Consider the following 144,179-nt stretch of genomic DNA (forward strand, 5'->3'; position numbering starts at 1 on the left):
CCTTGAGTGTCTGCACCTTCGGGAAACATGCACTGCAAGCAGATGCTGGGTCGAAGAACAAAAATAAATTAAATATTCTTTCCTTGTTTATGGACTTTGGGTGATCTGAATACAACAGTAAGCTACAGACTGTGAAATGTAGCCGAAATCGGCAATGACAGCCTGAAATAGTCCTGACGAGAAAGCTAAAAATGACTATGACACTTAATTTTGTGGATAAAGCAGTCTCGGCATACTCGGAGTTGTAGAAGGCCAGTGATCTCAGTGAAAAACAGTGAATACAACGAATATGGTTTGAATGTCAGCCCTTAGCATTATTTGGGGCATGTGCTGGGAAGGGGAGGGAGGGGAGGGGGGGGTGGAATTGTTATTTTCTTCAAGTTTTCTTCACAGTTCTTCTGCAGCGTTCAAGGCCAGTGCTTATATGGGGATTTTGCTGCAAATGAATTTTCTGTCTTGCACTAATAATGACATTATTTGTGAAAGATTAACATGGGAAAAATTGTGTTCAGGAGACTGGAAAGCTCATTTTCTAATAGGCGTTAAACTACCTAGAAAGGTGCATAAAATTTCACTATTCACCTTTATTTTCAATGGCTTGGCATGACTTTTTGCGGAGTTGTGCTAATAAGTTTTTAGTCCTCAATATTTCAAATCATAAAAAGATTTGGATAGAGTTAATGAAATTAAGTCATTTCTGGAATGAGAAGGTTCAAAAATCAGAGGGCACAGATTTAAGTAATTAGCAAAAGGAAAAAAGACAAAATTAAGAGAGATCTTTATCAGAAATGGATGGGATTATCAATCGATTCAATGATACTTTATTGTCACATGCACCTAGATTCAGTGAAACACATACAGCCAGGTAAAATCATGTAGCAGATCCCCTAGGCAGTACACAAGTGTCACCACGTTTTGGCCCGACAAAGTTATAAACGACACTATCTCCTGCCTGCCGCCGCACACTGCACCGACTGGTCCCATCTTGGTTCTCACACAACCCAGGTTTATCTTCATTCTACGATGGCCCTCCGCGCTCTCCGATGGCCCTCCCCGCTCGCTGACAGCTCTCCTCACTCTTGACGGGTCCTCCCAATCTCCGATGATCATCCTCGCTCTCTGATGGCCAAATGACAGAGTGATGAATATAGATTAAATAACAGCTTTCCAAAGTGAATTGGATAAATGTTTGCAGAGGAAATAAATACTGGAAAATGAAGCAGGAACCAAGGAGTGGGACAGTAGATTGGTTACTTCTTACTAACCAATTGTAGTGCTTGTTAGTAGAAGCTCCGCCTACTATGCGGTTTATATCATCAGGAGTTTGCCTACGTAATTTAGTCTGAGTAACTGCTGGTTACCAAAGATCCTCCGCTATAGGATCTTTGCTGGTTACTATACCACCTTGCAGACGAGTGCTGTAAGAGTGTGTTGTACCTTGATGCGTGCACGACTCGACTCATTACATTACTTTCAGAAAGCCTTTGATAAGGTCCCACACAGGAGACTGGTGACTAAAATTAGAGCACATGGTATTGGGGGTAGGGTGTTGACGTGGATAGAAAATTGGTTGGCAGACAGGAAGCAAAGAGTAGGAGTGATCGGGGCCTTTTCAGAATGGCAGGCAGTGGCGAGTGCAGTGCCGCAAAGCTCGGTGTTGGGTCCGCAACTGTTTACCATATATATTAATGATTTGGAAGAGGGAATTAGGAACAACACTAGCAAATTTGCGGATGACACAAAGCTGGGTGGCAGTGTGAATTGTGAAGAGGATGTTAGGAGGTTGCAGGCTGACCTGGACAGGTTGAGTGAGTGGGCAGATGCGTGGCAGATGCAGTATAATATAGATAAATGTGAGGTTATCCACTTTGGCGGCAAAAACAAGGGGGCAGATTATTATCACAATGGGGTTAGGTTAGGTAAGGTAAGGGGGAGGTACAGTGAGACCTGGGTATCTTTGTACACCGGTCACTAAAAGTTCGCGTGCAGGTACAGCAGGCAGTGAAGAAAGCTAATGAAATGTTGGTCTTCATAACAAGAGGATTTCAGTATAGGAGTAGAGAGGTTCTTCTGCAGTTGTATAGGGCTCTGGTAAGACCACATCTGGAGTATTGCGTACAGTTTTGGTCTCCTAATTTGAGGAAGGACATCCTTGTGATTGAGGCAGTGCAGCGTAGGTTCACGAGATTGATCCCTGGGATGGCGGGACTGTCATATGAGGAAAGATTGAAAAGACTAGGCTTGCATTCACTGAAGTTTAGAAGGATGAGGGGGAATCTTATAGAAACATATAACATTATAAAAAGGACTGGTCAAGCTAGAGGCAGGAAAAATGTTCCCAATGTTGGGCGAGTCCAGAACCAGGGGCCACAGTCTTATGCCCCTGTCCCACTTAGGAAACCTGAACAGAAACCTCTGGAGACCTTGCGCCCCACCCAAGGTCGAAAGTGGTTTCCGCATAGTCGAGCGGCGATTGTTTAAAAAAATTAAAAACCGGCCTCGACTAAAAATAGGTTGTCATTTTAAAAAGCGGTAATTTTTTAGTCGAAGCCGGTTGCGATGCTAGTTGAAGGTGGTTGCCGGAGGTTGCAGGTAGTGGAAGGAAAGACCTCCCTGGTGGAATAAAACTGGGTGAAAAAAAGGTTAATAATAACATAAGCATGTGATCTCTGTCACTCCTGTGTGTGCTCAATCATGGTTGCAGAGTTCTTTTAGCAGAGAAAAATTTTTTTTTCTTACAAAAGCCTCCCAGGTTTTTTTTTTAATCATTCTGAACCATGAGAGCAGGGAAGGAACAAGTTAGGTGGATGTTACTAAAAGTACATCTACTGCTGTCAGCAGCAGCCCTTTTGCTTCATCAGCCTTTCAAGAAAGGCAGAAGGGAAAGCACAAGGGTGAAGAGGAAGCAGATGAAGAGGTGTCAGTGGGTGAAGCCCTTCTTGCAAAGAAGATTGATGCTTGGACAGTATGATAACCTGACGAATGTGCTGCAAGAGGAGGATTTGTCTGCATTTTAAAACTTTTTTAAGTTGTCAAGCTCATTAAACAGCTCAGGTGTGATTCGTAGAAAGTTTTTAAATGCAGACAAATCCTCCTCTTGCAGCACATCCACTCTACTTGGCGGGTCTCCGGTGCCGTCCCCGGTCACATCCCCAGTCACTTCACAGGTGAAAGGAGGAGACGCGGATTTGTACCACACTCGCGCTGGATGGGTCAGCAGGCCACCCCTTAGATACGGTGATTTTGTGTAACCATCTATACTTCCCCATATGCGTTATTAGCGTTTCAGCTACTGTATTGTTTAGGCACCATGTATCCACGTATCTATGCTTTATTTTGTTTCTACAAGGAAGGATGTAGATTGGTTACTTCTTACTAACCAATTGTAGTGCTTGTTAGTAGAAGTTCCACCTACTATGTGGTTTATATTATCAGGCGTTTGCTTACGTAATTTAGTCTGAATAGCTGCTAGTTACTATAACACCTTGCAGACGAGTGCTGTAAGAGTACTTTAATATATATATGTTGTACCTTGAGGTGTGCACGACTCGACTCATTACAGGGACCACCTGGATTCGTTTTCAAAAGAACCGGAACAGACTTAATGCATTAAGTGGCTTCATTCTATGTCTAGCTCAGTTTAGAGATACAGCATGGAAACAGGCCTATCGGCCCACCCAGTCCGTGCCGACCAGCGATCACCGTATACTGGTTCTATTTTATCCCAGTTTCGGATTGTTTACACTATGGACAATTTAGAGAAGCCGATTAACCTACAAATCTGCACATCTTTAGAATGTGAGAGGAAACATACCTATGGCATTCACCATAACTATCTGACAGAGTCTCTTTGATTTTCTCATCCACGCTTCTACCACCCTTTTACTACCTGGGCTTCAATCGAGTCTATTATGTTTTACTTTATGAAACAAATCTTTTTCCCTCAAAATCATATGTAATCACATTGCCCTGAATGATAAATTAAGAATTTTACTAATGAGTCCAATGTAACTGTTTCAAAATGTACAAAACAATTAAATAGTTTTGAATTATAATCATTGTTGAATGTGGATCGATCTTGAGGCCATAACCTCAAGTCAGGTGTGTAAGTTATGAAGAGGTGCCAAGACCATTTTTAAATATATAAATTATTCTCTAGAGTCATTAGAATCATGGATGGCCTGAGAATGAAATGGCAACCTGTCTGGCTGTTTTTTGCATAAAACGAAACCGCAAAATGTTGCTATACATGAAGTTTGAAGTGTTCTTCATTATATTTTATTTGCAGATGGAAAGTATTGGAAATCTAAATGAATTTTAACCTTTATTGCAAAGGGATTATAATATAAATAGAGGGAAGTCAAACTGCAAGTATGGAGGACAATGGTGAGACCACATCTGGACTATTGCTTAGAGTTTTGGTCTCCTATTTGAGGAGGGATATACTTGCTTTGGATGCAGTTCAGAGAGATGTCACCAGGTAGATTCCTGGGGTAGAGAGATTGTCACATGAAGAAGGATTGGGGCAGATTAGGTCTACATATTGGATGTAAGGAGAATGAGATGAGATTTTACTGAAATATATCAGATTCAAGGGATGCTTGACAGTAGATGCTGAAAGGATTTCGACTCGTGGGGGAAACTAGAACTTGAGGATGTTGTTTTTAAGTACTGGGTTGCCTATTTAAGATAGAGATTAAGAAGTTTCCTACATCAAATGGTAAATCGTTTCGGTAAACCCCAAAAATCATTGAATATATTCAAGTTCAAGACAGTAAGTTTTTTTTGAAAGCTGGAGTTGAGGGGTGACCTTGTGAAAACATATGACATTATGAGAGACAGAGTAGACAGTCAGAACCTTTCTACCAAAAAGGAGATATAAATCTAGAGGGCATAACTTTAAGATAAAAGGGGCAAAGTTTCATGGAGATGTACGAGGCAAGGTTTTTACACCTAGGTGGTTATTGCCTGGATCGCTGCCAGGGGTGGTGATTGAGGCAGATATGATAGTGAGATTTAAGATAGGCACATGGATATGCATGGATTGGAGAGATGTGAATCATTTGCAGGCAGAAAATATTAGTTTATCTGACATCATGTTTGGCACAGAGATTGTGGGTTGAAGGGCCTATTCCTGTGCTGTAGTTGAAGGTTATGTCAGACAGAAGAATGGAGTGAAGATCTTGATCAGACAAGTCATGTATTGAAACATCACTTGCTTTGTTGGCAGACAAGTCGAGCTAAAGTTCTGCTACACAGAGACAAGGGCCAAGTTTAACGTTTCTTTGCAACCAGCGCAGCACCAACTGGGATCTTCAGAGCCGATACTTCCTGAAGGTAATGTTAAGGGAATACATTATCTTACCCATGCTTGGCTACAGTAAAAATTAAATATTCTAGTGTGCATTTACAAAAGCAATTAAAATGGAATTTCAATTTCTATCCTTTATATTTATAATTGCTTTAAATATATATTGTTCTTTTTTGAGGAGTGCCAGTGCTAAAAGAAATGGAGAAGATGTTTTAAATTATTCCCATTGTTTATTGGTGTCAAAATAGAAATCATATCAGGTAACAGATGGAAACGTTTCAGATGAATCACTAAAGTAGATGCACTGTTTGATGAATTATAAGTGCTAATCCCTGTTATTTTTTTTTTTTAAATGGGAGGTTGTTATCATGCTTTAGGAATGTTTTGATTATTTATCCTATCATGTTTGTGCTTACCAAATATTGAACCATTCAAGTTCTCTTCATTCATGGCAAACCGCTCACCAACCAGAAAATAAGATTTGTTCAGGGATAAATATAAGGCATCTTTCAAAGATGAATTCCACCCATTTATCCAGCAGTATCTCTCTAACTACGCACTTGTTTTCATAATGCAATGCAATATTTTACAACTTTGCAGCAGATAATTCCCAAAAAATATTTTATTACTTCTGTAATGTCTACCTTCTTTCCTTTTGCAGTTGCTCTATGGTTATAAATAAAATCCTTGTCTGTGAAATTCATGACTCAGTCATTCACAGAACAGAAACGGCAAACTACTTTGACTTAGTAGACCAGCGTTGACCAAAGATAACTGGTTACTCAACATTGACAGAAACATTTTAATATTTCTTAATACTAACTTTGTTTTTATCTATTCAATAACATAGAACACAGAACAGTGCAGCACAGGAACAGGTGCTTCGGCCCAAAATGTGCTAAACATCATGCAAAAATAATCTAACCTCATTTGTTTGCACGTGATCCATGTACCTCCATTCCCTGCCTATCCAAACACCTATCTAAAGGCTTATTAAATGCCTGCAGAAAGAGTGCAGCACTTAATATCCTATTAGATTTCAACATGGAACAAATCTGTTTGATATCGCGAAGATATCTAAAAAATAACGCCGGACAATCTGAAATGCTTAGGAGTCGTTAAATATTTTGAAAGTGTTGATTTTCCAACAGAAATAAACATATACATTAAAGTATTAAGGGCCTGTCCCACGAGCATGCGACTGCATGCGGCAAGCGTGACCAAACCAGAAGCAGGGGCCGCGCGGAGGTCGAGTGAGTGACATGAAGTTCGAGCGAAGTCCGCGGGAAGTTCGCCCGTGACGTACGGCGTCGAGGCGGTGCGTATGGCATCGTGGCGGCTGCGGGCCGGCAGGCCGTTGCCGCGCGGAATTTTTGAACATGGTCAGTTTTTCGGAGCCCCCCGCGATGTCGGGACCAGCTCCGCACAACTCCATACGGCTCCGGCGATCGAAGTGGGACCGGCCCCGCGAGGCCGTACGTCTCAAGTGACCACGTTAGGTCGCGCTTGCCGCATGGAGTCGCATGCTCGTGGGACAGGCCCTTTAGGTCGTGCTTGTCGCATGGAGTCGCATGCTCGTGGGACAGGCCCTTTATGCTTTAGCTTCCATTCATAATGGAGCATATATCTTTGATTGAATTTCATTGTTCCACTTTGGTACGTATGACAATTAAACACGCTTGATCTTTACTTATTCTCCTTTCCTGAAATCATTGACCCCTGAATAGAAATGATTTTTTCTAGGTTCTTCTATGGATTTTCAATCAATAGAGGTCAGTCATTATGAGTTTCAACAATAAATGTTGAAAATATAATTGACTGATGAGAATGCTGATCCCAGTTTATGCCTATGCAGCTGTATACCTGGCCTCCCATCTGCCTCATTGGAGACCTTTGAACGATCTTTAATGGTCCTTATCGTACTTTATCTTGCACTAAATTGTACTCTTTGCCTGTACGCTGTGAATGGCTTGATTGTCATCATTAGACTTTAGACTTTATAGGTACAGTGTAGATACAGGCCCTTAAGGCCCCGCGCATTAGCAATATCCTGCACACAAGGGACAATTTACAATTTTACCAAAACCGATTAACCTACAAACCTATACGTCTTTGGAGTGTGCAAGGAAACTGGAGAACTCGGGGAAAACGCATGCAGTCACACAAACTCTGAACACACAGCACCCGTAGACAAGATCGAACCTGGGTCTCTGGCGCTGTAAGGCAGCAAATGTATCGCTTTCATGTATCGTCTTTTCATTGACTGGATAGCACACAAACCAAAAGCTCTTCACTATACATCGGTACACGTGACAATAATAAACTAAACTACCATGTGACAGAAGTTACTTAATCATGACAGAACTGGTGAACAGTTCATTTTTATTCTCCCTAGTTTTAGAGGTCAATCATTTTCCTTGAGAACACCATATTCTGCATAAACTACTGATTAGTGTGGAACCTTTCTGGTTAGCATAATTAAGATAATCATTTTTGTAATCATCTGAACATTCAGGGGAGTCCCACGAGATGTATTTCAATAATAACAGCAAGGAAAAGATTGAAAAAAGAGTTACACAGTTGAATGGAAAAGGAATGCGATTCTTACTGGTCTAACATGTTTTAACATATTCAATATTCTGTTTTCTGTTTATTTCTGCCTATATGTTAGATATATTGTAATTGTTTTCCTGAAGCAGTAGAAATTAGGCACATTGGGACACACATACCCAGCCTCAATCACTGGCTGTCTAGACACTTAAAAGCTTCCAATGCTTGCCCACGAGGGACATATATATTTTTTCACCACCATTCACGTGTAATGCATGATACAAATTGTGCAAAATAGCATTAAAACAGAAGAGCCTGAGTTATACTTTTGATGACAGACTTTTAACCCTTGAAATTAGTTGCATTGGTTAGCAATTATTTCAGCATTATGTAAAAACAGGAGACAGTTCTCTATTTTCCAGTGTGCTCCACATTTGGCATCAATATGTACTGCAAAACTTTACCATAATTGTCTGTTGGTATTTATAGTATCTTCACAGACAAATCATATAGATACTGCATCATAATTAGTAAGGTACAGGGCTAACAGTCAGAAGTCTGGATCTTTAATTCAGCAAGGATAGCATAGCAGCTGGGGAATATGGATTGAAGAAATTAAATAAATATGAATTAAAGGAGAAACTATTCACAGGTAATATGGAATAGACAATAATTGTTGTTTATATAGAGCCAATATAGTTTTGTGAAGATTTGTTCATTGCATTACTGCAATTATAAGGGGTCTAGATGAGTTTCACCATGTGTATTGTGCACAATATTGGCTACTTCACATTAAAAAAATTATACTAGCCATAGCAGGAATGCAGTAAAAAATTACTAAACTGGTTCCTTGAATGGCAGTCTATCACATTAGGAGAGATTAAGGAGGCAAGGTTTCTTCTCTGGAGTTTAAAAAATTCAGAGGTGACGTTATTGGGAAAATTACAGAATTCTTAAAAGTACACCATTTTGGATAGGGGTAGGATGTTTCCCCTTACTGAGCAGTTGAGAACTATGTTATGAATCAAAGAAGAACATAGAATAATGGAGCATAGAAACAGGCCCTTCAGCCCACCAATCCAGCACCAACTATGATGCCATATCTTATTATTCTATGCATCTTCATGTTGGTCTAAATACCTATTAAATGTTGCCATTGTATCTGTTTCAACTACCTCCCCTGACACGGTTTTCCAGGCAGTCTCCATATAAAGGACGTGTCTCATGAATCTCCTTTAAACTTACCTCCTCTCACCTGGAATCTGTGCCCATAATATTTGAGATTTCTACCCTGAGAAAATGACTATGAGCTGCCAGAGGAAGGTCTCGAATTAAAGAGGATGGCCTGACCCACTGAGTTCTTGCAGCAGAAAAACGTTTGTTTTTTATTGTACCAGATTTCAGCATCTGCATTCTTTTGTGCCTCCTTTTAAAATTACATCTTCCCCAATGTCTTCTCACTATGGAAATGAGGGTGAAGGGCATTGGGAGGATTTCCTGGTGCTCTCTAACATTTGCAACACCAAGGTTCTGAGGTAGGATTTCACTTGCATCTCTTTTTTTATTTCGAAAATAAACTTTATTCGGAATAAAAGATATTCAGCAAGGGCCATTGTCTTGGGCACTGAACTATTGCCCGCCATAGCACCAGAGCAATGTTGCCTCACAACACTAGGGACCCGGGTTCAATCATGGCAACCGGTGCTCTCTGTGCAGAGTTTGAACATTCTCCTTGTGACTATGTGGGTTTTCTCCAGGTGCTCTGGTTTCTTCCCACATTCCAAAGAAATGCAGATTTGTAGGTGATATCCCTTCCCTTGTTTGCCTAGCGGGTATCCTCCCTAGACTTTGCCCCTCAATGACCAGCAGCAGAAGGAACCTCGACTATGGTGTTCTGCCTTCAGTGCATTCCTCAGCACAAATTCACGCAGTCTCGAATGGGATAGTCAACAACATTCTGCAGTGGACACCATGCTGTGCTGGGATACCAACAAGTTGTGGGCAGGCTAAAGAGCATCTTTCACTGGGTTGATGGTCTTCCAGCAGCATCCGATGTCTGTCTCCCTATGTGTCCTGGAAACAGCCCGAAACTCAGAGAGTATTCTATTGTACATCTGTTTATGATGAACCATGACAAGGACCATTGTATCATTCGTCAGATCCTCTTTGCAAATCCACACTCTGCAAAGAGATGGGCAACACACTCTTCCCCATAGGAGTCACCCAGAGGGCAGAGGGCATCAGTAAAAAGAGGTTGATGATCGAGGAATGAAATCAGATGCTTCAAGTCGGACTGATTTTAGTAGGGAGTAGAAAGCTTGAAAAGATAGGTGGGGACCCGACAAAGCTCGGCAAGTGATAGGTGGATAGACACAAAATGCTGGAGTATGCAGGATGCAGGATCTCTGGAGAAAAGGAATATGTGATGTTTTGGGTCGAGACCCTTCTTCAGACTGATAGTCAGGGTAGAGGGAAACTAGAGTGAGAGAGGGTGTTGCAAAACTCTGGTTGGAGAGGAGGAGGAATCACAGAGAGAGGGGAGCATTGAGAGAGGTGAATACAGGTGAAGGGGATCAGCTGAGTGCAAAGATCCTATATAGGATGTTTCGCAGAGAACGCTCTTCTCCCAGTTGTCGCTGGCCTGGTAGACAAAAGTGCTGGAGAAACTCAGCGGGTGCAGCAGCATCTATGGAGCCAATGAAATAGGCAACGTTCAAACTGGCGTGGCACTTGCAGTGGCGACGTCGCCAAGATAGTGGGCGCTGTCTCTCGCCGCGGCCGCTCACATCCGCTGCGGCTGCGACGGGCTCCATTTATCGATCGGAGGGCAAAGCCAACGGGAAAATAGCGAGCGGAAGCCTCCTGCCCTCCTCCGACAACAGGATCACCGGCTTGTTGCTCCCCCACCCCCGCGCCATGGCGGACAACAACAACCGATATCAGGCGGTGAGTGGCGGCGGCGGCGGTTCGGTGAAACGTTTCCCGGGGAGGAGCTGGGTCTGTGTCCCCGGGCGGTTGAGGGACGACGCCGGTGCGATTGCCCAGCAACGCCGAGGCTTCGCGTCCTCCACTGGGCCTCGTCCTCCTTTAACATCGAGGGGAGCTGAAGATTTAGGCAGCGACGACTGACGGCAGCCTTGGCATCGGATTTAACAGCCAGCTGCCAATAGCTATTGTACACGAATAGGAGTCAAAACTGAATCCATTCGTTAAATTAAGCCTTACAAACGAAGCTGGGGGTGGACGATCTGTTGTAAAACGATGTTGTGGGAAGTGGCAGCCACGCCATTTGTTTTTGGAATAACATCAGTATTCAGCTTTCTTAAATCACAGTCCGAAGGCGGCTTTAAAGGTTGGATGGAGGGATTGTGAGGCTCGGTCTGTCTTAACCAAACGTGAGCCCCATTTAAATTGACAGCGCTGAATCGAGATTTGGAGGAGTTCAGCACGGATGGAAAATGTGTCAACGTCAGAGTGTGATGCAAAGAATTAGAAAAGTGACTGGAATTGCAAATATTTTAGCACACGTTCCATTTTGCATTGGCCTACAGTAAGATATCGTAAATTGAGTGGTTGGCACTCTTAGGTAGCATTTCTGCCTTAAAGACTTATTGTAAGTATTAATTTAGAGATTAATAACTAAAGGGGTATTTTGTTCTCATTTTAGCAAAGTGCACGATCCAAAATAATATTAATACCAGTCGTTTTTGGTAAAATGGTAAATACTCATCTGAGTCTGTGATGTACAGGTTATCCAGCTGATTGGATTAGCTTTTTGAGAGGACCGATGTTATGTCATAGCTGCACCTTTTTTCCCTGAAACCAATGGATCCATAAGATATATTAGGGAAATTTGTACCAATAACATATGCCTGCCAGATAACACAGAACAATAAAACTCATCCTAAACATAATGGTATGTGGTCCTTTGTGTCTGATGAAACTTGTTACTTAATTTGTTGGTGTCTGTCATAAATATTTTGGTGAATTGCTTTGGGATGTTTTATTTTGTAAATATGTCTTTCAGTTTGGAGATTTCCTTAACAATGAAGATTTTCTCTAAAATCAAACAGATGACATTCTTTATTTTGTAATTAGCTTTATTAATGTATGTAGTGGAATTTTATTTTAATAAACTTTTCTTGTCAATATTTTTTGAATATGGTATAAATTGGAGGACAGATTTGATTAAATTCTGCTAAATATATGCAACCTATCATCGTTTGGAGGTTCAATACGAAGGTATTTCGTTTATTTTGGCTCCTGTCCAACAGTTACAGCTGGTTAAATTGTCACAGCTATAGATAGTGATGACATTGGAAAATGAGCTGCACTTTAAAGATGTTAGATTTAAAATTTGTACTTTAAAATTAACCATGCTTAACATTTTTAGGCGCCTGAGAAGAATATCAGGCATGTTTAGCAATGTAACATTTGATGCATGTACAGGATACATTTTTCTGAGATGGGGGAAGGGAAATAATAGTCACATGGTCCACTCAGGCAGCTGACTGGGCAGCTTTATTGCAAACTTGTGACTTGTTGCGTTCCTTTTTTTTGGAGAGTTTCTTTTGAAGGCAAGTGGACATGGGCATGATCCAGGACAAAAGAGAATAACTTTTTTGTTAAAATCTGCAAATCTATGAATTGAAATGAGGAGTAAGGATTGGGATAGAGCAAAACCTTTGTATTTGGAGTTATGCACTTGCATCATAATAGACATCTAAATGGATGGTTTTTTTTGTAGCCCTATTTTTATTCCCATGCCCAGTATTTCAGGAAAGTATATTGCACTGATTTGTCTCCTGAAACATTCACTCCATTAGTGGTTGGCAACGCTACATATTTTGATAGATAATGTACTGTAAGATTAGTTCCTAAGTAGTAAGAGTATCTCTTGGGAACACAGCATTTTCTGTTTGCTGCGTGTCCATGGTGTGTAGAATATATCTGTACAAGTAGGTAAAATTGCAGGTTTAGTTGCTGGTGTACATTTGAGATTACTCTTCTCCATCTCACGACTCAAAATGTTTTATTGTCATATGTCCCAAGTAGAACAATGACATTCTTACTTGCAGCAGCACAACAGAATATGTAAACACAGTATTCTGTAAACAATATAATAAATGAAACGAAGTTCAGTGTGTGTGTGCGTTTATACATAAACAATAATAGTGCAAAAGGACAAAACCAATGCCCCCAATTCTATGTAGTTCAGAGCTTATTTAGGGGTTGTAGCGTTTAATAACCTGATGGCTGTAGGGAAGAAGCTGTTCCTGAATCTGGATGTTAGAGATAGCAGATATCTCTGCAGATGAATAATTATTGGCCACATAATGATAATTGAGGTGTAGGTTTATTATTATCATGTGTACCTAGGTAAAGTGAAAAACTTTGATTTGCGTGCTATCCAAACAGATCAAATATACAATGCATAAATACAATCAAGTCAAACTTGAGTACAATAGATAGAACAAAGGGGAAGAAAGAGAGTGCATTATTTAGTTCTCAGCATGGCCATGCATTTGTTCCATAAACTCTAATATCCTCAGTGGGGTTGAGGTGACTTGGAAAGTACCCTAGCTTATGGATGGACTGTTCAGAAGCCTGATTACAGAGGGGAAGAAGCTCTTCCTGGGTCTGGTGTTGGGCACTTTCAATCTACTGTGCCTACTGCCGGACGGAAGCAAGGAGAAGAAGGAAGGACTGGAATGGGCCAATTCTTTGATTATGTTTGGCTGCTTTTCTGAGGCAGCATGAAGTGTAGATGGAGTCAATGGTGAGAAGTCTGATCTATGTGATGGTCCGCATTCTACGTTGGTTGTGTTACGCTTTTTATTTTCAGGGATAAGCAAAAGTGGTTTGATGACTCCAGTACGCTGCAATCTATACTTACTATGCCTAAAACTCTCATCGTGACCACTTCCGGTTTGCTCTTTTTTAAATGTGCGCAAAAACAGTACCCTATATCGCTAGGATTTGTTCACCACCTTACTCACCGTTCTCCTCTGCTCCAAGCGCACAAAGTTTTGTTCCGGTGGAAGATTACAAAACTTATGAAGGTATAAAAAATCGTGAGATCAGCAGATTGGTCTTCTCGCCTGTCCGTCACCATGAATGTAATGCCCCTTCCAGTCGAGGAGAATAAAGTCCCGGAGGTGGGGCTGAGTTCACAAGCTGTGTGGTGTCGGGGGAAGCCGCCGTTTGGAGCCGGGAGGTGCGGTGTGGTGCCGTGGCCAGTGGCAGCTGAGTGGAGTCCCTCCCACCCCACTCCCACCCCACACCCCCCTCCCCCTCCTTCCCACACACACCCCCCTCCCCCTCCTTCCCACACACACCCCCCCCCCCCCCCCCCCCCCCACACACACCCACACCCCCCCCTTTACCCTTCCCCATTCCTCCCCATTTCACCCCACCCCTCCATACCTCCACACCACACCACCCCACACCTCTCCTCCCACACACCTCTCCTCCCACACACCTCTCCTCCCACACACCTCTCCTCCCACACACCTCTCCTCCGAGCCGGGAGGTGCCGTGTGGTGCCGTGGCTGGTGGCAGCTGAGTGGAGTCCCTCCCACCCCTCTTTCCCACACACACCCCTCCCCCCCCCCCAACCACCCACACCCCTCCCCCCCAACCACCCACACCCCCCAACCCCTCTCACAACCCCCCCACCTCACACACCCCCTCCATCCCACACACACACCCCCATCCCACACACACACCCCCATCCCACACACACACCCCCATCCCACACACACACCCCCCTCCCACACACATACACACACCCCTCCCATACACACACACACACACACACCCATCCCACACACACACACACACACCCATCCCACACACACACACACACACACACACACACACACACACATCCCACACACACACCCCCATCCCACACACACACCCCCATCCCACACACACCCCCATCCCACACACACCCCCATCCCACACACACCCCCATCTCACACATGCCCCCCCATCCCACACATCCACACCCCCCATCCCACACACACACCCCCACTCCCACACTCCTCCCACCCATCCCAACTACGCCCACCATCCCAACACTCCCACCCCACTCCCCACACCCCCCCTCCCACTCCCACACCCCCCCTCCCACTCCCACACACCCCCCTCCTCCCCACACCCCCCTCTCTCCACACACACACACACCCTCCCTCCTCACCCTCCCCCACACCCCCTTCCCTAACCCCCCCTCCCCCACACCACATTTTCTAGAACTTGGATTCTCCCCCCAGAAACATCTTCACCATGGTGGATTTGATATGATAAGAACTGTGCTACATGGGGCAAGCCTTTTTTTTTTAAACCTCTGATTGAATAAGCATAACCTGTGGACAGTTGTCATTCTTGGTGCAATTGCCATGTAGTAAGTATCTGATTGCCTGTGGGCATTCCTCTTAATAAATAAGGAAGATTTCTTTGAAGAAGCTTAAAGTGCCTAGCAACATTTTTATTTCCACGTTATTCTCCATGTGAAATTGTATATTGAACATTTTTGGTTTGTCAGATTTATTTTCTTGTATGCCAAATGATCTCTGAAAATTGCACTGGCATTACAAGCAGAATACAGTCCTGATGAGTAATCTGTCTGTAGGCGTCAATTCTAATGAGTATTTCACTGGATGTATGCTGAGTAACACAGTGGCACAGCACTTTGCATTGTTCTCACAGCTTCAGAGGCGTTGGTACGAGCCTGATCTCAGGTGCTGCCTCTGCACAGTGTGCATGTTGTGATCATGTGGGATGCTCAAGGGTGCTCTGATTTCCTTCACAACCCCTGAGCTATGCTTTGTAATTGAATAGTTTGTTTTTAAAGTTTTCTATTTTAGAGGTATGTTGTTAAAGAGTGAGTTTTAACTTGTATCTACTATTTTGTCTGTGTAGTTGCAGAATGAGGAAGAACCTTTGGAAGTGTCTGAATCTGGGGCTGAGGCTGCTCCTCCACCATATAGCAGCATTGCAGTAGAGAGTGCAGGTATGTAGAAATGTGTAGGAACTGGATGGAACATACTTGGATCAAAATGGGTATGTAATAGCTCACCAGTTTTTAAAGCTTGGAATGATGTTCTAAAGTTTGGAAAATATTTCACTATCATAAAATGGGATGACTCTTTACTTTAAACTTTACTATTTTCTCTTGTTCACTTAATCCAAGAGGCATGCGCTTATTTTGGAGTGTACCTCCAGGAAACAATGTAATGTTTTAAGTTATTGCTGTGTACTGTGCCATACTGTGTCAGTTTCTGGCTCCATATATTTTTCATAACGACAGATTGCTCCCAGCTTATCTCTATAATGTCACCTATAATGCCACACCAAAACTCTAAAACATAGTTCAGCATCTACAACATTCATTGGTTCAGATTTTCTGTTGATAATTTTCCTGACCAGCAGCCAACGAACATGATTAGAACAATTCTTGATAAGAACATGATAAGTATAAAGGTAAAGGCTTGATAAATTCAGAAAATGTTGTGAACATTCAGCAGGGTAGACAGCATCTCTGGAAAGAGATGGCTACCTGAAATGCTTGCAGCAGTGTAGAATTATTGGGATATTGTTTTAATATGGTGAAGGCCATTCTTTGTATCTCTATAAAACGGTTTCGAACCAGCATGATTTTGGGTGTGACTGTCATGTCTTCCATTAGCCAAAGTAAAGATATTTTTAATTAGTTTACTTTGAAATGTTGGAATTTTAAAGGGAAATAGAAAATGATGATTTAAAAAAACCAAAACAATTGTAATATAGATATCTTTCATCAATAGCAGCAACAACAGTTTTCATTTATAACCCATCCTTAACCCAGTCGTGTGTTCCAAGACTCCTATCCTGAATCTTCACTGGGAACAAAATTTGGTCAAAAGGATGAGTTTTAAGGAACAACTAGACCAAGTGCAGACTGTTCCCCCAACGTGTAGTTGTGGGGGAGGGGGGAGGGCTGGAGGGGGTCGCATGTGGCGTCACACAAACTAACTACCCCGCACACACGCTAACTACCCCCTTTTATATAATAATATTATTAATTTGCTCCTTTTATCGCCCTATCCACTGACACATAGCCCTCCAACTCGCAGGCGCGTATAGAGAGGGAGGGAGGGGGCGGGAAGAGAGTGATGGCAGAGAGAGAATGGGAAGGGGCAGAGACGGAGGGAGAGGGGGGTGGAGGAGAGGGAGGGTGGGTGAGGGGGGGGAGGGTGGGGTGGTGGAGGGGTGAGAGATGGAAGGAGAGAGAGGGGAGGAGAGAGAAGGGGAGAGAGGGGGGGAAAGGGAGGGGGGGAGGAGGGAAGGGGGTAGAGGGGGGAAGGGGGTTTAGGGGAGTGGGGGAGAGGAAGGAGGGGGAGAGAGAGAGGGAGGGGATGGGGAGAGAGAGGGGGGGGAGAGACAAAGAGAGCGAAATGCAACCGTGCGTCACGCGTTCAGAATGTTCTGGAAATGAAGCGTCCGCGTCTCGTGCACGATGCAGCTCTATGGAATTCAGGGGAGGACACGCACACACGCGCACACACACACACACCCCGATCTAAGCTGTCAATGAAAACTGCAAATTCACTTTTTTTTAAACTATCTTTGAAATTAAAAGTTAGTGTTAAGAATTAGTGATGTTAAGTGAGAAATAATTCAATTCAATTCAATGAAAAACAATGGAATCAACAACTGGCAGGCTGGAGGGCCAGGCCGGGTGGGGCCAGGAAGCAGTTGGGCCAGGTGCCAAGGCATTGTGAGGTCAGCAGCTGTGCAACAATTAAAAAAAATTTAATGCCAGTTTGGTGATAAATTTTAATAAATATCTCTGGAAATAATTTATAGAGGATTTGGATTTTTGTAATCATAAGGAAATTTTCTACCAGAAGATGTAAAGATTTCACTGTTATTGTAACGTCAGCAGCTGGGCAGAGGTCAGATTAAAAAAGGTCAGATTGGTCAACAATTTTAATTAAAAAGTCAGAAAAATAATGTACCAACGGTACAGAGGAGTGGATTTCTAAACTCGCAAGGAATATCTCGACTGAAATATGTAAAACTTTCACGTTTCGGCGTCTGGTTTTCGAGAAGATATGTTTCACATGCAAAATGACACACACACACACACGCATGCACGCACAGGGAAGTCATTATCAGAAAATGAAAATGGGAATGATGTGGGTGAATCATATTCTGTGTGGTTTTGGCGTATTGAAGCCCTGTCGTCATGCTGTAACCCTCAACAACTAATTATAATTCTCTACAGATGCTGCCTAACCTGCTGAGTGTTTGAAGCGTTTCATTTTTATTTCAGATTTCCAGCAGCTGTTGGTTTTATTTTGATTGTCAAAGGACGATAAATTGGTTTATCTAAATTAAATGAATTAAATAACATTGTTATTTTCCATAACCAATTGATTCCAGGTATTTGGTCATCTTTGCAATCACTTGTTCCCAGGTTGGCAAGTTACAATATTTTGTTTTAATTCTACGTGGACATTATTTAATGGATGCTTCTTCCTTGAAAAATCTTAAGATGCGATTGATATTGGGAAAAAAGCAATTATTATTTATTAAATAGAGATGAATCCCTCCTACCATAGACGAGGCCCTCACCAGGGTCTCTTCTATACCGTGTGACTCTACTTTCACTCTCCCTCCCCCCCACTCGTAACAAGGGCAGAGTCCCCCTTGTCCTCACCTTCCACCCTACCAGCCGTCACGTACAACAAATAATCCTCCGTCATTTTTGCCACCTCCAACGTGACCCCACCACTAGCCACATCTTCCCATCTCCTCCCCTGTCTGCTTTCTGCAGAGACTGCTCCCTCTGTAACTCCCTGGTCAATTCGTCCGTTCCCACCCGAACCAACCCCTCTCCGGGCACCTTCCCTTGCAACCGTAGGAAATGCTACACTTGTCGTTTTACCTCCCCCCTTGACTCCATTCAAGGACCCAAGCAGTCTTTCCAGGTGCAGCAGAGGTTCACCTGCACCTACTCCACCTCATCTATTGCATCCGCTGCTCTAGATGTCAGCTGCTCTACATCGGTGAGACCAAGCGTAGGCTTGGCGATCCCTTCGCCGAACACCTCCGCTCAGTTCGCAGTAACCAACCTGATCTCCCGTTGGCTCAGCACTTCAACTTTCCCTCCCATTCCAAATCCGACCTTTCTGTCCTCGGCCTCCTCCATGGCCAGAGTGAGGACTACCGTAAATTGGAGGACGAGCACCTCATATTTCGGTATGAACATTGACTTCTCTAATTTCAGGTACTTTCTCCTCCCCTTCTCAGCTCTCCCTCAGCCCACTGGCTCCACCTCTTCCTTCTTCCCACCCCCCCCTACCCTCACATCATCCTGAAGAAGGGTTTTGACTCGAAACGTTGCCTATTTCCTTCGCTCCATAGATGCTACCTCACCCACTGAGTTTATCCAGCATTTTAGTCTATCTATAATATTCCAACTCTCTGCTGTCTCTTGAAGATTGAACAATATTTATTAACATTAAATTTTGATTCAAAACTAATTGTGCTGCAATACACACACAAGCAATTTGAAGTGGGATTGCAGTTGATGAAATATTTAGAAATACCTCCTGATTTATATCTTCCTCCCATTTGCTGCAGTAAGAAACAAACAAAATAAGTTGCACAGCATTATTCCCGTAAGTATTCTGTGGTTAATAATGCTGAGAAGATGTAGTGAATTTGAAAAAGAGCATTATTAGGTTCAGAACCACTATCCTGTATAACGGCAAAATGTTAGTAGTTTACAACAATTTACTTTTCTGAACTGAGAAATTTCAGTTTTTTAATTTTTATTGCTTTCTTGAAGTCACTTGCTATTGCTGGGATTTGGATCAATCTGTAACTGCAGCACTCTATAATTTAGTCAAGTGGCAATTCACCACAAGCTGACACAGCAGATGTCAGCAGTCTATATTCATGAGCAGGGCGTTGCAAGCTAATCCTGGGTTCATTAACCATCCATATAGGATGCATATACTTTGCAGCATGAGCCAATGAATACAACGAGTAGTTGAATTATTGTGGATTTCTGTCTCCACTTCTTCCCAAGCCTGAGATGCCAAAACCACTTTGTGTTATTCTGGTTTAGGCGCAGCATTGAATTTGGGTCAAATCAAAAATCTGAGGAATGCATTTATTTACCATGCTAGAAAAATACAGATTTTTTAGTTTTGCATAGCAAATTAATGGGAGGAACAGTGACTGAATTTCAATCTGTGTTGCTCGTATGCATCCATTAGAACTTGGAATACATCTCTGTGCAATTATTGCATTGTGGTCTCTCTGAATTAAGCAGCGTTTGTCCAATTTATCCATTGCCTCAAGTATTTTTGTAATTACCGTAACTTAAAAAAAATTGGAATCTGGTTTTGAACCCTAATAGGAAATGGGCATCATTACATGTCACCTCATGTAAGCATGCTATCCATTATGTAGCACTGAAATCAATAACACTATACAGTTTAATTTCTTTGTTTACAGGTGGTTTTCTCCCAGACCTTATTCGTTCAGAATATTACTGGGGCACCTTGATGACAATTCTTTGGTAGTGAGTGTGCTGCTTATGACACACAAGTAATCCAACAGCTTCGTCTTTCACATTATAGGATTGAATTTAAATTAATTTAAATTTAGTGCAAAAATGATCTAAAAGAAAAAAACATAGTATGGGTATGTAAAATATGCTATGAACTGCAACAATCGTTTGAACAAAATGGGTTCTCAATGTTTTTAATGGAAATGAATGCGTTTGCATAATGAAGGGCGAGCAATAACACTGCACATTTTACTCTTGTATTGTGCTGATTACAAAATACGGCCTGATGAATTATTCATAATGGTTCATTGCATTAAAAAAATGGATAGGGGAGGTGTCTTTTACACAATTAAAATATATTAAGTGCATAAAAAGATAAAGCATAAGTATTTTCAAAAAAAATTACTGTAATGTTAATTTGTATGGGACAGGCAAGTATCCTGAGACTTTTATTGAGTAACATGCTCAGAATGGGAATGCTCATTGGAATCTACTAAAGCACAAAGAGAGTAGCAAAGTCCGTACTTTGTATTCATTGCCTTTTCATCTACGCGTCTTGTCACATTAATATCTTAAAGGCCTGTAGTGTGTATGCGAATGAGATGATTCCATCTGAAGGTAAACTTAACAGTGATCAAAAGCTTTTGGTTATTATGTTTTACACTGTGACGAACTTTAGATATTTGGGATTGCAATTTCATGCCAGTTAGTCAGCAGTATAATGAAGAGTATTTTAAATGTTCAATGGTTATGGAGCACCATAAAGAGATCTAGTAATAAGGTAGGTTTTATTATAAAATATATTAGTTTTATTGTACTTGGAAGGAGCAGGTGACTCCTGGTGTCCAAGATCAGTCCAGAACCAGGGGTCACAGTTTAAGAATAAGGGGTAGGCCAGTTAGGAGTGAAATGAGGTAAAGCTTTTTCTCCCAGAGAGTTTTAAATTTGTGGAATTCTTTGCCACAGAAGGCAGTGGAGGCCAATTCACTGGATGTTTTCAAGAGGGTTAGATATAGCTCTTGGGGCTAACGGAATCAAGCATTATGGGAAAAAGCAGGAACGGGGTACTGAATTTGGTTGATTAGCCATGATCATATTGAATGGCGGTGCTGGCTCAAAGGGCCAAATGGCCTTCTCCTGCACCTGTTTTCTATGTTTCTATCTTGTCTGTATATTGAAGTTTTATTGAATTAAAAAAAACTTAATTGCCATGATTTGCCAATAGCTCAATTATTGTATCACTGAATTGCTAGGCTGATAAAAGGTAAACAAGATGGACATCTTTAGGTGCCTAGAAATTACTAACTTGAAAATATAATGTGCTTTGTCTCACTTTCCATATGTGAAAGATCTCGTTGCATCTAGCTAGATTAGTGCCAAAGTGACTCTCAGTGTGAGATATGCAAACACTGCAGTACAGAATTGTGATGACTTATGTTCTTGATTGATTCCAACACAGTACAATATTTAAGGACTTGATCTTTTCTCAGATGGTGAATTTAATTATTAATGCTTGCCTTACACGAAGGCTACAAATAAGGTGTCATTTTTCAGGGTCTTGCCTTTGATCTTTATCAATGGAGGATAATTTTGTACAGTAGGTCAGGTTGATAAAGGGCTTTGTTTTGCAGTGGTTAAATGAAGGGCTGTGCTGTTCTACACTGAATAAGCTGATAATGACTTTGAGAGCCACCTCCAAACGCGTAGTAACTATTACTGAGTAATAGTAATAACCACTGATGTACTGAGTAACTATTACTGAGGTTGAGGTGACCTTGATTCTGGGGTGGGGACAATTAGTTCCACATCAGTGGGAAGCTATTTGAGAATGAGATGCAGAGAAATGGTGTTTAAAAAAACAAATAAATAAACAATAAATAGATTGCTGCAAATTTATTTAAGGGTGCACAAGAGAGCAGTGATCCACCTTTTCCTTTGTATTTCTGAGACTTGGACTACTGAAATAGGGAACCTCAAAGTCCCGAAGAGACATCACCAATGCTGCTTCTGCAAAAGCCTACACTTCCGGTGACAGGATAAGCAAACCGACACTGCTTTCACAAGTACTGAAGCTTTAATTGCACTGTACCACTGGGAGGCCAGATTGTTTGCATACCCAATCTGTACTCGTGAAACAAGCATTAATTTTTTTTCAGTAACTATCGAAAACTGATAGCTGGGCAGATGAAGAAAAAGATTCAAGGATATACTCAAAGCTTCTTGAAGAAATGGTTCGGGGGAATTTTTGGCCCAAGACCACTCAAAATGCAGAAACAGCACAGGGCGGTACTGGTAACCCCTAGTCGATACATCTAAGGCAGGGGTCTCCAAACTATGGCCCACGGGCCACATTCGGCCCACCATGAGATTTTTTCCGGCCCGCGGCAAGCCCTTAACATGTTCCGTGCAACGGGCTATTTAACGGTTTCTGGGGTAGCGCAGTTTTAGAGATACAGCGCGGAAACAGGCCCTTCGGTCCATCGAAGCGATGCCCGTATGCACTAGCTCTGTCCTACACACACTCGGAACAAATTCAATTAACCTGCAAACATGGAGTGTGAGAGGACACCAGAGCACCCGGAAAAAACCCACGCAGGTACAAACTCCGTACAGAGAGCAACTGTAGTTAGGATGGAACCCGGGTCTCTGGCGCTACGAGGCAGTGACTCTACCTGAGCAGCAGGGTCGGTGTGTAGCAGTCTTCCCCCGTGAGGGTGACCCGTGAACACCTCCTACTCTGGGGCGCCACTCTGACCTTGACCCTTTCACCGGGTCTCCGCCGACGTGTGCCGGCGCGGCCAGGGGACCTCTCTCTCTTTTTTTTTTTGCAGGCCGCAGGGATAAATAAAGAAATGTCAGAGAGAGTCATTATATAATGTGTCCCTCATGCTGAAAAGTTTGGAGGCCCCTGATCTTGAGGGGCACCTAGGTGATCATGCACCTAGAGCTCCTCCTGCGGTCACACATTGATCTGATTAGTCTCCCCTGAACACACAGCACTGAAGAAGAAGCAAGTTATTATAGGTATAATACGTACAATTACACGTAGCAATTTTTTGAAAACACAAAGGTGTATTACAAACTTGGAAGATTTGTTTCTCTATCTCTACCTAAATTTGCACATATCTAGAACATTGGACCTTTTCTTTTTTTAATTTAAGTAATTTCCACTCCACTCTATGGTACAATTTCATGTCTGTCATCTTCGCTGGTCTTGTATGATGTGGTAAATTAATCTTGCCTTGACTCAATCCTTAGGCTAGAGAAGGCGGTAAATATCTGACTGACAATCCATTTCGAATGCTTTGACAACATCCAAATTGTTGTATCATGGTAAAAAAACGGCAAAACATTTATTTACCAGGTTGTGTTGCGTTATTGTCAACTTGTGTCACAATTCAATATTTTTCTGGATTCCTCCAAACGACCTCCACACAGAATGCTTTTGGAAAACAAAATGAGTTGATGTATCACAACATTTATAACACCCAGTGTTGTTCAAAAAATAGTTAAAAGGTTCAGGGGTTGGGTGGTGCTTTTGGTACATTTTGTGCATATTTCAAGAGTATTGTTAATTGTCATATATCAGGAATTTAACAATTAAATTATTGCTGCAGCTTTATAGACACATAAATAAAACAACACAACAAATACATTTACAGTTATTGATAATGCAATAAATTATCAGTGTTACTGTAGCATCAATCTGCTGAGCCCAGGACAGGTCTTCAGGAAATGAATAATGACTCTCTCCACTGCCATCCCACCAATGAAGACAGGTTGATGGATCCTTAGTTTTCCCTTCCAAGAGTCAAAAATCAGCTCGTTGGTCTTGCTGATGGTAAGAGCAACATTAGGTCACGGGGAAAAAAACACATTTACTAAAGAAAGAGGACATCTCAGATGTCCTAGAATGGAAAGCTTCAACTTGGGGGCAAGGAAGGAGAATTTAAGTGGTGGATAGTGCCTTTGCAAGAGACAGTGTAGGAAGAAGTGAAATCCAGGTAAAAGAGAGAGGTGTCGGAGATAGTCCACGTGAATTTGAGGGTAGGGTGGAAGTTAGTGGAAAAAATAATGGAATCAACAAGTTCTGCACGAGGTCATAAGGGAGTCTCAATGCAGTTGTCGAATTAAGAGCAAGATTAATTATCAGTCTCCACTAATTAAGATTATCAATCTCCCTCCTGTACTCTGACTCGTACAGTGCCCTCCATAATGTTTGGGCCAAAGACCCATCATTTATTTATTTGCCTCTGTACTCCACAATTTGAGATTTGTAATAGAAAAAACCATGTGGTTAAAGTGCACATTGTCAGATTTTAATAAAGGCCATTTTTATACATTTTGGTTTCACCATGCAGAAATTACAGCATTGTTTATATGTAGTCTCCCCATTTCAGGGCATCATAATGTTTGGGACACAGCAATGTCATGTAAATTAAAGTAGTCATGTTTAGTATTTTGTTGCATATCCTTTGCATGCTATGACTGCTTGAAGTCTGCGATTCATGGACATCACCAGTTGCTGGGTGTCTTCTCTGGTGATGCTCTGCCAGGCCTATATTGCAGTCACCTTTAGCTTATGCTTGTTTTGGGGCTTAATCCCCTTCAGTTTTCTCTTCAGCAGATAAAAGGCATGCTCAATTGGGTTCAGATCGGGTGATTGACTTGGCCACTCAAGAATTGACAATTTTTTAGCTTTGAGAAACTCCTTTGATGCTTTAGCAGTATGTTTGGGAGCATTTGTTTGAGCTTGAGCAGATAGGATGTGTCTATACACTTCAGAATTCATTATGCTACTACCATCAGCAGTTGTATCATCAATGAAGCTAAGTGAGTCAGTACCTTCAGCAGCCATACATGCCCAGGCCATAACAACCCCACCACTGTGTTTCACAGATGAGGTGCTATGCTTTGGATCTTGGGCAGTTCCGTCTCTTCTCCATACTTTGCTCTTACCATCACTCTGATATACGGTAAGTTAATCTTCGTCTCATCTGTCCACAAGACCTTTTTCCAGAACTGTGGTTGCTCTTTTAAGTACTTCTTGGCAAACTGTAACCTGGCCATCCTATTTTTGCGGCTAACCAGTGGTTTCATCGTGCAGTGTAGACTCTGTATTTCTGTTCATTAAGTCTTCCGTGGACAGTGGTCATTGACAAATCCACACCTGACTGCTGAAGAGGGTTTATGATCTTTCGGACAGGTGTTTGGGGATTTTGCTTTATTACAGAGAGAATTCTTTTGTCATCAACTGTGGAGGTCTTCCTTTGCCTGCCAGTCCCTTTGCGATTAGTAAGGTCACCAGTGATCTCTTTCTTCTTAATGATGTCTCTAACAGTTTGATTCTTGTTTCTCAGTCTCATAATAGCTTCTTTGACTTTCATTGGCACAACTTTGGTCGTCATGTTGATAAACAGCCATAAAAGTTTCCAAAGGTGATAGAAAAACTGGAGGAAAGACTAGGTGCTGCGAGCTCTATTATACCTGCATTAAGGGGGCATTTACACCTGATAGGCAATTACAAACACCTGTGAAACCATGTGTCCCAAACATTATGGTGCCCTGAAATAGGGGGACTATGTATAAACACAGCTGTAATTTCTACATGGTGAAGCCAATAATGGATAGAAAATTGGTTGACAGACAGGAAACAAAGAGTAGGGATTAACGGGTCTCTTTGAGAAAGGCAGGCAGTGACGAGTGGGGTACACAAGGCTCGGTGCTGGGACCTCAGCTATTTACAATATACATTAATGATCTATATGAAGGGATTACAAGTAACATTAGCAAATTTGTAGATGACACAAAGCTGGGTGGCAGTGTGAATTGTGAAGAGTATGCTATGAGGATGCAGGGTGACTTGGACAGGTTGGGTGAGTGGGCAGATGCTTGGCAGATGCAGTTTAATGTGGATAAATGTGAGGTTATGCACTTTGGTGGCAAAAACAGGAATGCAGATTATTATCTAAATGGTGTCAAGTTGGGAAAAGGGGAAGTACAATGTGATCTGGGGGTCTTTGTTCATCAGTCACTGAAAGTAAGCATGCAGGTACAGCAGGCAGTGAAGAAAGCGAATGGCATGTTAGCCTTCATAACAAGAGGAATTGAGTATAGGAGCAAAGAAGTCCTTCTGCAGTTGTACAGAAGCACTCTAATACACCTAGTGTATTGCGTGCAGTTTTGGTCTCCAAATTTGAGGAAGGACATTCTTGCTATTGAGGGAGAGCAGCGTAGGTTCACCAGGTTAATTCCTGGGATGGCGGGACTGTCATATGTTGATAGAATGGAGCTGCTGGGCTTGTATACTCTGGAATTTAGAAGGATGAGTGGGTATCTTATTGAAACATATAAGGTTGTTAACGCTAGAGGCAGGAAATATGTTCCCGATGTTGGGAGAATCCAGAACCAGGGGCCACAGTTTAAGAATAAGGGGTATGCCATTTAGAACGGAGATGAGGAAAAACGTTTTCACACAGAGAGTTATGAGTCTGTGGAATTCTCTGCCTCAGAAGGCGGTGGAGGCAGGTTCTCTGGATGCTTTCAAGAGAGAGTTAGGTAGAGCTCTTAAAAAGCCTCCTCTTGAACATCAAAAAAACTAAGGAGCTGATCGTGGACTTTAGGAGGGCACATCATCCGAGGACGTACACACCATTGAGGATAAATGGGGATACTGTGGCGGCTCCCAAGGGTCGTGCCATCATAGTGTCGAACCCCTCGGCACAGGAGTGGTTCAGTCCGGAGGCGGCCCTTAGCTGGAGACTTTAAAGGCAGGGGTTTGGGTGCCATCTTCCTCTCGTTTGGTCTTCCCTACAACTGGGAGGAACATAATAAAAAGTGCCTCTCAAAACACGACTTCGTGCTTCATTCTGAGACCCACGCACTACATTGGCTTCCTGCGCCGTGATGCCCACCGGACGCCACTCCAGAGGCCGTACGAGGGCCCGTTCCGAGTGCTGGAACACGGGCAGTCGACTTTTGTCCTGGACATGGGGGGCCGGCCGGAGGCAGTGTCGATTGACCGTTTGAAGCCGGCACACCTGGACATTGACCAGCCGGTGCTGGTTGCCCAGCCTCGGCCTCGAGGGCGCCCCCCTTCACGGCTCCCTCCGCCTGTCACTCCACCTGTCCTCCCGCCAGTCCCTCATCCTGTCCCTCCACCTATGCCTCCGCAAGCCCCACGAGCGGCTAACTTCCGCACGCGGGCCGGCCGGGTCGTTCACCCGCCGGTGCGTTTCGTGCCTCCGGTTCTGGGGGGGGGGTCCTGTGGCGGCTCCCAAGGGTCGTGCCATCATAGTGTCGAACCCCTCGGCACAGGAGTGGTTCAGTCCGGAGGCGGCCCTTAGCCGGAGGCTTTAAAGGCAGGGGTTTGGGTGCCAACTTCCTCTCGTTTGGTCTTCCCTACAACTGGGAGGAACATAATAAAAAGTGCCTCTCAAAACACGACTTCGTGCTTCATTCTGAGACCCACGCACTACAATACTGTGGATAGGGTGAGCTGTTTTAAATATCTGGGAGTGGACATCGTACGCCGCAGCACTCGTGAGTAAGGCAAGGCAGCGCCTTTACCACCTCAGGCAATTGAGGAAATTCAGAGTGTCTCCGAGGATCCTCCAGTGCTTCTACTCTGCGGCTGTGGAAAGCATCTTGTCCGGAAATATTACCATCTGGTTTGGGAATTGCTCTGCCCAGGACAAGAAGGCTCTGCGGAGAGTAGTGCGTTCGGCCGAACGCACTATGGGAACTTCACTCGCCCCCCTGCAGGAACTATACCTCCAGAGCCAATAAAATCATGGGAGACCCCTTCCACCCCAGCAACGGACTGTTCCAGCTGCTACGGTCAGGCAAACGCCTCGGTTGCCATGCTGTGAGAACGGAGAGGTTGAGAAGGAGTTTCTTCCCAGAGGCCATTCGGACTGTAAACTCCTATCTCACCAGGGACTAACTTTACTGAATCTTTTTCCTTCCACCCACAATATTTAACATGTAAAAGAATATGTGATTCTGTTTGTAGTTTGTTTGGTTGGTTGGTTGTCTTTTTGCACAAAGTCCGCGAGCATTGCCACTTTTCATTTCACTGCACATCTCGTATGTGTATGTGACGAATAAACTTGACTTGACTTGACTAAAGATAGCGGAGTCAGGGGATATGGGGAGAAGGCAGGAACGGGGTACTGATTGTGGATGATCAGCCATGATCGCATTGAATTGAACTGCCAAATGACCTACTCCTGCACCTATTGTCTAAAATGTATAAACATATCCTCTAATGAAATCTGACAATGTGCACTTTAGCCACATGGTATTTTTTTATTTTACACATCTTAAATTGTGGAGTACAGAGGCAAATAAGTAAATGATGGGTCTTTGTCCCAAACATTATGGAGGGCACTATGTTTATCCATTTTATTCATTCCTCAGTAGAGTGCAAATCTTCTAGTTGATCCAAGGATTCAGCTGAGAGAACAATGAGATGCACTTAGTGTGAACAAGTTTCCTTATGGTCGCGAACCTCTGTGACCTATTTGTACAGAGCTTTTGCCGAATCCTTGAACATCACACAGCTTACCAATGCCAAGCTGTCGCAAAGCCTCTGAATCTAGTGACCAGCTCTGCAATCGTCATCTCTGGAGCTTCACTCTTCAGTCCCTGCATTCATGCAGGAAGAAAGAGTGCAGCCAAGTTGTCCAATTTTTTTTTCTCCCGAAAGGACGAGGCATGGAGTGATGGGTGCCTCTGATGGAGTAGCAGTATTTTGCCCTCTGGTATTGTAGACTACATGTTAGTGCTAGTTTGGAAGTGACTATTTGCTATATATCTATGCACATTGAGTGCTGAAATTCTGTGCCTGAGCAGGTGTGACTTGCTAGATCATGGGTGCTGTACCTGTTCCCTCTCTTTCAGCCCTCTCACAGGAGATTGAAGGGGAAGCGAGCTAAGATGGCAAAGGTTGAATGATGTAGGAGGTTGGGATGAAAGAATGATAGAGTACGAAGGGGACCCTGTATAGAGTATGTGTAGAATATGGCTCTGGCACGCATGTGCATGCACATATCTGTGCAGTACAGCCTATCTTCAATGACTTGCCATTGGATCAAGACCATGTATTAGATAGTGTGCAATGGCCATCACACATTAAGATGCCCATATGTGAAATATTTTTCCTTTCTACGAATGAGTAGAAGCAAGACCTCTTTGGCCATACATGGCCGCTGAAGATGATAACGATTATGGGACTTGGTTGATGCCCAATGGCAAACATTTGCCAATGTACGCTGAATTTGACTTTTTAGGAGGCTCCAATGCCTGTTACCAAGGTAAACCCTTGATCCAGTTTGTAGGTTGATGACCCCCAAAGCTCAGTTTTCTGTTTGGCCCTGGTTCTGGTCTGCTTTGTATAATCAAATCATGGAGCTAACTTTGGATCTCTCATAGATTTTCATTGCAGTTAATATCTGTTTTAAGAGACTTTGACAAAGTACATGATAATTTTCTATGGAAACCTTAGATTCCCATTTCATTTAAATAAATTTCAAAAGTATGCTTTTTTATGGTGAATATCACCATCTCCCAATGCCATTGAAAGCCAATGTTTCTAAAGTTTGGTGGCTGTTGCTTGGAGGACATAAAATTGAAAAATTATGGCAAGCATGACCTGCGTTCTTGTTTGGTATAATTGTAAGTATACCTTAGCCTCTTTCACACCAAATGAATCTGTGTCCATTGCCTACAAATATCCTGTCGCCATACAGTAGAACAAATGCCACGTGAACCAATAATCTTTTATTTTTAGATCTTTAAAAATGTCAAGTCCTCCTGATTGATATTTTTAAAGCTGTGAAGACTACAGGGTCTCATGAATTAGAAAATAACCTATAAGTTTTTGCAGTAATTTGTTTTCTTATTTCACAGTCCTTGAGGCCCTCTTAAGGAAGAAACACCATGGTGCAGGATTGCAGTCATAAAATGTACTCTGTAAAGCCAAGTGCCCAAAGTAAAAGATATTTTGGCACCTGTCAGTTTAAATGCTTTTAATGGCACCATGGAAGGCAAGCTGAGTTTATCGCTGGTCTTGCTGTTATTTCACAGTGGTCAAAAGTATGGATAGCTTATGTTTCATCACATTGTTAACAATAACTTAGAATAAAATGTTTGTTCCAGCCCAGCAGTGGCACGTACCCTTTAAAACATGTATCATGTGGCAATATTATAAAGTTACACATTAGGCTAGATTTATGAGGGGATATAGTGATATGTAATTGAATTTGCGAAATGTCTGGCAATATCACAATGGTGGGGCATTGAAGAATCTTGGATCGCAATTGCTGGCTACATTGGGCCTTTCACAGGGATCTGGAGCTCTCCATGCAGATCGGCTTGCAAAGTTCCTATAATATTATAAAGACAAAATATTGCTCTTAGACTGCATTGCTTTATGTATATTTTTAATATTTTTTATTTTCTCCAGCCTTCTTTGATTACAAAGAGGATTCTGCATTTCCAAAGCCCCCATCCTACAGTGTAGCAACTACCCTCCCTTCGTATGATGAGGCTGAACGAACGAAAGTTGAAGCAACCTTGCCTCTGGTGTCTGGAAGGGTGAGTACCTAATGTGCACAAGTATCTCACTAATGAATTACCATTTATGAAATATAAGTAGGTTGGCTTAATGCATTATCTATCCACTAATGTTTTTCTCCAAAAAATAAAAACTGCTAACCTGTAACTTTATCCTGACTTTAACATGGTACATTAAAGTGATGCGCCCTTTCTGTGAATGTGCCTTTTACAATTATCTTATGACAACTCAACCCAAATTTAATTGACAGCACAACTTCAATTTGAATGATATCAAGTAATTCTGGGAAAATAATAAAATGTTCTTCTGCATTTTATATTTTTGTTTACACTTATCATGAAATCAGACATTTTTATTCCATTGCAATAACAACAGTGTTCAGATATTTATTAATTACACGCAAAGCTGTATTTTTTTTCTGGATCAGTCAGATTTATGTAAGCTTAACGAATGAGCTAAGGAGCCATTAGCTATACTTTCTCCAACTCTTGCACAGAGTCATTGTCATACAACACAGAAACAGGCCCTTCAGCCCAACTTGGCCTTGCTGACCAAGATGCTCCATTTGGCACACATCTCCCTATACTTTTCCTATCCATGTACCAAATGTTTCAAACGCCTTCTTTACCATCCTATCTATCGGTGATACCACTTTCAGGGAACTATTCCTGTACTTCTAGATCCCACTGATCTGTAACACACCCTAGGGCCCTGTCATTCACTTTGAAGATGCTGCCCTGATTTGACTCTCCAAAATGCAACACCTCCCACTATCTGCAATGAACTCCATTGGCTATTCTTCAGCTCACTTGCTAAGGTGATCAAGATCTTGCTGTAATTTTTGATTACCATTTTCATCATCAATGATACCACCTACCTTTGTGCCATCTGCAAACTTACTAATTATGCCTTGCCCATTCTTATTCAAATCATTGATATAAACCCCCTACAGCAGTGGGCCCGTCACCAATCCCTGAGACACAGGCCTCCAGTCTGAAAAACAACCATGAAGGTGATGGTGCTAATTCTGTTTCTAGGCAGCTAGCTCCCCCTGGATGCCATGTGATCTAACCTCAGGCACATGTTAGATCTTACTTTCATCTTCATTTGTGAACAACCTAAATCTGTCCCTGCCTTTTAAAAACTGAATTCCCCTTAGATGTTCTTGTTTTATTTGCAGCTTCTGGAATTTGACTGTTGCAGGAGGCACAGCATTACTGCTGCAATAAGGATTGTTCAGTAGTGAAAACACAGAACACCTTTGTGGAAATATGAACTAATTGTTATCTTTATTGTATCTTTACTGTATTGTTATCTTTACATAAAATAATTGACAGATTTCATTATTTATCATTTGAGTTTTTAATTGCAATACATGATACAGTTAAGAGTAATCTTTCCTAAAAGTACACAGAACACAATCTCCCATACTGTATCGACTGATTAAAGTTTAGTTTGTTTTTTACCATGAAACACTTCACAATCTTCACAAAATATCTTATAACTTGAATTAGTTTATTGAGAGGACTCGGGTCCAGTGATGACCATAAATTTTAGTAACCATTTTACCTTGACTCTAGACTTTCATAGAAACATAGAAAACAGGTGCAGGAGTAGGCCATTCGGCCCTTCGAGCCTGCACCGCCATTCAATATGATCATGGCTGATCATCCAACTCAGTATCCTGTACCTGCCTTCTCTCCATACCCCCTGATCCCTTTAGCCACCAGGGCCACATCTAACTCCCTCTTAAATATAGCCAATGAACTGGCCTCAACTACCTTCTGTGGCAGAGAATTCCACAGATTCACCACTCTCTGTGTGAAAAATGTTTTTCTCATCTCGGTCCTAAATGACTTCCCCCCTTATCCTTAAACTGTGACCCCTTGTTCTGGACTTCCCCAATATCGGGAACAATCTTCCTGCATCTAGCCTGTCTAACCCCTTAAGAATTTTGTAAGTTTCTATAAGATCCCCCCTCAATCTTCTAAATTCTAGCGAGTACAAGCCGAGTCTATCCTGTCTTTCTTCATATGAAAGTCCTGACATCCCAGGCATCAGTCTGGTGAACCTTCTCTGCACTCCCTCTATGGCAAGAATGTCTTTCCTCAGATTTGGAGACCAAAACTGTACGCAATACTCCAGGTGTGGTCTCACCAAGACCCTGTACAACTGCAGTAGAACCTCACTGCTCCTATACTCAAATCCTTTTCATATGAATGCTAACATACCATTCGCTTTCTTCACTGCCTGCTGCACCTGCATGCCTACTTTCAATGACTGGTGTACCATGACACCCAGGTCTCGTTGCATCTCCCCTTTTCCTAATTGGCCACCATTCAGATAATAGTCTACTTTCCTGTTTTTGCCAACAAAGTGGATAACCTCACATTTATCCACATTATACTGCATCTGCCATGCATTTGCCCACTCACCCAGCCTATCCAAGTCACTTTGCAGTCTCCTAGCATCCTCCTCACAGCGAATCATTATTATATATTGTAAATAGCTGGGGTCCCAGCATTGAGTCTTGCGGTACCCCACTAGTCACCGCCTGCCATTCTGAAAAGGACCCGTTTACTCCTACTCTTTGCTTCCTGTTTACCAGCCAGTTCTCTATCCACATCAATACTGAACCCCCAATACCGTGTGCTTTAAGTTTGTATACTAATCTCTTATGTGGGACCTTGTCGAAAGCCTTCTGAAAGTCCAGATATAACACATCCACTGGTTCTCCCTTATCCACTCTACTAGTTACATCCTCAAAAAATTATATAAGATTCGTCAGACATGATTTACCTTTCGTAAATCCATGCTGACTTTGTCCAATGATTTCACCACTTTCCAAATGTGTTGCCATCTTTAATAACTGACTCTAGCAGTTTCTAGCTGTTTCCCCACTACCGATGTTAGACTAACTGGTCTGTAATTCCCCGTTTTCTCTCTCCCTCCCTTTTTAAAAAGTGGGGTTACATTAGCTACCCTCCAATCCTCAGGAACTATTCCAGAATCTAAAGAGTTTTGAAAAATTATCACTAATGCATCCACTATTTCTGCGGCTACTTCCTTAAGTACTATGGGATGCAGCCTATCTGGCCCTGGGGATTTAATCCATCCATTCAATTTACCTAACACTACTTCCCGGCTAACCTGGATTTCACTCAGTTCCTCCATCTCATTTGACCCCCAGTTCCCTGCTATTTCCAGCAGATTATTTAAGTCTTCCTTAGTGAAGACAGAACCAAAGTAGTTATTCAATTGGTCTGCCATGTCCTTGTTCCCCATGATCAATTCACCTGTTTCTGACTGCAAGGGACCTACATTTGTTTTAACTAATCTTTTTCTCTTCACATATCTATAAAAACTTTTGCAATCAGTTTTTATGTTCCCTGCCAGTTTTCTTTCATAATCTATTTTCCCTTTCCTAATTAAGCCCTTTGTCCTCCTCTGCTGGACTCTGAATTTCTCCCAGTCCTCTGGTAGGCTGCTTTTTCTGGCTAATTTGTACGCTTCATCTTTTGTTTTGATACTATCCCTGATTTCCCTTGTTATCCACGGATGCTCTACCTTCCCTGATTTATTCTTTTGCCAAACTGGGATAAACAATTGTTGTAGTTCATCCTTGCAGTCTTTAAATGCATTCCATTGCATATCCACCGTCAACCCTTTAACCCTTTCACTCACACATTAATTTCCATGAATTAGTTATGGCTATTTTGAAAAGAGGTAGTGAATCATTTCACCAAAAGTCGGCCTCATTACATTTTTATTGATCCGTAGATGATTGATTTCGTATTGACTTTACTTCCATGACTTGAATCATTGTCTTGTTCTCTTAAGTTGAATTTCAATTTCCCTAGCATTGTAACTCTCTTTGAATACAATATGAAGTCCCCAGGGCTACCATGTGTTTCGGCAGTAAATATGGCGGTGTTTCTTGAGCTTATATTGGGCTTTGTTTGTATCGTGTAGAAAGCCAAAAATTGAGATAACAGAATGGGACAGGGAGGAAGTAAAGTAAAGTAGCCTTTATTGTCATTCAGACAATGCGGTCTGAACGAAATTGTGTTGCCTTGCAGTCCTACATACAGTAAAAAATGACAAAAACACACAATAAACACAAATTAACATCCACCACAGTGAGTTCACCAGGCACCTCCTCACTGTGATGGAAGGCTTAAGTCTTTGTCTCTTCCCTTCTTATTCTCCCTCTGCACCGAGGCGATCCAGGCTTCGGATGTTGTGACCCCGCCGGGTGATGGTAAGTAATGTCAGTCCCGCGGCTGAATCCAAGCTCCGCGAACGGGCCGGTTTAACTCCGCGGCCCGGGGTGGTCGAAGCCGCCGAAGTATTAACTTGACAGGAAACAAAGCTCTGCTACCCTTGTGTAACAAACAGAGTAGTGCAGAGTATTCACCCAGTCTTCATTTAGGTTCACCAATGCAGTGTACATCATGTCATGAGCACCACATGCAGTCCACTAAATTGGAAGAAGCAACAATAAAAGGGCAGGGGTTGTTTTCCCTGTCGTTGCATTGAAAAATGTCACTAGAAATGGAAGTGGAGATGGAAGAGAGAACCTGGAAATCACCGAGGGAATAATCCATTTGGAATGCTGAAGTGAAAAGGGAAGACATGTTTGCTGGCAAATTGCAGAAGATCATGTTTTGGATGTGGAAGCCACTGGGTGGACAGTGAGGATAAGGAGAACCTTATTCTTGCTCAATTGCGAGGAGAGTGAAATGAGAGCAGAATCATGGAAAATGAAGTTGATGCAAATAAGAGCTGTCTCCATTATAACAGAATGAAAGTAAAGCAAAGTAAAGGTGGGAGAATGAAATGGAGTTCTTACAAGTAGCAAAATATTTCAGTACTGACCTCTGTGGAACCCTTTTTTGTAACAGTTTGCCAATTAAAACACCTGCCAAATAATATACCTACTGGTCTAAGTCAATTTAAAATCCAATTTGCACTTCTCTCTTGTATCCCTTATGCCTTTTACATTCTTACCACATTGCTATGTGGAACCTTATCAAAAGCCTTGCTTTTGCTTAATCATGTTTAACTCCTTAGGCTAAATCATTTCTCACTATAGTAAAGTTGGCTTTACCCTAGTTGAGAACCTTATACACCTACTTTGATTTTGTCCTTTTTTTCCAGAACTCTGTTAAATATAATTGAATTATGCTCACTACCAATGAAATCCAATTCCACTAAAATGCTCCCAACCTGTCCAGCTCTATTCCCTAAATTAAATTCATAAATATACTCACTGCTGTTGTGCTTGCCACATACTGACTTAAAAAAACTCCCCTGCATACAGTTTAGAAATTATTTTACCTCTGAAATCTCTGACGGAATTAATCGTTAACATTAGGGTAATTGAAATCTCCCTCAATTAATTCCCTCATGCTTTTTAGTTTAGTTTTAGTTTAGAGATACAGTGCTGAAACAGGCCCTTCGGCCCACTGAATCCGCACTAACCAGCGAACCCCGCACATTAACATTATCCTACACACAAAAATGACAATTTACGTTTATACCAAGCCTATTAACCTACAAACCTGTACGTCTTTGGAGTGTGGGAGGAAACCGAAGATCTCGGAGAAAACTCACGCAGGTCATGGAGAGAATGTACGAACTCCATACAGATAGCTACGTAGTCGAGATCAAACCCGGATCACCTGCGCTGTCAGGCAGCACCTCTACCGCTGCGCCCTTGTTATAAGTGACACCTTTCCCCCTGACAGTTTAATGATCCAATTTCAATTATGTGATTGCACCATTTTGCATATTCTTTATTTCAATCCATATATTCTCATGTCCTAATCTTCATATTTTATTCTTTCTTGTAGCTCTGATTGCTTTGTTAGCTAATATTGCCACACTTTCATTCTTGTTTTAATCTCTCATTCCATTTCCCCTGAAAACCCGGTCTCGCCAATGTACAGAAGTCTCTCCATCCCCTCCCCCTTCCCAGTTCTCCCACCAGTCTTACTGTCTCCGACTCCATTTTATCTTTGTCCCGCCCACTCCCCTGACATCAGTGAAGAAGGGTCTCGACCCAAAACATCACCCATTCCTTCTCTCCAGAGATGCTGCCTGTCCCGCTGAGTTACTCCAGCATTTTGTTGTTTCATTTTTGTTTTATGTTTGATTCTCTGGCATTCAAAATCTATCCTTAATTTTCTGCATTTTGCTATGGCTTTATGGTACAATATTATTGTGGTGCAGAAAATGGTTCTGAGTCACTGCAAGATCTGTATTAACTCACTTCATGGTCTGGGGAATCAAAAGTGGGTTCCCACGAGCTAATGTTACCCAGAACCAATTTTAAAAAGATCCATTAGCAAATTTAGCATTGGATCTGAAAATACTTGGAAAGATTAGTCAAAGGAAATTAATCTCTAGAGGTTTCTTAGGTAGAAACGGCAGCATTCAACAACTTGACATCCACTGCTCTCCATATTTTAAAAGTTGGAATCATTTTTTAGGTTTTGTTTATCCTCCAAGTTTTAAATTTTACGCTATTCATTTGCGAGATTTTGTTTGTCTATTTGAGTAGTTAAAGGTTATGTGACCAATATTAAAGAAATATCTGTGGCATACCAGAAAAGGGTATTCTTAGATTCGAATGAAGATGGATGGTAAAACTGATGAAAATAATTGTTTGAGTATTGAACATACTGCGTATTTCTAGAATTTTCTGTTTATATGGAATATAATTGATCGCTTCCTGTGAGTGTTACCTTTACAGAATAACCGCATCACTTGCGTGGAGGTCCCAAGATGAATGATTTTAAACTGTTTTCAGAAATGTTGGCAGTCTCCATGATGAATTTACTGAATACATGCATATTCCATACTTCCTTTTGACAGAGAAGGAGGCCATTTCTCCAGTTGCGTTTACCAGCTCACAGGGCAATCCAATTCCCCCACTAATTTTCACCACAACCTATTCTTCCCTATTCCCATCTTGCATATACCAGAATCAATTTGCAGTGACCAATTAACCTACTAATCTGTACGTCTTTTACACATGGGAGGAAATCGGGGCCTCAGGTCGCTGGAGCTGTGAAGATTTTCAAGTAGCTTTAAGTACCTTTAGAAAGGAGATGAGGAGGGATTTCTTTAGTCAGAAGGTGGTGAAGTGGAATTCATTGCCACACATTGATTAGTAAGGGTGTCAAGCGTTAAGGGCAGAGGGCAGGAGAATGGGTTTGAGAGGGAAAGATATATCAGCCATGATTTAATGGTGAAGTAGACTTAATGAGCTGAATGGCCGATAAGTAGCTTGATTGGATGGGGAATAACTTACATCGTTAAAGACAGCAGATGCTACCTCACACATCTAGTAAACAAGGTTCAATCCTGATCTGCAATGCTGCCTGTGGAGTTTGCATATTCTTCCAGTGGCTGCAAAGGTTCTTGTCATGTGCTTGTTTTTTCCCATGTGTTGCTGGAAATGGGCATCTGCCCGAAAGAGTATAGAAAGCAAGTGGTTAGAAAGTTATACCAGGTAGAATTAAGAAATTTCGACATTATTATGTGGACCGGCAACAGAAAATGCCGGTCCACTTAACAGTTCAGACAGCATCTCTGGAAAGAGCAACAGATTAACATTTGGGGTCTGAGAAGCTTTGACAGACTTCCAGCATCTGCAATTTGTTGACGTTCATTTATTCTATTATTATTTGCATGTTTCCTCCGAAAAGAGGACGACAAACCTAAAATGTATTTCTCTTTGCCCAAACAGGATGATGATTTTTCAGGACGGGATGACTTTGATGATACTGATCAACTGAGGATAGGGAATGATGGCATATTCATGCTGACATTCTTCAGTAAGGATTATTTATAATTACATTTATACTAAAATAAACATGTCTGAGAATGACATAACTAACTTGCCAACAGTGAAGTTGTCCACATAAATTTGAGGAAGGATATTCTTGCTATTGAGGGAGTGCAGCGTAGGTTTACAAGGTTAATTCCCGGGATGGCGGGACTGTCATATGCTGAGAGAATGGAGCAGCTGGGCTTGTACGCTCTGGAGTTTAGAAGGATGAGAGGGTATCTCATTGAAACATATAAGATTGTAAAGGGCTTGGACACACTAGAGGCAGGAAACATGTTCCCGATGTTGGGGGAGTCCAGAACCAGGGGCCACACAAACTAATGTTTAGTCAAGTCAGTGTATTCTTCCCCTTTTTTAATCTGAGCAGTTAGTTCTGTCCTCTTCTCCTGTCAACATGTCCTTCCTCATTTCAGAGGTGTAATTAGGATGAATACTATTAAAACTCTGATCTTGGATGTGTGTGTGTATAATCACATCTTCTTGAAAAAACGATGCACTAACGGTAACATTATTACATATTCCGATAGAGAATTATCCCGTAGCGTCCAAAATCGCCTTATCTGAAAAATTCATGCATTGTTTCTCGAGTTATTAATGAAAATGTACGAAGATCTGACAAAGCAATTGATTTAAAATGGTTTGTCCAGTAAAAATCATTTCTCACAGCTTCTAACACACTTCGATACAAAGTTGCAAGACAGGAACTCTGGCAGGAACACTGAACTTTTCAGCTCAATGCCATCTCACAGCAAGTGCACATTTGCAACAATGTCGCCATCCTAGCTCCTGGCAGGACAGGAGGGGGAGGGTCAATTGGTATTGCAATTGGGAAGATGCTATTGGGATGTTTTTTTCAACTCCAGTGCTGGGGGAGGCTCACGAGCTATGATCTTTGCTGAGGAGTGCTCGAATCTTACCTTTGGCAATGGGTTGAGTTGGAGGACCACGCCTCCCGTGGGGGCTACGGGTAGGGGACGGGTGCGTTGAGGGAGCAGACCCAACGGGTCTGCAATTGGTCTAGTATATCAATAATAGTCTGGTTTACCTGCATTGTCTTGGATGCAAAGACATCTGAATGATACTTCACAGCAGATCAAGTAGGCCCACAGTCTCAAATTCTTAACAGCAGTCAGTGCCGATCATCGTGTATTATTTCCCTAAAATTATGGACAGAATTAGAATCTATTTTCCAAAAGATAAAATGGCTTCAATGAAATTCCTGCTCCAATATAAAATGGATGCATAAAGATTAAAAGAAATGCCACTGTCACTTACTCTGTTTCCTGGTTGTGTCGAATTGAAGCAGACTAGTCAGAACTACTTAATGTTGATGAAATGGACTTCAAGGCTTTTAAATGTCTATGTTCCAGAACATGGTTAATTAACCTTGGGAGGAAAGGTTATCAGGTGCAGTCTGTGAAGGACAGAAGTTACAAATAGTAAAATCAAATGTTATAATGTTTTTCCTTCTTCATTGTATCCTAGTGGCATTTCTCTTCAACTGGATTGGGTTTTTCTTATCATTTTGTTTGACGACTTCAGCTGCCGGCAGGTATGGGGCCATCTCTGGTTTTGGCCTCTCTCTGATTAAGTGGATCCTCATTGTTCGGGTAGGTGAAATGTTTCTCATTGTGATTTCCAATGTTATAAAATATATAATAAAATCACAGTGAGATTTCCTTTAAATTACAAAATCCAAATAGCTCTCTTAAATATTACAAATTTTAGAACCTGTGTTTTTGTGACCGTCCAGTATTCCATGGTGTTCTGTACATATTTGCACAGTGTTTCGGCATACACAGTAGGATTGACATTTCCAATTTTAATAGAAACATTTCAGTAATTGCACAAGGAAATGCCTATTTCTTTGAAAGAGATGCACTCATGATAAAGGTGAGACCATTGCAATCAAAGTTTGCATGTTGTAAAATTTAAGTTTCAGTTCTTGAACATTTTAAAGACTGAAGCTTTGTGTGCGGCCTCAAAATCCCTTAGATATTAATAATAGATTTGCCCAATTTTACCAAAATTTATATACATCTAAAATTAAAATAGAGGATAGTAAAATAAAAAAAATTCTAGATAACTGTAATCTTCCAATACTGGACCTTTTGGAACAAGAGGAACTAGGAGCTCAAATTACAATCAAAGAAATAGGTGAAACAATAAAATCGCTGAAAAATGGGAAGACACCAAATGGTTTTAATAATGAATTTTATAAAAAATTTCAGGAGATAACAACCCCTTATTTATTTAATTTATACTCCCATGCTTTTAAAGAAAACAAACTACCTGAAACACTAACAGAATCAACTATTACGCTTATTCCAAAAAAAGATAAAGATTTAGAAGATCCGGGCTCGTACAGAGCTATATCACTTTTAAATACAGATCAGAAAATTTTAGCAAAGATTTTAGCAAGAAGATTAAGCAAATATATTAGTAAATTGATAAACCCTGATCAAACAGGGTTTATACCTAAAAGATACTCATTTAATAATCTGAGACGCCTGTTTAATATAATGTACTCGCATAAAGTAGAGGAAGAAGATATATCAATTATTTCTTTGGATGCAGAGAAAGCATTTGATCAGGTAGAGTGGCAACACTTATATAAAGTACTACAAAAATTTAATATGGGAGAGAATTTTATAACATGGGTAAAATTATTATATGATATACCAATGGCAAGAATTTTAACTAATAACATGTTATCTCAAAATTTTCAACTATCAAGGGGTAATAGGCAGGGATGTGCACTATCACCCCTGCTATTTGCCCTTATGATAGAACCCCTGGCTGAAAGTATAAGAATTCATCCGAATATTCAGGGCTATAATACCAGGGACTCAAAGAATAAAATCTCATTATATGCAGACGATATACTTTTATATATTACAAAGTCACAAACGAGCATACCAAATTTATTAAACTTAATAGAGGAATTTGGGTCTTTTTCTGGATATAGAATAAACTGGAATAAAAGTGAAATCATGACATTAAAACCTCAAGAACCTACACACTTACTGAAGTTCCCCCTTAAAATCGCAACAGAAAAATTTAAATATTTGGGTATTCAGATTACTAGAAAATATAAAGCATTATTCAACGCTAATTTCATACCTTTATTAAATAAACTTAATACGTTGATTAAATTTTGGAAAACACTTCCCTTATCATTATTAGGTAGAATAAATGCAATAAAAATGATCTTCCTACCACAATTACTATACCTATTTCAATCTATACCGGTATATATACCAAAATATTTTTTTTTTAAATTAGACTAATATTACTAATTATATTTGGGACTATAGATCACATAGAATCACAAAAAAACACTTATGTAAACCAAAAGAGGTCGGGGGACTTTCACTTCCGAACTTTATGTATTATTACTGGGCAGTGCATATTAAGAATATGATTGGTACACAAAATTGCTGGGGAAACTCAGCGGGTGCAGCAGCATCTATGGAGCGAAGGAAATAGGCGACGTTTCGGGCCGAAACCCTTCTTCAGACTGATGGGGGGTGGGGGGGGGGAAAGAAAGAAGGAAAAGGGGAGGAGGAGGAGGAGCCCGAGGGCGGGCGGATGGGAGGGTGGGAGGAGACAGCTAGAGGGTTAAGGAAGGGGAGGAGACAGCAAGGGCTAGCCAAATTGGGAGAATTCAATGTTAATGCCATAAGGACACAAGGTCCCCAGACGGAATATGAGGTGCTGTTCCTCCAATTTCCGCTGTTGCTCACTCTGGCAATGGAGGAGACCCAGGACAGAGAGGTCGGATTGGGAATGGGAGGGGGAGTTGAAGTGCTGAGCCACCGGGAGGTCAGGTAGGTTATTGCGGACTGAGCGGAGGTGTTCGGCGAAACGATCGCCCAACCTACGCTTGGTCTCACCGATGTAAATCAGCTGACATCTAGAGCAGCGGATGCAGTAGATGAGGTTGGAGGAGATGCAGGTGAACCTTTGTCGCACCTGGAACGACTGCTTGGGACCTTGAATGGAGTCGAGGGGGGAGGTGAAGGGACAGGTGTTGCATTTCTTGCGGTTGCAACGGAAAGTGCCGGGGAGGGGGTGGTGCGGGAGGGAAGGGAAGAATTGACGAGGGAGTTGCGGAGGGAGCGGTCTTTGCGGAAGGCAGACATGGGGGGAGATGGGAAGATGTGGCGAGTGGTGGGGTCACGTTGGAGGTGGCGGAAATGGCGGAGGATTATGTGTTGTATTTGCCGGCTGGTGGGGTGAAAGGTGAGGACCAGAGGGACTCTGCCCTTGTTGCGTGTGCGGGGATGGGGAGAGAGAGCAGTGTTACGGGGTATGGATGAGACCCTGGTGTGAGCCTCATCTATGGTGGCGGAGGGGAATCCCCGTTCCCTGAAGAACGAGGACATTTCCGATGCCCTGGTATGAAATGTCTCATCCTGGGAACAGATGCGGCGTAGGCGGAGGAATTGGGAGTAGGGGATGGAGTCTTTACAGGGGGCAGGGTGGGAAGACGTGTAGTCCAGATAGCCATGTGAGTCAGTGGGTTTGTAATGTAGATTAAAGAATATGATTTATTGGTTGGATAGTTCTACCCAACAGACAGAATGGATAAAAATGGAGAAGGAGGATTGCCATCCTTGTAATATAGGAACGATCCTCTTCTCCCCAAAAAAACTGAATAACTCAATATATAAGAAGAACCCAATTATATATGGTACAATAAGAATTTGGAAACAAATAAAATTATCTTTAAAATTAAGAAATCTATCACTGTTAATGCCAATAGCGAATAACCCTTTATTTAAACCATCTCTTATTGATAAGACATATAACCAATGGGAAAGTCTCGGAATTAGAAGGATCGGGGATATGTACGAAATGGGAAACCTACTATCATTCCAACAACTACAATTAAAATTTAAATTGAAAAACAACCAATATTTTAAATATCTTCAGATTTACGATTTCGTGAAAAAATATATACAAGGATATCAAAAAGTAACTCCTGACTTATTGGAAGAAGCAATGAATATTGAAGCTGACTCACAAAAATAATATCATATTTATATAATAGTATTCTAAATATAGACCTACCATCGACAGAGGTACTTAGAGAAGAGTGGGAACGGGAACTAATGATAAAAATTACGAAGGTTAAATGGGAAAAATACCTGATATATATTCACAAATGTTCAATTAATGTAAGACATAATCTAATTCAATTTAAAATTGTACATAGATTATATTATTCAAAAACAAGATTGAACAAATTTTATCCAAATATATCCGCCACATGTGATAAATGTCTAGCCCAAAAGGCAACTATAACACACTCCTTAGTTTCCTGCATAAAACTTTATAGATTTTGGAATGATATTTTTGAAATATTTACAAAATTATTCAAGACAAGAATGGAACCTAATACTGAAACGATTATATTTGGTGTAATGGAAGATGGGAATAAATTGAACACATCTCAAAATCTATTCCTTAACTATGGTTTAATAATAGCAAAAAAATTAATTCTTAAATTTTGGAAGGGTACATCAATACCAACGCTTAAAATGTGGATTGCAAGTATGTTGAACACCGCTCATCTTGAGGAAATGCGATTCCTCCTAATGGATAAATCAGACCAATTCATAACGAGTTGGTCTCCATTCGTCGTTTTTTTGGAATCATATGGTGCAACACAATTGTAAAAAATAACTGTTTCAGGACTGGACGAGGGTTGGTCAAGATTATAAATAATGATCTCCTTTTCTTTTTTATTTTATTTTATTTTCTCTATTTTCTCTCAACTTTCTTCATTTACTCGTTTTCTTTTTTCACACACTATATATTTCACATCTTTCTATCCTTTACTATCTAACTTCTTTTTCTTATTCTAATCTTTTTTCAATGTAACAAAAAAAAAAAAGAAGTTGTACATAAAATGTATTATGAAAATATATATTAGGCACTTTGGTGCCATATGACTGTACTTACGTCTAATAAAATAAAATATTTTTTTTAAAAAAAGCCCTTAGAATATAGAACAATACAATGCAGGAAAAGGCCTGTTGAACCATAATATTTCTGTGGACGATTATGCCACTTTAAATTAACCCCATCTCCCAGCATGTGGTCCATATCCCTCTATCCCTTGCCTGTACAAATGCTTGTCTAAATATTGCTTAAATGTTGCTATTGTATCTGCCTCTACCACTTGGATAGAAAATTGGCTTCATGGAAGGAAGCAGAGGATGATGGTGGAAGTTGCTTCTTGGGCAGGAGGCCTGTGACTAGTGGTGTACCTCAGGGTTTGGTGCTGGCCCAATTACAGTTTGCCATCTATATCAGTGATTTGGATGAGAATGTACATGGCAAGATTAGCAAGTTTGCACATGACACAAATGGGTGATATTGCAGATGGTTACCAAAAATTTCTATCAGGATCTTGATTGGTTGGCCAGGTGGGCTGAGGAATGGTTGATGGAATTTAATACAGAGAAATGTCAGGTGTTGCATTTTGGAAAGTCTAACATCATAGAGCAGATGAATCTAGGAGTGCAGGTACATAGTTCCTTGAGCTTGGCTTCACAGGTAGAAGGGGTGGTCAAAATGATTTCTGGCACACTGGCCTTCAGTATTGAGTATAGAAGTTAGGAGGTCATGCTGCAGTTGTATAACTCGTTGGTGAGGCCACATTTAGAATGCTGGAGAAGTAGTTGAGACGGGGACTATCGCAATGTTTCAGAAGCAATTAGATAGGTACATGGATAGGACAGGTTTAGAAGGATATGGGACAAATGCAGGCAAGTGGGACGAGTGTAGATGGGACATGTTGATCGGTGTGGGCAAGTTGGAACCTATTTCCATACTGACTCTATGACACTTCCCCTGGCAGCACTTCCGCAGGCACCCATCAGTCTCTCTCTAGTATCTGTGTTCAAAAGGGAACTGCAGATGCTGGAATATCGAAGGTACACACAATTGCTGGGGAAACTCAGCGGGTGCAGCAGCATCTATGGAGCGAAGGAAATAGGCGACGTTTCGGGCCGAAACCCTTCTTCAGACTGAAGAAGGGTTTCGGCCCGAAACGTCGCCTATTTCCTTCGCTCCATAGATGCTGCTGCACCCGCTGAGTTTCCCCAGCAATTGTGTGTACCCTCTCTCTAGTATCTGCCATTTTCACTCTGGAGAAAAAGACTCTGACTCTATCTATGCATCATAACTTTATATACTTTTATCAGGTCGCCAGTCTCAAACACTTAAGAGAAAACAATCCAAGTTTGTTCAACCTCTTATTGCTAATCCAAACAACATCCTTATGAACCCCATTAAAGTCTCCACATTCTTCCTGTAATGTGACATCCAGAACTGCAAATAATAGTCCAAATATGGTCTAACCAATATTTTATACGGCTACAATATGACTAACCCAACTGATAAAGGCAAGCACAGGCAGATTACTTAAGGATTTTGATCCTGAGAACTGTCCATTCATTTGGTTTTTCATGAACCAAAACCTATGAGTTTAGTGAGGGTCGATGAACATTTAGTCATTATCTCCTCCTTTGTGGTTGAATTGGTACAAATTCAGAATATTCTTTATCCAATGGCCTTAAAAGTATCAATGCTTACATTGCTTCATAAGGTATTTTACATGTCAAGAGAGATTTGCCATGTCAATCTCCAAGTCTGAGTCTGAAGAGGGGTCTCAACTCGAAATGTCATAATAGACAATAGGTGCAAGAGTAGGCCATTCGGCCCTTCGAGCCAGCACCGCCATTCAATGTGATCATGGCTGATCATCCCCAATCAGTACCCCATTCCTGCCTTCGCACCATATCCCCTGACTCTGCTATTTTTAAGAGCCCTATCTAGCTCTCTCTTGAAAGCATCCAGAGAACCCGCCTCCCACGCCCTCTGAGGCAGAAAATTCCACAGACCCACCACTCCGTGAGAAAAAGTGTTTCCTCGTCTCCATTCTAAATGGCTTACTCCTTATTCCCAAACTGTGGTTCCCGGTTCTGGACTCCCCCAACATCGGGTTTTCTGCCTCTAGTGTGTCCAAACCCCTAACAATCTTATATGTTTCAATGAGATCCCCTCTTATCCTTCTAAACTCCAGAGTGTACAAGCCCAGCTGCTCCATTCTCTCAGCATATGACAGTCCCGCCATCCCGGGAATTAACCTTGTAAACCTACGCTGCACTTCCTCAATAGCAAGAATGTCCTTCCTCAAATTAGGGGACCAAAACTGCACACCTCTTCCTTTCACCTGTCACCTCCTTCCTTTCCTGTCGCCTCTTCCTTTTCTCGCTGAGTTACTCTAGCTTTTCGTGTCAATCTTCGGATTAAACCAGCATCTGCAGTTCCTTCCTACACATAATATTTTGTGTTGACAATCCTGCACATTTTTTGTTAAGATGAAGGGCCTTTGACCGGAAATTTTAATGATTTATTTTCTGCTGAGTTGTTGCAGCATTGTTTTTAGATTTCTGACATCTGCAGTTCTCACCTTATTTATTTGTTTAATTCTTTATTTCGAACAGAATAAAAGAATAAAAAGCAAGTGTGAAACAGCATACAAAAAACAAAAAAACTAGAATATTTATAAAGTGTCATAAACAATATCTATAAATAAATGAAATTGTATGTGTCCGAAAAGGAGCAGGAAGAAGCCAAAGCTTATTAATTCCCACCCCTTATTCAACTGCTTATAATTATCTTATACAAATTTAGCAGCTATATGTACACCATATGTACACCAGCAGCTATATGTACACCAACTTATTTACATTTATACACTAATCAAATATTTACAAAGCCATACAAAAAAATAGAGAAAAAAAGAAAAAAGAAAATAGGGTGATTTCACGAAAGGTCACTGGATCATAGATCCTCACCCACGTGGACGCAAAATTTAACTGGGGTACAAACGTCACTTCCGGTACATGTTATTGATGCTGGAAACGCGTACTTTCACACCCGTTAAAAACCGCGAAAACTGCCCGTTTTTGAACTGTAAATAACTGTGCCAGTCGGGGTGACCGCGAGGCACAGTTATCTTACTTTAGAGTCCAGAAGATAAAGAAATACGAAGGTAAAGAGAAGAGGGAGCTGAAGGGGCAACAACAGCGGAAGTGGTTAGCAAACATTGGCCGTGGAGATATAAAGATAGAAAATATCGGGAATTATCGCGTTTGCTCACTGCATTTCATCAAAAGTAAGGCATTATGTTTTATCATTATTCATTTGTTATATAAAAAGTTTTAAAAGTGAAAAATCCATCATTAAAATTGCAAAATCTTCCATGGTTCTCAGGTGGGTTTTAACATGCAAAAAGAAAATGCTTCTGAAGCTACATTTACCATTTAAATAATCGTAAACCATAAATGCGTTTTGAAATGAATTTTACTCAGATGCAAGCTAAGGAATGGGATAATTGTCATCTGTTAATTGGACAAAATCAGGACATTTTATTATTATTATCCAATTAACAGCTGACAATTATCCCATTCCTTAGCTTGCATCTGAGTAAAATTCATTTCAAAACGCATTTATGGTTTACAATTATTTAAATGGTAAATGTAGCTTCAGAAGCATTTTCTTTTTGCATGTTAAAACTTACCTGAGAACCATGGAAGATTTTTCAATTTTAATGATGGATTTTTCACTTTTAAAACTTTTTATATAACAAATTAATAAAGATAAAACATAATGCCTTACTTTTGATGAAATGCAATGAGCAAACGCGATAATTCCCGATATTTTCTATCTTTATATCTCCACGGCGAATGTCCGCTAACCACTTCCGCTGTTGTTGCCCCTTCAGCTCCCTCTTGTCTTTACCTTCATTTTTCTTTATCTTCTGGACTCTAAAGTAAGATAACTGTGCCTCGCGGTCACCCCGACTGGCACAGTTATTTACAGCTCAAAAACGGGCCGTTTTCGCGGCTTTTAACGGGTGTGAAAGTACGCGTTTCCAGCATCAATAACATGTACCGGAAGTGACGTTTGTACCCCAGTCAAATTTTGCGTCCACGTGGGTGAGGATCTATGATCCAGTGACCTTTCGTGAAATCACCCTATACTATACAGTATCTCTTAGTCACACATACAACCCATCACCCTATAATCACCCTTCCCAATACAATCAGTATAACAAATATCCCACTCACAATCACCAATCCTCATCCCAATATCCTTTTATAAAAGTGTTTTTGTACATCTTTTTAAACTGAATTATGTTTGTGCTAAGTTTTATCTCCTGTTCCAGACCATTCCACAAATTCACCCCACAGATTGCTATGCACATACTTTTAAGAGTTGTTCTGACATTGAGTTTTTTTTAAAATTATGTTCCCCTCTCAAAGTATACCCACCCTGTCTTTCCATAAACAATTTTTGTATATTTCCTGGAAGTAAATTATTTCTTGCTTTGTACATGATCTGTGCATTCTTAAATTGAACCAGATCGGTGAACTTCAGTGTATACTTTCAATTACTGATACAATTTAAAGTTGCTTCACTGGCCGTTTCCTTTATGAATAGTTGCACATATTTTCCCTTGTATCTTGCAAGTAAGAAGCTGAAGCTCTACAATTTGTTCCTTATCAGATGAAGCATCTTCAAGGGTTGCATGATCTCAAAATAGCACTCAATGCATTTTATTTCTGTCCAAGTAATTCTGTAAGTGTATTAGTAATGCTTAAGTGGAGCCCTTAAAGTTATGTTGATGTATTGAAATAGAATCACTAGTATTCTGACATAATGCAAACTCTTTAACAGTAATAATAAAATTAACGTTCAGATCTTTTAAAGCAATGGTGTCCTCTAGTAGCACTAGGTAGAACAGTTGATTTACCGATGGTCCTTATTACATTCCACCACACTTGTGGTTCTGATCCACCAAGTGCCAAACAGATTTCTGTGCTTGGGTTATTCAGAATTTCCCCTGCTTGTTCTCTCTTCCAAGCTCTTGAGAGGCTTTGGTATCCCTTTAGTCTTTGAAATAGATGACAATCCTTGTTAATGCTAAGGTAATTCGCAAAGCACATTGGAATGCAGTTATTATTGCAGTATAGAAAATAAATATGATTCGAGAAGATATTGGATTTCTATAGAGGAATGAGCTTATGTGCATTGAATTACCTCTCATTGGTCCTATTGAAGAAAATGAGGTTGCTATTTGAACCCCCCCCCCAATTATTACTGACTTGTTGATATGAAATTAGCAGAACTATAATTAAAGATATGTTTCCATATTCTGTTACATCTGTGGATAATAAGTAAAAATAAACTTTATTTTCAGTTCTCCACTTACTTTCCTGGATATTTTGATGGCCAATACTGGCTCTGGTGGGTTTTCCTGGTGCTGGGTAAGTGTCTGATTTCCCATTTTATTTTTTAAAATATATAACTTTTGAAAGTTTTCAAATCGAGGAGTTGCAAGTTTTGAATTATATTGCAATTCGATTAGCATTTTAAAGCTTTTTCATCTGCATTAAGAATTGCCGCAGTGCATTTCAAATCCCATTGTCTTAAAAGCAATAATTCTCACTATAGCAGCTTTCATTTGATTAACCACTCCAATCTTTTGTACAGATCAAAGAAAGGGGGAATGGGTCAAAGTTAAGGGTTTGATTGGAAGGGAGCGCTAGATGCTGAAGCTCATGTCAGTGAATTAGCATGTAGATGGGTTGAGTAATGAATTCCGTCATGCCATCATGCGCCAGCTGAAGGCAATGGTACGAGTGGTGCAGTGTATGAAGCAGATGCATCCAGAATTACTGTAACTTTGGCATGCAGGAAAGTTGTGAATGTTAAGCATATTTCACTGGGTTATAGAATATTGAGGAGACAAAAAAGACTAGGAGCATGGGAAAGCAGCACATGGGATGAATGCTCAGAATGAGGAGGCAATGTTACTGCTATTAATTTATTATTGTTTTGTGTGTTACCGAAGTAAAGAGTCCACACATTAATACAATCAAACCAGGCAGAATACAGTGTTACAGCTACAGAAAAAGTGCAGAAAAAAGCAAGCGTGGAAGGGCCGCAATGAGGTAGATTGAGAAATTAGGATAAGCCCAGAGCACAATTTCCCAATCACTCTTAGAAATCATGTGGTTAATTGTGATGGGATGTGTGTGAAATACTGTATATCTGTAGAATAATTACTGAACACTTGTTGAAGGAACTAAACTAATTCCAGAATTATCTGCATGGCTTATGTGCAATGATATAAGCAGGTTTTGAGGATGTGGATCAATAACAGAGAATGAACACTTTAAGGTTACAAAGAAACCTAAGTTTATTAAAGTAAAATGCAGTAACATGATTAGTGGAATATTAAATAAATCAGAAGTCAAGCCCTTCTGCTCATGTGATCTTAAACTAAATATATTAAAGTGTAGTGAAATACAGTAAAAGGTTTAGTGTAGGATTAAGTAAGTCACAAGTCTCGCTCTCTTCCGCTCAGCGGGTCTTCACTGACACGAGTAGGGGCTGGTGGCAACAAGTCTCATACTTTTCTTCTGCACACTGAGGACTGCTTAAAAGCACCCTGGCCTAGAGAATTTGAGGTCTCTGACATTGTTCTAGATCATAGTCCAAGTAGAAGTCCAGTGAGATGAAGTAAATTAGCATATGTCTCCTTTCAATGTGTCTGGTTTCTGTGCTCCAGCAATTATCCTATTGATAATTGTATAGCAGGATTTGTAACAACAGCTAGGAAAGCTTTTGATTGCTTCAGGTTGTTTCAGTTTTCAATATATTGGAGCCAGAGATCTGTTCCCATAAGTGGCATTGATAAACAATGATGTGCACATTAGACACTGATCATAACAACAGTTTGATGTCGGTGTTGAGCTGAGCATTACTTACGTTAAGATTTTATGTCTACAGTATTGTTCTCTAATTTTAAATAACGATTTGCATTTATTAACACCATCAGAAAAGATCTGGAGATTGATTGCACGACAGAAATCTTTGTTGAATCTGTGTATCTTAATATTGTACAGTCGTTGAAATGAATCCATTTGTTGTTCTTAAAAGAGACTGAATTTCTTTGTTTCTGTAATGAAAAGAGAACAAATGGTACAAATGTATGATGCCTCATTTGATACGACTGTCTATTTTTTTTTAAATCACTGCGATAATTCTGTCGAATTACAGTCATTCCAGATTGGGCTTGACATTTTTAAATCACTTTTTTTAGGGAAGGGGAGGGGGGGGGAAGCAAATATGCTACCCCAGTAGACTTTCACCTAAGATAGACACAAAATGCTGGAGTAACTCAGCCGGACAGGCAGCATTTCTGGAGAGAAGGAGTGGGTGACGTTTCGGGTCAAGACCCTTCTTCGGACTGAAGAAATCTTGTGCAGTCTGAAGAAGGGTCTCGACCCAAAACGTCACCCATTCCTTCCCTCCCGAGATGCTGCCTGACCCACTGAGTTACTCCAGCATTTTGTGTCCATATCTTCGGTTTAAACCAGCATCTGCAGTTCCTTCCTACACAGACTCTTTCACCTACCTTGAATATTCGCAAGCACAGTTTACTATTTATAATTGTTTAGTATGTCATTGAAGATTTGGGGAGAATTTTGTTCCTTTGAACTTTGCCTCAATGGTTTGTCAGAAGTTTGGTTTTAAAAGAAAATTTCTGATTGGTCCGATGGAAGAGCAACTTTATTTGGAACATTTCTAGTCCATCTTATGTCTCTAATCTCTGGTGAATTAATTAAAGGAAGTTGTGGTAGTTGTATTAGCTGTTAGTTTCAGATTACCTCCTTCAATGGCAAAGGGTTGTGGTTAATGTTTGAGTTGAATTCAGAGACCAATATCTTCCTTATGTTTATTATTCATCGACTATTGTTGGAAGACCACCTATACGGATATTGGGCCAGGTTGGGATTTTAGTCAACTGTAATATTCTCTTTCCTTTGCATCTGCATTTCAAATAATGTTAGCCACACTGAGGCTCGCAGAGGGACTCCATGGAATATACAACAGCTTAGCTTAAGGAAGAATGGAAATTGGGTCGAGAGGGGAATAAAAATAAATGCAATTATTCTTAGTGATTTATACTTTTAATATATTCCAGTCTTTTTTTATACATTGAGAACATAGCCAATGATTTACTTTTCTGAAGCATAGTCTCTCTGATACTGACATCAATATCAAATTTTAAAAAAGTATGTTCCAAACAAAATTTCAACATCTACTAAAATACATTATGTTGTGCATGATTCTAAGTGTGAATTGTAAGAAGAGAAGGAAATTGGAAAATAATGAAAGCAACTGAGTTGAACTTACTGGCATTGAGCAATCTAATGCATATGTTGCTGCTGCTAATCTTTGCAAGAGATGAGTGGAAAGGTGCAGTTGAATGCATGTGACCAAAGGGTTAAGATTTGTCAATCATTGAGTATATTGAAGACTGGCATAAATCCTTGGGCCGAAGGGAAACAAAGGACCAAGTCAAGAGTGTTTAATTGTCATATATACTGGCAATTGAACAATGAAATTAGAATCATACAGCTTTGAAATAAGCCTTTCAGCCCAACTTGCCCACTGCGATCAAGTTGTCCCATTTACACTAGTCCCACCAGCTCACATTTGGTCCATATCCCATTAAACGCTTCTAATCCATGTATCTGTCGAAATGCCTTTTAAATGTTTTAATGTCTTACTTTAAATATGCCATATCTGTGTAGCATGGCTACAGTACTGTAGCACAGTGTCAGCCTATATTTATGTCTTTAAAATCTTTTGGTCTGGGTTTCGATGTTGCAATCTTCTCTCTTGGGGCTAGACAGCGACCGCTTTATCTATGGATAGTAGAAGGTATTTAAATGTTTTACCTGCTGATGATTGTTTTTACTTGAACATCACTTTTTTTCAGGATTTTACTGGTCTCATTGACTTTATTTTTATTTCTGGTTATCAAAAAATATTTTTCCTGAGTTTTTATGTTGGCTCACTTGCTAAATGAAATAAATGGCAGCTTGAATCATTCTTATCATTATTTTCTTGAACTTTTCAAAATGTATTTCTCTTGAGTGTTACGACCACAATTGCAGATGGTTTTCTAAGTGAGTTTATAAAGTATAACTAAGCCTCAATATTTCCTCTGGTGAATTATGCTCCACTGTTCTGCCTTTGTCTTAGTATCTCCCACTCACTGAATGTTGTAAAAACCCTTTTATGCCATTTCTGTTACTTCCTTACGCTTGATGTCTCATTCTTGTTTCGGTGCGCAATGCGGTTGTATTTCTCCATGATGAAACTAGCTTTCCATAAGCCTGCCCTTTTGTACAGCAGATCCAATTTACAGTTGTCTTCTCAACCCCTACTGAAACCACCATATTCAGATTCTATCATTAATTTTATCCTCCTACCCAGTTTGCTCTTCCAGTAAAAGTTTATCATTTAATCCACTGTACTGAAAATTGAATCTCTGTATTCGCAATAAATTAGTTAACATTCATTTTCCTTTGTAGCACCTGGCTCTATCTTGTTGCAATTGAAATCTTTATTCACAGTTTTTACTGCATAGCCTCTTCCCTGCATCTCCTTCTATCATGTCCAATTTACAACCTGCATTCTGCCACCTATTCTGGCTAATTGATATTGGCTGCTTGTCAGTCAGTATTACATTTAAAATCCTTCATTCCTTCTGGCATGCGTGTGGTCCAACCCTTACAACCACCTTAAGGCTTAATCTCCTGTCGCATAATTTGCTATTCTGACTGATCTTTTTTATCTCTGCTCCACTAATGCGAGAGCATTGATCTATTGGATTCCTGTTCTTCAGAATGCTCTCCTTAAAGTCTTCCGTTATAAACATTTTCAAATCTTTCTTAAGGGACAAACACTGGCACCATTCTTTAATGGCTTGGTGTCCATTGTTTGTTCTATTATATATTTTGTTTCTTCCCTTAGTCCCATGAGATATTTTCTAAATTACAAGGACATATAAGTGCTTGCTTCATTCTGCATTGTCTACAAATTTTATGAGCTTTAATGTATTAACAAGAGCCAAAAGGCTGGACCGTGTGGTACTTGGTCCTTGGCATCACCATTTACTTATCCTTTTTATTAATTGTCCCATATTGATTTTAAATTTACTTCAAATTTTTGTTTGGTTGGAAGCTTTTTGATTGAAAGATACAGCATGGAAATTGGTCCTTTGGCCCACTGAGTCCACTCTGACCATCGATCACCCGTTCACTCTAGTTCACTGTTATCCCACTTTTGCATCCACTCGCTAAACACTACGGCAATTTACAAAGGCCAATTACTGCAAACCTGAACGTCTTTGAGATGTGGGGAGAAACTCGAGCACCCGGAGGAAACTCACGTGATCACAGGGAAAACGTGCAAACTCCATACAGACAACACCTGAGGTCAGGATCGAACCTGGATCTCTGGCGCTGTGAGGCAGCAGCTCCACCACCTGCGCCACTGTGCAGCACACATGTGTTAATGGTCTTTCGTTTGGAACTTTGCCACAAACGTTGGCTACTTCCTAAATCCTAACTGACCATTATTTAATGAAAAAAATGCTATTAATGGCAGTCAGCTTGTCAGATCTTCTGGTTCAGTATTTGCGTTTAGATACGTTGTAGAACGAACTTTGTATTACTTTGCATTTGCATTTTCCATATCTAATTTATACAGTCATAGAAATGTCCGGAGAATTTGTTGGTGCATTTTGGTAGGAACAGAGTCCAATATTTTAATTGGAAGTTTCTGAAGTACAGTTTTCAGTATTACATAAGTATCTTGTTAAAAGTATACAAATTGAGCCTTGTTGGCTGAATGGTACAATATTGAGGGATTCAGCAAAAATATATTCAATCATATATTGAATAATGACACAATTAGTCTTGTTATTTTTCAAGAAAAAGAACGTGCTAATTTTTGTTGTCTATTTCACAGGATTTCTGCTGTTCCTCCGTGGATTCATTAATTATGCAAAAGTCAGGAAAATGCCAGATACTTTTGCTACCGTGCCAAGGACTCGGGTCCTTTTCATCTATTAAAGGTAATGTTCTCTAGCTTATTGATATTCAATAAAGATCTTACATTATTATGCACTATTCAGGCTGCAAAATGGATACCTTTCCACTATGCTGAGACTTATATTACCTTTTTATACCCTGAAGAGAGAATGAAGAATAGCTATATGAAAAGGTGCTAAACATATAATTGTTAAATAAATTACCATTGAATATGCAAGTTAAATTAACTTGGTTGACGCAAAATGCTGGAGTAACTCAGCGGGACAGGGAGCATCTCTGGACAGAAGGAATGGGTGACGTTTCGGGTCGAGATCCTTCTTAAGACTGATGTCAGGGGAGTGGGCCAGCCAAAGATGGAATGTAATCAGAGACAGTAATACTGGTGGGAGAACTGGGACTGGATTCCAGTGGTTTTTAAACAAAAAAATCAGTATTAGAAACCTTGAATGGGACGTAATCCCAGTTTTATCCCAAGAGCTATAGCGGCTCTGAACCGGCCCAAATGAGTGCCCCCCCCACCCACCCCCTTTGGACAGTCTCCCTCAGATGGTCACGTCAATCAATTCAGCTTGCTTATTTATGTATTGTATTTATTTACCTTTCTTGTACATCAGTGGAGCTGCACACTAAATCTCGTTGCACTGACGTGCAATGACAATAAAAGATATTATTATTATTATTATTATTATTAATCAAATTGAGCAACAAACAATCTGCGGGAGGAACTCAGTGGGGAGGGGGTGAGGGTGGGGGGTAGAGATTATTAATGATTCCAGTTGAGACCCTTTACCTGAACAAAGAGGGGAGAGGAAAGGTAGCTAGTAGCATAATGAAGGTGGGGGGAGTGGTGAGACATGTGGACCAAGCGGGGGTGAAGGGTTATGGCGGGCAGATGGAGCCAAGTAGGGGACAGGAGGAGATGGAGTTAGGGATCAGAGACTGATGAATAATAGGTGGAGGTAGCTGGGAGGGTGATAAGCAGGAACAGGAAGACTACCTGTGCTGGAATCTGAAAAGTAATGAAGGTGATGATGGAAAATGCGAGGAAAGAAGTGAAGTGCAGATGTAACCAGAACCTAGATGGAGGAAGGGAGAAATTGGTGAATGGAATGTGTGGATAACGTGTATTGGAACCAGGAGGTGGATGAAGGAGGGTTGGAGGTAGGGTGTGAGAAAGGGGACAAAAATGGGTGAATCGGATCGGAAGAAGGGGAGGGTGGGAAAACAGAAGGTAAGCATAACCTGAAGTGAAAATTCAACATTCTTTTGGGTTGTAGTCTAACCTGGCAGAATATATGTTCCTCTGGTTTGCATTGGGCCTCACTATGGCGTTATTGATTTGTGAACATAGGGTGTGTCTGATTCCTGAACCACACACCCTTTGTATTTATGTTGGAACAGTGGCGTGCTGGTTATGTTACTGGAGTAGGGACCCAGCAATCTACACTAATTAGAGACAAATCCTACCCTGGCAGCTGTGGAATTTAATTGAAATCAGGATAACATGCTAGAATCAGTAATTCTGACCATTCAAATTACCTGATGGTCATAAGACCAGATGGTTCACAAATGTCCTTTGAACAGGGAATCTACCACTATTTTTTGTTCCTGATCCACCCTGTTTGTGATTTCAGAACAATTGACTAACTGAACTGCCAGGTGAAATAGTGAGTAAACCATTGGGTTCAGGGCAGTGAGGAGATGATAAGTAAATCCTGGCATTGCCAGCAATGCTTACAGAAGACTAAGAAATAGATTTCTCTGTAGGATGATATGTGAGCACGTGCATTTTTTAGGATTACTGCAGTGTGGAATTATTGAGATACATCAATATGGTCAAAGCCATTCTTTGTGTTTGTGTAAAATTGAATCTAAGCAGCATGATATTGAGTGTGAATGTAATACTTTCTATAAGCCAAAATATTTTTTTCTAAATTACTCTGGAATGCTGGCATTTTGAAAAGAAATAGAAAATGATTTTAAAAAACTGCAATTATAACACAGATGTCTTCCATCAACAGCAGCAACAACAGTTTGTGTATATATAACCCATCCTAAACACAGTCATGTGTTTTAAGACTCACCCTGAATCCTCAATGGCAACAAAATTTGACGCGAAAGTCCTAAATTGAAATTTGGTCACGAAGATGAGTTTTAAGGAACAATTCAAAAAAATAATGAGTGCGACAGAGACAGAGAAAGAGAGATTTAGGGAGGATATTATTGGAGAAGAAAAATTGAATTAATGAAGGATTATTGTAAATGGGTTGGTGTGGACTTGGTTGTTTGAAGGGCCTGCTTTCAAGCTGTGACTCATGCTCTCAGTTCCTTTGGGGTAAGGGTAGCAGCACATTGACTAATTTTCCAGTAAGCTATTCTGTCCAACCTCCCTTTTTAGAATGACATGTGCTTGATTTTGAGTTTAGGCAGCAGACAGCATGATTTTTCCCAGTTTAATGTCCCTGTTGTGTGGTTTGTGATTTAAGTCAAATAATACATAGAATGATGCCAGCTTTAAGATGAAAGATCTGAGCACTAAATGACTGGAAGAGGAAGTTATATACTATTCATCTATTCATACCATTAGATTATTCAGTTCATCGCTCTATATAACATTGGATCCTTCCATGTCTGACAGTGCTGCTGTAATCCTGCAATTTTTTTTCCTGTTTTGCCTGGAAAATAGAATGGTCTCATTATAGTTTGGAATCTTTTTTTTCTTCCCCTCTCCAGATGGTTTCCTGGAGAGTGATTTCCTGCTTCCGTAGGTTGAACAACTCGTTCACTTGCAACTGACACCTGCAGGAAGTGGACACGACCATGAAACAAAAGGAGGGACGTGGGGGTGGGTTGGGTGGGAGAAAGTTCACTGCATTAAAATGGAAAGTGAGGGCAGTGTTTCATATCTATGTTTTTAGATGTACAATTTTAATAGTGAATGCTGAAAACTTGTAATCATTAAACTGTTTTAGTGGCTTCTGTTGAAGTGCTATTGCAAAACTGGTCTGTGATGTACTAACAATGCCTTATTCATTTGTAGTCATTACCTAGCATGCACTTTGCCCTTTTAGCCAATAGAGGGCAAAATTGCTTTACTATTCCCTCCACGTTTTATCGTCAATGGGTTTAAAGAAAAGGCAACATAGTATAGAAATGATGCTGGTCATGATATGTTTAAAATAATGTACTTCTTGAGGCTTACTATCTCTGTAAAATGGTGAGATGATATGTTATTGTTTGCAGAACAGCTCTTCTGCATTTTAAAAACCGAGTAATGCACATTCTGTGCTTTCTGGACTGTACCTTTGGGTTTTATTATATTCTAAAATATATGACTGTAAATAAATCAGAAGATTTAATAAATGTGACTTCTATAGGCACTTTCAGAATCGGTGCCTGTTCAGTGAAACAGACAAACCCTTTTACATTGATTTCTCTTCTTTCACATGTCACCATTCATTTACTTCTCTCCTTATTCTTATTTGTTCATTGGTTTCCATTTGCCAGATATTCCCAACTGCATTCTTGGCAAATCCTTACAAGTTCCGCTGTTGTGTTGCAGCTGGATGTGCAAGACTCTTGTTAAGTAGAGTGGGTACCTCGGTTTATTGCTTTGTATGAATGTGCGTGCGTGCGCACACACACACAAACACACACACACACACACACACACGAGCGCACACACACACTAGTGTTGATTTTTAGCTATGTTTACTGACAGTGAAACTTGTCAGCATAAATGCTGACAAGTCTCTCATCTTGAAATTATTGTGCCACAAAGAAAACCATTCAGCTCATCAGTGTTATTAAGGTTTGAGCAAGAAGAATGGATACTTTGGACAAGAAGAAAGCCACAACTCAGCACCTCCAATTGAGTGACATCAAGTCCATTGTACTGAAGCATCACTGTCCCCCTTTACTGCTCTAATGTTCACGTTAAACGGAGTGAACATCCACTGAGAATGAAGACTGCCGCAAGTGTGTGGCTGAACTAAATTTCACAGTGCTCTTGAAGCTGAATTATTTTCATTTATTCTGTTCGCTATGTATGTTATACTTGAATAAGCGCAGGTTTAAAAATGCCAATCAGATGAGTTTGATGTTGTAATGTATGGTGTGCAGTACTGATCAAATATCCCCTCTTGAATCTTTCACCGAATGGTCTGTGGCATGTGGATATTGTTCTGTATTTGTGTCTTTGCTGTCTCTGGGGAAGACTTGTTTACAGAACAAAAATAAAAATTCAAACAGGTGGTTCTTCCTTCTTCTAAACGAAATATTGCATAACTTATGCTGCTTCTTGAAGCACCTCAAGGGTTAAACATACTTTCCTTCTGCCATCTTCCCAGAAGTAAACTTTGACTATTAATATAATGCCTGCTGAACCCTACAAGAATTGTAGAGGATGTGGTTTTTGAGTTGTTTTAGCAATGAATTTAAACTAACACCAAGATAATTACTTGAGTGGAAGAAAGCATTTAATTCATAGGATACAACAATACTTGGCAAAACAAATATCCTGGAAATTGCACACTTATTTCAGGATGTGGAAATATTTTAATACAGATCAGCAGGAGATCTGCTTAACCCTGGTATTCTGGAGCTTAAGCATTAACGACCGATCCAGGAGGAAGTTGGTTCTTATTTGAGCTGGATTGTGCTATTACAAGCTTTCTACTTTAATATAATAGCTGGAGACTTAAAATCAAGTATTTCAACAGAGGTTGGGGCCCTGTTAGGACCGTGAGCCAACAATGGTTTGGCATCCATCTACAATGTTGCAGGACATCCTTTGACATATGCCTGCTGCCCAACTGAGCATGGGAGATGGTGAAATTGCTAACTTGACCTCATAAGCCTTGGATGTAGAACATGAATAGCAAGTGATACCAATGTGAGTTCAACTCCTTTGATAAAGTAAACCCTGCTGATGTATACTTACACATAATGTCTGTCTAGTCAGGGCAAAATTTGGTTTGACTGCAGTGTTCATTTATAGTGTGCTGATAAGCTCTTGCCTACTAAAGGTGCCAGAACCATGGTGGCAGCTCATTGTCTGGAAAAATGCCATCTTCAGAAAGCAGCAAAGAGGGTTGGAGAGCAACCATGAGCATATCTCAGCGCTTTCTCTCGTGCTTGGAATGTTGCCACTGCTGAAACATGCATGAGGTAAATTCCTTGGAGGGAAATGACAGCGAATTATGTAAGGTGATAATTGAAGCCTGGTTTAAGAATCTTTTTTCAACCCCTGGTATTGGATTACCAGCAATGGACTAATTGCAAATTTTAAAAAAAATGAAATGGAATAAAGTACTGGAGATTCATTTATTCTAGTTCTATGCTAGCATAGCACAGAGCCAGCTGTATTTTGGGATGGTCCGAGTGCTACTTTCATTGCCCTACGAAATCCGTTGTGTTAATGGAGTTTTTTGTTCTCTGGTTGTGCTCCTATGCACCGATGGTTTCATGTTTTATTCTCTTGCCCACGAGTTAAAACAATCTATGCTTATCTGGATAGCTATGGAGAGGCCTATGTTATCAACACCATGTAAACAGTGAGAGAAAGCTTTTACTTAAGTGAGATGGAGTGATGAGAGGCACAAAGTGCACCTGTTGTGATAATGATAGTTTCTGTGGAAAGTAAAAAGTTTTATTGGATGCATGTGGATCTCAAGCTTTGAACGGCAGAGTACGCTAAGCTGCTTACTATGTTAGCATGGGGAAAAAATAGATTTTGAATTAAACTATGGCTGATTATTTCTCCTGGATACCAAACTAAGAAGAGCCTGGTGAAGTCCTGTTGAGTTGGAAAGTGGGGGTGTCGTTAGAAATATATGCAATGTGTTCCTGCATACCTTGTCATGTGTGCAGAGTACAAAAGCATGTTTATATTGATTACGTCTTCTCAATTTTGAATTTGAGGGCAAATGAAAAGGTTTGACAAAGATTTAAGAGCAAGGTGAGCTCAATATTCACCTTGAATTTGATCTAAAAAATTGCTGTTTTAAATTAACTCTTCCTAATCAGAACATTAAAAAAACCACACTTGGTCCCTTATGTCATTGAATAAGATAATGGCTAATTTGATCTTTATCTCAGTTTCTGTGTTCAGCCCATTCCCCATCACTTCATTCTCCCCAACAAACTAGAAATCTATCTTGCCCTTGAATCAGCCTGAAAAAGAGTTCGGACTCAAAACATCACCAGTGCATTCCCTCCCCAGATGCTGCCTGATCCGCCAAGTTCCTCCAGCATTTTGTTTTGCTCAGGATTCCAGCATTTGTAGGTCCTTGTCTCTATTTTGGTGCCCTTTAATATATTCAGTGACTTGGCCTCCTTTCTCTGGGAGAGGGGATGTGAGACCTTTCGGAGAAGAAATTTCGCATGTCTCAATATCATAATGATGATCCTTTGCCTCTTGATTCTAGATGTCCCCATCAGAACATCTGACACCTGCCGTGCCAAGCCCTTTGCGGCTTTTATACCACTAAGATCATCTCTACAGAAAGGTTGAGCCTTTTCTCATAAAACATCACTTTTGTCCCAGGCCAACATTTTAATTCCATTATCAATAGAACTTTAAAGTTTGAATATCTTGTTTTTTCAGTGCCTCCGTGCACTTAATCATGCTCACTAAACCTCCAGCCTTCAAACCTCTGCATATTTCATTGTGCAATCATTGTTTCTTTGGTTCTAAGCACTCAACTTCCACTCTAAATCTGCTGCCTATTCACATCCACTCTAAATGTGCCTATTCACATCTCTGACTTCCGACAACATCATTTTGATCAAGCTTTTACATGACTGAAATTCCGTTCTGCTTCTGTAACACGGCTTGATACAGTTTACCATGATAGAAGTACTGTATAAATGAAAATTGCTCAATCTTTGCTGTGGTATGAATTAGGATGATTGTATGCTGTTAACTGCGTGTGTGATTTTGGAGTTGTGCCTGAGACTCCTCCAAAATGGAGAAATTCTGATGAATGCTATAGAGCTCGTGGGTCCCTAAGGTTGAAACAGTAAATACTGCTTAAAAACTGACCATGAACTGACTAATATATTGACAAATTTGAGGGGTTAAATAGTTCTTGGTGGAATATGTGTTAAAATTTAGTTCAGTTTTTGTCTGACTACATGGCCAGTATAAACCATGTTCAGTTTCTTGTTGGTATTCTGTTAATGGAGATGCAATAAGGGATTCACAATTATGTGATTGTGTTGGGGAAATTGTGATTAATGTTAAGTCACCAATATTTGAGTTGGAGCTTTGCTTATAGATATTCAAAATGTATTTATTTCACCATTCTTCTTACCCTCTCAAAGGAATAGGTTTTCAAAAAAAAGTACATGTATAATGTGGTATTGTGGGGGTCGAGTGGGGACAACCAGCATCCTTAAAGTTGGAGATACAGTAGGAGAAAGTAGACGGAATTACCAAGTGTTCAAATTTATGCGATGTGAATCCTGTTTCTCTCTTGTGTAAATCAGCACTTAATGACTCACATCAGACTGTAATCTGCCCTATATCATGGAAAGAGTAGTATTGTGAACCCAAGATGTCGAATTTGTATTGAATTCTAATCCCCCAGGTAAACACAGTTAATCCAGATATGTCGTGCCTCAATGCATCTCAGGAATATGATGCCATTCAGACTGGGCGTTTAATATAATTGTTACATTAATGAAAGCGATGATGAAAGGAATAACATTATATTTAGTTTCTCCATGACTCGTTTAAGTTTAACCATTGTGTTGCCAGTAAATAAGCAGGAGGGGCCTGCATTTAATCCTTCCTTAGTTCATCATTAATTATTTGATGATAGTCGGACTAATGGTTCTTCCTTTTGGTCCACGTTGGTCTCCAATGCCAAGGTGGAAACAATGTTCCGTGGGGAGTGCTACTGCTTTGAGCATCAAACGCTCTGTGATGCCTTTCTCAGTGGAATGGCCTGCTGAAGTTCAGACCAGTATCACACAAAATTAACTACTTGCCCAAGGTGATGGAATGTAGCTCTCTGTGCAGTGGGGAAATGGAGTGCAAAAGGTACAAATCCTACTGATTGACAAGCAATAGAAAAACATAATTAAGTAATACAAAGGCCAATCAACTCAATGTCAGTTTAGCTATGAATTTAATCTATGTTGAGTGGAACTCCTAGGCCCAATTTAATCCAGACCGCCTGGAGCTGTGTGGCGTTTGCATGCTCTCTCTGTGACAGCATGGGCTTCCTCTGGATGCTCCAGTTTTGTCTCGTGCCAAAGGTGTGTTTTTTTTATAGGTTAATTGCCACTAATGTGGAGAGAGAGGATGTGAAAGTGGTTTTAACATAGAACTAGTGTGAATGGGTGAGCAATGGTTAGTGTGGACATGGTGTGCCAAAGGGCCTGTTTCCAAGCAGTATCTTTAAATTAATCAGTCCTCCCTCCCCCACCCAAGTCGCACTAGCTTCTCGTTTTCCCCCTACAAACAGCTAACAATGGCCTGATTCCTTTATTATCGTTACTTTTTTCAATATCTTTTATTCATTGTTGTTTATCTCTCCACAACACCATCTATATCTCTCGTTTCCCTTATCCCCCAACCAGTCTGAAGAAGGGTCTTGCACCGAAACGTCACCCACTCCTTCTCTCCAGAGATGCTGCCTGTCCTGCTGAGTCACTCCAGCTTTTTGTGTCTACTGTGCATTTCTGAATTTATCTGTTCATTGACATCGCAGGAGATGGAACAGAAAAAAAAGCTCTTCAGTACATATGATGCCCATTGATATAAAATACATGTATAAAATAATCTTCACAACCCCAAGGTGCTTTGCAGCTAATGAAGTATTGTCAAAGTGTAACCATTGTTATAAAATGGCAGTCAATCTGCTGAAAACTTCCATAAAACAGCAAAATAATAATGGAACCATACAGCATGGGGGAAAAAGCCCCTTAGCCCAACTTGTATATGCAGATCAAAATTCCCAGTTTGGCCCATATCCCTCTAAACCTTTCTTATTCATGTACCTGAGCAAATGCCTTTTAAATGTTGTTATTGTATCTGCCTGAACTGTTCCTTATACCCACCACCCTCTGTGTCTTTGGGTTCCTATTAAATCTCACAAACTTATTCCCTCTAGTTCTTAATTTCCCCTACCCTGGGGAACACGACTCTGCATTCACCCTATTCCCTTTGTGATTTATACACTTCTATAACATCAACCCTCAGCCTCCTGTGGTCCAAGGAATAAAGTTCTAACTTTCCCAACTTCCCTCTACAACTTAGGCCCTTGAGTTGTGGCAATGTCCTCGTAAACCTTCTCTGCTCTCTTTCCAGCTTAATGGCATATTTCCTAGAGTAGGGTGACCAAAACTGAACGCAGTACTCCAAGTCCAGCCTCACCAACATCTTGTACAACTTTAACATATTCACTGTTTTATTTCAGTTCAGGGATAAATAACAAAGACAATGCAGATTGTTTGCTTGCTCTTTAAAATAGTGTTGATTTTTTTTTTTTAAATACCTACCTGGCATGCTTGGTATTAATTGCACTGTTCCATTCACCATATGTCCATGACTGCAGAGGATTATAAAAATGATTATCTAATGAATCACCTGCGTAGAAAGAGAAGTAAAAATGCCCATGTGCTCTGCTCACAAAAACCAATGCAATTCCAATTTTCCAATCGGTCTATTCTAAATCATCAAAATAGCAAGAAACTGAGTCAGATATGCCATTATTTCTGCCCTTTCCCCCCACCTCTGCTACCAAAACAAACTTGTTTACTTTTCCCAGTTCTGTTGATGGGACTATCACCTGAAACATTAATTCCATTTCCCTTTCCGCAGATGCTGTCTAACCTGCTGAGTATTCCAATATTTTATTTCCTGCTTTCTAGCATTTGCTGTTTTACAAAAAGAAATCATTAACTGAATGGTGCAATATGTTCAAGGGGCTGCATGGTCTACCTCTATATGGTATGCCTGTCAACACCCACTGCTTGGAACACATACAAATAATTATGATATTACACGTGTTTCCATATCGCACATTGAATATATGTGATTGATGAATTCAGGAACACTTTTTGCATTATGCGGGGAAGAATGTGTTATAATGGCATTTCAATCAGGAACAAGAGAATTAATGTAAAAAAAGTTACTTTGGAAATTGACAAGCAGAAAAAAAGTTGCCTTTCCAAAAAACAGTCTCGGGGGCACTTGTTATCGTGTAACCTCCTTACAGTAAATACACTATTGTCGGTCTCACGGTCATTGAAATTGATAAGCGATGTGCTTCTATTTACACTTGTTCAACGATGCTCTATTAAATAATGTAAGATACAGCCTTTAATATTTTTAGCTATTAAAAGACCTTTATTTTTGAAAATCTTACAGGAAAAGAAAACAAATTCCTCAGTCACTAACCCCCTTTTCTCCGTTAACACAATTATTTTTCTAATCCGTTTTCTATAACGCAAGGTTTCTTAGGAATGTATTTTTAGTGTTATAGCAGAACTACCTGTATAAACAAAGACCTGATAGGTGTGAACCTGCATTGGAGCATAATTTGCCAGCTTTAGGAAGATGGAAACGAGAAGGAAATCTTAATGCTATCAAAAGCCCGAAATGAAAACAGAAAAATGTTGGGAATACAGAACAGGTCCTTCAGCATCTGAAAAGAGGACAGTTTAATGTTTTGGGTGGAGAAACATTCCTCCCAACCGGGTCATTAAAACCCACCACACTTCTGGGGGAAGTGAACACAGCAACAGTGCCCATTCACTACACATGGAGCACAGACCGGCTGCTGTGCAGGAGAACCTTAAACAGACAGACATTTTTGTCGAGGAGGTGAGCAGGCTCTAGCCCCAGGTGAATAAGGATGGCGTGGCTGGGTGGTTTTAAAGAAGCCCAGTGTTCCCAGGGCACAGTTCACCTGCTCGTTAAGCAATTTGGCTGCTTTCTTTCCTTTTCAGAAATTTGCTTGGCTGAATGAAAGGTGATAGTTGGCACCTCTTCAGGGAAATGGTGGAAACCCACAGGAATTTCAGAGACAACAGGGAGGATAATGGAAGGGGAAGGAGAAATTTGTGAATGAATGAATGAAATCTTTATTGTAGGCTTGCATACTGGAAGTGCTGACATACGAAGGTCCTGGGTTAACCCTTTACATGGCTTTAACAGCACACAAAGAGTGACATGCACTTTCTCCTATTTTGCTGACAAGGAAACCCCCATCGTCTATGAGGAAGATGCAATTACTCTCATAAATCAAACACCAGATTATTGAGATGAGATTTAAGAATGTGCATAATGAGCTTGGGCAGTTTTCTGGATATTGAAAATATTAATAGGGACATTGAAATAAAAGAAAGGCATCAGCATGTGGAAATATTGTTTTTCTATCAATTCTTTTAAAATAGTTTATCACAATTTAGCCTAAAATACAGTAGCCACTTGTGTTATAGAGACCCTGAAATCACAGATTAATGCATGTAAATTCTTTGGTCAGTTGCTGTTTAGTTTTATCTCCTGGTGTAATGGCAATAAGCAAATTAACGGAGGATCTCACCATCAAAGGGATCTACAGGAATATCATTAAAGACACACACCACCCTGGCCAAACCTCTTCTCATTGCTACCATCAGGAAGAGTCATAGGGCTATACAAATGTGCCCTTTAGCCTACTTTGTCTGTACCGATCAAGTTGGCATACTGGGCTATTCTTATTTGGCCCAAAGCCATCTAAACTCTTCCTATCCATATATCTGTTCAAATGTCTTTTAAAAGTCATAAATGTTACTGCCTCCATAGCTTGCTCTGGCAGCCCATTTCATATATATACTATCCTGATTTGAAAGATTTGCCCCCGTGGTCTCTCTCAAATCTCTCCCCACTCACCTTAAGCCTACACTCTAGCTTTAGTATCCTCTACCTTGAGAAAGTGACTGAGCGTTCACTTCATAGATCCTGTACACATCAGGATCCTTCTCAATCCTGTACACATCAATAAGGTCACCCCTCAGCCTCCCACACTGCAATATAAAAAGTCTTGGTCTATCCAACCTGTCTCTAAAGCTCAATCCCACAAGCCAGCTGCAGTTCTGAGCAATAAGAACTGCACACAGTACCCCCAGTGTGGTCTCAGCAATAGTTATATTCCTGCGTCATGATGTTCCAACTTTAGTCAATACCATTCCCAGTAAAGGCAAGCATGCCTTCTACACCCCACTGTCCACCTGACTTGTCACTTTCACATGCACCTGTTCTCCCAAATCTTTTCTCTTCAGCACACTCCAAGGCTCTACCATTTACTGTGCAAGTCCTGCCCTGTGTAACATGCCAAAATGCCACACCCCAATCGCTAAATTTCATTTATCACTCCTTGGCCCACCTTCCCAACTGATCTAGATCCTGTTGTAAACTTGGATCTCGTGCTTCACCACCCACTATACCACCAATTTTGGTGTCATCTGCAAATTTACTAACAATGTTAACTAAATTGTCACCCAAATCATTAGTGTACAGTGCCCTCCATAATGTTTGGGACAAAGACCCATCATTTATTTATTTGCTCTGTACTCCACAATTTGAGATTTGTAATAGAAAAAAATCACATGTGGTTAAAGTGCACATTGTCAGGTTTTAATAAAGGCCATTTTTATACATTTTGGTTTTGCCATGTAGAAATTACAGCAGTGTTTATACGTAGTCCTCCCATTTCAGGGCACTATAATGTTTGGGACACAGCAATGTCATGAAAATGAAAGTGGTCAAGTTTAGTATTTTGTTGCATATCCTTTGCATGCTATGTCTGCTTGAAGTCAGCGATTCATGGACATCACTAGTTGCTGGGTGTCTTCTCTGGTGATGCTCTGCCAGGCCTGTATTGCAGCCATCTTTAGCTTATGCTTGTTTTGGGGGCTAGTCCCCTAGAGTTTTCTCTTCAGCAAATAGAAGGCATATCAATTGGGTTCAGATCGGGTGATTGACGTGGCTACTCAAGAATTTACCATTTTTTAGCTTTGAAAAACTCCTTTGTTGCTTTAGCAGTATCTTTGGGATCATTGTCTTGCTGTAGAGTGAAACGCTGGCCAATGAGTTTTGAGGCATTTGTTTGAACTTGAGCAGATAGGATGTGTCTATATAGTTCAGAATTCATTATGCTACTACCATCAACAGTTATATCATCAATGAAGATAAGTGAGCCAGTACCTTCACCAGCCTTAGATGCCTAGGCCATAACACCTCCACCACTGTGTTTCACTGATGAGGTGGTTTGCATAGGATCTTGGGCAGTTCCTTCTCTCCTCCATACTTTGCTCTTGCCATCACTCTGATATAAATTAATCTTAGTCTCATCTGCATGCAAGATCTTTTTCCAGAACTGTGGTTGCTCTTTTAAGTACTTCTTGGCAAACTGTAACCTGGCCATCCTATTTTTGTGGCTAACCAGTGGTTTGCATCTTGCACTGTAGTCTCTGTATTTCTGTTCGCGCACAGTTTTCAAAGCGCAGCCTGCTGGGCACTGTTTTTACACGAGCTGTGAGTTACGTTAACCCCCCTCCCAACTCGCAGTCGACTCGCACTCGGCCGGTTGTCACGCGGGTGGGTGGGCTTCCCCTCGCAGAAACCACGATCGGCCAGCCCTCCGCTGCTTTTCACCGTCCTCAGATCGCGCCCGCCCGCCACCTCGAGTCTCCGCCGCCCGCTTGCTGTGGGCCCTGCAGCCCACCCATCGTGGGCCCCGCAGCACACTCGCTAGCAGTCCGCTCGCCCGCCCGGCTCCCCTCCTCTTTTTCCCCCCTCCTCCTTTTCCCCCTCCTCCTTTCCCCCCTCCTCCTTTCCCCCCCTCCTCCTTTCCCCCCCTCCTCCTTTCCCCCCTCCTCCTTTCCCCCCTCCTAATCTCTCCTCCCTCCTAATCTCCCCCCTCTCCTCCTCCCCCCTCTCTTCCTCCCCCCTCTCCTCTTCCCCCCTCTCCTCCTCCCCCTCTCCTCCTCCCCCCTCCCCTCTTCTCCCCTCTCCTCTCCTCCCCTCTCCTCCTCCTCCCCTCTCCTCCTCCTCCCCCCTCTCCTCCTCCTCCCCCCTCTCCTCCTCTCCCCCCTTTGGTGATGGGAGATTTGGGGTGGGAGTTGTTGGTGGTAGGATGTTAGGGAAAGAGTTGCCCATTTAGTTCCTGGCTGGTCCTTTGTGCGGCGAATATATTGGTGGAGCAATGAATGGATCACAGTGATAACGATTGCACTTTTCTTACTGGAGATGGACATTACTTGGTGTTTGTGGGTCACAAACATTACTGAATGTCCCTGTTGTGGTCTGGTATAGGCTGCTTCAACCTTCTTGGAACAGTTCCTCAGGACATACCTTAGATCCAAGGAGCTAGTTGCATTTCTTCATGGGAGCTTTCAGCACACCCTTGAATCGTATCTCTATCCACCTGAAAATCTCCGTACATGGTGTAGTTATAAAGTCACACAGCATGGAAATAGGCTTTTTGGCCCAACTCGCCCATGCCGACCAAAATGCTCCATTTAAGCTAGATGCATTTGCTCGTATCTGACATATTTCTCTGGACCTTTCTATCCATGTCTCCATCCACATTGTTATTAAATGTTGTTATACTAAACCATTTCATTTGGCAAATCATTCCATATGCCCAACACATTTTGTGTGGAAAAAGTTGTCCCTCAGGTTCCTATTAAATCTTTTCCATCTTATCTTAAATCTATGCCTTGTGTATTTGATTCCTCATACTTTGGGGAAAAATGGCACCCTCTATTCCCCTCTCGATTTTATGCACCTCTCTAAGATCCTCAGTCTCCTGCACTCCAAGGAATAAAGTCCATGCCTGCCCAGCTAAAAACGATATTGCTGTAACTCTTGATAATCATCTTATTTTGGTGTCATCTGCAAACTTACTTATGAGGCCTTGTATATTCTCATCCAAACGGTTGATATAGATGACAAACAGCAATGGGGCTGATCAAGAATAATTAAGCCTCAAAATGGGGATATTGGCCTGGTAAAGAGCTGTAATGATGTCATGCTTCCAGAGTCTTGAGATGGTGGTCCAGGTCTCGGATGTATATAGCAGGGCAGGTGGCACTGCTGCCATTATTGACGATCATACGAATCCTATAGTGTAATCAGTAGCCTGTTCCACTGCTACCTCATGAGAGAAAAGCAGCTCAGATGATTTAGGCAAGAAACCAAGCAAATCCTCCATTTGTTACCCACTCACTTCCTGAGCCTGGTCTGATCAACCTGTGACCCACTTCACCTTTTGTTGGGGTTTAACACCCCACATTATATCAAAATCTGCCTTGTGTCTGCCAGCTATTATTACCTTTACTAGAGGCCGGGTGTCAAAGTAATATGATTACAATGCACTGTGATTCACTATGATATGTTGCTTTTGGCACATATTAGCTATTTGCCATCCAGAGACGAGCAAAGACAATGAGCACCAGCCAGTTTACAAGCAGCCTTGTGATGTGATAATAAATATTACTTTTTCTTTTAATCAATAAAGGGATATAATAGCCAGGACACTATGGATGTCACAAGTGTTCTGCACCATAAAAATACCTTGGGAGCTGCAGTGTCAGAGATGTCTTTAGTATAGAGTTTCACGCAAGAGGACCATACAACAATGCAGACCTCCCCCATTCTCATATTGGAGCACCAGCCTAGGTTTGATTGACTCATTGACAACCGGAATGCAATTAGTAAGGCCAGTAGCTTCTCTTTTAGAACCATTAACTATCAGGCTCCATGCTGCCCAAGGACCATTTTCCATGTGTTGGATGAAACCATAATACAAAATGGTTCAATAACAAGAATCATTAAAGTCTGTTGCTACTATATGATATTGCCATTTGTGAGATATGATTCTTCATTTTTGAGTTGGAGGTTGTGAGTTCAAATTCAGTTCAAATAAGTTCCACTCAAGCAGCCCAATCACATGTTTTAGACTGGATGCTTCAATGCAATCCTAAGAGATGCTGTCATTTGTATTAGACATTAAAATGAGTCTTTGTCTGTCTTTTTAGCATAAAATATCTCATGACACTACTCAGGGATAGTTAGGTACATTCTCCCAGTGTCTTGATTATTTACCATTCAATCTACTAAAACTAGAAACCTTGCCAAGAAGAGTCGTGCTTCTTTGTGTTTTGCTCAAGAATCCAGCATCTGCAATTCCATGTGTCTCTCTTTCATTTCAATGCTGTTTATGTGCACCAGTTAGCTCTCGCTATTCAAAACTACTCCATTGGTTGTTGAACACTTTGGGGTGTCCTGATATTATGAAAGCACCAAGTCTTCCTTTTATACAAACACACTGTCTATTGGATGAGGGACGACTGATATTGGTTAATGATCACTGCTATGTTCCCGCTAACATCCTAATTGTATCTCAGAGAAATTAGCTACAAAATCTAGAAACAGAAAAACTGCAGATGCTGGTTTATGCCAAAGAAAGGCACAAATGGCTGGAGTAACTCAGCCAGTCAGGCAGTATCTCTGGAGAAAAAGGATAGGTGATGTTTTGGGTCGGGTCAGTCTGAAGAATGGTCCCAACCCGAAACGTCACCTATCCTTTTCCCCATGAGATGCTGCCTGGCCCGCTGAGTTACTCCAGCACTTTGTGTCTATCTTAGCTACAAGGTCTGCTGGATTCACATCAGATTGTTGCTTTACGGTCATTAGTTTTAATTTAGATCATGGCAGAACAACATTTAACCCTATAAATCAGTTATTTGACAGCAAGCTTTTCTCAGTCCATTAATTAACAGTTACCAAACTTTAAATACGAATCAGTGGCATGGAACTGTGGAATACCATCTAATACTACATAGTCCAGGTAGAATTAGTAATTAGTTACCCTCAGCTCAGTAGTTCTCCAGTTGACATAACTTTTATCCCTTGTCTTAGCTTCAGACAGAATGGCAGCAAATTCTGCAGCTCTAAATACAAAGATTAATAGAGGGCAAGCACTGTGGAGATAAACAGTTATGGTCCATGACGGAGGCCAGGGATTTGTAGACCACAGTGAATCTTCAGGCCTCATTTATTCACCTTCTTGCCTGACTTCCATCTGATTGTCTGGCCAGCAGGAACGAATGGGAGTGTAGAACCAAGCAGTCTCAATTAGCTCAGGACACTTGGGAACAGACCTTTGCAGTCTGTGTGGGGGCTTTGTAGGGATCAAATGAGGATATATTGAATATTATTCAATATTCTAACACAGCTCTATTTAATTTCAGGTCAAAAGCTCATCTTAATGTTTCAAAAGCACGTAAACTTAGCTTCATATTTCATGTTATTTAAAGCCCCAGATTAAGGTAAAATGTTTCAATTCATTCTTTGCTATCTGTTGTTTTAAGGTTAACCCATGGAGATTTTTATAATAGTCAAACAGCAGAGCACAGTGGGGTGGAAGATTGCAACCTTCACGTGGTCCGCCCTGTTTCGACTAATGCAATCAACTCGACGTGCACAAACGGAAGATCAAATAGAACAAGTTGTCCAACAACTTTAGTCTGTGCACGCCGCACGAAAGAAGAAGCAGAGCACAGTAATATACCTGTTATACTTCCACTGAATAAAAATGAGAACTATGACATTTGGATGCTGCCCCAAAATTATGCGACTAACTGCTTTAAACTCAGAATAAAATCACATTTAGTTCTGCATTTTGAACATTCTTTGAACATTTCATATCATTCTATTCCTCACCTATTTACATGTCTGTCTAAATGTCTCCTCAACATAGTAATTGTATCTGATTCCATCACCTCTTCTGGCAGAACATCGAGATTCCACTCTGTGGGAAAATACTTACCTCTCGGATTCCTATTAATGAATGAATCTCTTTATTGTCATTGCACATGGTACAACGAAATTTAAAAGTCAATCCCACGGTGCGATTCACAAGAGCAATTTTAAATATATAAGAAAAGGCAAAAATATATACATATAAAAAAAAAATATTTTTAAAAAATAAACTCCTTTCTCTCACCGTAAACCTATATCCACTAGTTTTTGATACCAATACCAGGGGAAAAAGATTTTGACTATCATTATGTTAGCATTCATAGCAAAAGGATTTGAGTATAGGAGCAGGGAGGTTCTACTGCAGTTGTACAGGGTCTTGGTGAGATCACACCTGGAGTATTGCGTACAGTTTTGGTCTCCAAATCTGAGGAAGGACATTATTGCCATAGAGGGAGTGCAGAGAAGGTTCACCAGACTGATTCCTGGGATGTCAGGCAGGACTTTCATATGAAGAAAGACTGGATAGACTCGGCTTGTACTCGCTAGAATTTAGGAGATTGAGGGGGGATCTTATAGAAACTTACAAAATTCTTAAGGGGTTGGACAGGTTAGATGCAGGAAGATTGTTCCCGATGTTGGGGAAGTCCAGGACAAGGGGTCACAGCTTAAGGATAGAGGGGAAATCCTTTAGGATCGAGATGAGAAACACTTTTTTCACACAGAGAGTGGTGAATCTCTGGAACTCTCTGCCACAGAAGGTAGTTGAGGCCAGTTCATTGGCTATATTTAAGAGGGAGTTAAATGTGGCCCTTGTGGCTAAAGGGATCAGGAGGTATGGAGAGAAGGCAGGTACGGAATACTGAGTTGGATGATCAGCCATGATCATATTGAATGGCCGAAGGGCCGAATGGCCTACTCCTGCACCTATTTTCTATGTTTCTATATTTCTATGTAACCCCATACATGCCTTTCAAAATCTTATATACTTCTAGCAGGGCACCTCTCTGCCTCATTCGCTCGATAGAAAACAAGCCCAGTTTATCCAATCTCTTCCCGCAACCAAAGTCCTGCAGTCCAGGCAATGTCCCAAGGAATCTCCTCTGCACTCTCTCTGATGCAATGACATCCTGGGCTGTTACTTTCTTTCTGGTCAAAAGCCTTCATAAAACGAAATGCTGCCTTTCACCATGTGCCTTTATTGACTGAAGCATACAATGGAATGGCTGGGGAGGTTATGTTAGAATCATATTAAACTTGAGTTGGGCCACAACTTGAGTATTGGGTACAGTTCTGGCCATTCAGCTGTATTCAAATGTCAGTGGACATATACCATGACTTTCAGTCTGAAGAAGGGTCTCGACCCGAAACGTCACCCATTCTTTCTCTCTAGAGATCCTGCCTGTCCCGCTGAGTTACTCCAGCTTTATGTGTTTATATCTAAAAAAAACAAAGTGCTGGAGTAAATCAGTGGGTCAGGCAGCATTTCATACTGATTACGGGTCCTGAGCTGACCCATTGCCCAAATCCTCCAGACATGTTGCCTGACCCGCTGAATTATGCCAGAATTGTGTATCTTTGTTAAGTGTGGAGAACTCGCAGTCTGAAAGAGCCTTAGAAAGTGAAACCCAAGCCACATTTAAGTCATACCTGGATGAGCACTTGATGAGCTATAAATTGGGCAACGGGCCAAGAAATGGGACCTGAGTCCATTTTAGGCCAGCATGGACATGCTAGCTGAACGCCTTCCTTCTGTGCAAAAGTCTTTCTGATTCTGCGATCCTGTAACCCAAGAGCTGTAAATGCAATACTACTCAGACAGCAAAAATTCAGTGAATAGAATCAAATTTCAACAAGTTGTACTTAAAAAAGGCAGATAGCTGTTCCATTCTTTCTCAGTCATTATTCTTACCTCAATTATTGATCATTATTGATTTCAATACTCTCAACTGGGGCTAAATTGGATTAATCCCATACTCTTTGAATATTGTACAGATCAGTATAATTTCCATGCACTTCTTGGGTGTGTTGTTCCAATACTGTAATGTGCTAGTGCTATTCTATACCAATACTGTGACTTATCATTGTGAACTCCACAATGCTGAGCTGCAGCTGTGCCATAGTTGTTCTGTCCACATTCTGTGTTGTACCTCCTCTGTTGCACTGGACATGTAACATGTTGTGCAAATGCTATGTCATACATTGATTGCTTGATTGAAAGAAACAACATGAAAACCAGCCCTTTGGTCCACTGGGTCCACGTCGATCATTAATTACCCCTTCACACTGTTTCTATGTTGTCCCACTTTGGCTTCCACCTCCTCCACACTAGGGGCAATTTATGGACATCAATTAGCCCACAGCCACACACATCGTTGGGATGAGAGAGGAAGATGGAGCACCTCCATCGTGCAATCTCCACATAGACAGGACCCGAGGTTGGGATCAAACGTAGGTCTCTAGCGCTGTGAGACAGCATCTCTACCAGCTGCACCACTGTGCCCCCCCTAATCTACTGTTTCTTTGTGTGGCCATCCACCAGAATAGAGTGGATATTCATGAGCCTTGACCAATATTTGTACAACATCATGAAAATAGGTTAACTGGTCATTATCATCTTATTGCTTTTTGGAGATATGCCTCTCGAAAGTTGGAGATTGCACTTACTACAGCAAATAAAAATAAAATAATTTGCTCATGTTCAAAGTCTGAAATGAAATGCTTAAGAGTTTTACCAAATAATGTATGGATTTGAGTGTATTCGCTATCGGGAGAGGTTAGACAGCTTTGGATTGTTTTCTCTGCAAACACTCGAGGTTGAGGGGCGACTTAATGGAAGTATAAAAAATTACCAGAGGCAGAGATAAGGTAGACAGTCTGAACCTTTACTCCAGGGAATATCAAAGACATAGCTTTGAGGTGAGTGGGGTAAACTTTAAGAGATGGGCAGAGCAAGTTTTTACACAGGGTGGAGGGCGCTTGGAATGTGTTGATGTGGGTGGAGGTGGATACAGTAGTGGCGTTTAAGAGGCTAGGCAGGGAAATGGGCCATGTGCACAGCAGGTCAGGTAGCACCTGTGGGAAGAGAAACAGCATTTCAGGTCGCCAACCCTTTATCAGAACCATTCTGACGAGTTGTCCTAGACCTGTAGGGAAAATTGGGCACCGAATAGTGGAGAGTGAAGACGACCTCCTTCGATCTTCTTCGACATCCTTTCGACCTCCCTTCGACTATGATGAAGACTATCTACAACTACCTTCGACTACCCTCAATTACCTACGACTAACATGCCGACCTACTACGACTAAACCTATGAGTAAAAAGTATTGATTTTTTCCATGGCGACCTTTTTATACTCGCGGGCATTTTTCATGTTGAACATGTTGAAAAATATGCCGCGACCTAGCTGAGGCCTCGAGTACACGGGGACTACTCTCGAGCATGAAGGAGAATTACAAAGATCTCCTACGACCTCGTGTCGACCATGCTGCGAGTATGAGTCGAGGGCAAACTCGCCAGAACTTGCGGATTAGGTCGCCCAAGTGGGACAGCCCCTTAAGGGATTGTGCAATTCTGAACTTAGCAGCTTTCACATTGCTGTTATGCAGACTTTCTAACATTCAAGTTAGTTTCCATCGATATGCAAATGAAACAGTGCATAAAATGATTTTGGAATACAGTACTAGTGTTAAAAGACTAGCTCCAGTTACTACCTCACTACATATCCAATGGTCCTGTGAAGAGGAGACAGCCTTCCATTACCAAATGGAATTGAAATTCCCCAGAAAAGAAAATACCGCAGCAATTGTACCACTCATTCCATTGTAAAGCTGTTACTAACGTTTCCAGCTCTATTTTTGCCTGAATGGTTGTGTTAGAAATGATAGCAGCTTTCAAAATAATATATCAATTAATACATTGTATAGAAATGAACAAAATTAAAGGGACATTGATTGAATGATGAATAGATACAGCATGGAAACAGGCCTTTCAGCTCACCGAGTCCAGACCGACCATCGATCACTGTCGTTCTATGTTATCCCACTATCACATTCACTCACTACACACTAGGGGCAATTTACAAAGTCTTATTAACCTTCAATTGTAATAATGTTGGGGACAAGCTGATGTGTAAATGAAATCAGTCTCATTGGAATCATGCAGGAAGGAACTGCAGATACTGCTTTATGCCGAAGATAGACACAAAATGCTGGAGTACTTCAACGGGTCAGGCAGTATCTCTGGATAGAAGGAATGGGTAATGTTTCAGGTCGAGGCCCTTCTTTAGACTCGTGGTCACTCAAGTCAGGAAGGTCATAAAACCGTACTCATTAACAAGTGATATTCCGAGAATTCCATTCACCTCATTTTCTGGGGTTGTTTCCAGGAAAGGGAATCATGTTTGTTGAGCAATTTCTTTGGAACGGATGAGGTGGTAGGAAAGGGATTAGGACCAAGAGGAGACCTCTTCCATATGCAGTTACTAAAGAGTCAAAGTCTGAGTTTGGGATTTGAAGATTGGCTGTGAATGTTTAGCTTTTTGAAATTCAGCCAACAGCCTTATTGTGTATTCAATAAGCACGAATCAGCAACTCATGGAATTTTCCAACTTTCCTGACAGCAAAGTTGCCTCACTTCCTGACAGCAAGGATGAGATAATTATCAATCACCATTCTGAAGAAGAGTCTCGATCCAAACGTCACCCATTCCTTCTTTCGAGAGATGCTGCCTGCCCGCTGAGTTACCCCAGCATTTTGCGTCTACCATTCACTATCACCTGCATTCAGTGGCTGCCGTTGAATACTGGAGTGTGGAGATTTATGTCAGCTCAAGGCAACAGCAGATGAAGAAATGATACCTACAGAGTTGAATGGCTTGTCAAAACTTCAAGTCAAGGCTCGCTTGTGAAAAGTGGTCACTGGAATTGTAGCAAAAGAAGACGTGGACACTTTCCGGTAAAGAAAGTTAAAGAAAAATTTACAAAGTGCTGAAGTAACTCAGCAGGTTAGGCAGCATCTATGGAGAACATAGACAGGTGACATTTCCAGTCGGGGGCCCGACAGAAGAAAAGTTTGAGAAAGTTACTCCAGCACTTTGTGACTTTTTCTGTAAACCAGCATCTGCAGTTCCTTATGTCTACAAAGAAGTGGGGTGAACTTAGAGGGAGATTTAAAATGAACAGGGGATCTCCCTCCCATGCAGTCAACATTGAGAAGTGAGGACATGATGAATTTATCTCAGGGCAGGATATAGGTAAAAACAAGGAACTGCAGGTGCTGGTTTATACAAAAGGGTACAAAGTGCTGAAGTAACTCAGCGGGTCAGGCAGCAGCCCTGGAGAACATGGATAGGCAACGTTCTGATTGGGACCAAAGGAGGGTCCTGACCCGAAACGTTACTTATCCATGTTCTCCAGAGATGCTGCCTGACTTGCTGAGTTATTCCACTACTTTGTGTCCTTCTGGGTAGAGGTGCGGGGTTCTGGATTTTATAAAGCTCCATCTAGTGGTGGTAATCTGCAGTGCAGAGGTGTCTGTGTGATGGATAAAAGGACTGGTGTTTACACTCCACCTTTTTGTGACCTCAGGAAGTCCTAAAGCACTTCACGGCCATAGAAGTACTTTTGAAGTGTAGTCACTGTTCTAACGTAGCAAACAGGAGATGGTTTTATAATGGGAAATTCCTCACAGCGCGCCTCCTAGAGGCACGGCAGAATTGTTAAGTTCCAAAATGGAGTTCACAGGAAAGAGCAAATTTAGGAGATCTCCCAAAAGATTACAGCAACTACAATTTTATTTATCTTTGTGAGGAAGTGAAAAAATTTGAGAGGCCCCAAAAAAGGGTATGCAGTCACGTTTTGTTCTGAAATACTTTCCAAAATGAGAAACTGTACATTCCTGGAATTTAAATAAAAGTTCTCATTTAATCCTTTGACAGCTCACTGGTAAATCTAACTTTATTCCACTTGTTCTTTGCATAATGCTGTTGACTTATACATCTGTGTACCAACTCAGTGAAATTACTGACAATTGTTCATAACTTATTTCCATTTTCCATTTGGAAGCATTTCTGGGTTGCAGGAAGGAAGGGTTTTATTGCAGGGAGCTTGGATGAGTTTACCAAATGGTGTTGGCTTTCTATCAAACACCCACTGAAAGAACATCTAGTGTGGGGGGCTGGCTCTGGAGAGCTCTCGCTGTTGAAGAGCTGTCAAGCAGGGATTAAACAGGAGATCAAGATGCTCCTTTGGCCTTAGATGTGGCTGAATGGAAAATAATGAAATATGTGAAGTGGGGGGGGGGAAGAAATCTTAAATGAAAAATAATATAAAAGTATTAATGAGCCACTTGGGAAGTTTGCTCTTTTTTCTATTTTCCAATTGCCAGTTTCCCCAGGGTTCTAGTAGGATGAAATAAATAAATCCTAATCACAGTTCTCTATTGACAATCAGTATCCTGCTGAAAGGTGCACTGGGAATCATGTCGGATGATATTTGTATTTGGTGTTTCCATAGTCAATAGATTTCTAAAAAATATGCTCTAAACTCCCACACACATGTAAAGAATGGTTTTGGACTGCGGATAAATAGAAACTTGGAAGTTTTGGGAAGAAGGAAATACACTAACACAGTTAAAGAAATACAGAAACGCAGTATGAAAAAATAGACAAATTGATTTTTTTTTTTGCAAATGGGAATAAGATTAAAAGTAACATGACAAGGGTTCCTTTGATCCTTCATCGAGTTAATCCAGTGGGCAAGGAACCAGACCGACTAGGAAGAATCCAAGTTCAAACCTAGGTTTACAGGGAGCTGTTTTTGGCAGAATCTTCTACTGTCTGCAGCACCCCTGGTTTCAGAGAAATCCATCCAAGGCTCCATCTCTTCCCGCCTATCTGATGACACCTGCTGGAAGCACATGTAACACGTAATTGTCTGGGGTCGAGGGTTGGAGATACGATTGTCCTCGGATGTGATGGGCTGCTGCAGTTGAATAGCGCATCGCCCTCATTGCACATGAACACCATGAGGTGCCAGGATGGCTGCTGGGATTGTCCTACGGCAAGGAACCAAGGCCTTTGAAAAAAAGAAAGAGGAAAAGATAATGAGGAAATGAGAAAACCTTGTTTATCTCCCATACATGACAGAAAAAAAAGAAAAGAAATAATGCAGGGAAAAATAATAGACTGCATGATTAGAAGAAAAAAAAGGTAAGAAAACAAACTATAACACACGGCCCCTGAGGGAATGCCAGTATACATTAATCCCTCCAGGGCATTTCCCCTTGGATCTCCCTTCCTTCCTTCCTCAGTCTGTCTCTAATAGCTCCCTTGTTCCTGAAGGACAAAACTGGCCCTTTGTGACTACTCTTAGAGCAACATTAAAAACAGGAACAGGGAAATTGTAAACAGGCTGCTCCTGGCCTATAGGCCGAGGCACACACAACCTTGGCAGTGTGGTTTCTGCAAAGCAAAGAAACAGATCTTTGTTAGTTGGGGATTAGAGTGTGGGATTTCGGAGGCATTGCAAAAGGCATGAGGGGTGACTGAAGTAGAAGCTTTGTAAAAAGATACCTGCATTTTCTATCTGCCAACGGAAATCAGGCTTCCTATTTATACAATACATGTAATGTGATAACACTTCTGTGAGGGACTGTCAGGGGAAGCAATGGAACAAACTCTCTCGCTGTCTCTCTGTTCAAACTTGTGCATATATTAAATGCACAGCAACCTCCTTCTATTAAAATAATGCTTTTTGCGTGTCACAATATGGGATTAACACTTTGAAGACCACAGCTCTCTCATCATTAGTTTTGATATTCCAAACTTAAGCTCAAATTTCTTTGCTCGTGGAAATAAAGGACAATGTAAATAGGATTTTAAAACTTTCCACTTTATGTATATTCAGTATATACTCAAAATGCTTCTGAGTAACGCATAGCTCTGGAGAGTGTTCTTCCATGCATGTTAAAACTTCCTGATTTACGGATTGACTAATTCAACACAAACCAGTTTTAAAAAGATTTTGAATAAGCGTACCTATAACGAGAGGGTCAAGATTGGTTGAACTCAATCTACCATTATAGTTAAAGAGAACTTTCATCACATCATGTGTGTGGGTGGTTAATGTTTGTGACGCCGCATGCCACCCCCCCCCCCCCCCCCCAACCGCACGTTGGGGGAACAGACCCAACGGGTCTGCACTTGGTCTAGTGACTAATAAATTAACAAAGAAATACTAACCTTCAAGAAACAGGGATTAGTGTAGGATTATTATAAATGGGTGGTTGGAGGTTAATAACCCGAAATGTCGCCTATTCCTTCTGTCCAGAGATGCTGCCTGTCCCGCTGAGTTACTCCAGCATTTTGCATCTATCTTTGACAGTTAAGGGCCTGTCCCACTTACATGTCCTTGGCACGCAAATTACGCAACCTCGTGGTCGCGTTGAGGCGCACGGGCATCGTATGGCCGCGCGGGGCCTGTCCCACTGAGAAATGCGGAGGGGTATGTAGTTGTGCGCAACATCGCGCAGGGCTCCGAAATTTTTGTAGCAAACAAAATCTTCGTGCGCCAACGGCCTGTCGCGTAACTGACGGCCAAAGTGGGACAGCCCCAAGACCCTGGCGCGACGCAACGTCTCGCCTCCAACAGCAGCAGAAGCAGGCAAACGATCGCCGATCTCGGCTTGGGGCTCACGGCCGTTGCGGATCCGGATCCGCCTCCACTTCTACTCCCAGAGCGGGGCCAAGAAAATTGAAGATAGACACACAATGCAGGAGTAACTCAGCGGGACCGGCAGCATCTCTGGAGAGAAGCAATGGGTGACGTTTCAGGTCAAGACCCTTCTTTTCAGACTGAAGAAGAGTCTCGACATGAAACATCACCCATTGCTTCTCTCCAGAGATCCCGCCAATCACACTGAGTTACTCCAGCTTTGTGTCCATCTTCAAATGACGTCACGTGCTCCAGACGTCTGTGCGTACGCATGAAATCGCACGCGACCTTCGCGGGACCATCGCAGCTCAACGCGACCATGAGGTCGCGTAATTTGCGTGCCAAGGACACGTAAGTGGGGCAGGCCCTTAAGGATTAAAAGGGCTGAAATTCCCATTTCTATGCTCTGTGTCTTAATGTTTCTAAGACCTCAGGACATCGATAAGTACTTTACAACGAATGGAATACTGATGAAGTACAGCCACTGCTATAATTTAGGAAAAGTAAAAGCATGGCAAGCTCCCACTAATATCTGTAATGTCCTAAAACTCTATAGTGTTGCTATTCAGTATGAGCGGTAGCAAGGATAGGTCTACACTTAGAGCACCATTTATTGAAGGTTGTCAGCACTCAACAAATAGCAGTGGCTGTCAACAAAATAGCAAAATATCATGCCATATGATGCACATTGCTCTCAAAGGTACATGCATACACATACAGTATATCCTATACTTCTCTGAAAACGTACCAACTCCATAAAACAACTATCTGCTAAATACCATAATTTAATTAATTAACTATTTACACACTTTACAGTAGGTTGGATATATGCATATAAATACACATTTAACAAAATATAAATGTCTCTCCTTTCACATAGAGAATCAAGAATGGACTGCAATGGGTGGTGGTGGAAGCAGATACGATAGTGGCGTATAGGAAGCTTTTACACAGGCACATGTAAATGCAGGTATATGGATCAAGAGCGGACAGATGAGATTAGTTTATCTTGGTATCATGTTCAGCACAGACGTTGTGGGCTGTAGGGTCTGTTCCTATGCTGTACTACTATTGTATGTTCTCCACTGCAAGACTGGTTTTGTCACATTTGACTTGTCCACCCAAGAGCTCTTCCTCTGGATGTGTTAACTCCTTCCACAGGCTGTCGGTTATCCAGTTTGACCGCCTCTTGGTCGACCTAATTCACATCCTGCCCACAATAGGTGTATCAGAGAAGCAATACAGTAACACAAACTGGCTTGTCTTATGTGTCCTGTTCTTGATCACCATCCCAAGCATTGTCTGTCTATAGTCATATAATCATACAGCATGGAAACAGACCCTTCAGACCAACTTGCCCAAACCGACCAAAATGTCCCATCTAAACTAGTCCCACCTGCCTACGTTTGACCCATATCCCTCTAAACGTTTCTTATCCATGTAGCTATCTGAATGTTTCTTAAAAGTTGCGATAGTACCTGCCTTAACTACCTCCTCCGGCAGCTCGTTCTATGCACCAACTATGCTTTAGGAAAAAAGGTTACCTCTTAGTTTTCTATTAAATTGTTCCCCCCTCACTTTAAACCTATGTCCAAGGGGTCTTGATCCCTCTACTCTGGCCATGAATTTGTACACAATAAAACACTCTTGACATGTCTATAAAATCACTCCTCAACCTCCTGTGCTCCAAGGAATAGTCCTTATCTCAAGGTCAAGGTTTCAAGGTCAGTTTATGTCACATGTACCAGTTAAGGTACAGTGAAATTTGAGTTACCATACAGCCATACTAAGTGAAAAGCAACAATACACACAACCACATAAAAGTTAACATAAACATCCACCACAGTGGATTCCACACATTCCTCACTGTGATGGAAGGTAATAAAGTTCAATCTTCATCCTCTATGTTCTCCCGCGGTCAGGGCGATCAAAACCCCTGCAGCTAACTATTGAAGCCTCCGTTGGGGTGATCGAAACTCCTGCGTCGGGGCGGTTGAAACGCTCTCCGCGACATGGAGCTCCCGATTCGGCCTCTTCTTACCAGAGCCGCGGGCTTCACAATGTTAAAGTCCACCGGCTCCGTGCTTGGAGCTTCGATCCCTGGCAAAGGGATGTTAAAGTCCCGCAGACAGCTGCGGCTTGGAGCGCTGGGTTGCTCTCCAGGAAAGACTGCACCACTCCACGATGTTAGGCCGCAGTGCGGACAGAGATACGATATGGAAAAAAATCCCATCTCCGTCGAGGTAAGAGATTGAAAAAAAAGTGTTCTCGCATGTGAGAAGAAACCAGAGACTTGGAGGAAAGCCTCATAGTCACAGGGAGGACATGCAAACTCCACACAGAGAGCAGCTAAGGTAAGAATGATAGTCAGCTGCTTGGACATGCTGTCACGATGTTGTAACTCTCAATAGCCCATCTCACCCTCCAACAGCCCACCTCGCTTTCTGACGACCCACCACGTTCTCGATGGACCCCTAAACAGCCGAGGCTGGCACAACAAGCTATTGTAGGTTATATCATATGCTTGCATGCCTCGTGTGATTCTTTACAGTACATACAGTACCTACTACGTATGATGGTTACAAATGATTGGACATCTGCAGTGGTTATGTCAGTTGTGTGTTCATCATTTGCCAAAACACTGGGAAGAATTCTTCTGATCTTTTGAAATTGTGCAATTGAAAGGGCAATCAGGGCCTTGCATTAATGCTTCGTCAGAAAGCCAACATTTCTGAACGTGCAGCTTTCCCTTGATGTAGAGCTCATATGCTGCCTTCAGCTTTGTGCTCATGTCTTTAGAATGGGACTTGAGCCCGCAACCTTCGAAGGTTGCTACCAATGAATCGTGTCTGGCACAAACTCTTTCACTTATTAGTTTTAAGGGCAAACGTTACATGAATTGCTCATTATTCATATCGAACCTGATTGTTAGGAGTTCACTGAAAGTTCAGCCACTTGCTTGGAACTGAGCCCCGGCGATCAAGAACGGCGGTGGGTAAATGTGCAACCTGTCCTGAACCACCTGGTCACAGTGAGAGTGGCAGTCGCAAAGATGGAATCAATCTCACCCTCTTCAAAACTGGATGGGAATGCAGTAGCTTGTTTCCTGTTCACGAGGCTGTTCAATCATTTTCACTAAGGCAATACAGCACTGAATGTCACTCAGTCCTGCGGCCATTTTCCTGCCCTCTGGTACAGCTCTCCAATGAATCTCCACTCCCCCTGATATATTCCAATACTTTTGTATTTGATTTTCTTTTTATTGATTAAATTCTCCTCATTGACTCTATTTCCATTGCAATTTTGGACAGAGAATTCCAGATCATAAAAATGCCGTGCAGGAAAATTGTTTCCTTGTGTAACCTCTGCACCTTTAGCCGTGCCCCTTAAATCTGCCCACCTCAAGCACTTTCTTGTTCTTTGCGATCAAACCCATTCATCACTTGGAACACCTCTATCAAGTCCCCCCTTAAACATTACTGCTTTTGAGGTGAATAACCCTAATTTCTCCCGGATCTTCCTGTCACGAAGGTGCCTCATGCCTGTTTCCTTCCTAATAAATCTCTTCCCCACTGACTTCAAAACCTTGAGATGCTTCTTAGAAATGTGATCACTAGAATTAAACTTCCCAGCTGAGCCACAATCCGAAGTTAGACGTAACCTCTTTTATTCTTTTTGTACCATCCACTGCTAATTAATCCTGCACGCTGTAATTAAACAAATGTTTACATGACCATTCACCTATAAAGCTTTGTGTATGTACACTGCAGATCTCTATGTTCTTGCACCACATTTAAAGTCATGTACAATATGACACAGACGAAGGAGGTTCAGCCCATTGAATAATGTCAATGCTAGATCAATCCTACTGATGCAATTACCCCTCACCTTATACCCTGGCAGCACCTGCAAATTATTCTCTCTTACATGCTCGTCAACCTCTCCTTTTGATTTACTTTGCACTTAATTGCACTAAAGGGCAATATACAGCCACTATTTAACATATCAGCATGTTTCTCGGATGTGAAAGGAAATCAGAGACTGGGAGGAAAGCCACATAGTCACATGGAGAACATGCAAACTCCACACAGAGAGCAGCCAAGATTAGAATGATACTTGTCTCCCTGGACATGCTGTCATGATGTTGTACTGCGGTATCACTAGTGCAGTGGTTCTCACGTACCCCCTGGAGTGCCTTCACGTACCCCCAGGGGTTCGCGTACCCCCATTTGAGAACCACTGCACTAGTGCATATGGCAAAATCTGTTACTTCAGACTTGTAGCTTAGTTTAGTTTTAGTTTTGGAGATACAGCACGGAAACAGGCCCTTCGGCCCATCGACTCCACGCTGACCAGCAATTCCCATACTGGAGCGCTATCCTACACATTAGGGACAATTTACAATCTTCACTGAAGCCAATTAATCTACAAACCTGCACATGTTTGGAATGTGGGAGGAAACCGGAGCACCCAGGGAAAACCCACGTGGTCACTGGGAGAACGTACAAATTCCGTACAGACAGCACCCGTAATCAGGGTTGAACACAGGTCTCTAGCACTGTAAGATAGCATCTCTACCGCTGTGCTTCCCTATGTAACATTGCAACACTGTAAAACTATATTCTGCACTCTAGTTATTTTTCCCTTTCCACTACCTATTGTACGTAGAAAAGCTCAGCATAGGAGCAGGACCTTTGGCCCATATGTTTGTGATGAACATGTTGCCAAGATAAACTAATCTCATTCGCCTGCACGTGATTCCTATCCCTCTGTTCCCTGCATATCCAGATGTTTATCTAAAAGCCTCTTAAATGCCATTATTGTATCTGCCTCCATCGCCACCCCAGGCCCCTACCACCATCTGTGTAAAAAAACTTATCCCGCACTCCCAAAAACATACTCCTTCAAACATAGCCTGTCTTGCCTCAATGCTATGTCCTGTGGTCTTTGTAATTTCCAAATTGCAAAAAAGATTCTGACTGTCTACTCTATCTATGTCTGTCAATATTTTAAATACTTCTATCAGGTCTCCCCGCGACATCCAGCGTTCCAGAGAAAACAATCCACGTGTGTACAGCCTCTCCTTGTTGCTAATACCCCCTAATCATGCCAGAATTCTGGTTAACATCTTCTACACTCTCACTAAAGCCACCACAGCTCCCACATGGTCCCTGAGTCGGAGCTCCCACAATGGCCCTGTGTTGGAGCTCCAATATTGTCCCTGAGTCGGAGCTCCAACATGGTCCCTGAGTCGGAGCTCCCACAATGGCCCTGTGTTGGAGCTCCAATATGGTCCCTGAGTCGGAGCTCCTACAAGGCCCCTGTATTGGAGCTCCCTCATGGTCTCTGCATCGAATAGTAAATTTATGCGTGCACAGTAGCACTTCTGTTTCCGACTTACGTAACATCTGACTTAGCAAGGGTCCACCGGATGTAACCTCACATAAGTCAGGAGCATCTGTACACAAATATTTGACTGAATAGTACACAAACAAAGTTTTTCTCCCTATCTTGGAACTCATGGCAATAATAAATCCATACCAATAACTATACTTCCCCGTGTACATTTTTATCTTCCATGTCTCAGTCTTTTTGATCAGTCTGTCAATATCCTCCAAATTGTTTATTGCATTTTAGATTTTTATCAATTTTGTCAATGTGTAAATGTTGAACTTTTGTCTTACATACGCAAGTCTAGGTCATGAACACACATGATAAGGAGCAGTGATTCTGATACTGTCCCCTTGGATATACACAGTTCACCTCACTACAGCTTCAGAAACAATTGTTTACTGATACTCTGTCATTGTTTAACCAGTTTATACCATTTTTACATTTTAATGTAATGAACTATAATTGTATAGCATTTAAATTAGCATTCTGCATTTAAAATTAATGCATGTGGATATGCAATCCTACGTAATTATGGGTGAACAGAATTGGGCTTCCTTTATCTACTAACATATGCTGCTCCTAGATCAAGTTAATGAGTCATAGAGTTATACAGCACGGAAACAGGCCCTTCGGCCCAACTTGCCCACACTGACCAAGATGCCCTATCTACGATGATTCCACCTGTCCCTGTATGTTTAGTTTGGTTTAGTTTAGTTTAGAGATACAGCGCAGGAACAGGCCCTTTGGCCCACCAAGTCTGTGCCGACCAGCATTTCCACGCACACTAACACGATCCTACACATACTAGGGACAATTTACAATTGTACCAAACTAATTAGCCCACAAACCTGTACGTCTATGGAGTGTGCTAGGCAATTAGAGCTCCCGGAGAAAATCCACATAGGTTACGGGGAGAACGTACAGACAAGCACCTGTAGTTCGGACCTCGATCTCTGGCTCGGTAAGGCAGCCATTCTACCACTGTGCCACCATGCCACCCTATATTCCATATAGGCCCATATTCCTCTCACCCTTTCCTATCCATGTAACCGTCCAAATGTCTTTTCAATGTTGTTATTGTACCTGCCTCAACTACATATTCTGGCAGCTCATCCCATGTACCCACAACACTCTGCCTGCAAGTTGTTTGTATGTAACTGTCTTTGAACTGACACAGACAGAAGGGGTGAGCTACTGGAGATAGCCATTACCCATCAAACCAGAGGAAGAAACCCATGCCTTAGTTTAGGAGAGATGAAATTGGAAGGTAAAGACTCACAGTTGTGTGTTTCATTCATAGCATAAAGAGATTTCCTTTTTAACTGTTAAAATCAGCGCTGAATCAACTCACAGCTAATCCAAGCACATTCCTGGACCAAGTACAGCAATGTTCTAGACCACTTCCCATTGAGTTCCATTGTATAGAATTTCTCCTCCAACCATAATATTTAAACAGAAAAAGCCTGATCCAAACACCAAATATTCCCCAGTTATCTGGTTTTCAGAGTTCAGACACTAAATACAGTCACTCGGCTGCCAGATTTAATGTTATGGTGCCAATATAATTCAGAAACCTTTTTAAATTATAGTTTCCACTTGTTTTTTCCTCTCTCCTGCCCTCTTGACTCCTGACAGAGTTCAGTTCCACACATGCCATAGCTCTCTGCTCCCTCAGTGAAGTGACCGTTTTGTGTGAATGAGTGGTTGGTGGGAAACAGAAAGAGGGAGGGGACGCCCCTGCTTGCCAGCATTGGATGCGTGCGCGAGTGCAGGAGTATTGATGTCAATTGATTCAAACGTGCCGAGGTGAACCAAACGGCAGCAGACACTCACACACACATTTAGTTCCAGCAAACGTTGGCTCGTTTAAATGTGCAAAGACACACTCAGTGGGATGCTAGCAATTGCTTAGCTCATATCACTCTTGATTTGAGTTACATTCTTATAGAACCATAGAGTCACAGCACAAAACCACTCCTTTCAGCCCACCAAGTCCGCGTTGACCATGAAGTACATTAATGCAACTGGAATCCTTTTTATTCCTCCCACATTCCCATCGACCTCTCTGGGTCATTACCACATCTCGAGAGTCGGGAGCCAAGAGTTTTTAATTGTCATATGTACTAACTACAGAACAATGAAAGTCTTACTTGCAGCTGCGTAACAGACCTGTTTACACAGTACTCAAAAACCCCATAAAATAAACAACATTTCAATAAATCAATAACCCAAATACTAGTGCAAAAAAGCTGGTCACTGGTGCAACCACAAACAGGCAGTCTATAGTTCATAGTTTAGTTTGTGTTTTGTAGTGTTCAGGAGCCTGATGGTTGTTGAAAAGAAGCTATTTTGAACTGGTTGGTCATGTTTTTCAAACTGCTATTCCTTCTTCCCGATGGCAGGAGTGAAATGAGAGTGGTGTGAGTCTTAGGTGCCTTTTTTGAGCCAGTGCCTCCTTTAGATCCCTTTGATGGTTGAGAAGTCAGTAGCCGTGCTGGACCGAATGGTGTCCATTTATTTAATTTTAGAAATACAACATGGAAACAGGCCCTTTGGCCCACTGAGCCGATGCTGACCATCGATCAACCGTTCACACTAGTTACATGTAATTCCACTCCCTGCACACTACAGATAATTTTACAGATGCTAATTAATCTACAAAAACCCACACGTCTTTGGGAATGGCAGGAAACCAGAGCACCTAGAGCAGGGGCTCCCAACCTTTTTCGTCCCGTTTACCCCGGCAACTTTAATAGCACATAACAATGTTATTTCACCTGTTTATGAACAACTGATGATGAACAGATACCGGTATACCAGAACCAAACACAGTCAGTCAATGAGAAAAAATATGTACAAATCCAGAATCAACAAGTTTACCCCCTGGGTAGGCGAAATGTACCCCAGGTTGACAAGGAGTAAATGATGGAGTAGACTCGATGGGCCGAATGGCTTAATTCTGCCCCTATGACTTATAAAACCTACGTGGCCATAGGGAGAATGTGCAAACTCCAGGTAATAGCCAAGATCAGAATTGAACCGGGTCTCTGGCGCTGTGAGGCAGCAGCTCTACCAGCTGTGCCATTGAGCTGCTCATCTACACCACATGTACGAGAGACAATTGGCAGCGGCCAATTAAATTACATCTTTCGGATATTGGAATAAATCAGAACATCTAGAGCAAAGCTAAACAACCACTGGATGAACATGCAAACTCCACACAGGCACCACCCGAGTCAGGATTGTTCTGGGTCTCTACCACTGTGAGGCTATAACTCTTGTATTTATGCCCTTGTTTTCATGGGTTCAATGCCAACGGCAATGTGCAGAGATGAAGAAACAGAAATTTATTTTCATGAAGACACAAGGAACTGAAAATGATGGAATCCAGAGCAATAAACAAAGTTCTAGAGTAACACAGTGGGGCAGGCAACATCTTTGGAGAACATGGATTAGTGATGTGCAAGAAGGAACTGTAGATGCTGGTTTAAACCGAAGATAGACACAAAAATCTGGAGTAACTCAGTGGCCCAGGCAGCATCTCTGGAGAGAAGGAATGGGTGACGTTTTGGGTCGAGACCCTTCTTCAGACTGGTTAGGGATAAGGGAAACGAGAGATATAGAAGGTGATGTGGAGAGATAAAGAACAATGAATGAAAGATATGCAAAAAACTAACGATGATAAAGGAAATAGGCTATTGTAAGTTCTTTGTAGGGCGAAAATGAGAAGCTAATGTGAATTGGTGGGGGAGGGATAGAGAGTGAATGAATGCCGGGGCTACCTGAAGTGAGAGAATACAGGTGATTTTTGAATCAGGACCTTTCATGATTTGTGACTTGGATGGCAACCTGTAGGTGGCAGTGTTCTCATGTGACTACTGCCCTGGTCCTTCTGGGTAGTGGAGGTCATGGGCTTGGGAGATGCCAAGGTGAGCAACTATTTGCGTACCATTTTGTAAACGCTATCTAATTCAACTGTAGTCTGTTGGTGCTGGGAGGAGTAGGTGAGGTGCCAGTTAGACGGGATGCTTTGATCTGGTTGATGTGGAGCATCTTGGGTTTTATTGCAAATGCACTCACTGATGCAAGTGGAGAGGATTTGATCATTCTCCTGCCGTGCTTTACAGATGGTGAAATGGTCTTTGGGTGTCATGCGGTGATGATCGCATCTGGATACCCCGCATCTTACCTGCTTCTGTGGACATAGTATGTGATCAAGTTACATTTTGGGTCCGTCAGCCTGAAGAGGCATCCCGACTCAATGTTGCATATCCATTCCCTCCATAGATGCTGCCTGACCTGCTGAGTTACTCCGGCAGTTTGAGTTTGACTCAGGATACCAACATCTGTAGTATCTTAGGTCTTCATGAAAATATATTTATGTTTAGTTTAGTTTGGTTTGGTATAGTTTAGTTTAGTTTAGTTTAATTTAATTTAGTTTACTTTAATTTAGTGGTACAACTCCAAGAGGAGCTTAGAGATGGAGTAGCAATTGCATGCCATGTGCAGACGGTGAGATTCCACTTGGAGATGATCGTTGCTTTGTGCATGAGTGGTGCAAATATTACTTGCCATGTTCCAACTTGTGTCTCAATGTTGTTTTGACCTTGCTGCATACAGCCATGGACTATTATATTCCTTGCTATTCTTTCCCTATCAGGCCTTTGCGTGATTCCATAGCCATAGAAACTGTGGCCAACTCTTAACTTCCTTCTGAACTGCCTTTGAATGTCACTCAGAAATGAACAACTTCTATTCATGTCGAAAATCTTGGAAATACTCAGAAGTCAGGCAGCATCCTTTGAGAGAGCGGTGGAGTAGGCAATGTTAAGGAGTTGGAAGTAGGCAGTTTTAATGATGGCAAAGATTATGTAGTGTGACCTTTAATTTAGGGTCAATTAAGACTGCAAACATTCTGGTTTAATATCAAGTTGGTCCCAGGGAGAGCAATGGGTTTGTTCGCTGAGGAGTGAGATTAGTTGCGGGGACCAAAGGTGTTGACTTTGATATTCCCGACATATAGGTGGAGGACATTTCTGCTTTTCATGTTAGAGACAGTAGAATTCTAGAGACAGACAGTGGTGAGATGCACCGAATGTTAACGGCATTCATATGAAAACTGATGTTTGTGAACAGTATTTCTGTGGGGCATTAGGTAGATGGAAGGAGTCCAGGATAGTTCCTTTGAGGACCATCAGGTGATGGTGATGCTGGCTGCCTTTTTGAGTGGCTCCAATAGATCCCTTTGATGGTTGAGAAGTCAGTAGCCATGCTGGACCGGACAGTGTCCATCTATTTAGATTTAGAAATACAACAAAGAAGTAGGCCCTTTGGCCCATTGAAGAAGGGTCTCGATCCAAAATATCACCCATTCCTTCTCTCCAGAGATGCTGCCTGCCCCGCTGAGTTACTCCAGCATTTTGGGTCTATCTTCGGTTTAAACCTGCATCTGCAGTTCCTTCCTGCAGCTATCACTTGGTCTTGGTCCATTGGCAAGAAGGTGCAAGGTAATTGGAGAAAAAGGCTCTGTCGCCCAGACTTAACACACTTGAACATCTCACTCCACGCATGGACACATACTGTACGCCTAAACACATACAATACAGACACATCCTGACTACTCGCACCAACACACCAGCGATCACCCCGTACAATAACTCTATCCTATAAACTGGGGATAATTTACAATTTTTACTGGCCAATTAACCTGCAAACTTGTATTTCCTTGAAGTGTGGGAGGAAACAGAATACCCGGAGAATGCCCACCCGGAGAACGTACAAGCTCCATATAGACAGCACCCATAGTCAGGGTCGAACCCAGGTCTCTGGCGCTGTAAGGCAGGAGCTCTACTGCTGTGCCACCATGCGGCCCTGACCTATGACTGGAGCATTCATTTCGAGACTGGAGCCGTGATTCCCTTGCTCAGAGTCTTCACATTAGATTGCCCTGCGCACAGTTATCGTGTTGTTATCGCATTGGTCAAATCGCAAATCGTTTTATACCGTCGTATTCTGCAGCCTCTTCATTCTTTTTTTGGGGGGGAAAATAAGGCTCCAAAATGAAAGAGCGTTATTGTGAAGTAGTGCTACACAGGGTAGCGCTAAGCAATGAGTAAAACTGAAGGATGAACTCAGAATATTGAAACACGAAGAGCTGAGTGCAATGACAAATAATGCAGCACAGCCTGTGAAAGCACTAAAGACGGATTTTACTTCCGTTTTTACCAAGGAGAAAGGCGACCTATTTGATCTGGAAAGGGAACTAAAGGGTTTTGCAGTAGGCTGTGGCACTGTTCACATTACTACCCACTATGTTTGCTGAACAGCTTTGCAACCTTAAGGTAAATAAATCTCACAGGCCGGATAAGATGCATCTGAGGATCCTTAAGGAAATAAGAGAGGAAATTCCAAGGACTCTGGCACGAATCTTCCAGAACCACGGAATACCAAAGGGATGTCTGGGGACTGCAGAAAGACAGATGGTACAGCTATTTTTAAAATAGGTAGAAAAGTGACTCAGTCCATTGAGTTAAGGATTCATTTTTGGATCAGGTTATTGAAACTTATTATAGATACGATTGTGGGCCATTTAATTACATAATAGATGGCTTCATGGGCTCATTAAGGGAAAATAGCACCAAAGAAAATGAAAATGAAAATTGGCAAAGAAAATGAAAATAGTAAAGCTATAGATATGGCATACAGTTGCCCCTAAGAGGCGGTTTAGTTTAGTTTAGTTTAGTTTAGTTTAGTTTAGTTTAGTTTAGTTTAGTTTAGTTTAGTTTAGTTTAGTTTAGTTTAGTTTAGTTTAGTTTAGTTTAGAGATACAGCATGGAAACAGGCCTTTTGGCCCACTGTGACAATGCCAACAATCGATAACATATTCACACAAGTTCTATATTATCCCACTTTCTCATCCACTTCCTACACAATAAGGGCAATTATTTTACAGAGGCCAATTAACCTACAAACCTGCACGTCTTTGGGGTATGAGAGAAAACCGTAGCACTGAGAGGAAACCCACACGATGACAGAGAGAATGTGCAAACACAACACATACAGCACAGCACCCAAGGTCAGGATTGAACTTGGGTCTCTACTGCTGTGAAGCAGCAGCACTACCTGCTGCTCCACTGAGCCACCACAGTGAAACTTGCACAGTGAGACACAAAGGAAAAACAAGTGAGAACCATTGAACAAAGGACATGAAACATACTACATAGAGCATAAACGGTACAGTACAGGAACAGGCCCTTTGCCAAGATCTATCTGCACATCTATCTCCATTTCCTGCATATCCGTGCCAATCCAAAAGTCTTCTAAATGCTATCGTATCTGCCTCAACCACCACTCCTGGCACTCTCAACCCTCTGTGTAAATATGTTTGCCCTTCCCCACCCCCTTTCAACTTTACTCCTCTCATCTTAAAGCTCTGCCCTGTAGTATTTGATTTTTCCATCCTGGGGAAAAAAATTCTGATTGTCTAACCCTATCTATGATCTCATAATCTTATACTGTATACTTTATCCGGTCTCCTGTAACCTCTGCCGGTTCCAGAGAAATCAATCCAAGTCTGTCCAACCTCTCCCTGTATCTAATACCCCCTAATCCAAGCATTATTCCAAAATGCTAGAGTAACACAGGCAGCATCTCTGGAGAACATGGATAGGCGATGTTTCGGATCAGGACCCTTCTTCAGACTCCATTTCTCCAGAGATGCTGCCTGACCCGCTCCATTACTCCAACACTTTGTGTCAATTTTGTAAACCAGCATTTCCAAAGTTCCTTGTATGATCATTGTGGTAAACCACCTTTGCACCCTTTCCAAAACCTCCACATCCTTCCTGTTATCGGGTGACCAGAACTGCACATAATACTGCAAATGAGGCTTACCCAAAGTCCTAAAAAGTGGCATAATGAATTCCGGTCTCTTAAACTCAATGCCCCAACCAATGGTACCAAGCCTTCTTCACCATTCTATTCACATTTTGCTGATTAATAGATTTGAAAGAACGACATGCAAGGGTGGTCATGAATATAGGGTCCGACAGCTATTTGTGTCTTGGAGCTCCTTCGTTTAACGTTATGCCTTATGTAGCTGGGAGCCACAACCATAATTGTTACATTTATAGATGTTGAAAGCTCTTACTGGCGATAGGCTTCAGTGCTGAACTGGATAAGTTGCTGAATAATTTGGATGGACCTGGGAGTTGGGCTGAAGAAATACAATTTGCTGTCAGCATGGACAAAAATAAAGATGCTGCCTGACCCACAGAATTGCTCCAGCACTTTGTGTTTTTATATACCAGTACCGGTGTAAACTTTCAGGCGCAAATACTGGCATAAAATGTGTACGGAAATATGAAAAAAAATGGATGCGGAAAATCCAAAGGAAAAATGGAACATGAGAGAAACACTCAGCGGATCAGGCAGCAACCATAAAAAAACAAGCCAGGCCCATCTCCACCGCCCCCAGCCCCAACCCCACCCTTCTTTGCAACTTAAAACTAACTTGTTTGTTACTCTGATGAAGGGTCTTTGACCTGAAATATTTACTCTGCGTCTCTCTCCACAGCATTGCTTGACCCGTGAGGGAGTTTATGAAGTGTATCCGTGTCAGCTTATGTTTTAGGGTGGAGGTTTTGCTCTAGAAAGCCGCATTGTCAGACATAGGGGACATGTTGTTTGGGGTCTGGTATGGGTCAATGGCTGAGGCGGCTGTTGTTTCTCATCTGCATTAATGATTCCAATACTGAAAGCAAATACATTCTTGGCAAGCAGGTTGGTTATTAGAAACCGTTTGGTTGGTTATGCGATTGGGAACATAAACAACAAATGAGATCTAATACTGCTACTTATAAAGGAGCACAAAAGTTGAAAACTATGCATTCTACATTTTAAATGAATGAATGTGGATTAGCGCAGCTAGAATTAGAAATTGACCTGAAAGGAAAAATAAACTTGTCACTTTTAATGCCTTCACAATGGCTCACAGTAGTCAAAGAGCAAAGAGAATCCTGGATGTGGAGCCAGAACTGGCAGGTCTGAATCTTCAATTGATATTCACTCGTCATATTATACTTAGTGTATCATGCTCATTTCCGGCCACCAGAAGCAATATGTATGCATGCAAGACCTACAATTAGTTTGTGTTCATGGCTTCGTCAACCTGAGTAATTTTATTTTAAATATTTTAATATATCCGCAAATATTTTAATATTTCGACCGGCACAGTAGAGCTGTTGCCTCACAGCGGCAGAGACCTGCATTCAATCCTGACCTGTCTGTGTGGAGTTTGCACATCTCCCCCTGTGATCGTGTGGGTCTCCTCCGATTGGGTTTTACTGTGGGTTTTAGGTTAATCCGCCTTTGTAAAAATTGCCCCTAATGTGCAGGGTGTGGATGAGAAGGTGGGATAACATCGAACTAGTGTTAATGGGTGATCGATAGTCAATGTGAACTCGGTGGGCTGAAGGGCCTGTTTTCCATGCTGTATCTGTAAAACTAAAACTAAGTGTAATCTCTGTTGTAATGCAAAAAAAATAAAATGACTGGCAATTTCTGCTTATCAAGCTTCTGCCATTATAACTGGGATAAGGGTTGGATGATCTGTTTTTGTTGTGCTGATAGTGAGTGGATATTGGATTGAACTCAGGAGATCATTATGAATTAGTTTGTGGGACATGTTCCATCCATGTGAGAGTGGAGAGGGGGCCTCAGTTTAAGGCCTGAATGAATAAACGCAAGGTCTGTCAGTGCAGAGCTCCCTCTGCATCACTGACGTGTCAGCCTAGAGATTTGTGTTCCAATCACTGGAGTGGAACTTGGAGCCTCAACCTTTTGACCCAGAGGTCAAGGCTACGTTTTCAGAGAACAGTGTCCAGCGAGCATTAAGACTAATCCCAAGCGTATAGCAAGTAGTCTATCACAATGTCAGTTGAATAAATTGATGAACAAATATAAGACTAGATTGGAGGAACAGATTAGTGGTGTGGACACACAAGAAACTGCATAGTTCAGTTTAGTTTAGTTTAATTTATTGTTACATGTACCGAGGTACAGGGAAAAGCTTTTAGGTTGCATACTATCCAATCAGTGAAAATACTATACATGAATACAAGCAAACCACCCACAGTGTACAGATACAGTATAAAGGGAATAATGTTCAGTGCAAGAAAAAGTCCATAAAGTCTGATTAAAGATAGCCCTCGTGTGTCCAATGATGTGGAAAGTAGGTCAGGACCACTCCCTAGCTGGTGATAGGATGGATCAGTTGCCTGATAACAGCAGGGATGAAACTGTCCCTGAATCTGGAGGTATGCATTTTCACACTTCTGTACCTCTTGCCTGATGGGAGACGAGAGAAGAGGAAGTGTCCAGGGTGAGACTTGATTATGCTGATGGCTTTGCCAAGGCAGCGTGAAGTGGAGTCAATGGAAGGGAGGTTGGGAGGAGGTTGTCTGCGTCCACTATTCCCTGCAATTCCTTACAGTCTTGGATGTAGCGGTTCCCAAAGCATGCTGTGATTCATCCTGGTAAAATGCGTTCTACGGTGTATCTGTAGAAGTTGCTGAGAGTTATTGGGGACATGCCTCTAATTCACTAGCACTTCTTCCCATCTAGGGCACTGCATTAAGTACTCACAATGCGGTCTCTACACTGGGGAAAACAAACTCAGATTGGATACACATGGTAGTGCAGACACTGACACCTTGAGCAAATCACAAAGTGCTGGAGTAATAGCTGGTCTGGCAGCGTCTGTGAAGGGAATGGACACAAGTGGTTTCAGCTCGGGATCCTTCTTCAGGTGGATAGGAGTATGAGGGAGAAAGCTGGAAAAGAGAGGTGGGTACGGGGCCAAGCCTGGCAAGTGATGGGTACCCGTTTCAAAAGGCGCCATGACTTGAAACATCACCCATCCGTGTTCACCAGGGATGCTGCCTGACCCCAGCATTTTGTGTCTTTCCCGAAATGGAACAATGAAGTTCTACCTGCAGTAGCACAGCAGATATGTAAGCATAGTACTCCACATCACCATTATAAACAATGAAAAATAAATATATATATATATATACGAAAAACAAACAATAATAGAAAACAATAAAAGCAAACAATAATGCCCACTTCTATGTAATTTGGAGCTTATTTGAAGGTTGTAGTGTTTAACAGCCTGATGGTTGTAGGGAAGCTGCTGCTACTGAAGCTGGATGCCAGACATTACAGTTTTCAGGCTCCTGTACCTTTTTCCCGATGACAGGGGTGAAATTAGTGTGTGGCCAGGATGGTGTGGGTCTCTGATGATGCTGGCTGAGGCAGCTGCTCTTGTAAATCCCTTCAGTGTTGGGGAGGTCAGAACCTGTGATGGACTGGGCAGTGTTCCCCACTTTTTGCAGTCTTCTTTCTTCCTGGGCTTTTGAGGTGCTGAACTAGGCCGTGATGCAACCAGTCAATATGCTCTCTACTGTACACCTGTAGAGGTTCATGAGAGTATTCGTTGACATAGCAAATCTCCTTTATCTTCGAAGGAGGTAGAGGCATTGACGGGTATGATTGCATCAATGTGCTGGGTCCAGGACAGATCTTCAGAGATATGCAGGCCCAGGAATTTGATGCTCCCCACCATCGTCCCATCGATGAAGACAGGTTTGTGGATCCTCGACCTTCTTCTTCCAAAGTCAACAATCAGTTCCTTGGTTTTAATGACTTTGAGGGGCCAAGGAAAGAGCGTTCACGTCGCGGCCCAGTTTCCACCAATCTTTCCACCACCACGCACAAGAAGCACAAGAAGCGCAAGACAGACACCATTGTGCAGATGCCGAGAAGTGTGTTCAGCTCTGGCTGAACAACTTCTAATCTTGTGTGTGGACTCGATAAGAAGAAGAGAATGACTTTGAGAGCAAGGTTGTTGTTCTGCCACCATTTGGTCAGTCAATTTGTCTCCATCCTATACTCTGACTCATCCAAAGTAAGAGGATGACCTGACCCGACTAAAGGTTTGGGTTTTTATTTCAGGTTTATGACATCCACAATTTTCAGTTGAAATATTGGAACCACTTCTGGTGCTATCTGAACTCTCCCAGCTCTGTTAGTTTAAATGTTCTGATCCTAGTCTTGAGCAGGGCATTCCTTGCCTTCTGATTCAGAAATCAAAGTGCTACAATTCACAGTAAACGCCACGTTGATGAGTGCCGGCTCTTGCAAATATTATCAACGAGAGACCACAATGAGGGATCAATAAACCCCCAAGCTGTTTAAACACCAATTCAAATGGGCCAGTTTATAGATGTGTTTTATCTCTGGTTCAAACCACAGGTAAAAATTGGAGCTTTAATCAAGAGTTAAGGGTGCTCCATCATTTATATTTCAGATCTCGGTTCCTGGGACTTGACTGATATTGAGCACTTCCTATCGAATCCTCTCCTCCACAAACCACCCAGCCCTTCACCCCAACCCGTCACTCTGTCCAGGCAGTCTTACCAAGGCAAACCCTACCCCAGGAGACACCATTTACATGCTGGAACCCAGTTCCCCTGTGGCCACCTCCCGTTCATGGTGCAGACTTCAGATAAGTTCTGCCAGTGGCAATCAACCCAAAAACCCACACATTCCACCCTACCAAAAGCTCAGTGTTGCAACAGCTGGATCGATGGGAAGCTGCTCGGAAGGTAGGCACATAAGTGTCAAAGCCCGTTGTGTGATAAGAAAAGCCCATGGGTCATTTAGTTTAGTCTTAGTTTAGAGATACAGTCTGGAAACAGGCCCTTCGGCCCACTGAGTCCGTGCCGACCTGCAATCACCCGTACACTTGTTCTATCTATCCTACATACTAGGGACAATTTACAGAAGCCAATTAACCTACAAACTTGCACATCTTGGGAATATGGGAGGAAACTGGAGTACCTGGAGAAAACCCACGCCGTCACAGGGAGAACGTACAAACCTTGTACAGGCAGGAACCATGGTCAGGATCAAACCTGGGTCTCTGGTGCTATAAGGCAGGAACTCTAACACTGCGCCACTGCACCACTGTGCCACCATGAGTTATCAGAACACCGTGCCCCAATGTTTTATATGCAGTCAGTGAGAAAAAGTTCATGCAGTGGGCATTTTCGGTTCAGAGAAGAAAAAGACACATAGTGTTGGAGCAACAGCAGCAGCTCAGTGGGTTAGGCATCATCTATGGATCTATGGTGACATTTTGGCTGGGTTCTGGTTCTGGTTTTGTATTGTGACGAATACCTAGATACAGTGTAAAGCGTTGTCTTGCGTGCTGTCCAATTAAATCAGATAACGTTATACATGAATACAATCTGAATCCAATCTCAAGGAAGGACCTCACAGAAACAAGGTACTGTGATAGTTGATGGTGAAATGGATATTACACCATTTACTTAATACTGAGAGTGCAATTTGACGCCATGCCTTCTTGCCTTAAATTATTTTGCCAAGCACTAAATGTCTCTCTGTAGGTGCATCTTATTGGGATTGCCGAATGAGGTTAGGATTTAACCTGTAGTGTTCATTAAACTAGGAGTCCTTCATAATGTGACTCCCTCACTTTAAGCACTGGCATGCGCCAGAACCAGAACAAAAAAATAACCCATTACATGTTTTAATGGCCTTTTGTACGCTATGTTCCAGGATATTTTCAAATGCTTCACCAGCTCCATTGTGTTTTGTAAAGATTCCTCTGCAGAGTTGCTGCAGCTTATTGTTCGATTCCCATGGTAACTTATTTTAGAACGATACAAACAAATGGGTAACATTATTCTAACAAGCCTGTATGAAAGAATCAGGGTTTGCATTTATGCAACTTGTTAAGCCTGTATCTGTGGAGTGGGAAACAATGTAGACTCTTGCATGAATGAAGCTTATGATCTGAAGCAGTAAAGGGCCTGTCCCACTTACGTGTCCTTGGCACGCAAATTACGCAACCTCGTGGTCGCGTTGAGCCGCGACGGTCCTGCAAAGGTCGCGCGCGATTTCATGCGCACGCACAGCCGTCTGGAGCGTGTGACGTCATTTGAAGATGGACACAAAGCTGGAGTAACTCAGCGGGACCGGCAGCAACTCTGGAGAGAAGCAATGGGTGACGTTTTGTGTCGAGACCCTTCTTCAGTCTGAAAAGAAGGGTCTTGACCCGAAACATCACCCATTGCTTCTCTCCAGAGATGCTGCCGGTCCCGCTGAGTTACTCCTGCATTTTGTGTCTATCTTCAATTTTCTTATCCCCGCTCTGGGAGTAGGTGGGGGGCGGATCCGGACCACAACGGCCGTGAGCCCTAGGCCGAGTTCGGCAATCGTTTGCCTGCTTCTGCTGCTGTTGGAGGTGAGACGTTGCGTCGCGCCAGGATCTTGAGCCTGTCCCACTTTGCCCGTCAGTTACGCGACAGGCCGTTGGCGTGGGAAGATTTAGTTCGCTACAAAAATTTCGGAGCCCCGCGTGATGTCGCGCACAACTACATACCCCTCCGCGTTTCTCAGTGGGACCGGCTCTGCGCGGCCATACGATGCCCGTGCTCCATGGGTCGCGTAATTTGCGTGCCAAGGACACGTAAGTGGGACAGGCCCTTAACTGCTTCTCTCTCCACAGTTGCTAATGGATGTGCTGAGATGATCTTTGTCCTGTTTTTACTTCACTTAGTAAACGTCTAAGGAAAGACGCAAAATGCTGGAGCTGGTCAGGCAGCATCCTGGAGACATGGATCTGAAGAAAGGTTCCAACCGGAAACGTCACCTATCCATGTTCTCCAGGGATGCTGCCTGACTTGTTGAGTTACTCCAGCATTTTGTGTTCTTCCTTGGTAATTCAGTATCTACAGTTAGACTCAGTCTGAAGAAGGGTTTCGACCCGAAACGTTGCCTATTTCCTTCGCTCCATAGATGCTGCCTCACCCGCTGAGTTTCTCCAGCACTTTTGTCTACAGTTAGACTTTACTTTAGACTTTAGAGATACAATGCGGAAACAGGCACTTCGGTCCACCGAGTCCGCGCTGACCATCGATCACCCCCGTACACTAACATTATCCTACACGCTTCGACAATTTACAATTTTTACCAAAGTGAATTAACCTACAAACTTGTACATCTTTGGAGTATGGGTGGAAACCAGAGCACCCGGAGAAAACCCATACAGTCACAGGGAGAACATACAAATCCCGTACACACATCACTCGTAGTCAGGATCAATCCCACCTCTCTGGCGCTGTAAGGCAGCAACTCTACCGCTGCGCCACTGTGTTGCCCATTGTTCTTTGTACTAGTAACATTGAAGCAACTTTTTTTTAACATTCACCTGCATGGATTTGGGAACCAGGGTCATATTCAAGGACTTAAGGGAGGGTGAGACGCTTGGTGATTGTTGGTGGGACTTGATTTTTACAGAGAAAGGTGGATATGGCTGGTTTAATGGAAAATATATAGAGAGAGAAAGGTTTATGTTTTTAAGTGCAAACCTTCATGATTACTAGTCAGTCAAGGTCATGCCAATGATGCTAGTAGACTGCAAGGTGACTTGGATAGGCTGGGTGAGTGGGCAAATGTTTGGCAGATGCAGTATAATGTGGATAAATGTGAGGTTCTCCATTTTGGTGGCAAAAACAGGAAAACAGACTATTATCTAAATGGTGGCTGACTAGGAAAAGGGGAGATGCAGCGAGACCTGGGTGTCATGGTACACCAGTCATTGAAAGTGGGCATGCAGGTGCAGCAGGCAGTGAAGAAAGCGAATGGTATGTTAGCTTTCATAGCAAAAGGATTTGAGTATAGGAGCTGGGAGGTTCTACTGCAGTTGTACAGGGTTTTGGTGAGACCACACCTGGAGTATTGCGTACAGTTTTGGTCTCCAAATCTGAGGAAGGACATTATTGCCATAGAGGGAGTGCAGAGAAGGTTCACCAGACTGATTCCTGGGATGTCAGGACTGTCTTATGAAGAAAGACTGGATAGACTTGGTTTATACTCTCTAGAATTTAGGAGATTGAGAGGGGATCTTATAGAAACTTACAAAATTCTTAAGGGGTTGGACAGGCTAGATGCAGGAAGATTGCTCCCGATGTTGGGGAAGTCCAGGACAAGGGGTCACAGCTTAAGGATAAGGGGGAAATCCTTTAAAACCGAGATGAGAAGAACTTTTTTCACACAGAGAGTGGTGAATCTCTGGAACTCCCTGCCACAGAGGGTAGTCGAGGCCAGTTCATTGGCTATATTTAAGAGGGAGTTAGATGTGGCCCTTGTGGCTAAGGGGATCAGAGGGTATGGAGAGAAGGCAGGTACGGGATACTGAGTTGGATGATCAGCCATGATCATATTGAATGGCGGTGCAGGCTCGAAGGGCCGAATGGCCTACTCCTGCACCTAATTTCTATGTTTCTATGTTTCTATAAGTTGAAAGTTAATTGATTGATTGAAAGATCCAGCATGGAAACAGGCCCTTCGGCCCACCACCAAACTCCTCACCCGATAAGGTCAAGTCAAGTCACATTTATTTATATAGCACATTTAAAAAAACAACTCTTGTTGGCCAAAGTGCTTTACATTTGTTATAAGAATAGTATAAACAAACAAACTACATACATATATACATGTAGCCCTCGCTCAGTGGACGTCAGGAAAGGCTTGGGAGTATAGATAAGTTTTTAGTCTTGACTTAAAGGAGTCTCGCTGCGGCGTTTTTAGTAGTAAAGAAGGAAAGGTGGATATGGTATAGAAGAAGGTGTTTCACTTTCTGGCCTTCTCAGGCAGGGGCATTGAGTATAAGAGCCGGGACATCATCTTGCAGCTGTACAAGACACTTGGAATACTGTGTACAATTCTCATCACCGCACTAGTGAAAGAAAGTGCTAGTAAGAAAGAGTGCAGAAGGGATTTACCAGGATGTTGCATGGAATGAATGACCTTAGTTATAAGGAGAGATTGGATAGACTAATATTGTTCTCACTAGAGTGTAGGAGACTGAGCAATAACCTTATAGAGGCTTATGAAATTAGGAAGGGTATAGATAGTGTAAATATTGTGTGGCTTTGCAAACATATACAATGTGATCTTAGAAAAGATCGCACAGCTCAAAACTGGGCAATAGTGAGGTTCTGTGGACCACTGGTAGGAAGCTGGTTTACAAAAAGAGACACTAATTACTGAAGTAACTTAGCGGATCAGGCAGCATCTCTGGAGGTCATGAGAGGTCATGAGAGGCCATGGATGTCACAGTGGTGCAGAGATAGAGTTGCTGCCTTACAGTGCCAGAGACCCGGGTTTAATCCTGACTATGGTTGCTGACTGTATGGAGTTTTGTGTCACAGAGAGTTGTGAGTCAGTGGAATTCTCTGCCTCAGAGGGCGGGGGAGGACGATTATCTGGATATTTTCAAGAGAGAGCTAGATATGGCTCTTAAAGATTGAGGAGTCAGGGGATATGGGGAGAAGGCAGGAACTGGGTACTGATTGGGGATGATCAGCCATGATCACATTGAATGGCGGTGTTGGCTCCAAGGGCCCAATGGCCTACTCCTGCATCTATTGTCTATTGTCTATTGTTTGTATGTTCTTGTTGTGACCAGGTGGGTTTTCTCCAGGTGCTCCGTTATCCTCCCACACTCCAAAGAGATAGAGGTTTGTAGGTTAATTGGCTTCTGTAAATTGTCCCTAGTATGTGGGATAGTGCTAGTGTATGGGTGGCATGGACTTAGTGGGCTGAAGGGCCTGTTTCCACACTGTATCTCTAAAGTTTAAAGTAAAGTATAATGTAAAATAGGCGACGTTTCAGGTTGGGACCCTCTTCAGACAATCTGTAACCATTACTACCTAATCAAGGAATCAAAACGGAGTGCAGGAGAGCTTTCTGGGAGTAGAACCAAGCAGCCTCACAATGAAAAAGTGCCAGCCAAGAAAAGCTGCTCCACTGGACTATGTGCATGCTAAACAGCAGACAGCATTGCACAGAAAAGACTGAGCTAAAGTATCCCACACTAACAATCATCCTACTGGGATACATCACAGCTTGGTTTATCAATAGTACTGCCAAGACTGCAAGAAATAGTGAGGTTGGACTGGGCAGTGTTCACCACATTAAGCAACCTTCTTCGTTCCTGGGAGTATGAGTTGCCAAACAAGCTATGAGGCAACCAGTGAACATGCTCCCTACTGTAAACCCATAGAAGTTCAAGAGAATATTTGTTGACATACAGAATCTCCTCTACTAATGAAGTAGAGGCGTTGATGGACTTTATTTATGAATGCCTCAAAGTGCTGGGTCCAGGACAGATCTTAAGAGATGTACACACACAGGTGCTTGAAGAAAAAGAGAAGCAAGTGCACAGGACCCCCATCACCTACCTTCTGGTCCCTCTCCCAGTCGCACGTCGTCCTGACTTGGAAACATACCACCCATCCTGCATCTACATCTACACCCCGGAGTTTCTTACCAAACCTTCACCAGAAGGGCTGCAGGAGTTGAGGAAAGCAACTCGCAATCGCTTTCTCATGGGCCGTGAGGAACAAACAACAAATCTTGGCCTTGCCAGCAATAACCAGATCCTGAAAATAAACGAAAATGAACTTTAGGATGATACAACCCCCTCACTTAACTCTGAAGTGGTCCTGATGTTGACGAGGCAGTGTTCCCGAATGTCATTTATCCTCGAAGGCAAAAAAAAAGAGGAATTGTCAATTGGTGTGTTTTTATACCCTTGGATTGCATATCAGAACTGTCCATTTTTCTCAATGGATTATAACACCACCACCTAGGTTGAAATAAACCATGGCACTTGCCCCAATTGTTCTGCCTGAAGTCCACGGTGAACATGATGTTCAGTTTCTCAAGGACAGAACCAGTGTAGATAAAACTGGACCAGTATCAAGAATAGATAACATCAGCAACAAGAGCTCTATGTCGCTGAGAGACTGTGGTTGGCCAAACACTGCAAAAGATCGCATGCAATGGTAGAGCTGGTAAACGGCAGTTAAATTTCAGTGAACTATATAATTTCCTCACAAATATGTTCATCAGACTAACATATGTCTGTGGCAAACTTAGATTCTTTCTTTCTGTTAGCTCCGTGCACAGTGATCATTACGATTTAATAAAGTTGAATCCAAGGACTTAAAATGTAATCAAAAAGTGATTTTTTTTAAACCATTGATAACATGAGCTGACAGTGCACATTGCATTTCCAACACATCCTGCTATCTTTCAGTACATAATATATAAATTGCCCCATTATAACATAGGAAACCCTGTGCACACAAGGATTGCCACCCACACACCATCTGTTTCAACTGGAAAACCAGTGCACAATGGATATTAGCAAATCCTTGTGAGCACTTAGGCCTTCGAACTGCTGAGGCTAGAGAACCTTTTGCACATTTTCTGTCTCTTTTTCTTCAGCGCCGTGAGAAAAAAAATCCATATTTACGCACTCATTCATAAATATCCTGTGGTGCGGTGGCATTGTAAACATAGCTGGTTTCATTTCCTCAAAGCAATTTCCAGTCAAATCAAAAATAAAATCGTTCATACACTTTAATGATTTTGTTTAAAACAATGATCATGAGAAAACTGCCCACTGTGTTTATAATTTGAAATAATTCGCAAGCAGGCAAAAAGCTTTCTCCACTGGCTCCCATCAAAGCAAATGGTTAATAATGGTGCATTGATTTCCATCTCAAAATCCCAGTCGTTTTTCTTCCCCCTGAGCTTTTCACTTGCTAAAATGGCAAAAATAAAGTTCTGAGATCTGAGAACTTCTTTTGCTGGTTCCTCCTCCCCTCTAGTGAATAGAGTAACTTACTCTTAAGGTGCTTTTGAAAGCGGGCCCTGTTCTAACGCATCAACACACCATTCCTTAACTAGTACCCAGACAGTGATTGGAAATTGGCTTCTCGGCAAAATCCAAATTTGCTCCACTATACAGAAATCCCTAGGTAGTGGTCTGGAGCAGGAATGTTGGCTAATAACCTCTTCTGAATAGTTTAAAACTGCTGAGGCCAACTACGGTCCACCAAATCTTTGGCTGAGATCCCCCCCACTCGGAGCAGATCAGAGCTAGTCCCTTCCCTAGTTTGTTATTATTCATTACCACTTTGGGTGATGAATGCGTTTACCAACTATTCAAGAAGGCCAACTTCCTGACATCTAGTTTAAACATTTTAGTCATAGCAACTATTAATAGTAATAAAAGGTTAAAAAAAGCTACTCTAAAATTCACTGGTACAGAACAGTACTTTTGTGACTAGAGAAATTCTGAAAATATTATTTTAACCAGATAAAAATCAGAGAAAGAACATAAACATGTACTTGTCCAACAGTTATCAGTGGAAACAGGAAATCCTGTGCAGCCCCCATTATACAAATAACATCATCCATTCAATCTGGCCAGCCAACAAACAGAATGTCATTATTGGACCTTTGACCATAATGTTTGATTAAAAACAGCCTTATTTAACTTCTGGTGTATTTTGCACTACCTCAAGCATCAGCAGGTTTGAATGGAAAATACAGTATTGAATAACTAAGTAAACCTACGGAAACATTCACTTATTGTGTGCGGTTAATGCCTGCAATCGTAGTCTCTTTGCTATTGAAAAAGAACTAGGATTAACTGTGACATCCTTTCGGCTTATTTTTCTCTTTTGGTTAATTTGTTTTTTTTTGGCATCTTTTTATTTGAACAATGGGTGCCAATGATCCCAACAGGATGGCTGGCCTGAGGAATCACTGAACCAGTAATGCAAGTGTGTGGAACTGCCACAGATGCATAAAGCCATTTAAGAAGGAGCTTCAATTAATTCATTTTTCATGTGAACGATGCAGGCTAACTCAACTCTCCTGTGTAGGAAACCTCAGCAGTTCCTTAAGGCCATGTCTTCTCAATGGTATTGTGACTCGGCAGCTATGAGAATTGGTATTTCTGCAGGGCAGGGCAGTCACAGAAATAGAACAGAAAAAGCTGGAAATACTCAGCATGCTAGGCATCATCTATGGATAGGGAGAGAGAACATGTGGCACAGCTGGTAGAGTTGCTGCCCCACAACATCAGAGGTCCGGGTTCAATCCTGCACTAAATCACTCCCCTTCATTCATTTGATATTTATGATCCAGCAATCCAGCTATCTTTGTTGCACCTATTAGCTATTGGATAGGGAATTCCAAAGATGTACTGGGCACTGAGTGGAAAGGCTTCATCCTATTTACATCCTGTATGTTAAACCCATATTTTGAGACTTGAGGCATAGCTCAATACAGACAGTTGATGTCACACAGGTTGTCAACTGGCAACAATGCCCTTGGAGTATCTTGGTGGAAAACTGGCCAAGATTTGCACTTCAATTCAGTATCAACTTTTTACTGGGGAGTGAGGGTACATGAATATTAGGGTACATTCAACTCTGGTGCTTCCCAATGGTCTGATGTTACTCTAGTCTCAAGACAGAAATAATGTGTGCATCTCGAGAAAGCAAGAAATGGTTTATAGTAAAGATAGGCACAAAATGCTGGAGTAACTCAACGGGACAGGCAGCATCTTAGGATAGAACGAATGGGTAATGTTTCGGGTCGAGACCCTTCTTCAGACGGAGCATCAGGGGAGAGGGAGGCAGAGATCAGGAAGGGTAAGGTGTGAAAACAAGACATTAAAGGGGACGAGAATCAAAGAAAATGTAGAATAAACCATTGTTAGCTAGGAGAATGGTTTCTTGTATCTGTGATATATCCCTGCAGGAAACTGTTTTTGTTTCAGAAATAGGTTAAAAATGATAATTATTAGTAAGAAACGGCACGGATGGTGGTGTTACAATTGCTAGTGTAGGATAAGAAGTGGAAGTGGAGAAAAATGTGGTCTTCGTGTTTTTTTGCTCAAAGAACAGAGACTTAACTATCATTTGAGGTGTGAAAGATGATTTAAGTGTGAATCGTTTTTAAAATGAAAAGGCTATTGCACGTCAGCTGGGTCTTGACAAAGCAAAAGTCTTGGAACAAAACAAGGAAGTCCAGAGCAAATGAAAATCAGGGTCTGTTGTGTGGATTTACAGTAGCTCACATGCAGAGTGGGCATCAACAAATGGCAACATACAGTATACTCCTCAGCTAACAATGAACCATTCTACATTTCCTTATCATAATCTGCTTTCATATGTCATTTCCATACTTTACCCCGCCATGTCTCTAGTCTCCCTCTCCCCTGACTCTCAGTCTGATGAAGGGTCTCGACCCCAAAGGTCACCCATTCCTTCTCTCCAGAGATGCTGCCTGTCCCGCTGAGTTACTCCAGCATTTTGTGTCTATCTTCAATGTAAACCAGCATCTGCAGTTCATATCTAGTTGACCTCAGTGAACCTTTCCACATCTGAACATGGTATCCTACAGGGTAAGATCTAATCATTGCTCCAATCTCAGGGGCAAGCAAGTTCTCCTCAACCCACCAACCTTCTCCTCACATTTTGTCTCACTACAATACTGCAACTCACTTCTAGCAAGCTCCCCGCTGAGGTGAATTTCATCCACAGGGTGTCTAGGAAACTCTTGTCATTCCAATCTAGAACAAAGATCCCCCCAGCGCAAGTCATTAAGTTACTTTACCCAGGTGCTGTTGCATATATACCCACTCATTGCTTCAAGAATCTGTTTATGTTGTCAATGAAAGATTTGATAGGATGGGCTTCTGACAAAACAATTGGAAAACCTACATTTTTTAGCTTGGTTTAGTTTAGTTTAGAGATACAGAGGCCCTTTGGACCACTGAGTCTGCGCCAAGCATCGATCTCCGTGCACTGGCACTATCCTACACACTAGGGACAATTTACAAATTTTACCATTGCCAGTTAACCTACCAAGCTGCACGTCTTTGGATTGTGGGAGGAAACCGGAGCACTCGGAGAAAACCCAAGCGGCCACAAGGAGAACGTACAAACTCTGTACAGACAGCACCCAATGTCAGGATGAAATCCAAGTCCCTGACGATGAAAGGTGGCAACTCTACCACTGCGCCACCAAGCCATCCTGATAAACCTCACAGTCACTATAACACCACCCACCTTAATTAAGAACCATTATCGAGAAATACCAGTCTGCAAAATAAAACAATACAAATCAAAGACAGCTGATTATGTATTGTATAGACAGAAGGGAGCCTCCAGCTACATGTGCTGTTTGACAAGTATTGCCTGACATAAGCCCAAGCCCATTAGTTACATTATGTCACTAATTAATTACTTCATATGTATTTCTAGCAGTTTAATGTTTATGCCCATTTATTCAGATGCAATAATTTGTAATAATAACTTGTACGAAGGTATCTCCTTTAAGCAGGATAAACAATTGTCATTCTTCATACAAGCAGCCGAATACAATCTTTTTTTTTTGCGGTGCGCTACTTTCATATTAGAAGCCGTTCCCCAGCTAAACAAATGACAAAACAGAGGGAAACTATTAAAGTGTGGCTTGTCGTAGCTTGAAACATGGCCAATCTCTCATTTAACAATAATGGTGAAATCACAGGCTCTTACGGCAGAGTAGGCTAGTCAGTCATTGTATCCATGCCAGCTCTTTTAAAGAATCATTCTCCTGCTCTATTCCCTTACCCTTTTGCACAGCATATCACAAATAAGCTGACTGAATATTTCACAAATTTAATGATTAACAAGATAAGTGTACACAGTTGCTATTCCATATAATGAGTACAATGCATAATTGACAGTTTTGTTGCCGCCTGTCATCATTGTTCTGCAAAACATGGCTCCTGATTTCTTAGTTTAAATTTATGGCAATCTTAATGGACTTCACCCTTCACAATCATCTCTTGCATAAGCAGTCCCCATAATTTTCCTGATTCCTTTTCCGTTCACTATTCCAAATCCGTCCGGAAGAATTCCCCAGCAGTTTTCTGAGAGGTGATGCATATTCCTAGAGATTTGATATCATTCATGTCTAGTGGCACTTCAAATACATTTCTTGCCCCCTGTAAGTGTGTCCTGTCTTGCTGAGTTTTTTTATGCAGCCAAGCTGAATGACTTCACGAGCAATAATGGGCTGGATTGTCCATAATCCGGCCTGCTGCCCCAGCTCAATCCCTGAGCATTTCCCGTGGCTGCAGTAACCTTGTATGGGTCTGCAGCAGCAATCATGTTAGATGCCATGCACGGCTCCCCCGCAAAGCAGAGGGTTCAGCAGCGGTGACTGGACCTCAAGTGACAGACCATGAGGCTCTGCCTGATTGCCTTTTAACGGCTCGGTGCTGTCCAGTTTAGTTTAGTTTATAGATACATTGTGGAAACTGGCCCTTCGGCCCACCAAGCCTGCACCTACCAGCGATCCCCGCATACTAAGACTACCCTACACACACTAGGGACAATTTACAATTATACCAAGCCAATTAACCTACAAATATGTATGTGTTTAGATTGTGGGAATAAACTGGAGATCCACCACGTGGCCACAGGGAGAACGTACAAACTCCATACAGACATCACCCTTAATCAGGATCGAACCCGGGTCTCTGGCGCTGTAAGGCAGCAACTCTACCCCTGCGCCACCGTGCTGCCCACTCAAAAGTGTTTGAACCATTCTTAAAAGTTTCTGATGATAAGAGACTTTAAAAATCTATGTTACTAAAACTCTGATCTTGACCGCTTTTGGCCCACTGTGCGGCGATTTCCGACAGAACGCCGCCACCTACGGCCGTTATTTTTGACCACCTCGCTCAGAGCCCCCCTCCGCCTTACAGGTGCAGAGGATTTTTCCCATCGATGAAACATCAGAGAGATATTATTGTTTAAAAAAAATACACCATTCTCTCTGCTGCCGCTGCTGGAGGGGGAGGGACTATAAAACCAGGAAGTGGTGTGCCTCACTCACTGTCTGCAAGATGGATGAAGCCAAGGGTCACATCTCTCTGAGCCCTGAATAACACTGAACAAATGTCTACACAACTGTGAGTCCCCTTAATGTAGTTTGAAAATGGAAATATGGTTTGTTGCAAGTAAAAAGGTACTGCTTGCAAATGGTTGTTTGGGTGCTTTGGCTTGAAGTTGAAAGGCATTATTTACTGCAAATGGTGGCTTGGGAGCTTTGGTTTGAAGTTGAAAGGCACTACTTACTGCAAATGGTGGCTTGGGAGCTTTGGCTTGAAGTTGAAAGGCACTACTTACTGCAAATGGTGGCTTGTGTGCTTTGGCTTGAAGTTGAAAGGCACTACTTACTGCAAATGTTGGCTTGGGTGCTTTGGCTTGAAGTTGAAAGGCACTATTTACTGCAAATGGTGGCAGGTTCTTTGGCTTGAAGATGAAAGGAACTACTTATTGCAAATGGTGGCTTGGGTGCTTTGGCTTGAAGTTGAAAGGCACTAACTGCAAATGGTGGCTTGGGTGCTTTGGCTTGAAGATGAAAGGCACTACATACTGCAAATGGTGGCGTGGGTGTATTGGCTTGAAGTTGAAAGGCAATACTTACTGCAAATGGTGGCATGATATTGAAAGGCACTGCTTACTGCAAATGGTGGCTTGGGTGTTTGGCTTGAAGTTGAAAGGCATTACTTACTGCAAATGGTGGCGGGTGCTTTGGCTTGAAGTTGAAAGGCACTACTTACTTCAAATGGTGGCTTGAGAGCTTTGGCTTGAAGTTGAAAGGCACTATTTACTGCAAATGGTGGGTTGGGTGCTTTGGCTTGAAGTTGAAAGGCACTACTTACTGCAAATGGTGGCTTGGGCGCTTTGGCTTGAAGTTGAAAGGCACTACTTACTGCAAATGGTGGCTTGGGAGCTTTGGCTTGAAGTTGAAAGGCACTACTTACTGCAAATGGTGGCTTGGGCGCTTTGGCTTGAAGTTGAAAGGCACTACTTACTGCAAATGGTGGCTTGGGAGCTTTGGCTTGAAGTTGAAAGGCACTACTTACTGGAAATGGTGGCTTGGGGGCTTTGGCTTGAAGTTAAAAGGCACTACTTACTGCAAATGGTGGCGTGGGTGCATTGGCTTGAAGTTGAAAGGCACTACCTACTGCAAATGGTGGCATGAGTTGAAAGGCACTACTTACTGCAAATGGTGGCTTGGGTGCTTTGGCTTGAAGTTGATAGGCACTACTTACTGCAAATGGTGGCTTGGGTGCTTTGGCTTGAAGTTGAAAGGCACTACTTACTGCAAATGGTGGCTTGCGTGCTTTGGCAAAGTTGAAAGGCACTATTTACTGCAAATGGTGGCGGGTGCTTTGGCTTGAAGTTGAAACGCACTACTTACTGCAAATGGTGGCTTGGGTGCTTTGGCTTGAAGTTGAAAGGCACTACTTACTGCAAATGGTGGCCTGAAGTTGAAAGGCACTACTTACTGCAAATGGTGGCTTGGGTGCTTTGGCTTGAAGTTGAAAGGCACTACTTACTGCAAATGGTGGCTTGACGCTTTGCCTTGACGTTGAAAGGCACTACTTACTGCAAATGGTGGCTTGGGTGCTTTGGCTTGAAGTTGAAAGGTACTACATACTGCAAATGGTGGCGTGGGTGCATTGGCTTGAAGTTGAAAGGCACTACTCACTGCAAATGGTGGCTTGGGTGCTTTGGCTTGAAGTTGATAGGCACTACTTTCTGCAAATGGTGGCTTGGGTGCTTTGGCTTGAAGTTGAAAGGCACTACTTACTGCAAATGGTGGCTTGGGTGCTTTGGCTTGAAGTTGAAAGGCACTACTTACTGCAAATGGTGGCCTGGATGCTTTGGCTTGAAGTTGAAAGGCACTACTTACTGCAAATGGCGGCTTGGGTGCTTTGACTTGAAGTTAAAAGGCACTACTGCAAATACACTTAATTCCTGTTTGCACTGTATATTGATTTTAGATAAAACGCTATAACTTACGGCTGTGATTTTTGGCCATCTTACTCAGTCCCCCTCCGCTGAGCAGGTGCAGAGAATTCTTCCCATCAATGAAAAATAAAAGTGTTATTAGTGTTTAAAAAATGTTGAGAATCTCTCTCCTGTCAATCACGCCATGAAAGCCACACCTTTTCCGGTGGGAGGGGGAGGGGTTCTAAAACCCGGAATTGTGGGCGTGGCTCAGTCTCTGCATGATGGGGGAGGGAGAGGTCACGACTCTGTCTGAGCTGTGAATCAACTGAACACACTGAATGTCTACTGAACTGTGAGTTTGGTGTTTTGTGTGGTTTTATGGTGGTTTCACCCTGCATGAAATGGTATGAAGCTGCATTTGAATTTGGTGGCCTTGCACCCTGCTTGAAGTGGTATGAAACTGCACTGAATGTGGTGGCCTTTCACCCTGCTGAAAGTGGTATGAAACTGCACTTGAATTTGGTGGCTTTGGATCCAGCTTGAAGTGGTATGAACTGCACTTGAATTCGGTGGCCTTGCACCCTGCTTGAAGTGGTTGGAAACTGCACTTGAATTTGGTGACCTTGCACCCTGCTTGAAAAGGAATTTCAAGGAATAGTCATGAGTCAACTGCCAGCCCACCAGCCATGAGTGAGCTGCCAGCAGATCAGGCTTGAGGGACTGAGCTGCCACCCCAAGAACCCATACCAGCACTCCAGAAAGCCCCCTCACTGGCCACCAATATTGGAATTGGTGGAGAGGTGGAATATTGCATCGGGGGACCAGCCCTCCCATGTGAACATGGGACCCAACGGGTCCCAGTTAGTCTTGTATATAATAAATGCAAAAAGTACCTAAAAGTTCCAGAAATTAATTGAAAGCAATAAGATAACAAAAAAAAAGAGAAATCACTTGGCTGCACTTCCCTTTCAATTCAAGGTCAATGCCGTAGTGGGGTGGATGGATCCCAACCATGGCTGGTGAAAAGCTGAGGGAGCAAAGTGCATCTGGGCTTCACAATTCACGACCTTGGTGCTCCAATCTTGGACTCAGTGCTGGGTTCAGCAGCAGAGGAGGAAGTCAAAATGGCTGGCATCTGAATCCCCCTACCTCCACCCCCAGTTCAGAAACACCGGCAAATCATGAGGTACAACTCATGCCAAATTTATCGAGTGTCAACTGATTTTCAAAGCTGGTATTGTTTCTCCGGGGACAAATGAAGCTTTCATTTGCAGCCTCATTGAGCTCAGCGTGTCAGCTGTGTCTCAATTGGTAGTGATATTACCACAGAGGTAAGGTTCAAGTTCAGCACTAGAGATCTTTGTATAAAAGTTAGACTGGCAAGCTAGTGTAGCCTGAGGATTTTTTTGGACTGCGCTTTGGATAAGACATTAAATCATTTAAATTCTTGGGAGGATGTGAAAGATTCCACACACTATTTTGGAGAAGTGCAACTTAGAGTCCTGGCCAATATTTATCTCCAAACCACCATCATTAAAACAGTTTGGTTAATTTTTGCCATGTGCAAATTGGCTGCAATAACTCCTCCATTACAATAGTGATGATACTACAAATCTACTTTATTGGCTGTGGCCCAATTTTACATTGAGATACCATGAAACAAAATGTTCTTTATAAGCTATTTATGTCAAACTTGTTTCCTTTCAAGTTATTTATATTATTCTCTGATGCATTTCTGCAGCTGAAAGAATGTTAAAGGATCTGTCCTGAGAAGGAATGAGGGCACACAACCTGAAGAAGCATCTACATTGGAGACACAAGAAAGTGCAGATGCTGGAATGTTGAGCAAAGCACAAAGTGCTGGAGGAACTCAGCAGGTCAGGCAGTATCTGTGGAGGAAATGGATAGAGACGTTTCGGGTCAGGATCCTTCTTCAGACTGATTGTAGTAAGCGGGAGAAAACAGGAAAAGAGAGGTAGGGCGGGACGAAGCCTGGTGAGTGATAAGTGGGTACAGGTGATGGGGCGTTTAATTGGCAGATGGTGGAGTAAATAGCAAAGTATAGAGGTGAAGAAGGGTGTCAGATACGAGAGAAGAGGAGGAGTGAAATGTATAAGCAGAGGGAGGGATATAGGTGGAGGGGAGGAGAGATAGGGATGAAGTGGGAATAAAAGGGAAATGAGGGACTCATGGATGTGAGAGGTGTATGAAGGAGGGGAAAGATGCAGGGTGACTGAGGAGGTGAGAGATGGATGGAGAAATGGGTGGGGGGAGGTGGTGGGAGGGTACACAGAAAAGAGAGAGGGGGTAAGGAGGTATTACTTCAAACTGGAGAATTCCATGTTTATACTGCTGTGTTGGAAGCTATAATGCGCTGTTCTACCAGTTTGCATGTGGCCTCACTCTGGCAATGGAGAAGGCCAAGGACAGAAAGATTAGTATGGGGAATGGGAAAGGAGGTTAAAATGTTTAGTAACAGTGAGAGATAGTAGGCCTTGGCAGACAGAGAGGATATGTTTGGCAAAACAGTCGTCTGGTCTATTCTTCAGCTAGCTAAATTGTCTTCTATAGGCCAGAAATAGAGACCAATTGATCCTAATACTTTGCCTATTACTAATCATCCACAGGCAGAATAAAGATTTAAAATCTTTGTTTACTCTTAGCTGAAAGACGAACACTCGATGTAAAGCATAGGAAAAGCATGATGGTTCTCCACAGTGCCTTCGTAAGTACTTGTAAAGTGTTCTGGTAAGAAGCTGAATTGGACAAATGGCACAGACAGTGGGCTTTCTGTTCTGCATGGGTGCAATGTAAATACATACTGCAGTAGTCAGAGTACCTTACTAAATCTGTGTGGCTTTCTCGTATGCATCACAAAACAAGACACGCAACAAATGCAGAGCCGGGTGGTATGGTGGTTATACTGCTAACTTGTAACTGGAGAAATGGAAATTTAAATGATTAATTAAGAGTAGAAATAGAAAATTGGTATCAGGAATATACAAAGATTTTATAGAGTCATAGAACTATCCAGCATGGAAACAGGCCTTTCAGCCCAAATTGTCCAAGTCAACCAAGTTGGCATTCTGGACTAGTTCCATTTGCCTGCATTTGGCCCATTTCCCACTAATACCTTCCTATCCATATATGTGTCCAAAATAGATTTGGGTCCAAATACACCGAGGTCCCTTTGAGTTGTGAAGGTCCATCTTGTTCTTCTGCAGGAAAAGATATATCCAATCCTTATTGAGACAGTGGTCATATATGAGATTCCCGGTCCTCAGCACTGTGCTTGTTTCTCCACTGCCTTGTATAATGGTTCGGCAAGCCTCATGGTACAAGGACAATTAGAGGTTGGTCGGTTATGCCCATATTTCATTAAAGTCATTTTTAGGTTTAGGTTTATTATTATCAAGGTACAGCATAAAGCTTTATTTCAAATGCTATCCAATCTAATCAGATAATACTAGACAAAAATGCAATCAAATCAACCTCAAGTACAATAGGTATAGCAGAGGGGAAGGTACAGAGTGCAGAATAGTTCTCAGCATTATCACCCACCATTTCCATAGACAAAAGATAGACACAAAAAGCTGGAGTATCTCAGTGGGTCTGACAGCATCTCTGGAGAAATTGAATAGGTGAGGTTTCGGGTCGAGACCCTTCTTCAGATTGCGAGTCAGGGGAAAGGGAAACTAGAGATATAGATGGTGAAGTAGAGAGATATGGAACAAAGGAATGAAAGATATGCAAAAAACTAACGATGATATAGAAAACAGGTCATGGTTAGCTGTGTGCTGGGTGTGAACGAGTTACAGACAATGAGACTCGACCAGACGACTTTGAAGCAGGTGTGACTTGGTTGGGGGAGGGATGGAGAGAGAGGGGGAATGCAAAGGTTACTTGAAGTTAGAGAAAACAACATTCACACCACTGGGTTGTAAGCTGCCCAAAGGAAATATGAGATGCTGTTCCTCCAATTTACATTTGGCTTCACTCTGACAATGGAGGAGGTCAATGGAGGAGGTCAGTGTGGGAATGGGAAGGGAAATTAAAGTGTTTGGCAACTGGGAGATCAGGTAGTTCCAGGCGGACTGAGCGCAGGTGTTTAGGGAAATGATTGCCCAGTCTAAATTTGGTCTTGCCGAGTCAAGTTCAAGTTCAAGTGAGTTTATTGTCATGTGTCCCTGTATAGGACAATGAAATTCTTGCTTTGCTTAAGCACACAGAAAATAGTAGGCATTTACTACAAAACAGTTAAATGTGTCCATATACCATGATATAAATATATACACACATGAATAAATAAACTGGTAGTGCAAATAACAGAAAGTGGTTGCTAATAATCAGAGTTTTGTCCGAGCCAGGTTTAATAGCCTGATGGCTGAGGGGAAGTAGCTATTCCTGAACCTGGTTGTTGCAGTCTTCAGGCTCCTGTACCTTCTACCTGAAGGTAGCAGGGAGATGAGTGTGTGGCCAGGATGGTGTGGGTCTTTGATGATACTGCCAGCCTTTTTGAGGCAGCGACTGCGATAAATCCCCTCGATGGAAGGAAGGTCAGAGCCGATGATGGACTGGGCAGTGTTTACTACTTTTTGTAGTCTTTTCCTCTCCAGGGCGCTCAAATTTCCGAACCAAGCCACGATGCAACCGGTCAGCATGCTCTCGACTGTGCACCTGTAGAAGTTAGAGAGAGTCTTCCTTGACAATCCGACTCTCCGTAATCTTCTCAGGAAGTAGAGGCGCTGATGAGCTTTTTTGATAATTGCGTTAGTGTTCTCGGACCAGGAAAGATCTTCAGAGATGTGCACCCCCAGGAATTTGAAGTTCTTGACCCTTTCAACCATCGACCCGTTGATATAAATGGGGCTGTGGGTCCCCCTCCTACTCCTTCCAAAGTCCACAATCAGTTCCTTGGTTTTGCTGGTGTTGAGGGCCAGGTTATTGCGCTGGCACCATATGGACAGTTGCTCGATCTCTCTTCTGTACTCTGACTCATCCCCATCAGTGATACGCCCCACAATAGTGGTGTCGTCAGCGAACTTGATGATGGAGTTCGCACTGTGGTTCGCTACGCAGTCATGGGTATAGAGTGAGTACAGCAGGGGGCTGAGCACGCAGCCTTGAGGTGCTCCCGTGCTGATTGTTATTGAGGCTGACACATTTCCACCAATACGAACAGACTGTGGTCTGTGGACGAGGAAGTCGAGGATCCAGTTGCAGAGGGATGCGCAGAGACCCAGTTCTGCGAGTTTGGTAACCAGTTTGGAGGGGATGATTGTGTTAAATGCCGAGCTGTAATCAATGAATAACAGCCTGACATATGAGTTTTTGTTGTCCAAGTGGTCCAGTGCGGAGTGGAGGGCCAGCGAGATCGCATCCACCGTTGATCTGTTGTGGCGGTACGCGAACTGCAGTGGGTCCAGGTTTTTGTCGATGTAGGAGTTGATTTGCTCCATGATCAACCTCTCAACCTTGAACAACAGATAGAGTAGATGAGGTTGGGAGAGATGCAAGTGAACCTCTGCCGAACCAGAAAGGACTGTCAGGGTCCCTGAACAAAGTTGAGGGAGGAGGTATAGGGACAGATGTTGCATCTCCTGCGGTTGCAGGGGAAGGTACCTGGGGAGTGGGTGGTTTGGGTGGGAATGGAAGACCCCGTAGACTAGTATTATGCTACACACTGGGAACAATTTACAATTTTACTGAAGCTAATTAACCTACATACCTGTACATCTTTGAAGTGTGGGAGGAAACGGGAGCACCCAGAGAAAACCCACACAATCACAGGGAGAACGCATCAATTCCGTACAGACAGCACCCGTAGTCAGGATCAAATCCGCATCTCTGGCACTATAAGGCAGTAACTCTAGCACTGCGCCACTGTGCCACTGTGCTGCCCCCAAAATGGGCTTCAGCAGTTTATGGAAGGACCATTCAGAAGTCTGATGACAGAGGGGAAGAAACTGTTCCTGAGTTTGGTGGTGTACGTTTCTGTATCTTCTGCTTAGCGGAAGTGGGAAGAAGAAGGAATGACTGTAATAATGTATTTTATTGTATTATACTTAATAACATATTATAATCATAATATACAAATAATTAAAGCCATGCTGTCATCTACCATGGACACTCACTGAAGAAGAAGCAAGTTGTTCTAATGCTGGCAAAGGGTACCTTCCATTGGTGTGTAGATAGTCACAAAGGGCTGGAGTAACTCATCAGATCAGGCAGCATCCCTGACGAAAAGGAATAGGTGATATATCGGGTCGAGTCTGAAGAAGTGTTCATGACCTTAAATGTCACCTATTCCTTTTCTCCAGAGATGCTGCCTGTCCCGCTGTGTTACCCCAGCTTTCTGTGTCTATCTTCCGTGTAAACCAGCATCTGCAGTCCCTTCCTACACATTCTATTGGTGACTATCTGATTTTTACTTCCATGGTCGTATTGTCCCAGAACCGCTCAGGGTTTCTAAACTATTCATGGACTGAAGCAAATGCCTTATTCCAGATGGTCTTCTGCATTATCCTGTTCCCTGCTGTGATCCCAGTGGAGTCAGTTTGGAAACATTTGTGCTGCACTTAAAAAGAAAATTGGCTGGGAATCATATTAGATTCATTAGTACCCATCATCTCCAATCAGAATCCTTTCAGAAGGATTTCCAGCAGGGGAAATGGCATCATGTCCTCTCAATGCACACATAGCCCCTTCACTGAGCTTCACGGTTAGAACCCTCTGACTTCATTCTCTGCCACTGCCAAGCCTAGACCACCACTTGGCACCTGTCCAACACATCCTTCCAAAAAGGAACCAGCTCTTTTAGAGAATTAAACCCAGAATCAAAGAGTTGCTTCGCTTGCAGGAGCATGGTAATGTGTAGCCAATTTGACGAAATGAATTTAATTGGTTTTGGGGGTTATGACATCTTTCCAGAGATAATAATATTGGACGTCGGAAACAGAATAGTTCACATCCCAGGTTCAGTACATCTTCCGACTGTGGGATTGAATGTTGTAAAAGTTGGTTTTGACTCATACACACAAATCCCACAACTTCTGGCAGCTTACGTTCCCAACAACATCCTTACTCTGAGTCTGAAGAGTGTTATACAGGACATAACCACAGGTTTACACCCGGGCTCTGGTGCATGAATACTGTTGCACTAAGCTCTTCTGATGGTTTGACTAGTTTAGTTTAGTTTCGCCGACCAGCGATCCCCGCACATTAACACTATCCTACACACACGGGGGGCAATTTAAAATTATACCAAGACAATTAACCTGCAAACCTGTATGTCTTTGGAGTGTGGGAGGAAACCGGAGATCACAGAGAAAACCCACATGGTCACCGGGAGAACGTACAGAGTCAGTACAGACAGCACCCGTAGTCAGTATCGAACGTGGGTCTCTGGTGCTGTTAGGCAGTAAAGGGTCTGTCCCACTTTCATGACCTAATTCACGACTTCTGCCGAGTTTGCCCTTGACTCATACTCGCAGCATGGTCGTCACGAGGTCGTAGGAGGTCATAGGTAGGTCGTAGGTAGGTCGTAGGTAGGTCGTAGGTAGGTCGTGATGCTAGTCGTAGGTACTCGTGGCATCAACTAGGTCGGGGCGTTTTTCTAGCCTGATGAAAAATGTCCACGAGTAAAAAAGGTCGTGAATTAGGTCGTGAAAGTGGGACAGGCCCTTACTCTCTTGGGACGACAGATGGCACAATGGGCTAACTGTTCGGCTGGCAACCGGAAGGTAGCCGGTTCGAATCCCGCTTGGAGTGCATACTGTCGTTGTGTCCTTGGGCAAGACACTTCACCCATCTTTGCCTGTGTGTGAATGTGTGTGAATGTGTGTGAGCGATTGGTGGTGGTCGGAGGGGCCGTAGGTGCAGATTGGCAGCCACGCTTCCGTCAGTCTGCCCCAGGGCAGCTGTGGCTACAGAAGTAGCTTACCACCACCGAGTGTGACTGAGGAGTGAATGAATAATGGGATGTAAAGCTATATAAATCCCATCCATTAGTATTATTATTACTCTCCCGCTGCGCCACTGTGCCACCCACGTAGTAAGTGCATTGGTATTTATATAGCACTGTCAAAGACCATGCCGTCTTAAGTAATGCTTTGTCTTAAGGTTAGGTCACCCAAGCAAATACTGTTATTACTCCTGGCTCTTGAGCAATCGCCAATTAAGTATATGCCAGGTAATAGCAGGGTCAGAATGGGTGATAATTAAATAAACTGCTTACAAACACTCTCAGCATTCACGACCAATAGCAGCTTTAATAGTTGTGATGGAATGACAGTACAACGTGAGTAATCAGAGATGGAGGACCAGGTGTCAGCAAAAACTAAGTTCAAGCAACATTGACCAATGTCAGTAACATCTATCCTTTTGATCCTGGCCTGTCCTGAGCTGTAATTTATATATCTCCAATAATTTTTTTCGACTCAACTCCAGCACAGTGGCACAGCGGTAGATTTGTGGCCCCAGAGCGCCAGAGACCCCGGTTCAATACTGACCATGGGTGCAGTCTGTGTGAAGTTCGCACGTTCTCCCTGTGATTGTGTGGGTTTCCTCTGGGTGCTCCAGTTCCCTCCCAAATCCCAAAGATATCCAGGTCGGTAGGTTGATTGACCTCTGTAAATTGCCTCTAGAATGTAGTGGGATAACCAGTGTGGGAGGGTGATTGACGTTGACCCGGTGGGCCGAATGGTCTGTTGCTAAACTAAACGGAACTAAACCCAGCCAGAAACTTGCCTTTTAAGTTCCCAATTTGCACCAGGAACATTGGCCATGATAGTTTGGGAGAACCTAAAGATTATGCTAGTTTATTAAAGGGGCAGAGCAGGGCACCAACAACTTTTCTCTTGAGACGTGAAAACTTTTAGTGGTCGATGCTTTGCCACTCAGGCTGGCGGCTCAGGGGGAGAGAAGGCCAGTGGTCATACATCTGACCAGCACTTGGGTGCTGGCGTACAGCTGGGATGCTTGTGTACGGGGAATGGCAGTGGGGATGGATACAGCAAGGTAATGGCAGAGGATCAGAGCTTTGGTTGAGAAGTTGTTAGTGGTTAAATGTCTGTTGGGGTGGGGTGGGGTGACTATCCCCGAGAAAGGAGGTAAATCTGATTCCAGATATGGAAAAAAAACTCTCTTTTGTGCAGGAAGGAACTGCAGATGCTGGTTTTCACTGAAGATAGACACAAAATGTAGGAGTAACTCAGCGGGTCGGCCAACATCTCTGGAGAGAAGGAATGGGTGACGTTTTGGATTGAGACCCTTCTTCAGACTGAGAGTCAGGGGAGAGGGAGTCTAGAGATATGGAAGGGTAAAGTGTGAAAATTACAGATCAAAGCAGACGATGATAAGGAAATGTAGAATGGTTCATTGTTAACTGAGGGGAAGGTGACAAGGAAGCATGCAAACAGTGACCTTAACCAGGACAGTGAAACTAGTTGGAGGATTAGGGTGGGGGGGGGGGGGGGGGGGGGGGGTGATGGAGAGAGGGAAAGCAAGGGTTACTTGAAGTTAGAGAAATCAATATTCAGCCCTCTCTTTTGTTGGCTACAACACCAGTATCTTTCTTATCTGACTCCTCCCAGTGACAACAGATCTCCTCCCAGAGTCACCAAGCAGAGTTTGGCCATCAAGAGGCACTACGCCATCCCAAAACTAAATTCAGAGAATAGCACATAGAAACATAGAAACATAGAAAATAGGTGCAGGAGTAGGCCATTCGGCCCTTAGAGCCATATTGAACCATTCAATATGATCATGGCTGATCATCCAACTCGGTATCCTGTACCTGCCTTCTCTCCATACCCCCTGATCCCTCTAGCCACGAGGGCCACATCTAACTCCCTCTTAAATATAGCCAATGAACTGGCCGCAACTACATTCTGTGGCAGAGAATTCCAGAGATTCACCACTCTGGATCTGGGTCAGGAATGCATTTCGTTGTCTCTGTACTGTACACTGACAATGACAATTAAAATTGAATCTGAATCTGAATCTGAATCTGAAAAAATGTTTTTCTCATCCCAGTCCTAAAAGATTTTCCCCTTTATCCTTAAGATTATCCGAGGAGATGCAGGCAGTGAGGCCCTCGATAGGATCCACACCGCATCCAATCCCAAGGGAAGATTGTTATATTGCACAGTCTCATCTCAGTCTTCCTCATGATAATGGATCACCTCACCTCCCACACGCTCACTCCCCCACCCCCCAGAGCTAATGTACAATATCATCAAGAAATGTAATCTTCAGTACCTCCACTCCAGCCTCAAGATCATTCCAACTACAGTCACCAAACGATAGAATTCAGATAACGCTTGCATCGTGTATACTCAGAGGCTGAGCTTCAAGCCCAGCTGATTCTCCACTGCACCAAGTCAGGGGATGAGACTAACACTGAACATCCAGAAGTGAAAGGTCATTCTTGAATCTGCCCTGCTACACAACATGCCCACTGGGCCAATGAAGGATGGTGAGAAGATGCTGGACAATGGGAAATAGGTACAAAGTGCTGGAGTAACTCAGTGGGTCAGGAAGCATCTTTGGAGAAAAAGGTTGGGTGGCGTTTCAGGTCGGGACCCTTCATCAGGCTGCCTGACCCACTGTGTTACTCCAGCACTTTGTGTCTACCTTCGGAATAAACCAGCATCTGCAGTTCCTTTCTACACACAGGCATTGGACCAGGCTGATGGTCATTCAAGCAGCTGTGGTCCCTGTTGCTGTGCATGTTATAGACAATTTACTGCAGACACCTCCGAATCCTCCAAACCCCGTGCCAGCCCCTTCCTCATAACGAAGGCTGTGATCTGGCTCAATCTGCTCAGCAGATGGTTCACATTCTGTGCACGAACTGACGCTGGACTCCTGAAGCAAGCTCTTTATCACAACCAGAGACCACCAGCAAAACAGAAAAACACACTTCAATTACATTTTCAAAGCGCCCTTAAACAAAATGCAACATCCTCGCAAATCATGAGAACTTCCCTGTCCTAAAGCCTGTTTGCTTTAGGCTTTAGACTTTAAAGATACAGCGTGGAAACAGGCCCTCAGCCCACTGACCAGCGATCATCCCATACACTAGCACTATCCTACACGCTGGGGACAATTCTACCGAAGCCAATGAACCTACAAACCTGTATGTCTTTGGAGTGTCGGAGGAAACCAGGGCACCCGGAGAAAACCCATGAGGTCACGGGGAGAATGTACACACTGCGTACAGACAGCACCCATAGCCAGGATCGAATCCAGGTCGCTGGGTTCAGCCAATACAAATTTTTGTACTAGTATTGTGTTTATTAGTTTATTGATTCATTTGTTTATTATATTTATCTGGAGTATTGCTCTTACTGCCCTGTAATGCAGATGCAAGTATGAATTTGACTAAACACTCATCACTCTTGATATTCTTAACTGGCAAATCCTAGAACCAGCATCTACCAATGCTGTCTGTGATTGAGTATTTCTGCATCGGTCTGCTGGCCATCTCTAAAGCTGAACTTCTACAGGTGTACAGTAGAGAGCACATTGACTGATTGCATCACGGCCTGGTTCGACAACTTGAATCGAAGGATCTCAGGATCAAAGAAGACGGCAAAAAGTGATGAACACTGCCCAGTCCATCACTGGCTCTGACCTCCCCCACCATCGAAGGGATTTACAGGAGTCGCTGCCTCAAAAAGGCAGCCAGCATCATCAGAGACCCACACCACCCTGGCCACACTCTCATTTCACCCGTCATCGGGAAGAAGGCACACGAGCCTGAAACTGTAATGTCCAGGTTCAGGAACAGCTTCTTCCCTACAACCAACAGGCTATTAAAAACTACAACCTCCAATAAGCTCTGATCTACGTAGACTTGGGGGAATTGGTTTTGTCTTTTTGTGCTATTATTGTTTGTTTGTTTTTTATATGTACGTATGTGTGTGTGTATATATATATATATATATATATATATTTTTTTTTAACGTATGCATATATACATATATTTTTTTATCTCGCGTTTATTATATTGTTTACAGTGTACCATGTTTACATATTCTGCAGTGCTGCTGCAAGTGAGAATTTTATCGTTCTATCTGGGACATGACAAAAAAACACTTTTGATTCTTGACGTGACTCTCATGAGAGACTGCTTTGCACTTTTATGTTTTTTTATCAATGAACATTGCGATGTGGCACCAACAATGCTGCTTTTCAACGAACATTCTTGCTCTTGGTGGAGAGTGAAACTCAGCCATGGCTCAAGGCAATGTTTGGCAATGATAACACTCCCTGTGTTTCCTCATGAAACCCTTCCTCAGATTAGTTCTATATGTGCAGCCAGCATCGTCGTACTTGTAATTACTTGCACACTGCTAGAGACTTGTGCACTTGAACCTTACTCTGGGTTTAATGTTCCTTTTAGGTTCCACTGCCTCTGCTACCACCCATCCCAGATGTGTGCCTCTGCTACCCACCCTCCACTAGAAGAGAAGGTTTAATGCCTAATTCCCATTTCTACACAAGTGTTCTGAAAGTGGGTTACCATCAACGACCCAAGGCTTGGATTGCTCACTTGTGACCTATAGACTTTAGAGATACAACGTGGAAACAGGCCCTTCAGCCTACCTTGTCTGTGCCGACCAGTGATCACCCTGTACACCAGCAGTATCGTACACACTAAGGACAATTTTTTAAACAATTTTACTGAAATCAATTAACCCACAAACCTGTATGTCTTTGGAATGTGGGAGAAAACTGGAGCATCCGGATAAAACACCGGAGGGAACATACAAATTCCCTCCAGACAGCACCTATAGTCAGGATCGAACCGGGGTCGCTGGCTCGGTAAGGCAGCAACTCTACCGCTGTGCCACTGTGATATGATGTTCCTTAATCTATATCTACTGCAAAGCCAGGCATTCAGCCTCAATGAATCAAAGCTAAAGTGGTGGGAGTGATGACCCAATTAAACAGTGGCGTACAAACTCTTATAGGTTATTTTAGCCTGTCGATTTTGAAAGGAGGAGAATATCATTTGTGGCACTCATTACACATTTATTAACTGATAAAGCTAGTTCATAGAATCACACAGCACACGAAGCGTAGGCTTGGCGATTGCTTCACCGAACACCTCCGCTCGGTTCGCAATAACCAACCTGGCTCAGCACTTCAACTCCCCCTCCCATTCTGAATCCGACCTTTCTGTCCTGGGCCTCCTCCATGGCCAGAGTGAGCACCACCGTAAATTGGAGGAGCAGCACCTCATATTTCGCTTGAGCCATTTGCACCCCAGCGGTATGAACATTGACTTCTCTAATTTCAGGTAGTCCTTACTTTCTCCTCCCCTTCTCAGCTCTCCCTCACCCCACTGACTCGACCTCTTCCTTTCTACTCCCCCACCCCCCTCCCCCGCCCTCACATCAGTCTGAAGAAGGGTTTCGGCCCGAAACGTTGCCTATTTCCTTCGCTCCATGGATGCTGCCTCACCCGCTGAGTTTCTCCAGCATTTTTGTCTACCAGCACAAATACAAGTTGTGAGGTCCACTGTGTCTATGCGAAGCAGTAAGTACTCACCTACCCTAATCTCATTTACCAGCACTTGTTCCATAAACTCTGGGCCTTGGTGATTCAAGATATTTGCTGAGATGTTAAATGTTGTGTGAGTTTGTGGCCTCCACCCATCATTACCACTCCACCCCCACCCAGATTTTAACCACCTTCAGGGTGTAAATAAATCCTCTTCAGGTCTCCATTCTTACCCCTTGCACTAAATCGATGTCCTCTAATTTTACAGCCCTGTGCAATGCGAATAAAGTTTCCACCTAATCAATACCCCTCATAATGTTACATACCTCCATCAGGATCCACATCCCCCGTGAAGAAAGGTCTTGACCCAAAATGTCACCTATTCCTTTTCTCCAAAGATGCTGTCTGGCCCGCTCTTACTCTAGCTTTTTGTGTCTACCCTCCCCCCCCCCCTCCCTCCCTCCCCAACCCTCTGCTCAAGTAAAACAAACCGTCAATATAGTCTCTAAATTTCCATCATAGGCTTTAGACTTTAGACATACAGCGAGGAAACACGTACTTCAGCCCACGAGTCCATGGCGACCAGCGATCACCCTGTAAACTAACACTATCCTACACACTGGGGACCATTTGCTATTTTAGCCAATTAACCTACAAACCTGTACATCTTTGGAGTGTGGGAGGAAACTGGAGCATCAGAGGAAAACCCACGCGGTCACAGGAAGAACGCACAAACTCCATGCAGTCAGCGCCCTTAGTCAGGATCGAACCTGGGTCTCTGGCGCTGTAAAGCAATAACTCTACCGCTGCGCCACCATGCCGTATAATAGTAAGTTTAAACGAGAACTTACCAGTTTGAAGTTTGATCTGTATTTTATGAGGAGTTACGATGAGGGTATTACGTGAAGAACCCGCTCAGTGCGCAGGCGCGGCATACTTCCAAGCAGCGGTGTGGAATCACAGATAGACAGTTATTTTGAAGTAAACATAGTAAAGATAAGGAGACATCAATTTATTAGTTTGATCCATATAATGAGGGTGGGAGCGGAGGGCACGTAATCCCTCATCGTAACTCCTCATAAAATACAGATCAAACTTCAAACTGGTAAGTTCTCGTTTAATCTTACTATTTTACTTCGGAGTCACGTGAGTGACTACGTGAAGATTTCAAAGCTCTGTGATTTCAAACCGTGTAACAGTTTCATTTCACTCACTGCTGAAGTTCTTGAGGGAGGAAGTGTTATCGTAATGAACCAATGAGTCTATTTGTAGAAAAACACAATGGTATTTTTAAAATAATAACAACAAAGAATTAAGTTGCTCCCCTGGGCTTAAATTAAATATTTGCAGTTCGTAAATCTTTACTGCAAATAAACCAGGTTTTGCCAATGGCTTATTATAAAATTTCTGAACGGTCTTTTCCCTTCCCACCATCCTGCTGTAGCCAGGATGTGGTCTATAGGCATGTCCATTCTTTAGCCGTCGACATGGATGCTGCCCTGGTGGAATAAAATTTGTACATGTTAGTGTTTATCCCAGCAGTTTCTAGCACCTGCTTGAGCCATCTCGCAATGGTTTGGCTCGTATCCCACCATAAGGTTTTTGTGACTGACCCACAAGGCTTTTCATCTCCCTCGAATATTCTGGTTGGGCCTATGTAGGATAGTAGGTGGGTAATGGCACATAACCGTGGTTCTGGTGGGTAAGCCACGACTGGATTAGGTGTTCCTGGTCTGCTCTGTTTGACCAGTCGCTGGATAACGACAGATCTGGTCTGGAGCTGTGATCATGTTGTCCAGTCGCAATAGGTGTAGTGACTGGACCCTCTGAGCGGATACAAGTGCCATCAACATGAGCGTCTTTAGTGTAGCTTGCTCGAGGCCGGGGGATCTGGCTGGTGGCCATTCCCTGAGATAAGTCAGGACCACACTGATATCCCAAATATGGGTATACCTGGGCTTAGGGCTTGATATTGTAAATGCCCTTCATCAGTTTTACCACCAGTGGATGGGATCCCATCGCCTGTTGTCCTGGCGCTGGTTTGAGATAAGCAGAAAGAGCACTCTGCGCTGTGTTGATGGCACTGTAGCTGATCCCTACATCGTGGTGTAGATGGCCAGGAACTCCAGTATGTTGGTGGCTGTAGCTGTTGCGTATGTTGTCCATGTTTCCTGGCAGTACTTCTCCCTTTTTTGATGCTGGTTAAGTACTGCCTCTTGGTGGATGTTCGAAGGGATGCCGACATGGTGGTGATGGTTTGTTTGGACAATCCCAGTTCCAGGTAAGGTCTGTTCAAACTTGCAACCCAGGCGTTTAATTTTCTCATGGCATGGGTGTTTAGCTTACCTGGTAGGTAAGTAGCTGATAGCCAAATATGTCTTTCGACATACCATTGCCAAATCATGTTGACCAATTTGTCGCATGATAATGATTTTATGCCACCCATATGGTTAATATAAGCCATCACCGTAGTATTTATCAATTTGTAACCGAACATGCAAGTGCTGCATATTAGATACATATGCTTTTAAACCATAAAAGGCGCCCAACATCTCTAGATAGTTAACGCCCAGTGTAAGTAGTAATGATGACTCTAGTTTAGTCCATCTACCACTTGTGCTGGATATGGAGTTAGTCGCTCCCCAGCCTTGAGCACTGGCATCTGTTTGAATAACTAAAGTAGGGTTAGTGATAAAGATAGGGCTGAAACTATGCCAAATGTTTTCTGCCCACCACTGTAGCTCTGATATTGCTTCAGTGGGTAAGTTCATGACACGATCATAGTGACCTGTATGTCGTTTTATTGCCCGTACCTTTGCTCTCTGTAAATTTTTTGATAGTGCAAAGGTCCGAATTGTGTAGCCGGAAATGCTGCTACCATTTCCCCAATTACTCTTGCTACTTGTCGAATAGTTGGTCGCTCGTTGACCATTAATTTGTTGCATGATTGTGCTAATTCAACCATTTTTGCCTTTGGCAAGGTAACAGTCATATGGACTGAGTTAATTGTGAAGCCCAGGTAGTCCATGATAGTGGATGGCTTCAACTTAGATTTATCTGGATGTAGGACGAACCCCAGAGTTTCGAGGAGCTGTTTTGTAGCTGATACTGCTGCTACAGCCAATTCCATCGTTTTCCCTACTATCAGAATATCCTCCAGATATGCCATGACAATATGTTCTTGTTTTCTTAGTATTGCCATGGCTGGGTTCAATATTTTGGTGAATAATCTTGGGCTGAAGTTCGCCCATAGGGCAATGCTTTGTACCATCCAGATAAATTTTAGGTATCTGCGATGATCCTAGTATATGGGTGCTAGATAGTAAGCATCTTTAAGATAAATGCTTGCCATGAAGTGTCCTTTGGAATTCAGTTGTTTGGCAGTAACATATGTCTCCATTTTGAAATGTATATACTTAACAAATTTGTTTAGTGATGTTAAGTCAATGATGATGCGACAGACACCATCTTTTTTGGTTTTAGTGAATATATTCGATACAAATTCCAAAGGTTCATGTTTGGTCTTTTCGATGACCCCCTTTGTGATAAGTCTCACCAGTTCAGCTTGTCCCTCACGTTCCTCTTTGACGGAGGGAGAAATACCCTTTGGGGCCATTGTTGAACTGGCGGCGTTTTTTCTGACATGAATTGTATTTTATATCCTGTAATGTTGTTGAGTATATACTTGTCACTCGTGACCATACCCCATGCTTCTTTAAACAAGTGTAATCTCCCCCCTGTTAATAAAGCACCCTTATTCTCTATATGCTGGTAGGGACCAGACCCACCTACCTCCATGGTTATTGGCGATTCTGTTTCTTCATTTTCCTGAAGATTTTGTTCTGACGTGCTGGCGATGTTGGGGGGAGGCGCATTTTCCAGAGGGTCCGCTGCGGGCCCTGATCTGTAAGATCTTTGGGGATAATGTGCGGACCCCAAGCGTTCACCAGTCCCATATTGCGGACGTCGACTGGTGGATGCCGTGGGGTGCTGCCGCTTGGGTATCGGAGGTCTTGGTTTGCTCGTCCCGGGGCCTGCCCTCATTAGGCCGAAGGTTTTTGATGCTTCCTGCATCTCCTTCAGTTTTTTATTGAAATCTTTCCCAAATAGCAGCGCGTCCGTCTCCGCAGCTGGGGCTTTACACAAGCCAGCAAATTTGGGATTGAGGGCAGGTCTTAGGTTTCCCTCCGGAGATTGTTGATCTCAAATTGTGTGGTACACATTAATGCCAGCACATCCTGCTGGCAGGTATCCATCTCCGTGGTCTCCACGGAACGAGCAAAGGCTGTGATGGCCGACGTCAGGAGCCTTAGGATCCGCTGTAGCTTGAGTTCTTGGGTCCGGATGTGTGACCCACATGCCCACAGATTTGGCTGTTGACACTTTTTACTTTGAGGGCCTCACCGTTTTCTGGTGCTGTGTTGTTTCAGCACCTCATCGAGCACCTTTTCCAGTAATGGTTGATGCTGGCCGCCATTCTTGGTTCCAGCGGTGCTCCCGCCCGTGGGGTTGCTACAAGCGGTCCATCACACCCAACAGCTCTTCATGTTCCTGCACCCCTGGCATACTCCCGAATTCATCCGCCTACCCCTGTTCCAGACCAGCCCAGCCCTGGTCACCAATGCTAGCCTCCAGTAATGAGGGAGCAGAGGGCAGTGCATGAAACACTGTGGAGGGGGTGCCTGACCTCCCTCCACGAGAGCGCTCTTTCTGCGCATCTCACTGGAGCTGCTCCAATTGCTGTTGGATGCAGCTCAGGCGGCTGTCTCTCCTCCATTTAGGTGGAGACATGTCCCCGTCCGACGAATCGGACGCCACCGGCCGGATGCCTGTTCGGATGGCTAGACATCCAGCCCGCAGTTCAGGCACTAGCGGGACTGGGCTCGGCGCGGTGATGGGGATAGCGGAGCGCCCGGTAATTGTTCCTACCGCCTTCTTCTGGAGCTTTTGTGCCTTGTAGAAGCGAGAGCGCCCCTCAAGCAGCGCGTCTCGCAGGCACCTGCTCCGTGAGCCGCTCCAGCGGCTCAGGCGGCTCTCTCTCCCCCCGTGCGGGTGGAGAGACGTCCCGTCCGACATCGGGAACACCTGCCGGATGCCTCTCGAGTGGCTATGCGTCCAGCCCGCTGCTCAGGTACTAGCGGGCTGGCCTCGGCACGGTGTCGGGGAATTACGGAACACCGGGTAACGCTCCTACCGCCTGTTGCTACCCCCCTCCCCAACGGGAAAACGGGGGACAGTTTTGTTCCAGAGCCTTTTTCTCTGCCTGTAAAAAACACAAGCAGAAAAAGGCTCACCTGTAAAAGAAAACCCGACCTCAGGGTACTCACCTGACGGTCCGGTTCATTCTGTAACGGGAGAGCCTAACTCCCGTGGCAGCCGCTGTTGCACTGCTGGCGTAATGCCGCGCCTGCGCACTGAGCGGGTTCTTCACGTAGTCACTCACGTGACTCCGAAGTAAAATTGAACATGGAGCAGTATAACACATTGTCCCATAATGCCTGTGCCGAACCTGATGCCAAATTAGCTTCATCTCATCTGCCTGCACGTGATCCATATCCCTCCATCCATGTGTCTATCTCAAAGTGTCCTAAACGCCACTCTTGCATCTGCCTCCACCTACACCTGGCAGTGCATCCTAGGTATCTACCACTGTGTAAATAAATTGCCCTGCACATCTCCTTTAAACTTCGCCCCTCTGACTTTAAAACTATGCCGTATGGTTTTTGACATTTCCACCCTGGGGACAAAGGTTATGATTGTGTCTATCCTGTCTTTGTCTCTCAGGATTTTATAAACTTTTATTGGTCTCCTTCATTCTCTGACACTACAAACGACTTTCCTTTCAGTCTACCTGAAGATTACTGTAGGGCAAAATGCTGGAGTAACTCAGCAGGTCAGGCAGCATCCTTGGAGAACATGGATAGGCGACGTTTCAGGTTGAGCCCCTTCTTCAATGAATGTAGTAGAAGAAAGGTGGAAAAGTCAAGTCAAGTCACATTTATTTATATAGCACATTTAAAAAACAACTCTCATTGGCCAAAGTGCTTTACATTTGTTATAAGAATAGCACAACAAAACAAACTACATACATATATACATATAGCCCTCGCTCAGTGGACGTCAGGAAAGGCTTGGGAGTATAGATAAGTCTTTAGTCTTGACTTAAAAGAGTCGATGGAGGGGGCAGTTCTGATGGGAAGGGGGATGCTGTTCCACAGTCTAGGGGCTGCAACCGCAAAGGCGCGGACGCCCCTGAGCTTATGCCTAGACCGTGGGATATTCAGCAACCCCAAGTCGGCCGATCTGAGGGGCCTGGAGGTGGAGTGGTGGGTGAGAAGACTTTTTATGTAGGTGGGGGCAAGCCCATTGAGGGCTTTGTAGACATGGAGGAGAATCTTGAAGTTTATACGGAACCGCACAGGGAGCCAGTGGAGAGAGGCCAGGATCGGGGTGATGTGGTGAGAGGCAGGGCAAAGCATGGCAGGCAATAGGTCGGCATAGTCGAGAGTGGGGGTTTAATAAGCAGATGTTTGGATCAAAGGCCAGAGATAACAGAAGGTGTGAGACAGGTTTGAAGAGTTGTAGAGTGTGAACTCAGAGGGAGGAAAGTAGCAGTGGGGAGAGGGGGGATGCGAGGAGTGGCCGGGTCTAATAGGTGGGGGTTCAGGTGGGGCACAGTGGAGGGAAAGTGGGGGAGGGTGGGGGGCAGAGGAGCATGGGGGGGGGGGGGAGGGAGTGTGTATGTTAGAGTTGGGGGGTGGGGGGAGATTAGTTGGAAGTTACCTAAAATTGGAGAATTCAATGTTCACACCGTTGGATTGTAAGCTACCTAAACAGTTTGTAGGGCTACTGGAGACACAAAGGAAAGCAGGGTGTTAAGAAGCTGATATACAGTGTGGCTGTACCATGAGCAAAGATAGTTGTGCAAACACAGACTGGGGATGAATTGGCCTCCAGTCTATTTTGTTATCAGCCTATTCTCCTAAACAACTTTTGGCCAATTTTACCTCTACATTATACGCTGCTCAACAGATTTGCTTCATCCACTGTGAAGCTGTTTAATTACAAATAAAGGTCCTTTGGAAGCTCAGGATAAAACCAGTAATTAAAAAAATTAATTGGAGGTTCTTACCTATACAAATTAGTGCACTGTAACATTGTACCAAGATTAAAGGGACTGTACCTCACTTGTGGGAATGGTCTAACATAAGGAAACAAATTCAAAGGTATTCGCAGACCCAAAGAACTGCAGATGCTAGTTTATTTAAAAAAAAACACAAAGTGCTGGAGCATCTTAGCGAGTCAGGCAGCATCTCTGGAGAACATGGATACATTACATGACATTTCGGGAGAAGGGTGTCAACCAAAAATGTCATTTATCCCATGTTCTCCAGATGCTATTGAACTGCTGAGTTACTCCAGTGCTTTGTGTCTTTTTTCCAAAAGTATTTGCACTTGTCCCAGGCTTCTTGTGACCCTCTCTAATTCATTCGCTCTATCATTGGTAGCTCTCTTCAGATTTCTAGCCACTAAAGTCCAAATGGCATTGAATTAGAGAGAGATACAGCATGTGATCAGGCCCTTCAGCCCACCGAATCCATGCTGACCATGAACCACCCATTCACAAAAATCCTACATTAATCCAATTTTTCTTCTCTAATAATGTCCTCCCTAGGTCTCTCTTTCTCTGTTTTCTTAAAATTATTTCCTGAAAACTTTGTGACCAAATTTCAACCATTGGCATCAAATTGTGTTGCCAGTGAAGATTCAACATAAAAGTCTTGGAACACATTAGTGTGTTAATTATGAATTATAAATGCAAACTGTTGTTGATGAAAGATGTTGATACATTTTTCAGTTTCTATCTCTTTTCAAAATTCCATCATACCATAGTGAACTAATTAAAAATATATTTCCTTTGGCTCATGGAAGGCATTGCCTCTAATCAAACTGGCTGGATATAATGTGATAGAGATACAAAGGATGGCTTTTGCCATAATCTATATAACTAAAAGTCTCATCTTGACCACTTCCTGTCTGCGCTGTATATTGATTTTAGAAAGAACGCTGCCCTATACCGCTATGATTTTTGACCATCTTACTCACAGTCCTCCGCTGAGGCAGCCCTGAGGATTTTTCCGATCGATGAAAAATAAAAAAGTTATGAATGTTTAAAAAATCTTGAGATCAGCTGATTGGTCCTCTCGCCTGTCAATCACCATGATGAAGGTAACGCCCCTTCCTGGGGGGGGGGGGGGGAGGACTAAAACCCCGGATGCCTGGACGTGAGTCAGTCACTCTGGAAGATTGCGAGGGAAAGGCTACAACTCTGATTCTACTGTGAGTCTACTGAACTGTGAGTCGACTGAACTGTGAGTCTACCCTTTATGTGGTTTATGTGGGTTATGTGGTTTATGTGGTTTATGTGCTTTATGTGGTTAACCCTTCATGTGCTTGCAATAAATAATTTGTTAGCCAGCAATGTGCTTGCAGTGAATGATGATTTGTTAACCCTTAATGTGCTTGCAATAAATGATTTGTTAGTCAGCAATGTGCTTACAATGAATGATTTGTTGAGCCTTAATGTACTTGCTATAAATGATTTGTTAGCCAGCAATGTGCTTGCAATGAATGATGATTTGTTAACCCTTAATGTGCTTGCAATAAATGATTTGTTAGCCAGCAATGTGCTTGCAATGAATGATGATTCATTAACCCTTAATGTGCTTGCAATAAATAATTTGTTAGCCCTTAATGAAATGAAATGAGTTGTTTGGCCTGCCCTGTGCTTTTGCTTTTGCTTTGCCTTTGCTTTGCTTGAGCTCACCTGAAATGAAAGCAAATGGATTGTATCGTTGGCTGGCCCCGCCTGCCCTGTGATTTTGCTTTGCCTTTGCTTTGCTCGACCTCACCTGAAATGAAAGCAAATGGATTGTATTTTTGGCTGGCCCCGCCTGCCCTGTGCTTTAGCTTTTGCTTTGCCTTTGCTTTGCTTGACCTCACCTGAAATGAAAGCAAATGGATTGTATTGTTGGCTGGCCCCGCCTGCCCTGTGCTTGACTTGACCAGACTTGAAATGGATTAACTTGACATGAAAAGGATTGAAATGGATTGTTGGCCCAGCATTCACTGTGATTGACTTGACTTGACCCACAACACCCATGCTAGCGCTTCAGAACCCCCCCCCCCCCCACAACTGGCCACCAATATTGGAATTGGTGAAGAGGTGGAATATTGCGTTGGTGGACCAGCCCTCCCGTGTGAACCTGGGACCCAACGAGTCCCGCCTAGTCTAGTAAATCACCAAATTCAAACATCCCAATAATTCTACACTGCTGTAATTCAAATATGTACTTCATGTGCCCAAATATTACCTTACAGAGTAATCCATTTCTCAGTCATACATCATAAGGTCATAAAGAATAGGAGTAGAATTAGGCCATACGGCCCATCATGTCTACTCTGCCACTCAATCATGGCTGACCTATCTCTCCCTCCAAACCCCATTCTCCTGCCTTCTCCCCATAACCTCTGAAGAAAGGTCTCAACCCGAAACGTCACCCATTCCTTCTCTCCACAGATGCTGCCTGTCCCGCTGAGTTACTCAAGCATTTTGTGTCTACCTTCGATTTAAACCAGCATCTACAGTTATTTCCTACACAACCTCTGACACCTGTACTAATCACGAATCTATCTATCTCTGCCTTAAAATTGACGGCCTCCACAGCCTTCTGTAACAAAGAATTCCACAGATTCACCACTCTCTGACTGAATAAATGTCTCCTTGTCTCCTTCCTAAAAGAACGTCCTTTAATTCTGAGGCTATGACCTCTAGTCCCAGACTCTCCCACTAGTGGAAACATCCTCTCCACATCCACTCTATCCAAGTCTTTCACTATTCTGTATGTTCAACGAAGACCGCCCCTCATTCTTCTAAACTCCAGCTAGTACAGGCCCAGTGCCGACAAACGCTCATCATAGGTTAACCTACTCATTCCTGGGATCATTCTTGTAAACCTCCTTTGGACCCTCTCCAGAGCCAGCATGTCCTTCAGTTTGTTCACAAGATGTGGGCATTGCTGCCTATTACAGCATTTACTTGGCATCTCCTCATTGCCCTGAACCCAGCTACTTACTAAACTATTTCCTCCGTCGGTGCAGAGTTAGTCAATTGTTCTGGAATCGCAGACAACCTGGATCAGGTAAGGGAGGTAGATTTTCTTGCAAATGGGCCATTTGGACCATCTCGTATTATGGCCATCTGGTAATTTACAGTAAATGGTTTGAAATTGTCGATTCTGGCATCTTATCTTGAATAATTAACTGAATTTAAATTCCACAGCTGTCACAACAGCATTTGTCTCCATTTACTGTGGTCTGCAGGATCACAAGTCCAGCAATATAACTAGCATGCCACTGTTCCAACATAAATGAAAATGGTGACACAAAGTGCTGGTGTGACTCAGAAGGTAAGACATCATCTCTGTAGAACATGGATAGGTTGGGATAGATTTCAGCTTGGGATCCTTCTTCAATATCAATATCAGTTTTATTCGTCACTTGCACATAAAGTGCAAGTGAAATGAATTTCCCAGCAGTGGTGCAATGAAGATCGATTGAGTGTGAAAAAGGGTCACAACCCGAATTGTTACCTACCCATCTTTTCCAGAGATCCTGCCTGGCCTGGTGAGTTACTCCAGCACTTGTCTTGTTCTGTGAATCAGCATCTGCAGTTCCATGTATCGATTAAATACAAATGGTATTTTGGTTCAGGAGTTATGTTCACAACTCAATCACTGCTGTTTAACTGCATCATATTCCAGACACTAAGATATTCAAGTGACGTGGGAATCTGATAGACTAAAGAGATGGCTCTTTCAATGTCAAAATGTTGCTGCTGTGCAGAACATTGTTGCTTCTCATATACGTCCGTCTTGGGGACTCTATGAGGCTCCTCCAGCGATTGACTACATCAGATAAACGCAAAGAAAAACAAACTGCTCTCTCAGTTTCTCCCCCTTTGATGATTATGAATGGCAGAACCTATAGAGCATTTATCAAGCAGCTCAAACTATTCACCATGGCTTGGCTGGCTGCATGGGCGAACAAAGTAGTAAATGCCAAACGTTCCTCTTTCCAATAGACCGGGTGTACCCCAATGTCAATGCTTGACTTGCCCAAGTATTTTGACCCCTTTGTTTCAGCATGCTGTGACATCTCTTCCATTGCATACAGCTTGCTGCACTTAAGCACAAGGCACTTGAGAACCTTTTCTTCAGTGCCCTCACTGTGCTTTATAAACAGGAACTTCATACAGCTAGCACAACAAATACTCTCAAAAGTGTTTTAACCCTTACACTCCTGACCAAACAGAGTTTCTGTACAGTTGGCAGAACAAATACAACAGTTCATGGTTAAGTATGTTGGCTACGGAGCTTGTTGCAATTGCCCTGTGAGGCTCCTGTTTATCCAGCGGGGCAAGGGTTAAACTATGTGTCACCCTATATGTTGCGCTAACTGTATAGCTGTCTTCCTTATTTGTCAGAGTAAAGATTAAAGCACGGATTGTGACCCTCCTGGTAACCCCCTGGAGTTCATGTTTGCTAACCCTCATCCTTCTAAATAAGCAGAAAATGCACAATGTTTTTGCAAGATAAATGCTTAATTAATGGCTCCCCTGGTGCCTCAATCGGTAAAGGCAGTGTGTGCTACTCAGCCATTTTGTTTATTATATAACCAAGCAGAAAAGGCAAAACCCGTGCTATAGCTGTCACTGAGATCGGAGAGAAGAAAATACTCTGAAAATAGTGCATGGTTAGGCGGGCGCATTTGAAATTCTGAAGTTTGCAAAAGGCTGGAAAGACAGAGAAGAAAAGGAACTCATTGCATTAAAGTTCACAGTGTCAATAGCTGAGAGTACACAAACGTGCAACAAGTCTTTATTTGTTAATGGCATGCGGGTGTTGCAGGCTGGGCCAACATTTATTGCTCGCCCTAATTGCCCTGAACTGAGTGTCACACTGAGTCATTTCAAGGGCAGTTAAGAGCCAATCTCACTGCTGTGGATCTGGGGGTCATTTATAGGCCAGCACCAGTAAAGATGGCAGGTCACCTTCCACTGAAGGTAGAAGGAAACCAGAAGAGATTTTAAGATAATTCAACTGTTCATAATAAACGTTACTGACACCAGTCTATTTTTTTCTAAATCCAATTTTAATTACTGTAAATTCCCCAGCTGCCTTGATGGGATTAAACTCAAGTTTCTGGATCAATAATCAAAAGAGGGTCAAAAGTATTTAATTGTCATATGCACCAAGACTGGAACAATGAAATTCTTATTTGCTGCAGCTTTATAGGCACATTAACACATTAACACAATAGATAAATATACGGTAAACAATGCATTATCAGTTAAACTAAGTAACCACGCCATGATAGTGCATAATAATCAATAGTCCAGACCATTGAATCATAGAATCATACAGCACAGAAACAGGCCGTTTGGCCCAACTTGCCCATGCCGACCAAGATTATCCCTCTACACTAGTTCCACTTGCCCACGTCAGACCCATATCCCTGTAAACCTTTCCTATCCACTGGACATCAGTACAATGCTTTGAAATCACAACAATGAGAAAGCAGGGAGAAGTGAGGAGACTGACGAAACAATAAAGGAAAGTCCAGAAAGACACACATGGTCATAGAGTTATAGAGAATGGAAACAAGCCCTTTGGTCCACCAAGTTCACGCTGACCCTCAATCACCCATTTGCACTACATAATTGCCACTCCCATTCCCTCCACAATCTCCTCAACTCCTCCCAGATTCCATCATTCACCTACACACTCGAGGCAAATTATAGTGCCCAACTACTAAGTTCAAAATCAATTTTAAGTGCTAGAAGGAACAGCAATGACTGCCCAACTATCCTAACAAATCTCATCTTTAATGAGTTGACAATGGGACAGGTCCTCAGTAAACTGGGACATGAGGAATTACATGATTTCTAATTCTGATCTAATAACTGCAACTCGGGTCGAGATGTTGGGTGGAGGCAAAACTGGCTTGGACTCCTAAATCCATGCCGGAACAGTGTGCCTGCCATTGCATAAGTGGGATGGGAAGGGACCCAGCACCATGAGTGGGAATTGGGATTGGGAAGGCTATATTGGAATCAGATGGATAGGATGACCAACGACAGCATCGGGACTTTGGAGAATGAGAGAGGTCGACATGTTGATTGAATAGGAGAGATTAGAGATGGCAGGAGGCCTGTGGGAAAATGTGGTTAGTTGATGGGATGTGGAGGAGCAAGGATGTTGGGTGATAAGGAAGATGGAGAGGTTATCTGAGATGGCAGGCAAGAGATTCAGGATGTGTGTAGGAAGGAACTGCAGATGCCGGTTTACACCGAAGATAGACACAAAATGCTGGAGTAACTCAACGGGTCACTCAGCATCTCTGGCGAAAAGGAATAGGTGACATTTTGCGTCAAGACCCTTCTTCAGACTGAGTCAGTGGAGAGGGAAACTAGAGATATGAAAAGGTACACAGAACAAATGAAAGGTAGAAAGGATGATCAAGGAAAGGTGGAGCCCACAATGGTCCATTGTTGGCTGTGGAAAAAGTGATAATGAGCGGATACAAATAGCGAAACTAAGCAGGACAGCAGTGAATCTATTGCAATGACCAGGGTTAGGGAGGGAAGGAGAGAGAGGGAATGCAAGGGTCACTTCAAATTCAAATATTCATACCACTGGGTTGTAAGCTGCCCAAGTGAAATATGAGGTGCTGTCCCTCCAATCTGCTTTTGGCCTCACTGTCACAGACCCAGGATTTTTGGTAAATTTTCCATTTACTTGTTGTCTGATTTGGCGCAGCAGGAGCAAGAACACCTTTCCACACAATTGCCCTTTAACATGTGCTTCTGGGATCCAAACTCCACTGCAATGTTCCAAAAGGTTAATCGCGTGGAGATAGGAACCCCGAGGGACACACACCGGTTTCCCAGGGTTGATTACCAGGTGGGTGGAGTAAGTGACAAAGGTTAGAGATAAATAGGTGACAAAAAATAGGACAGATAAGGACAGTAGAAGAGGAGTCAAACATAAAGCCAGTGGGAGGGATATAGGTGGACAAGGAGGAGAGGGTGGGGAAAATGGGAAATGGGGGATGGGAGATGGGAGGAGATGAATGTACAAAGGAGGGGAAAGGAGCAGGGTAACGAGAGGTGGCGCAACGGTAGAATTGCTGCCTTACAGCGCTTACAACCCCGGAGACCTGGGTTCAATTCTGACTATGGGTGCTGTCTGTACGGAGTTTGTACGTTCTGCCTGTGGGTTTTCTCTGAGATCTTCGGTTTCCTCCCACACTCCAAACACATACAGGTTTGTAGGTTAATTGGCTTGGTATAAGTGTAAATTATCCCTAGTGTGTGTAGGATTGTGTTAATATGCGGGGGTCGCTAGTCGGTGTGGACTTGGTGGGCCGAAGGGCCTGTTTCCGCGCAGTATCTATAAACTAAACTTCCACTCCTGAATATGTCGTCTCCTGTAAAACAGTTCCATGCAAATTTATACTACCTCAACCAAATGTTATTCTCCAGGTTATTTAAATATGGGACGACCAGACCCAGTTCTAACTTTCATTAAAGCTCATCACACACACATTTCTTTTAGGTATCATCATAAAAAATGGGATGACAGATGGCACAATGGGCTAAGTGTTCGGCTGGCAACCGGAAGGTAGCCGGTTCGAATCCCGCTTGGAGTGCATACTGTCGTTGTGTCCTTGGGAAAGACACTTCACCCACCTTTGCCTGTGTGTGAATGTGTGTGAATGTGTGTGAGTGATTGGTGGTGGTCGGAGGGGCCGTAGGTGCAGATTGGCAGCCATGCTTCCGTCAGTCTGCCCCAGGGCAGCTGTGGCTACAGAAGTAGCTTACCACCACCGAGTGTGACTGAGGTGTGAATGAATAATGCGATGTAAAGCGCCTTAAGTATTTGAAAGGCGCTATATAAATCCCATCCATTATTATTATAAAAAAGGGTTAGCTCACATAATGAGCGCCACTGAGAGACACAAAGTGCTGGATTAACTCAGCAGGTCGGGCAGCATCTCTGCAGACACCGAGAGGCCTTGCAAGATAAATACTGTCGGTGCTTTCCAATCATTTATCTGGAACCATCGACTGATGTAATGTTATGGTGTAATTCTACAGGTGTGGCCTGATTGTACTTGTCCAGGTAGCCATTGTCCCAGTTGAACGGGAGTATCATTTAACTGTGTGTCACAAGCAAATGTTTCTACTGCAGGGAAACAAAATTTCGTTCAGACCGAAAGGTCTGAATGACAATAAAACGAATCTAATCTATCTAATCTAATCTAATCTACCTCTGATGTTGACACATAAAAACAACCACCATGTACTGAAACAGACTAAAACAGTTGGGAGATAACGTGTTCATTTTTTTGTCTGTGCTGTATTCAACATCAGCCCCTCTAACTTCAAGTAACACCGGCATTCCCTCTCTCTCCATCCCTCACCCACCCAAGTCGCACCAGCTTCTCATTATCACCCAACAATCAGTTAACAATGGCCTGTTTTCTTTATCATTGTTACTTTTTTACATATCTTTCATTCATTGTTCTATATCTCTCTACTTCGTCATCTATATCTCTCCTTTTCCTTTCCCGTGACTTTCAGTCTGAAGAAGGGTCTCGACCCATAACATCACCCATTCCTTCTCGCTGAGGCCTGGGCCCGGGGAAGGGTCCAGTCCGCAGAGCCAATGGTGGGGTCCACATTGAGCCTCACTACCGGCAGTATCCCGAACTGACCAAGAGCCAGGTGCTGCAGTCCGAGATCCTCACTGGATTCATGTGGTTCTGGATTTTCTAGCACATGTGGCACGATCCAGATGCAGTCACTGGTCATTTTCTTTACTCAGAGAGTGGTAGCTGTGTGGAATGAGCTTCCAGTGAAGGTGGTGGAGGCAGGTTCGTTTTTATCATTTAAAAATAAATTGGATAGTTATATGGATGGGAAAGGAATGGAGGGTTATGGTCTGAGCGCAGGTATATGGGACTAGGGGAGATTATGTGTTCAGCACGGACTAGAGGGGTCGAGATGGCCTGTTTCCGTGCTGTAATTGTTATATGGTTATTTTCCAT

The 144,179-nt window shown here is 42.6% G+C and overlaps 1 protein-coding gene across 1 annotated transcript; it reads left to right on the top strand.

Moving 5' to 3' along the window:
* Window positions 1-10,627: 10,627 nt before the first annotated feature.
* Window positions 10,628-60,122, top strand: ndfip1 (Nedd4 family interacting protein 1). Its single transcript, XM_033029893.1, has 8 exons — window positions 10,628-10,807; window positions 15,788-15,878; window positions 30,901-31,031; window positions 38,768-38,855; window positions 40,355-40,479; window positions 50,154-50,220; window positions 55,787-55,892; window positions 58,603-60,122. Exons 1-7 carry the CDS (start codon window positions 10,778-10,780, stop codon window positions 55,888-55,890), a joined length of 636 nt encoding a protein of 211 aa, XP_032885784.1. The 5' UTR covers window positions 10,628-10,777; the 3' UTR covers window positions 55,891-55,892; window positions 58,603-60,122.
* The last annotated feature ends 84,057 nt before the right edge of the window (window positions 60,123-144,179 follow it).

This window comes from Amblyraja radiata, chromosome 11 (assembly GCF_010909765.2).
Source record: "Amblyraja radiata isolate CabotCenter1 chromosome 11, sAmbRad1.1.pri, whole genome shotgun sequence".
Classification (NCBI taxonomy): domain Eukaryota; kingdom Metazoa; phylum Chordata; class Chondrichthyes; order Rajiformes; family Rajidae; genus Amblyraja; species Amblyraja radiata.

Excerpts from the sequence above, each read along its gene's own strand:
- ndfip1 (XM_033029893.1), top strand. The coding sequence starts at position 10,778 with ATGGCGGACAACAACAACCGATATCAGGCG. Across the intron at positions 15,879-30,900 it reads CATTGCAGTAGAGAGTGCAG|CCTTCTTTGATTACAAAGAG; the intron begins GTATGTAGAAAT and ends TATTTTCTCCAG. Across the intron at positions 40,480-50,153 it reads AGTGGATCCTCATTGTTCGG|TTCTCCACTTACTTTCCTGG; the intron begins GTAGGTGAAATG and ends CTTTATTTTCAG.